Consider the following 121,896-nt stretch of genomic DNA (forward strand, 5'->3'; position numbering starts at 1 on the left):
CCTTCCAGGCACGCATAAATTTTTGAATAACTGCTTTTGCTTGTTTTGGGGTTTTTTTGTTCAGGAAACACAAAAACACAAGCGCATCAGTACAACGTGACTGCACTCTGCAGGCTGCCTGTGAAGCAAATGACACACATAAATGTTCACGTTCCTTCAGAACTGTATCCTTGTAAATCCACTCACACGGGCAATATTCTGCACACCCGAAAACTCGGATTCAGGATATCCGAGTTTATAGCAGAATACAGATTGTTACACTGCTGGTTTTCTTATTAATCAATCACTACTTGAAGCATGTTTGACGCAGTATGTTAATGTACATCCTAATGTTGTTTTCACATTTGTGATAGTACATTACTCTAGGACATGTTGGTAAGCGTGTACATCTTTTTATCACTTCTGCTCACCTGGCAGGCCTGCATAAAAAAAGAATACAAGCACATCAGATCAACATAGGTGCACTCAGAAGGCTGTCCATGCACAAAATGATACAGGCCCCCTTAAGCTGCCCCAAGTGCCTGTATAAGAAAATCATAGGTAAGCTACTAAAATATTACAGCTGTTATTGGAGGAGGTCATCAGGAGGCTGTAATGCCAGAGATGATTCCTAAATTTATGTCCCCAAATAACGAAGCTGCATTGCCAGTGGAAACACATATAAAAACAGACCTATTTTAACCTAAATCATGAAAATGAAATTTAAATTTAAAATATAACATAACAAAGTCATCACACATTAGCTGTATTATACATTTAGCCAGGGTTTCATGAGTGGCCAGGTGTGTGTAGTTTGGGAGGGTTAAGACAAAATAGGTAAAAGGAGACGAGATTTTGACTGCACTGCTGCTACCTGGATCTGATGCCCAAAGCAAAAGTGATACAGTTTACTGGTTTTATATTCTAAGACCAATACGTTATCATAAAGATCATGTAAGGAACATGAAAGTGTGTGAAATGCTACCAACGCTGATCATTTACAGCCACTCAAGGTCGCTACATTGGCCAGAGTCATCTGATAAGCCATTTATAAAAGGCACAGTGTTTCTCTGTAAGTGACAAAAACAACAAGGGTTTTTACAATTGGGTGATCAGTACATAAACTCAAATAATTGAAAAGGAAACAGTGGCTGCAAAAGAGACAGAAAGCCACTGGAATATCTGCAAGTATATCACATCATTTAGATGTAAATGCATGCAAATACATGCAAAACCAGACACTGACCTCAACTCACCAGACACAAGAGCAGTAAATATCCAAATTTCCAAGTTTTAACCATCTTCTGCTTTGCCACCTGCCAGAAACACTCAACATTTTTTCTCATTAATATGCAAATGTGGGGAATCAGATTTGTATGTTGGATTGAATTAATCCCTGCCACCCCTTCTGCTTGTGCTGTAATCACAAATTACAGACAGGCGTCTGACGGTAGGCTAAAGCTTTGAATCCTGTCGGAGGGTCTTCTACCTCTGGGGAGAAATCCCAATCAACACAACTGGTCAGACACACAGATACGGCAGCAGCATAGTAATTTGCCACGTCCGCTGTCAGTTTCAAAGGGATATTAATTTTCCCTTTTCTCTTTTCCTTATCTCTCTGTTCGTGTAGCGTCATTGTGGTAACAGCTACAGTAGGCCCACGCTGTGGCCAGTTTCCTGACGTGTTAATCAGTGGACAATTTGTTCACATTTAGCAAGGGGGATGTTTGAGGAGATAACATACCACAGGATTCTCAGTGCACTTCTTTAAAATTCAACATTAATAAGGACAGTGCATGTGAAAATTTATCAGATTAGAGAGACGTGCGTGCTGTTCATCCTCCTTTAAAGTTATCCAGACAATCCAGATGCTCTTAATTGTGTTTCTCTTATATCACTTGCAAACATATTAATTCCATATTTTGAACATTTTGTGAATCCTAATTCAGCTGAACATGTGGATATTGTCTCTCTTTAGGAGTCTCTCTCAGACCCAGATGGTTGCATGATGAAATAATAAATAGACATGAACATCCGCCTGTAAGAAGAGTGTAAGCTGTGCAGACTGCTGAGGCATTCATAAGCAGAGTCACACTGAAGAGTGAAAGTGTGATGTCCCCCGTGAGCAGCATCAGTAGTTACATCTGTGAGAGAGGAGACGCAACAAGAGGGAAAATGTAACATGCCTCATTCAGATGACAAAGAGGGACAGACAATGGGCGAACAGGCATTATTTCAACTCCCCTCTGACAGTACTCTAATTTAATGAGGCGCACTGTGAGAGTGTGCAGGTGAATCTCTGTCTCACTTTGTCTGGAGCAAGGTCAATCTGCAAAAGCAAGGGCACGCAGAGGAAATAACAACAAAACAAAGCCAGGCCTTGTAAAGGGGAAAAAAAAGGAAAAGTCAGATTACAAACCACCAACAGTGCAAACAAGAAAGCCCGCACTGGCAGCCCAGAATATCCCAGTAATTAAACTGTAATAGCAGACATGCTGTAAACAGCGTTTGCTGTGCAGAGAGTGGTAATAGCATTTTACAGAGGAGCGGACTGGGCCAGATTATTAAACAGCGCTGTTCACCTCCCCTGATGTGCTAAAGTGCAACACTGCAAACACAGCTACCACAGCCGAAGCGACAACAATCTTCCAAACAAACACACGCACAGACTTGGAGAGACTGTAACTCCAGCCTCTTGGCTTCACCACGTCCTTCCTCTCTCCATCTGTCTGTCACCACAGACACGCACGCCATTCTAGGCAGCAGTCGCCTGGCAACATGGCTCAGCCTCTGAACATATTTCCCAGTTCGGGTAAGATATACACTTTCAGCTACAGTGTTATTTCATTAGAACAGAGCATGTGGGTTTGTGTTTCTGCATCTCTGTCTCCAGCCACCTGCTTTTATTGGAACCTGCCCCCGGAGTGTTTGCTGGGGGAATATTAAAAAGACGACTGCCGTTGAACGGGATATTATAACATAATTAGCAGGGGTTCCGGGCTGGCACACCACACAAAAACAGATGGCCTGCTAATTCTATTAGCAGGGCAAAAATGACCGCATAGCTTTTAGCAGTACTAGAACGCTGTGACCTTCAAGACCCTGGAAGAGGACCAGTGTGCAGAGCCCCAAACCATTACAAGACACTTTCAGTGACCCCAGACACTTCCTATTACACTTTTTAGAAATTGGCAGTACTTGCGTGGGAAAACCTTTACAGTGAAGAGAATTTGAGGTCACATGATGTAGTTTTCAAGTTGTGTTATTCATAAAGGTTTATGCAACGATAACTAATACTTTCTCTAACAGACTAATTCTGCTCCACTGCCACAAAGACAGATAAAGGAAATGTTTCACATGCAATATAATCTCAATGATTTCTCCCTACAATGCCCTTAGTATAGCATTTTTATTGTTATGTAAACTGCTGTAACAAACACATTTTCCAAATAATGGATAAATAAAGTATTTTCCTATTCTCACCCTTTAGCAACCTCTTCTTGTTCCTATTGCATCAAATACTGCCATACATACTCTTAAAGCCAGTGGCATCTCACAGATACACACAAGGTGTCACTTGGAAGCTGTGTGTTGTGACAATACCAGACTATGAGAGCAGACAAAACAAAGTTTGCATAAGGATGCAGGGGATTTGGCAATATCTTAAATCAATTTTCTCCATAGGGTGCCTGGGCTCAGCCTTAAAGATACGGTAAGGATGTCGGACATCTGGAGAAAGCTTGGAGGAGATGAACTGCTCCTCTGTGTCAGAAAGAGCCAGTTGAGGTGGTTTGGGCATCTGGTTTGGATTTCTCTGGGCACCTCCCACTAGAGGCTTTCTCAGCATCCCCTAATGGGAGGACACCCGATGGTAGACCCAGAACTTGGCGGACGGATTACATACCTCATATGGCTGGGAATGCTCTGAGATCCCCCAGGACGAACTAGGAAGTGTTACGGAGTAAAAGGACATCTTTCTACTTAGCCTGCTGCCACTGCAACCCGACTTCAGGTAAGAGAATGGATGGATGGATGTGGTTCTGTGTTCTGTATGGAACCTTTGTTTTTACATTTACTTTCTGTATATTTTCTTGTGTTATTAAATGTACAAAACTACTTGGTTAGATTTAGGAAGAGATCATAATTTATGTTAGGTGACACCTAGGGACAACTCTGTACCCAGTTTATTCAAATGTGAAGCCTGCCCAGGACTTGTGACCAAGGGTTTGTATGTGCCAAACTGAGATGAGACCGAGCTTGGTAAACACCTAAATCTATATCCCCAAATGTGTGATTAAACTTAATGTGCACTATATTTATTAAATATAAGTACTGGCTGGTTGCCTGTCATAATATTGATTGGCATCAATGTCACCACTGTAATCCACACAATAGTCCTTATTTTCACCTGTCATTAAAGACAAAGCACAGGTGTAACTGAAAGCATTAATGGTGGCTTTGTTCATCTAGTACATGAGATGCAAAATAGAAGTTTGCAGCCAATCACAGGGCTAATGGTAATATTTAGTGCTGCGCGATACTGCACATTTAGGTATTGATCTTTAAAACATTTTGCTTCCAAAGACCCAGATTTTCATGTAATTTTTTTAAGTCGTGTTGAGCAACAGATCTCCAGACTTTCTGGAAGTCTTTCAGAGTTTTTCTTTGGACACTGGCTGCTTTTCCACTCATTGTCAGTCCAGTCCTTGTACCTGACCATTTTCAAAGGATTGTTTTTCTTGTTTGTTGATAAATTTACCCAACATTGACCTTTGCGTCCTTCAAGACTTAAAAAAGGCACCGAACCCCAGGGATGAACCAGAATCCCAACTTTAAAGATCCAACTTTAAATTGTATCTTTAGGCCATTTTTTTACTAGTAACCTGTTGCAAAAATAAAATTTTCCCCATTTCTTTAGTAGAATCTATGAAAAACACCATAAATAAATAATAAACCGTATAAACTCTATTTATATTCATGGTCAGTTCATGAATACTCAATACTTTTGCACAGTACTGTATATGCTGTTTGTTCTTTGTTTTAAAGTAAAATAATATAAAATGTGAAACAACTGGTTATAGCAATTTGAGTGCTTGGATTATATTACAGTAGTTTCTCCTGTCCATTCTCTGAAAGCTCAGCACCATCTCCTGACAGTCAGCAGCACAAGATTGTCAAATCAACTTTTCCTCCATGAAAGGAGGATGCAGTGATCACAGCAGCTCCAGTTCAGTTAGGATGTGTCATCAAACTGATGTGACACGCCTTCTGGTAATGCTGATAATTTGCTATTTTTATAACGCAGCTTTAAAAAAAAAAAGTATAATAGGAAAGAGAAAGCACATGGGTTCATCTATTTAGCATAAAAATGAACAGTGGAATTACATATTGTATATTACCACTGACATTCCTGCTTCTCAATATATTTAATCATCTTTCTTCACTTTAATATCCCCATTTTGGGTCACAAAAGTACTAAAAGCAGAGCTTTAGAATACTATCAGACCATGAACTATTACATTAAAAATATCATCTTTTATGTTTTTATTTAAAAAAAAAAAAAAAAGCGCTGCAGACGACATTCATGTGCATGACCAGGCTCAGCACTGTCTGAGCCTGGTCAAAGCATTTCTGTTTCTATATTCAAAGTATTGAATCACTACAGTGGATCCATGGTTCTAAAGCAGCGGAGCGCCATTTGACTGCCCAGATCCAAACCTCTGCTCTGCCCCGAATACTGAGGAGCTTCAGCCTTTGACTGTCATTCTCACACCCACTCACTTTTCATCTCTACCTCAGACTTAACGTTCTCCCTCCCAGGTTTCAATATGCCGTCCTTCATCCTTCATTTCTCAGAAGATTCCATTTACCTTCTCTATATATTTCACTGACACATTTTCAAGCCCTTTTCGCTTTTTCTTTCAGCCCCCTTCGCCACCCCTTCGCTGTCCCTCTCCCTCTAAAGCAATCATCCTTCTTCCTTTCTCTCTTTATTTACATGACACCAAGGTTCTCTCTGAGGCAGGTGTGGATGGCAAAAGGCAGGCTTTTACAAAACGGTTCAGGTTTAATATCTTCCCCTTGCTTTTCATCACAACCCAAGAGCTTCATAGCAGAACTAACAGTCCTCTCGTAATCGCATTGTCCTTCTGTAAATATCATGGGCCCAGTCTCATCTTTATTTTATTACCACCTCTATCACTAAAGACCCCCAGTGAGGACCAATATTGTCTAGGCTTGAGGGCTAGTCGACGTCAATCTTATATCACCCACCCCTGCCCTGTATGAAATATTGCATGTGAAACACAGACGACTTCTTCAGTATGGCACGATCTAAAGGAACCGTTATCATTAGAATATCACCCAGATATGAAAATAAATAAATAAATGTGGTTTGGAGAAAATATTTCCTGTCAACTTTTAGTTTAAAAACGTTTGTATTATCTGACAGCTTGTTTGTGACTCAGTGTTTGAATGGTTTAAACAATGCCATTCATTCTTTTTTTTGAAATGCACAGTTGAATAATCCCTCAAAACAATTACAGAGTAGAAACATTCTCCTCAGACTACTGCTCAATTTACAAAGAAAAACACAAACACTGTGGGAAGGTATCTTTTTTATCTTTTATGGCACATTTTGTGAATAGATGGATTGGATGGACTGGGCACTTTGGCTCCACAGGTAGACTGTGCTGTCTACTAATTGCACAGTTTTCAGTTTGATTTCCAGCTTCAGATTTAGTATTTTTTTACCAACTTTAGACACAGAACGCCAACAGCTCTCGATGCTTACATCGGTGCCTTGCATGGCAGAGTATCATTGCATGAATTTTTGAGCACTTTAAATGAAACAAAAGCATAAATACAGCCCATCAACAACCTTTTAAATTGTATTAGATGTTGATCAAATACTTAGATACATAGGCTGCCCTGCATTTGATAAATGCAAATTTGCCTCTGTATCTTTGTCACATTAAAGAAACAAAAGATAAATGTAGAGTTATATATTGAAGTGAAGATGCTTCTTAGAAAAGATTAAAAATGTTTTCTATTAAATAAGCTTACAGATTGTGTGGTAAAGAAAAAGAAATCAAATCAGCATCTGGTGTTCGTGACCTTTAACTAAAGCGGCACTCATTCTCATACACTTATGCAGATTTTCGAGAAAGTTTGTTCCAACCATCTTGAAGAACTTTACCCTGTTCGTCTGGATTACAGCTCTTTCTATATCGTTTCATGTAATCACCAAGTGGTTTGATTAGAGTTGCAGAACTCCTTCTTGTTCTTTATTGCAGATAGTTAGTTCATTAGTTCTCTGGCTTCACTGTCATGTTTTATATTTACATTGTGACATATCAGACGCATCTATTATGGCGAAAATCCAAACTTCTGAGGCACTTACAACTTCTGTATAGTGCTGTAAATGCCTCAAATATCAGACTTTAACAAATAGTTCAGTCAGGAAGGACACAATGACTGATCTATGGCGTATTCAAGTAGAACCCAGTTTGACATTAACTTTTGTAGAGTAGTCACAATATAGTCATTTTCAGTCCCGTCTTTAATTTTTCTGTGAGAACTGAAATGACCATTTCTGTTGGATCAGACACTGTGAGAGTAGCAAGTGGTTCACTCATGCAGAAACTTGGCCTAAACTTTACCTACTGGAGCAGACCATGAAGGTCCCAGTGCACACTTTTTATTCTAAAGGAGGTTTGGGAGTCTGCAGCCATTAAGTCTGCAGAGCGCTGGTGACTTTTGCGTACTACATGCCTCAGCACTCAGCCACCTCTCTGTGACGTTATGTGGTTTGCCACTTCTTGGATCAGTTGGTGTCATTCCAGCTTCCACTTCAGAATAATCATGGAAAACTAGCAGGGAAGAAATTTTACTGATACTGAAATTTTGTTATCCTATTACAGTACAGTGCTTGAATTCAGTGAGCTCTTAAGAATAACCCATTCTTTTAAAAATGTAAAGACAAAATGCATGGCTGCATATTTGATCTTATACTTCTGTGTTAATGGGGCTGGAAACACCTGAGTGGGGTCCAATATTTTTGTCCATATGGTACTGCTGGGGATGAAAGACTGAAAATAACCCATTAAATTATGATCACAAAGGTCATCTGGATCATGAGTCTTTATAAAGCAAACCTCATTCTGCTGATTGGCTTCAACTCTTTCCCCCATAATGATGACATACCTTCCCCAGTACCCTTATTGACAGGTTTTGACAGGTTCTTTGTTTTTTAAAGGTAGTCCTAGTACACCATATAGGCAAAGATCACCCTCATTAACTTCTAATGCACACCCAGCCATTTTGTTCTGGAATGACGCCTTAAATTTGACTGAAACTGCTAATTTCTGAAAAAGGAAACCAGGGTTAACCCTACCTGGCATCCAAGGGGGCAAGAGTCAAATAAATAATTATCTGGAGCATTAATAAGGCCACATATGCAAATCCCTGTGCATGTGCCATTCGAAACTAACTTGTAAATAAAAAGCTGCACATGCAACACTCATAAGTTTTATTTCACACTCCTCTTGAACTTCCACAGAGGCTGAACAGATGTTTAGTCCAACAGAGATCTGAGCTACATCTTTTCCTCGACACAGAGGAGAGGAGGAGGAGAAAAAAGTTGGAAGAAAGCAGAGAATCCCCATCAGACTCCATGTAAGCTGTTCTAAATACTCTGTAAACAGAAACTACTCACACCCACTACTGGCCATCTAAAACACAGCATGCCATTATAGGTAACTTTTTTCCTTCTGAGAGGATATATATAAAATATCTTTGCCAGTGTGCAGTCATGAGATATGTTTCTGAAGTAGCTTTTGTGAAATCCTTCATTATAATCAACCAGCACAATCTCTCCCCACCGTTTCTGGTTTATAGCGTGCGTCATGTTGTCAGCTGTGTATTAATGGATTCCCACAGGAGCAGCACTGATTGCCGCAGCACAAGAGCGATCCAACCTACTTACCGTACGACCACTTTATGAAAGCCTTCACATTGACATTTACCTTTCTGTTTTTTTTCTTTTAGTTAAGCACATTGTGTTGGATTTGGGAGAAATGATGGAGAGATTGTTTTTATTTTAACAAAAAAAAAAACTGCAAAGAAAGAAACTTAGCAATAATGTCAACATTAGAAGTATGAGATGTAATACTCTAAAGCTTTAATCTGTGGCAAAATATTTGTTTAAACTCCAGACACACTGCAATTACACACGCTATATTAACAGCAATAGAGCGCTGCAGCACATTGTACAAGGCATCATGTTCATAGTCATTAGCCGAAGCGACAGCACAATGATTATTATTATTATCCCCATCATTGCACACATACCTTTGTGGATCTACTGTAATTCATTTATTTTTCTTATTCACTCTGGATTTCATAATGATGTGGTTCATTAGCACAACGCAAATCACCATGCATCACGTTTTAAGATAGAAAACATATCCCACAGAATGACAGGCCATGGAGACGTCGTAAACTAAAACGAAAGTTTGCATGAGCACACACCTGCATGGTGTGCAAATGAAAAAGAAATTGGAGTGTCTGAGGGAGAGAAGAGTTTGTTTCACCGTCATAATCTGCTGCTTCCATTGGAATGATTTTTATCATGAAGCACTTTGAAAATTGTTTTCCATGTGAAGCTTATTATCCGTGTCTTGCCCTAATGAACCTCGACCAAAAAAGACAAAAACATGCATCTGTCTTTCTGTTTCATATGTAATCAGAAGGAAACAGAAGCACCATAGTATTTTTAAAAGATAATGGAGGTTATAAAGTTCTATCCAGTAAATAATGTCACACAGTTAAGCATTAGTAAGGTATTAGTAAGTGCTTAATTGATCATTTATAAAGCATTATTTGGCCTTAGTATATAATTTATAAATAGATGTATATATATAAATGTTTATTCTTGATTAATGAGCTCATATATAACATACAAGTCTAAGTAAGTGATTAACAAAGTATTTAGAAGCACATTTATATATATATAATGATTATGATATAAGCTCACTGTGGGAGTGTTAATATTGTAATTTATGGTTAATTCAGGAAGTTACAAGTTGTTAGTTAAGTACGGATATGTTTGCATCTGCAAGAAATATTTGTATATTCTGTATCTGTATCTTACCCAATTTCTTTCGGGGTCAACCTTCAGGATCAATAAAGTTTTATTGAATTGAATTGAATGGAATTGAATCTGGATTCTGTATTTGCACTTATTCGTGATCATGAGATGGAAAATTATTAGCTATGTGATCTGCAGTAGAAGGTAAATGAGCGACGGCCCTAGTGCCAAAATGTAAAACATAAAGTTCACAGAAACAGTCAGATTGTGTAATTGGGCCAGTGCAGATATGATATTTGGATTTTTCCCACTGAGAAATAACCGCACCCCCGGAGCACTCGTGAGAGAGGGAATGAGTGAGAAACAGAGAAAGACAAACTTGCAAAGCCTTACAAGTCAAGATAATTCTCAAGTGCAGTAGGGGGGAAATTGGCAGATTGAGGAGGTATAAGTGAGAAAGGCAAAAATCCTTTGCATTTTAATGAAAACTTTGAACTGAACGTAAATAAAGGAAGGAATACAGCGGTATATAAACAAAAGAGGAGAAAAAACGCAGGCAAAAACCGCATCAGCTTTGGAGGTTTTGATGGAATTTTTAACCGAGCAGGAGTGTGTGTGTGTGTGGGGTGGGGGAGTGTTACGCTGTCATGATGAGGAGGACTGACACACAAACTCACCTCACCCAAGTGTGAGGAGAATGTGTGATGACTTCAGCTTGGACCCATCAGCTCACCTGAATGATCGGGGACTTCTGCAGAAGAGGGCAATCGGGTGTTTGAAGAATTCATGAGGTCTCGACAGCAGCTTCTCATAAGCAGCAACTATTTCACAGAGTCAGCTGGACAGAGATATTTTACAACTAATGAAGGGTAATAGCCAAAATGATGGACCAACATTCCTCACAGTGACCTTTCAGGTACACAGAGGCTTGTTTGTGAGGTTGTGTGTATGTGCGCGCGCATGCATGCGGGTTTGTGTGTGTTGAGGGAACAGCAAGCCTGATAAAAGCGGTTAGAGCAAAGCTTCTTGAAGGACGAGTGACCTCATACATCATGCTGGCATTCCTCTGCACAGTGGTGAAATGAGGGATTTTCTGTCCCACTCCCTTCTCTCTTCACATGTGAGCACACTCTCTCTCACACACACTCACACACACACCAAACTGATTCCTCTATACTTGTGGGGATATTCATTAATACATTCTCCTGCCTGTCACTAGTCTCCCACATGGCTAACCCCAAAACTTTGCTTCAACCTAAACTGAACCTAACACCGACTGTGAAATCAATTTTACCTTCTTCTTTACTGAATGTCATCCCAGGGCTTTAAATGCTACCACTCAGTCAGATGCTGCCGGCTTCACAGAGATACAGACAAAGTGCACTTTGCCACCAGCACCTTGACACACTGGTCAGGGCAATATTAGACACCAAGAGATTCCTCCTTAAAGTGCTGCAGTCAGTGGTTGGAGGCTGGAGGGGTGGAGTAAGTCACAAGCTTCCCACCTAATAGAATAAGGTTCATACTCTCTTAAGAATCTCCATTGCTTTGCTTTAATTTACTTATATGTTTTAACTTGCTTTCTGCTTTCACTTTTACACACCAGTTTGGTTTATATAGAAAAATCTAATTGGTTAGCAAAAGGTTATTGGGTTTTTTTTCCACTTTTCAATGTTACAAACTGGGCCGCCCATCCATGCCAAAAAAGATGCACACAGATGCCAATTATTAAAGACAGTTTCAGTTCATCCCTTTCACTTAAAATAAACAAACCATGGTGTGTGTCGTCAGTACAATTAGTGGTATAAATGAGTGCATGGGTGGTATAAGCAATGCTGTTTAGTGCAGAAAACAAAGCCAAAAGGGTTTCTCAGAGAGGAGAGTCATGCAGAAACTGATCTCTCGGGGCTTTTAGAGAGCACTGGGACACTGGGCCTGGGTGTGGCCAGTATTAATGATGAGAAATGAGCCACACCACCCCTCCAGCGTCTGCAGTTGGGACCTGCCACATAAACAGGCTGAAAGGAAGGCCGGGTGGATTGGGTCATCACACCCAAAATTAAACCTGCGTGGTGTAAAATTATGCTTACCCACCAAGTTTAACTGTGACATCAAGGGGTCCTTTATAAGCATCTATAGGGGACTAAAAGACCAGAGGGGTATACTTGAAACAAAGTTCAACACAGCCAAGATTTTTATAATAATTGGCTCGATAAAACCTAAAACCCCAGACAGAGATAACAGGTATCGTGACGATGGTTATCAACTTTCCCCGTTATGCTGGGTTTTTGTGCTACAGGCTCTGTGAGTGCTCGCATAAAAAGGGGGCGTTTCAGGGGTCACATGACACTTTCTTGGCACAAAGTGATCCCTATGAGTGCCACCGACTTCAGAGATGTTATCGGATGATGATCATTATAAAATGGTGATTAAGAATCTACAGTATAAGGAACATAAAAATGATAACAGTAAAATGCAACACTGTTGCAAATAACAAGAGATTAATGCTTCAGAAAATCGTTAATGCTGAGATTTATTGCACAGAGCTGTAAAAAAAATAAAATTAAAGTTTATTTATTGCTGAGCGCACTCTCAGTGCTGCTGTTTATTTCTAAAGTGACAGCTGCATGTTAGAGCTCTGAAACTCTGAAAATGGACACCTTTAAACATTAAATGTTACTGTCCTATGGCCTAATAAAGGAGATATGGAAATCCCTTTAGTGGTTGGCAAGTCAAAGTGAAACTGCTTAATAGGTATTCTGTATTCTACTTGCAGCAATTCCAGCAGGATAAAAAACATAAAATATAAAACATAATTTTAAAATAAAAATAAATGAATATTAAATTAATACACAAACATTGCCATGACTATGTGACACACAGTTTGCACTTAAGTGGTTTTAGAAAGGTACCACTTAACATCTTGCACATTAGAATTTATAATGCACTTAAAACATTCTGTAAATAAAAGAATCAGTGAAAATGTGCAGCTTCCAGCAGATTGTAAACTGAACTCAGAACATAACCTGCTGCCAACCCGGTTAAGTGTTACCACAGTGATTTAGCCCAGTAAGAAGAAAGCCACTTTCATATCACTGAAAACTCTGACTTTAAGCTCGACGTAGTTCGCCAAGCCATTAATCTTGCTTCATAGTACACAGTCTGTTGCACTGTTACCTTAACCCAGTGCATTAGATACCAATGACAAATGACACAGCCTAATAAAGGAAACTTAGTACCAGTAATATCATTGTAGAATAAACAAGTCACATCATGAACAATGCTGGGTTTCACTTTAACCTCATTTTTTTGTTACTGCAGGGATATAGAACATTACAGCTACAATTATGTTGTTATTGGCATTACAAAGGATCCTCAATTATCTTCCTGATGGTCAGACAGAGAGAAGAAAGAGAAATTACAGTTTTCTTCCAACACTTGAGCTCCAATCAGCTGATTTCAGTTCATGTGCAGAGTGAAGGAAAATGGAGTGGACACTTTTGAGCGGTGGAGAGAGAAAGAACTGCATTATGCTGCCAACACAACTTCAGCTTTTTGCAGATATCTTCACAGACAGATGTTTGCACTAACACAAAGCTAGCAAAGAACCCAGAGTGATGTTAAAGCTTAGTGTCTGCCCACCACAGCCTAGCAGCCAGAGCCTCATCTTCAACAGGTAGTAAAGACAGTGATGAGCAGTCAGACTTGCTGTATTGTAGCCTCTACAGTGGAGTACAGTTTCTTTAGGGCTGGTTTTCAACGTTGCTTTGTGTTGTCAGCTGTGAGTTCAAACCTAAACGCTAAAAGAAAGATTGTATGTGTGTCCTCTTTAGGATAGGGATTTGTGTCAGTGTGTGGGAATGTAGCTTAAGGTTTACACTGCAGGACGCATTTCAGGGCATATTATAGAGAAACCAAAAGCAATGTAAAGAATAGTGTAAGGAATTACTTTCTTTGGGGAACAATTAAGTAACATAATGCATGAAAAGGAAAGAGGAATGTTTAATATCTCATCGCTCTCCTTTTTTTGTTACGACCCCACATCGGATAAAGGTAATCCTCGCTCTGGCATAACAGAGCCACCAGATCCCCCACTAAAGAGGCCATGGATTTTTCCTTTAATCTGTCACCCGTGCGGTATGCTGAAACCTCAGACAATTAAGAGGCCGTTGGTCTCTGCCTGTTTCCATGACACTGCCAACCTGCGGTCTGCCCTCAAACCGACTATATTTCATCAAACCATAAACACGTTCAAAAGACTGTATAAGTAAGTGGACGCACACACACCTACACACAGAGATTAATCTGTTTTGTCTCGTCAATGAAGCTGTGTGACATTAGTGTGCAGTGTTGCTATCTGTCAGTAATCTGGAGATGTAGCAGGAAGCTCAGCAGTACTTCTTCTGAGAAAAAACTGCTGATTAGCACCGGAATTATCCCATTAACAGAAATGATTTCACAAGCTTCAGCATACAAATGAGTCACTTACAAAACTTTCATCTGATACAACTGCAAAACTTATTAGATCATTTAATTGTGAGATTAAAGTGGGCTAATTTGACAAACCAGCACTAATCACAAATGACAATAGGACGGCCTCGAGGACTGAGCGGGGAGCGTGCAGCCTTGCGCTTATTTATATATTTCTAATGAGAGCGACTAAAGGGATACAGGGATGTCGGAGAGAAAATGAGGTAAAGCAAACAGCTGAAACTGCAACGAGGAAGCGAATGAACAATTAATAAATGCTTAAAGGGAAGAGAAAAAAAAGGAAGAGTGTGGCTTTGAGTGTGTTTGGTTGGCCAGGTCAGAGCTAAGCTCCGAGACGATCACAATAAAGGCTCAGTTGCTGCACGGTGAAGCAGACACACATGCTCAAAACAACGTGAGAGCCAGAGATGGTAACGCTGGAAGTAGCGGACTGTGATTAATCAGTGACAGCTAACCACTAATTACAACCCCCAATCAATTACCTCAACGCTCATTATCTAGTCAACACACCACCTGGAGAGCGCTAATGCGCTTTACTTGCTGTGGGCAGAATCAGACTATATACTTGTTTTTTGAAAGCACTGACACTGAAAGTGAGAGCTAGCTTTGCTGAAGAACAACATTTGACAAGTGTGCAGTTGGTGTGTGTAATCCAGTGTGTTCTGGTAGACTCATGCTTGAGCAAGGGAGCAAATGCATAATCGCCTATATGTTTTTAATGCGCTGTCTCTTTATAAAAGAAGGTGAATATGCAAACGTGTGTGGTAAAGGGAAAAATCTCTGCTGTGTCCCAAAGCCTCCGGCATTTGCTTTACATTTTAAGCGAGACTAAAGATTAAAGCTCTTCTCCCGGCAGTTCGCTTACGGAGCACAACCCAATTACACCTCACCAGACCTGCACCTACAACCAAAAGGGGAAGAAAGGCAGAGATGCACAAGAAAGAGAAAAGAGACAATGAAGACGCTGGAGACTACAGGGAGTGATAAGTGAGTTGCAGGGGAAAAAAAGAAAAAAGGTAGATGACTGTGGAGGGGGAAAGGACACAGGAAAAGATGTAGTTGATGTGAGAGAAGGGCAGTGTTGAAGGAATGAGTGCAATGCAAAGGAAGGTGTTAGAACAGAAAGTGGAAAGGGGGATTGGATGGAGAATATCAGAGGCGAGAGGAAAGCAATGTCAGACGTCTCCTTGGGGGATAAATACTGTGTCCAGTTAAAAGCTGGGACTCCGAATGGCAGAAAGAGTTAACTACTTGAAACTTCAAGACCTCAAAAAGCATGAATCATGCAACATGACGTCAAAAAGTAGACAGTTTGCTCATGTTTCACAAGCCAACTGGTCTGTGATGCTTCAGGTCACGGCTTGCAAACGAGAATGGACGCACAAAATGTGCAATGTTCATTTCTTTCAATTTTTTGTAAAGCTGTTTTATGGGTATAACTCTAAAGATGGCAATCTCTGGGTTTTTATTGGATAGATTGTCATGAGGTTTTGTGCAGATATCTAAAATGCACTGCTAGCATACTAAACAAAAGTTAAAGGTGAGGGAACGGATCGCTATTCAGAGCATGTAAGCATGGTGATATTGGTATATTATTCAGTCAGCTGCTGTAGAGCCCTCACACAGCAGGATTGCTCTTCACCGTTTTTTTTCTCTGCTCTTCTTTCGAGCTAAACTGTTAAATTGTAAAAATGAACTCCACTATTTTAGACAGAGACAGAGGCCGGACTTTAAACAGGGTACAGCCGATCTGTCCTTTTTTCTTTGAAAGTATACATTTCAAGAAGCGCCTTTGGTTTCACCATTATTCCAAATTCATCAGTAAGCAATTTATTCTGTGTGCAATTACTTTCTAGACATACACAGCATCTATCAAAACAGCCACGCATAATTTATTTAGCTGCAGTTTATCCAAATCTGATAAACTGTAGCAAGGCTCATTTACATCTTTAGTCTTAATAAATACCCCACTTAAATGAAAAATTGCATTAACACAATATTTTGCACTCTTGACAGAAATTCCAGGCTTAGTAAATATTCCCCTTGGTCTTGTTTAGTGGTGCCCCCTGGAAGTATATGCTTCGAAGCATCAAGTGAAGATCCCACATGGCAAGCGCGCTGTGCTGGGGGGGGGGGTTGATTCATGAAAGTAGATAAAATCTAAGGCAGAGTAATACTTACCAACCGAGCCCTTCCCTTTAAGGGACCCATATCAGACATGAATCCAGTGTTGTAAGAAGTGAGTAGTAATGTTACCAGCAGCAGGCCACAGCCTTTGTTAAAGTCAGTGCTGACAGGGATGATTGAGGTTTGATTTTTTTATTTTATATTTTTTCCAACCATTACCAAAAACGTACTTTTTGCATGAATGGGACCTTTTCTTTCCTGTGTTTGTGTGTGCATGCTTACGTGTGTTTGTGTTTTAATACAAAAGCTCAAATGAGGTAAAAAGAAGAACACAAGATATTTCTAAAAATGCAATCAGAGGACAAAAAAAGGAAATTCAGTTGCTCAAATGAAGAAAAAACTATTTCCTAGTATGTCAACATTAGTCATCATTTTCAGCTGAATAAAGCAAGATAACTCTCTTCTCTTTGGTTGGCAAAACATGAAAAAAAAAATATCACTCAGTGAATCGGATGTCAACAAGGTAGGTCAAAGAAAGGTACCTGAAGTTAAAAGAATTCAATTAAAACATGCAATCATCAAATAGTTTGGATTTCTGATACTGAGAACATTTTTCCAACTGAATATGAGAGAAACGACACTCACTAAAATTTCGTGTAGGCAGCATGCTGCAGACTGAATAGACAAGTGTGATTTTATGAAGAAACCCATTTTTGAGAGTGCTTTTTTTACAACACAAATCTCTAAATTCTAATCCAGAAATGACAGAAACCTCCTCTTCACTTTCCCCCCTCTTAACATCCCCCCAAAATGTTCAGAGTAATTATGCAGGTGATGTTTGTAGCTGTCAAAGAGTTTTACACAACAAACCCAAACAGACAGAGAAGAAGATGAAGAATAGAGATGAAACAAGGGGAGAGATTAAAAGTGTGCGTCTGCTGTCTCCAAGCTTTACTTGCTTCTGGTAACAGCTATTCTTTACTCAGAGCCAGCAGAGTTTATCTGGTCTTCTGTAGCTGACTGATGATGTGAGTTTTAAGAAGCCAGCACCAATTTATCCCTAAAGTTGCAAGCTAGCCTCTGTGTGTTCCCGTGAGCTGGATGAACATTTGGACCCCGGAACACAAATGGCATGAAATCAGGTGCTTTAGAGTTTTTGGGTAATACATGAAAAATTTGTTTAATTTGGTAATAAACACACACACATGCATAAACATTTCATTGTTGTCAATTTGATTCGTATATGATGCAAAAAGAAAAAAAAAGAAAAAAAAAAGAAAAAGTTGGTATTTAATAGAAATCATCTTCAGTTAAAGACTCAGACACATAAATATACTGCTCGGCATTCAACCTACTGGCTGCAAGCAACCTCTTGCAGCCACTTGCCAGTCGGGTTGGGGAATACATAATTTTTCCTAGCAACCGGCTGTTACCGAGGGCCACTGAGCTGAGCCATTGACTGGGGCCTTAGCAAATCTCTAACAACCACTCACAACTGGTCAGAGAATGCAGATTTTTCCCTAGCAACTGGTGGTTGCTAACGGTACAGTCTGCTGCAACTGGAAGCAGTCACAACCAAAAATAAGGAGCCAAAAGACAACCTTCAGAAACACTGAAGATGACTGCATAATTCTTAACGGTTTTCACTGGTTTTCTCACAATCTATAATTCCTTTCACAGCTTTGATTCATTTGATTTATTCTGCAAACAGATATCATACTACTGTGTCTGTCTCATTTCATTTTTAATCATAAATCAGACTTGAATAAAAGAAAACTAAAGTAGTAAGGATTCATCCTTTTTTAAACCAAGACAAAAAAAAAAATAATCTCATAGATAATTTGAGACACCAGCGTGGATCAAAGTGAAGGATCTCACTTTGAGACATGTGGCCAGCAAATATTGATTAGTACAACTTTAAATATTTGTTCAGCTACCAGCATATGAGGCAATTGACTTTCAAATTTAGGTGTGGATAAATCTGACCCTGTGGAGCCCGTCTAGACTTAAAGACACCTTAAACCACCATTTTACTGTAAACTGGAGTGTTTTCCTGCATTTGAGTTTGGTCGCTGATTTCTGACTTAATAAATGTAGTGGTCTCAGATCTAGGGGTGAAAGAAATCAGAGTACAAAATTAATCTGCGGAAGCAATTTGAATATAGCTTATCAAATAACTTAAAAAAAAAAAAAAAAAAAAAAAGAGAGACAGCCATTGCAGAATCAAAGATGGAGGAGGATGCTTGTATTATACATTCAGTGTATGAGAGAATGAATCAAGATTTTCTCTCCTCCCTCTATCTCAGCAGAATCCAAGCTAAAAAGCTAAATAAATAAGGAATGGCAGTGGGGGTCGCCGAGCCGTGACCTTTCGGCCCATTTGCTTTAAGAGTGCAGGAGTGCAGCCTCAGCTAGACGCTCCTCCAAACTCTAGAGGGTAAATTTTAATCAGCGCCGTGCCAACGGCCGAGGCACTGCATCATGCTTAACGAGGCTAGAAGAAGGCTCTCATTTACCCATGCACAGGTAACAAATGGACCAGTGCTCATAAGACAACCCCGTTTCCCCTTTTTCTGTGATGTCCTTCAGCATCTCTCTCCTCTCCCTCTAGTTATGTGCTCACTTTTCCTCCAATTCGAAAGGTTTATACTCTGTAACCACACCGTTTGATTTTTCTTCCCCATATTTTTACCTGAAAACAACTGCTTTAACTCAGATACAATTTTCATTTTATTTTGAGCAAAGCAATTCCAGAGTCTGCCATTGTAAGGATTTATCTGAGCAAAGGCTGCATCCATTTCCTACACATTTGTTTTATGTGCGTTTTCCACGTTGTGAGTTACACCCAAAGCAATCTAAAACAACTGCCCTCCAAAAGAAATCCTACCACTACAAACTTTATACATAAACTTTGTGTATTTTGTATATTTAACAGTATTTTTAACAGTATTTTTAACAGTAAAATGTCACATTAAAGAACATAAAAACCTGCTTAGTTACTAAAGTGGGAGTGAGAAATGAATATAAATTGACCAGCTCACTGCCTTAAAAACTTCTCGATCTTATATCTCAGTATTTGATGGACTGCTCTAACATTTGATAATGGTATTCATGTTGGATAAGCTTGGTTTTTTTATTTGTTTTGTTTTTTGGCGGGTTTTCTTTAGCTAGTATTCCATGTATACCATATCTCCAGAACACTGGCTTATGATCACATCACTGTGATACTGTAGCTCTGTGATTTCTCCACTCTATTCTTTGTATTCACTGAGTAAAAACCAAATGGTGTCTGTGAAACATTAAAGCACTACTCTTCTCACACCCTCTTTTATTTTCACTCATCTCTTCTTCCATTATGCTGTTTATCCTCAGCCTATTTTTACTGGATTAAAAGTCCAGAGGAAGATGGGTAGCAAAACACTGTCCATGCTACTTACGTATTGAGCTGATAATTCTGGGTGAAATTTCAGTTATCGCTAAAGTAGACGATGTAGCTGCAGAGTAGAAGAATTTTAGCCCACTTACCAGCAAGATTTTAGCTCACTTGAAAACATGGTGGGTTTAAACTGGTTTGAAACCCCTAGAAAGAGATCTGAGTAAATTTAAGGCTTCTGACAGCAAAGATCAGGTTTACAAAAAGTGTAAAAAAAATACATTGCTTATTAACCTAAGAGTTTTGCACCTTTTTTCTTTCATACCATTCAGCTTAAATGTCTCCCTCTCAAAGTCTCCATCACTTTTTGGCTCCACAGGTCTCATTAGAGCCAGGCCAGTAGGGGAGATTCTAATGAACAGATGAAGGGGACACACACACACACACACGCACGCAACCTTGAAAAAGATTACACCAGGGACAAGCACAAAATAAAAACCTTGCACTTGATTATTTCACGTAAAATAAATCACAGCCCTCAGACACACACTCTAACCTCAAAGCAAGAAAAATGGCGATACGATAACATTTGCCATGAGAGCACGAGCAAACATGCAGCTATAGATGACAGCGCTCCTTGTTAAGGAAAAAAATGAATGCATACACACACACACACGCACGCATTCAAACGCACCCTTGGATAATGAAACATATACACCCATGCACCTTCCTCTGTTGCACTGTGCACAATAAGTCTTGCTTCATTAAAGCCAAATCTCATCCACTATCAGTTTACAACCACAGAAGTCGTTTGAACCGCCAGGGAAATACAATTCCATTCCGTTTCAGGGTTATCTTAATATATGAGCTTGTCTCCGCCACATTGGTCTGCGGTTATGAGCCGGGCAAACACCCACAGCAATGCAATATTGCACCGGCACATTCACACGACAGATTGGAGCACACAAAGCAATTAGCAGCTCATATATATGTGTGTAATTGTGTCCGCGTGTGACTAAACTCCCTTGTCTACTTCTTATTTTACTCTAATTTCTACATCCGGTGTTATGAGCAAACAGTTCATTATGGATTGCAGTTTATTTGTTTGTGTCCTTCCCGTAATCCTGAAGACAACTTGCAGAGCAGAGGATTCACCGAAAATGGCAACTAGTTACATTACGCAAAACTACACTGCTGCATTGCATCATCAGAGCTTTATGAAATTTAACTCGCCAAGACATGGTTGAAAAGAAGAACCAAGACAAATGGCGTGCAAAGAAGACAAATCTCTCAACGCTGTCAATGTCTGAGGTGCTTTGGCCATCCATCCTCCATCTCTCCTTCATTCGCTATCTGTCTGGCCCTATCCCACCTGTATGACACCCGATCACTCTTCATCCCTCTGTACATCCATTACCCCTGTCACTTCATCCTTCCATTTCTCTGCCCCAAGGCCTGAGCTTCCCTCGCCTGTCACAGATGATACTATCAGTGTGGATTACTTGGGATATCATGAGGAATATATGGTCAAATATCCCCTTGCAGAGGTCATAATATGTTAAATAATGACATTGCTATTTATAGGTAGTGTTGTTTTCTCTATATTTTATAAAGGGACTTAAAAATTCTGAGTACTGACTTACTATAAAAGAAATAGTGAGTGACTGAGTGAATGATATTTACACTTTTAATAACCTATTTACAATAAATATTAATTATTACCGAATCATTCAGAGCTGCTCAGATACTCAACAGGTCTTTTTTACAGCAGATAAATAGTCATATTTTCCATTATATAAATATTACTCATACTTTAATAGCTGCATATACAACCTGAAATTTAAAATCAGCAAGATGCAATAGTACAGCTGTCATTGTTTTTTTTAATTTTGTGACTCTGCGTTTGTAATCGCAGTAAAATGTGTTTGGGTAATCATGCACTATCATGCAGCTTTAAGCTCTTGGTCAAGTGTTTGTGTGTCTGGCTGTGTTTGTGGACAGACTTTTTCCAAACACTAGCATCAGGGAAGGATCTGCCTGTTGTGTGTGCTTATGCACCATGCAGCAGCTCAGAGCAGTCAGACTTCCCGCAGTCTCGGGTGGCCTCCTGAAAGGAATTCCATCTGGGGCACCAGATTTCAGCTGTAGCAATAGGACGAGGAGCTTCGACATCCAAAACAAGTAGGTAGTAGAGCTGCTGGTACTCTGAGTCAAACACAGCCAGCTGAGCCATGCTCAGGTGGTTCGGGAATCTGATTAGGATGCTTCTTGGGTCTTTTCTTTCTAAGGCTTTCCTGGCATGTCCAGCTGGGAGAACACCCCAGGGTAGGCTCAGAACTTACTTGAGGGATTGCACAGCTCCTCTGACCCAGGAATGCCTCAGGATCCCCCAGGAGGAACCTGGAAACATTGCTGTAATACCCTGCTTTGAATTAAGGAAAATAGATAGATGGATGGATGTGTAGCATAAATTCTTCCCCAGGGTGAGACTGTCAATGAAGACTTTAAAATTCAGTGCAAATAACCTGAACCATGAAGCGTGCCATAGTGCACAGCACACAGTTAATTGAAAATGCATATATTTAGCTCTAGTCATAGACTTGGTTCTCAGCGACTTTGTCCTCTTCCCCAAAATGAAATTGAAGTTGAATGTGTGTGATTTCAATACAGTGGAGGAAACCTACTGATGCAAGTGAAAGTGGTCATGAGAGAATTTAGGAGCAGTCAAACAAAGCCAACCACACTGGAAACTATAGCGCTACTCAAGGAGATAATGCAGAAGAAGGAAGACTGACCAAATTTAAATACGGCATTGTTTTAATAAAAGTCAGCTGAACATCCTATTTTAAACCGCTGCCATGTGTGTATAAAGTCAAAGGCACTGATATACAAATAGCTGAGGTTTGAATTCTAGGCCCTTAAACTGAAAAGCCCAACAAGGTCTGACCCTCTACTCGACACTTTGCTTTCCTATCTCCTCACTGCTATCCATCCTCCTTCCCCTCCTTCAGGCCAGTGCAGACCAGCAGGCATCAATCTCAGCCTTGATCTTCCTTCTCTTTATTGATGGCAGGGTGACACAGATGCAGCGCTTGTTACAGGCTTTCACAGCACTGACCTGCCACGCCTTGCTCTCCTTTCTCCTATAAAAGGAGTGAATGATGGGGAAGCGAAGGAAGGGGGGGGCAGACTTATACAGCATGCATAACAACTGAGTACACCTCTCCACATGCATCATGCCATCCATCGCCCCCTGACTGTCTCATCTGAGGCCAATGGAGGTGCACACACACACACACACACACACACACACACACAAAGACACCGAAGGTTGGCTGCAAGCTGCTACCCAAGCTGACTATCAAAGCTAAAAAGAAATCACACCCCGACGCCTCAAACTCCAGCTCACATGAAGAAGGTCACACTGACAGGCTCGACTCCAGTTAACAAAGGCTTTTCCTATCTCAGGGACATTCCCCAAAAAAGCAAAGTGCTGACATGCACGCCCACTCAGAGAGAACCATATGTCTGCCATGTTCGCACACTCTCAGTCCGACACACATGCGCACACACACCGTGACCTTTGCAGCAAAATTCTCAAACTCTGAAATATTGGCTGGACAGCTTATTCTGAGGGTTATCAGGCAATATAAAGTGTAAACCATCAAGTCTCGTTCTCCCCTTTTGGCACGCAGTTTAATTCTATAGTGCTATACACATACACTGCACCTCAGTGGGATAAACACATACTGCCAAGGTCTGAGGTTTAAGGTGGCATTCAGACAAAAGGCATGTTCTCCAAGGAATATAAATGGGCTGGTTAAAAAGCATAGATTGATATTACTCATATCAGAAATTTTATAGGAATATTTATTTTATTTCTCAGACTTCAGAACCTTGAATCTGAGAGTTTTGCAGACTCTTGTTATCAGCATTTCCTTAAAAACAGAGATTTCCGATATTATTCCTGGAATTTGTTGGTGCCATTCATTCAGTTTTTCGGTCACTAATCCCATTGCCCCCGGGAACACTGGACGTTACCTTACACATCTGTTCGAGCTCTTCGTTCAGCATCTGGTGCTTCTTCATCTCCTTCCTTCCTTTTGGATATTACCATCACCTGGGATTGCCACATCTATCACAACTGCCCTCTTCTGCTCTGAGTTACCACCACTATATTCGGTTGGTTAGCCAGCAGCTGTTTGTCAGTCTGGATGCTGCAGTCCCAGAGGATCTTAGCGCAGTTTCTCTCAGCACCTTTAGAAGGTGTGCCTCATGACGACTTCAGATCCATGGGCAGTACAGATGTTTGAACACTAGCCAATTATTTTAGTCCCAAAAATATATCCGCATTTGCAAATGTTGTAAATATATTAATATAAAGAATATATCCTTTTTGCCTTAACAAAAACTTTTAAAAATGTCTTTGTCTCTGCCAACTTGAGAAATCACACAAAGCACAAAGTGACTGGTTAAATGCAATATACAAATTCAGAAAAATAAAAAAATAAACACCAATGAATTGAGTCTATGTGAACTGAAAAAGGCACCTGAATGACCCAGTTGTATAAATTACTTTGTGGAAGTGCTTTTACACACAGATGACTTTGTTCACTAGTTATTAAAAAGATCATAATTTTATGCATGTATTTGTCCAGCTCTTCTTCTCAATGCTGGTTTGCACAGATGATGTGTAATAAAAAGCCTGTTAATATAAAACTGTCCAGTTTGAAATTATTGCTAAATTATTATTTTCTTTAGAGAATGACTCACAACCACCGAAGGTTCATGCATGGATGGCCTCCTTACAACTCTCTTCTCTCATTTTTCTACTCGCACAAACACTACACTCAAAGGCGTAAAATTTGTTCACCATGACTCACAAAACTGTTACATAAACTTGCATCATAACTTGATATCTGATGTATGTAGTTGAATCAGTTCTACTCCCATGTGCCCAAACATTAAGCCCCTGTATACTGTCTGTATCACAAATAATGGCCATTTGTGTGTTTGATGAGCGCCAGCACAATGCCAGATTATCCCCAAAGACCGGTGGCCACGGCTGACTGTTTGATGAGGAGTGATTTAAAGGGCTCAGGGAAGAGCTTCCCTAAAGCTCGGAGGGCCTCTACTTTGGTCAACACAAAGAAATCCCTGTTAAAATACAGTCCGAGACAAAGGTCTGAGTCTCTGAAGTGATTACAACCTATCTGTTCTCTAAGCAAGAGACCCAGTCAAAGAAGCCTGAGAGCTAAGTCTGCATGCTACACAACTGTGTATGAGACCCATGTGATCTGCTAAGGTCGACAACATCTGCACAGGAGATTGAACGCTGATCACAGCAGGATTACACTTGAAACTAAAATGTGACACTGAAACACAGTGACCTAGCACCAAGCTGAAAGAAGCTGTGCATTAATTAGCTAGTGACCTGTAAATGTGGTCAAACTGCATAATCAGAAAGAAAGAAAATATGAAGTATTAGAAAAAAAGACACCAACATGCTGGGAAAAAATTCAAAAATATATGTATTTTACAGTTTTAAAGGGCAAAACGGTGAACAAGTCAAGGGAACACATTAAGGCATGAGATATACTTGGTTTTAACTATGCGCATGATGGTGAGTGTTTGGAGCTTCAGTTGTGAATGTCATCAAAAAATAAAGATATGTGCTTCCAGAAGATTCAAGAAGCACACCAACGGTAAGTACAAGAGTCTGTATAGACATGCTGGCATCTCTATGATGTGCTGTTGCCTCTGCACAGAGACAACTACGCTTCAGTATGAGTGTGATCTTAGGTATATGTAAATTAGACATAGTAACAAACAACTCTGATCGTTTTGAGCTCTGGATGGAGGTGGCTCCATAGTTTAGTGGTTTGCTTGCCAAGCAAAAGGTCGCTGGTTCAATTCTAGCCAGAAAGACAAATTCCCCATTGTGGTTGCATGAGGAAAAACATCAAGCACGATCAAACCATCAAAGCCACCCACTGTGGCTACCCCTGTGACAAGGGAGCAGGGGTAAAACAAAATGGAGACGTTGAGCTTTATCAATTGAAGTCCCAGTGAGAATAAACTTCTTCAAAGAAATTTACTGTTTTAGGTCATGCAAATATGGAAGCCCTCTGGTGGAATCCTCCACTAACATGAGTAGTAGGGAGTCAAGCACATAAAATGTTATATTATCACTGCAAGTGGATGTTTACATTACTGCATGGTTAAAAAGCAAGTGTCTCTCTTGCCTGAGGTCAACAGGTTAATGTAAAACATGTCATGTTTTGAAACTGACAGATACCTTCTCTGTTGTGTTAGCTGGCAGCGCTCTCTTTAATTGGCCTTTCCTACATTTCATTTATGCTTATGGATCGTATGGATCAACTGACCACCAGCAGGAGTGTAACAATAAAAAGCCAATTTTCTCAAGTGAAGTTCCAATACAGTCGAAATGAATAAGAAAACTAAATAATAGGACTGCAAAACTGTGTTAAAAAAAAAATGGCAAAAAAGCATTATTTTGTGCAATTCTACAATGAATGACAAATAAGAAGAAAACATAAAAAGAGCAAATACTCTATGGCTGTGTGGTCTGTCAGCTTTGAAGCACAGTTAATGTCACAAGACAACAAATACTATGCCAGTATTATTAAAACATTGCCCACTAGATATTAAAATATTGCCCACTAAAACATGCCCACTATAGATTACAGTGAATACTTTGGTCGGACTCTTGTGAAATTACTGTCATGTCCTCAGTCATCCAAGAGCCGTACTGTTATCGATGTTATTATTCAAACAGAGCTACTTGCTAAATGACAACAATCTGGCAGAACTCTGTCACCAGTCTGAAATTAGTCAAAATCTGAGCTAAACAACTCAACGTGCCTGCCTGATTTTAACAGTTAAACAGTTTACATTTATATTCTTTCATGGAAAAAAAAAATATCAAGACAATTGTTCAAGCCTTAGAAAAACAACACACTGAACACCATTAAGGTCTCCAATAATGGGAACAACAGTCTTTCACTTTCCTGTTGGTTGATCCTCTTCACTTGTCTCTTCACAAGCACAGTTTGGGTTACAAGACAAGACGTCACAGACAAATATTTTCAGGGACTCAGCATTGACTTTTCACTTTCAGACAGGAGATCAGTTCTTTACGTGCCTGACACGCAGAATAGAGTTGTAGCCTTCCAATATCATTGAATAAGCAAGGCTTTGGGCTTGCAATCCTTAAATATCCAGGTCCGGGTCTTATGGTATTCACTCAGTTCATCTTACAGTGATGTGTAGTACCTCCTCTATAGCATTAGTCCAATAATTCTCTGTGCTGCCCAGCTGTATAGCTGCCCTTGCTATATCTGTACCCAAGCCCTAGGTGTCAGTTGTGGGCATCTTGGGATGCTATAGGTACAAAAGTAGGATTGGGAGAGAGGAGCAGTGAGGCTGCTGGTATGGGAGGACGCAGCAGGGTTAGGTCGGGAGAATCGCTCCAGACCACTAGGACTGTTTCAGGCGCTTTCTTGGGGGACCCAGGAAGGGACACTGGGCCGAGGCCAGAGAATGATAGGCCTCTGCAACCAGGTGTGGGTGAGAGATCACCATGGATTTCCATCCTGATGTCTCCATCACATCAGCAGCGTGACTGAGAGAAAAAAGGGAAATGAAATACAAAGGAAACGGAAAGCAGGAAAAGATGTTAAATTAAGAAACTAAACAGATATCCAAACAAAGTACACAAATTAATCTTTTTTTCAGAGAGAAAGAGTTTGGGATTATAAGACTCCATCTGTGTGGAGAGCAGCTTTGAGACATTACAGATTTGTCATACCAGCTGGTGAGGCTGTTATTTATTTTATATTTTTAAATATTTAACCTTTGGGGTCATCTTTGTGATAAATAACATCACGCAAATAAAAAGGCATCATTAAAGTTGCACAAATATACAGGCATGCGATAAAAAGGTTAAGTCATAATGTTTTTTTTATATCATATCATGAAATAATTACTTGATTCATCAGCTAATGAACAGGAAATTATTCAGGAACAATAATGATAATCTGTTTATTTCTGAGAGTCGAATTTTAAACAAAAATGTTAAACGTTACATTTGATAAGTTATAATTGTGAGGATTTCCTGCTTTTCTGGGTCTAATGATGGTAAACTGAATCTTTTGGTTTTTTGGACTCTTTTATACAATACTATTATACAGTACTCTTAACATGTACTATAATTCATATATTATAGTATATATAGTACATAGAGAGTTCATTTTAGAGACCACATGAGAATCTCACAGATAAAAGCAAAAAAAGGCACATAAATGATAACCAGTTCCCATTTTCAAAGCATTCCACGTTTAGGTTTCATTGTTCACACCTGGTATTGTAATGAGGAGAAATAAAGATGGCTAGCATGTGTCTATTTCAGCTGAAATAATTCCATTAACTGTTCATTTGTTTGCTCTCGAAAGATCCTCAGACATTTAAACTAAATGGTTTTTCCTTAGTTGGGAAAAGGAAGGAAAAAGTTGGGAAGGTTTTCTAATTAAGTGCTGATCAGTTTACTTGTGGTTGAGCTTACACCAGCAGACCCTGTGGCAGTCCTCAACCTCCTGACACCCTCAGGGTGCTGGGATGCACTATCACGCACACCGCTGTGTGGCCTTTAATGACATTTTTCATGTTTTATTGTGTGTAAATAAACAACCGCATGCGTGTGCGTGTACACGCGTGTTTATGTTTTGGCGCGTCTACTCTTGGCGCTCTGGCTGTTTGTGTGTGTGTCGGCGTGAATGTGTGGTCATATGCTTCCCACACAGCAGCTCCAGACCTCCAGCCAACCTCTGACCCTATTCTCTGTGGAGGAAGTGAAGCCCTGCTCACAGTAATGGCCAGTACGCTCAAGCTGAGGGCAGCGAAAGGGCACGACGAGAGCAGCCACAGCAGGAGAGGGAGGGGAAGGGATGGACCGATGGAGGGGAGAATAAGACGGCAGCAGTGACAAATAAAGAAAAAGGGAGGTGACAAAGAGTAATCAAACGTCATGGAGAGAGATAGGAAGAGAGTGACGGGGAGTAGAGCAGTGATGTGAAGGTAAATCAAACTATAGTCTCCAGTCAGTGGTAATTATAAGTTACCAATAGCAAAAAAATCTACTAAAAAGGCATTTTTTCTGTGCTTCACATAACTCGTGTTGTGTTTACATGCTGGTCTAAAAAAAACTCTGTGAGCTCTTTTCTGTAAACAAAGTGGATTAGGGGAGTTTAGGTGTCTTTCCTCTCTGCTGCATCCCTGGTGAGGATGAATAAATGAGACAGAGGAAGGATAAAGAGGACTCTTATTGTCTCAACTACATGACTGTAAACTGCTTGTAAGGACTGGTGTGGAAAGAGGTTAAGGTGCTTCTGGGGGTAGGATTATTGGTTTCTCTGTGTCGTCCGTTTTCGATATTTGTCCTCTAAATTGATTTTTGTTTTGCTGCTCTTGTTGCTGTCGATTGTGTCTGCAGGAGCTGGGTTGATAACGCTTTGCTGGCCAGGAGTCCCCTGTGGCCAATTTTCCCACCACCACAACAACGCTGTCGCAAATTAAACTGTCATAACGCCCATAACCACAATTAATGACTGGGATTAGGGGGAGAAATCTGCATTACTGAACACCTTTAGGCACACATGAGCTCTTAAGCACAAAACAGAGGTGGGAGACGGGGAGAAAAGGGGGGAAAGGAAAGGATAATGGGAGTGAATGGAAAAGGGAGGGAGACTAAGCCCAGGCAGGAACAAGGAAAGGACATGAAGCTGTAAAGAGAGGACAGAGGAATGAACAAAGGGATGGAAAATGTGTCTGGCTCTAAGACACACAGTTTGAACAAACACGGGTAAGGTGATAAGCAATTCAGGTAGCGACTGAGAGAAAGCTTTTTGTTTCAAGTGGGCATTGAAACACTGGATCAATCACCTGTCTGTGAACATAAATAGTAGTCATTGATGCTAATAGGCCCCATCGTACCTAAACAGGCTGCACGCAGCATGATTAACATCAGCAGCTGAGGTTTATTGCTAAATGGACCAATATGATACGGCAGCAAAATCATCTGATCTGGAGATTAAATTAAATTTCCTCGGGAGACAAAAATTGCTCCCACTGAAAATTAATGACATCCCCTGACAAAAAGCCGAACGCAGAAGCGTGCGTGTGTCGGTGAAAAAAATATTTGCATTAGTGTGGAGGTAGTTCTCAAGATGGATGATCTCAGCGTGAGCGTGTAACTCACAAGTTGATGAAGTCCACAGCCTGCGTCTTGAGCTGATCTGCACTGTGCAGGTCAGCCAGGATAAGGATCTCTGCGGCATTCTCCACAGACAGATTCGTGCAAAGAGCGTCCTCACACATCACCTTCAACCTCTCCAGAGCATACTACAAATGACAGAGAGGGAGGATAAACAGCAGGTAAACTAAATTACTTAAACAGCGCTGCCACCAACAACTGTAGCAGCGGTGTGTAATGATACGGTAACACAGAATTACTCCACCGCAGTGGCAACAAGCATTAAATTGAATAAGAAAAAAATATGGCAAAGAGAAGGGTAAGTGACAGATATGCATACTGAGTAGGAACTGATGATGGAATAGCATTACACGAGAAGCAAAAAATTATTTCCACCGAGTCTGATTACAAAATTGCCAGCTACAATAACCTTCTCTCATATTCACACACACTTCAAGATGACTCGTAGAGGTTTAGCGGAGACTACAGTTTAATGTCGCAGTACTTTCTTTTAATTTAACAAGTTACATTCTCTGCCTATCTACATTCAGATATAATTTAAATGATTTGTCGTTAAATAAGACTTTTTAAAAACGACAAGTAAGCACGTGGAAAGATTTAAATAGGGCTACTGGTTCATGAAAATCCCAAAACTACCAGTTTCTATTTATTGTTGAATGCAAAAAAGACAGGAATTATCTGTCTTGCTCCAAAGACATAAGTTAGGAACTAGTGACAAGTTAAATGTTTTTTGGTTGCAAGTGTTTTAAACCCTTTGGCAAAATTTCTGCAAAGTCTAAGATCATGGTAGCAGTGAAGCTATGCTGAGTCACATGGTTCTTTGAGCTAAATTTGCACATTAAGCTACGACTATTAGGAATGTTCGTGATTTCATAATCACTTAAATAGAAAAAATGTAATGTAAAAATTCTTCCTAGTAACTAGCTCTAATTAGTCCCTGCTAAAATGATACACATTTACAGACCGCTATTTAACAAGCACAGAAAAATGATGCATTCGTGATCTACAATAACCAAGATGAGTAAAACAAGTTCAACACAGGTGAGATTAGATGACTTGGTATAAATACTAAAAAAATACAAAGGTAAACACTACTAAAGCCTTTACACTGCTTGGAACTCCTCTGTGAATAAATTAGTTCATACTAGGGATGCACCGATACCGATACTGGTATCGGGTATCGGGGCCGATACTGTAAAATGTGTGCGTACTCGTACTCGTAAAAGTTAACCGATACCATGAACCGATACTAATGTAGCCCGAATTTGGGCGTAGATACTCATAATTCCCATGGACTTGAACGCCACGGTAACATAAGGTGTTCACAGTTATGTGATGTAACTGTACCCTGAATTTAATTTGCCCTGTAATATGTCACAAGGTAAATACAGGTAATTAGAGCAATCAAACTGTTATGTTAATCATAAAGTATTATTTTATGGTATGTAACTCTGAAGGGAGTTAAAATATTGTTCAGAGTTCTAATTTTCTGGAGGCCCGTGAAGGTAGCATAAAACGGGACCTGTGTATCTGTTGCAATGGAGGAGGAGAAGAGAACGGCATGGAGAGATGCACGAGGTTAGCTGAACCAAAGTGAGAGACTCGGCTAGTTTTACTGAGGTTAACTAGTACAAAAGAGTGTGTGACTAGAAAGCTAACCGTGTGGGAGCTTCGCAACAGAGTGTGGGTGAAGTGACTTTTTGTTTCAATGGTCGCACCACCGTGGAAAACTGTGTTTCCAGCTACGATCGCCGAGGCTAAAGGCTAGCCCGGACTGCTTGGCTGCGCCACGGAGGCAGCCGCTATGGACTGTCGGAGAGCTGGACAGTGACTCGCTAACGTGCTGTAGCAGAGACAGCATCGGGTCCGCAGGGAGTGGATTTAGTGTGGGACTGGTGAACGGCGATCTACCGAGCAACGGAACTGTAAGTCAGACTTTTGTGCTCTTACTGGGGAGAAGAGGATTTTTCTCCATCGTCCAGCGTGAGCAGCAAACAGGCCTGCAACAAGTGTGTATGTGAGTGTGTGGAGCCCATGTGTGAATATTGTATGTTTAGTGGATTTATATAACGTGTTTTGGAGTGTATATTAGTGAGTCACTTACCAAAAGGTGATAATATAAGTTGGGTTGTTTAATATAATTTGAAAGGGAATTATTTCATTTATACAGTGTATTTCATTTGGTTAAGGAATTGGAATATCATTTGAGTTTAAAAAAGGGATGTGTTGTACAGTATTTGTCTCTGCCCTTACGTTCAGTGAACGTTTCGTTTGGGTTAAAGAGTTGTCTGGGGTCGTTTCTTTACTACTGGTTAAGTTTAACTTGTGTGTGGTAGAAGTATCGGATTTTGTACTCGGTATCGGCAAGTACTCAGATCCAAGTATCGGTATCGGATCGGTTTGAAAAAATTGGTATCGTTGCATCCCTAGTTCATACAAAAATAATCAAACAAACATGGTATCACATGCAAACTATGCCAGCTAAAGCTCATATATCATAAGTTTACCACAAGATCTTTCCAGTGCAGATGACTCACTTGAAAAGAAAAGTGAATATTAAGTACCTGGAAATGCAGTGTTTAGGGCATTCCAGTTCAGCAATAACCACATTTATTATGATTAATCCTTTGGGGTATGTGACCATTAAAACTAAATATCAAAGAAGAATTTTGCAAAAGAGATGTGTGACAAAAAAAAATGTTGACATTCTGAGCACAGAGATGAAAAGTCAAAGAGATTATTTTGCAATATTAAGTCGTATTTTGGTTAAGTTACTCAATTTTTAGGCATTAGATCCTTATTTTTAGAAAATGAATCAATATTACAGAATGTTTATGATTGTTTTGAAATTCTAATTAATTATTTTAAGAAAGTTTATTACCATATTTCTAATGTTTCTAATGACTTACACGAGCTGTTTTATTTAACTGGTGGAAATGCGCTTCAATAGCAATCCATTCAACAGTTAATGAGACAAGTTTGTCTTTTGTGTTAGCAGTAGCAAGGTTTCAAGGTAAATCAAGGTAAATCAAAGGTATAAATGTCAAAACAGTTATGGTGACTATGATGCATTTTGACATATAAACACACCACGACATAACAATCTCTCCTTTAATCGTGTGTGATTGGGTGGTTTAGCCATATGAAGCAGAGTTGGCCTAAACTTGGAAAAACTGAAAAAAGCGCTTTTGCAAAACTTGACTGGAGAGTAAAATGTGATTTTACAGAAACAGGCAGGAAACACTGAATATCCGGCATGAGTACAAGAATAAACAATGAGGAAAATGATTCATTGGAAGTGTGTGCATGTCTTTACCTTGCACAGTTGGGTCGGCTTTATCCTTTGCTATAAAAGTATGTTTGGATGTGTAAGTATGTGTGTTTAGAGGTTGAGGAGCATTTGGTGCTTCCCAGGTGTATTTTTGGGAACATTATCATGCATACCAGCATGTGTGTAAATGTACATAGTAGCAGGTGCAAGTGCACACACACACTCTCTGTACCTTGTCAGCTGCAGCCAGCAGGTCATCAGCCATCTTGTCCAGGTTGGGGGCCTTGCCTGTGTAGATGAAGCACATCATCTCTTTGAAGACATCTGGCTCCACGTCATTTATCTCCACACGGTTCTGAACAGGTAGAGAGGACAGGAGAGGAGAATACACGCAGGGTTTAACAGAATAAAAGAAAAGAGAAGAAAAACACAAACGCTTTGACAATCCTTCAAAACTATGCATGGCAGCAGTGTCTTTTTTATTTCATGTAAATTTCCCAAAACCCACCTGACTTAAACTCTCTCACCTTGTTTAGTACACACACACACAGGGACAGTCAGCCATGCAGTGATACAACAAAACATGTTCCAAGTGCAAAATCACAATAAGAAAGAAAGAAAGAAAGAAAAAAGCACATTGAAGAAGCTTCTGAGCAGTCAAAACACGTTTCACCAAAACTACATTCTAGTAAATTTATTTAACTCTTTTCAGCAGATTCAGGAGAATTAATCCTGAGCATTCACTCCTTGACGGTGCCTGCAGCAATCAAAGTAGGCTTTATCGCTCTATGGCACAGTGACGGTAACCTGAACCTTTCCCCTCCACGCTGACAAGAAGAACAAAGCAATAAACCAATTATAACAGTGCTTTATCGTCACCACAGTGACCAGCGGCGTTTTAGCAGGGTCAGACTGGGTGTACCAACAGTTTAGTGCATTTGTGTCAACTCTGACCACTCAACACCAACATAATCATACTGAGAAATAATCGAAGCAGAGTCTAAAAGCTTCTGGTCTGAGCCTGCAGTCTGCCATGGTAGCCTTTTGCAGGAATGCACAAATCACACAAACACGTGAAGACGTGAAAAAATTAGTAATTCTAACAGGCAAAATAACACCAATCCTCTAATGTCTAGGTTAAGTGTATAATATCAAAAACACACCTATTGTTTCCAAATTAACCTCAAACTCATCAGAATCAATTTTTTTCTATCTTTTCTACACTTGACCACTTTCATTCTGCTAATTTCTAACGTGTGTTGGAGCGTTAATGAAATAAAAAAGACATACTACCACCAAACTACCTTGGAAATCACATGAGAAAAAAAATAACAGGACTTTCTCGCGTAATGAGAAGGCAGTGCCCAACCAGGTCTCATAAATAGACACAACTCCTGTAGTTACAGTGTCTGAAGCTCCCCTCTATTCACAGAGCAGTCCTCTATCAGAGTGTTTCTTTATGAGCTCATTTGTCTCTTTTCTATAGAGTGCTGCAGAGGAGTGTTAACCCACCTATCTGTTTTCTCTGAGTCGTATGGGGACGTGGCCCACAATCTCTCCCTCTTTCTGATGAAGACGCCTACTTAAACAGCAATTAAGATGCATTTCCTGGCTCTGCGCTTTATAATTTCCCCATTTGAGCTGTGCAGGCATCAATATTCCGCTGACATGACGGCTAAATCACCACACTTGAATCTCACCACCTCCTATCAGATCAACACAACCAACTGTGGCAGAGAGACCCAGTGCATCACACATGTACAAGCACACACAGACACAAACACTGTTTTGTTTCCATCACGTCAGACCCAAACTTAACCCTATTTACACTAATTTCGTGACCGAGCCTCACTAAACCATGAACTAATTTAATTATTTGTATTATGAGGACTGGAGGGGAAATGGCATCAGAGACATTATATCGATGGGATTTATGGGAGAATTCTGAAACGCTCCCAAAGAGCAAATCAACAACAGAACCAGGAAACAAATGAGCCAATCATGCTGTTACACTGACACATGAGAGGTTCACGACCCTTTCAGTTTACTGGTGGCAGATGCATCTTTCTGCTCATTATTGTAGTAAGGGTGTAGCTACTTTTTAGCTCCTGTATCCCTAATGTGCATTAGAATGGAAAAAAGCAGAGACACTGATGGTGCCACCACCCTGTTATAAAACTGAGGGGGGGCAAAAACCTTTATAGCTTATTCTGGGACAGGAAATAACTGCAATTCATTCCAGGATGGCTGTTGAGTTGCGACACTTGCCTCAAGAGGAACTTGGATTGCATTTACCTAACTTTACATAAATTTGCACATAAATCTTCAACGTTTTTTGCATCTCTTAAAAGTATTTTCAAGCTATTCGCATGCAGAACTGTAGCAACAGGAAGCTTGAATCCACACCGTCAACCTGCTAATAACACTAATCAGTCACAATAGTTCTCAGAACTCCATTCATACCTCCACAGTACTTACACTTTAGTTTTACATAATTAAATAAGAAGTTATAGGAGAGGCAGAAAGTTATCACAACTAGCATCATCTTTCCATCATCTCTATTGTAAATAGGACAACGTCAGACAGGTTATTTAAAATACACACTTATGACACCGACTCCTGCCTTCTAACTGTCTGCAAACCACTTCCCTCTTTGGAGCAGTTAATATTCCCACTAGACTCTCTCTACTTTCCTTTAAAGGTCAGTACTGTCAAGACATCTTGCTACTGATCAATGGCACCTATGCATGTGTTAAAGTTCACTAAAGTCAGAACCTATGAAAAAAACAACAAATTGAGCAGATTTACTGTGCCCATTTCATTAAAGTAATGAATTTTGATGTGAGGTATGAACATTTTGAGCAGCAGCAACACCAGGCACAAACTGCAGCACAAAAAATGCCAAAAAGGTATGTATATTAAAAAGATTAAAAAGAGATATCAAAAGGAAAACCAATTCCCTCATGACATTGCAATTCAGTTCCAGGAACAGCGTGATCATACTGAAAGCAACAGAGACTTCAGTCATTTTGTCTCATACCGTCTTGTTAAGTCTACAAATAACACGCTTTATGGCATCAAAGAAATATCAAAGATTATACAAGTGATAATGATATAATCACATAAGGAATTTTTCCATATAGTAGCTGTGATGACACCATATAATAGTCAGCAAGACATGAAGGAACATGTGCAGCCACACTTGTTTAAAGAGGCAAGTGCTTCCTGATGCAACAGAAAGAAAGATTGAAATTTAAACATTTGACTCACCATGCACTGAGGGAGCAGGAGCGACAGAGTCAACTCACCTTCTTACTCTCTTCCATCTCATGCTCAAACATGGCACTGAACACCGGCGAGCGAGCTGGGACAGAGGGAAACAAAAGGCCGAGACAGAGAAAAGAGGGTTTGTTATTGAGTGTAATGTTGATACACGGTGAGGTCTCTGATATCCGTTAACAGCTTGCCACAGGGCCGGAGGAGAGCAAGGACATGACTGACAGCAGTGACAGCAGTAGAGGCATCATGTGGAAAAAGTCAGCTCCTTTCTGCTGACAGACTCTTGACAGCCTTTCTCGTTTGTTTAGCCAGTATTCAATGTTGATGGGCCGACTTGAGTGTTGCTTATCTCATATATTATGCCTTAATAAAGATCTGTTTTCCTCTTTTAGTTGCACTTTCACTTGCTACCACTCCACTGCCATTTCTTTTTTTTTCCTTTCCTAGATATGGTTTTTCACACGGCTTTTACATCACAGCACAGTTTATAAATCCTCTCAAGGCAAGGAAAGTTCAGACTATTCTTCCATTTATAGAAAGTGATAAGCCATGAGAGAGAAACAATGTAAAAGAGCTGCTGGTTATTTGCCAAGTCACAACAAGAAACAAAGAGGGTTTGCAATGAAAACTGTATTCTTATAATCCAAGTTCACACAGATTTCAAATTGTATATTTTGCAAAAGACATTTTTGCACATTTTGATAATATCCAAAATAAACAAAGATAAAGATAGGAAAAAAAGAAGCAAAAGCAATGACCCAATGGCCCTAAAATGGACATATTAATGTATTTAATGTTTTACGTATTGAGTGAAAGCTTAAGCACAGTGTTTTTCACTGTTATTATCCCAGACGTGACCCCAGCTGGAGAGGTCATGCTTAATCTCCAGTACAGGCAGAACATGACGGCCCAAACGCAGCTCTTTAAAATTTCAAATTACTGCTGTCTAATAATTCTGCAGGCTTAAAATAATCACCGCATCTTGTCCCTGTAGTTCTGCTTAAGGCAACAACACTGTACTTTCTCTCTTGTCGTCCCAGTGGTGACAGTGGTTAGTTTTGGCACAGAATAAAGCACAGCCTCACAGATGGAGCTTAGCCTGTACTTGATTACCAGCTACTATTATTACTAGTAGAGTAAGAATGTGTTCCTACAAAGGTAGATCTTGGCCTTTTACTCACAGTCGCAATATATATATATATACACACACACACTATGGTCGCGCTTTTCTGACATGGTTCGCTTAGTTTGATTATGCACTGAAAGGGTAACACTTCACATTATTATTCAGAAGTGAATGCCTTATTAGCTAGTCATTAAAATCTAACAAATGTTGTAACACATTATTAAGTATGTGTCAAAGTCAGTCATATAATAATTAATTCAGACACTTAATAATGAGTTATTAACGCAGAGCTATCTAACCATTTAATTACTCATTGGGTTACATGGTGTCATCCATTAAAACTGCCAAAGCCGCAAATAGCTATAATACTGTATAACTGAATAAGCATTAACAATGGACACCAAGGCTATAAGGTCAGAAACTCACGACACGTTTAGAGTTTTAGCAAAGGTGGGACATTGGAAATAAATGGTGTTCATTTTAGTTACTTCAGTTGTCACAGTAGTATGGAAAGAATAATTCATTTTACTATAGTAGAGAAGATGATTTGATGAGACTAACATGAAAATACACTGTACAGACAAAAGCACCTCTTAATCTTTGAAGTCCCATTGCCGCAGGTTTATAAAAATCAAGCACCATTGCAATCCGCCTTCACTAACATTTGTAAGTGGATCATGGGACATTCTGTAAAAGGATGCCAGCCTTGCAACAAGTCAGTTTGTGAAATTTCTTCCCATGCACATGTCCCATGATTAACTGTAAGTCGTATCATTGCAAAGTAGATCAACAGCATCAACAGCAACACAGCCAGGAAGCAGCAGACCAGATAAAATTCAGAACACTGTAACTGAGTGCCGACACTTAAAAGTCGCCAATGCTCTGCAGAATTCAAAGCTTCCTTTAACATCAGCACAAAAACTGCAACAGGAGCTTCATGGCATGTGTTTCCGGTGCTGAGCAGCCAGTATGTGTAATGAGTAGGCGGTCCAGAACTTCTATTGATACAGTGTAAATGTTTGTTCAATATCAAAGGAATTGCTCGTGTTCTCACACCAGTGGAAATGTTGAAACATTAAATAAATGATGGATAGCATCTTAACTATCAAGCTTGTTTAGTTGATAATGGAAATTCACATAACCTTCAGATATTCCTATTCTCCCGTCTCTTAGGATACTTCTTTTGTGTATATATGAGGTAAGACAAGCTAGCCACACAATGTTTTTTGAGCAAATTAAGTTTTAAGAGAGTCTTGCTGTCCACAGGATATTAAGAAGTGCTACGTCAAAGACTTCAGTAAAGTTTATCCATTATGCATATGGATCTATAACTGAAGACTCATTACTAATATCATATCCATAATGGATATGATATTAGTAATGAGTCTTTTGACTCTTAGATGAAGTTCGAAAGTTTGGTCCTGTTACGCTTCAGTGACTTGATTGGGAGTCCGCCTGGCTTAAAGATTCTCTCTGTCTTAATATCTGCATGGAAACTAAGCTTTGCACTGAATGGCCTGGTAGGACTCTGGGAACAAACCTACACCAAGTCTGTCTGGTGCAGCTGGTGAGCTCATACTGCAGTAGCAAAGCGAAAGGGTGGGTGAGAGAGAGAAAGAGAGAAAGAATAAGGAAGAGGTCACAGTAAAGAAAGCATGGAGAGGAGAAAGGAAGCAAGGAAGAAGAGGGATGGACATGGGGAGAAAGGGGAACTGAGCACAATTTAAGGGGAGAGAAAAGCATGAAGACCACTGGGAAGACATTTAACAATCAGAAAGGCGCAGATAAAAGACAGGGAAAAGGAGATAAGAAAAGAATACAGTGAAAAGAAGATAATAAAGAAGAAGAGAGAATAAAAAGGGAGCAAAAAATAAAAAACCTGGGCGAAAGAGAAAGAAGAAAAGGAAGAAATGTAGAAGAGGGTATAAAATTAAGGTAAGCGACGGGAAGAGTGTGAGTTGTACAAAGATCACATGGCCAATGCACAGCCAATTTGAGTTACTCTCCCTACGCCGTTTGATCCCACTCTGTCCGTCTCCACGGCGATTAACGGACAGCAGAGTTGTCACGGGAACAGCCTAGAGGGGGAGTAACGCGGAGGAGGTACGTCATCTGGACTGAGCGGAGAGAGAAAGCACGGTAGCAAGAGAGAAAGGGGAAGACCCCAAACCACAGCAGCACATAATTAAAATGGCTCCTCACACACACATTTCAACAAATCCAATAATGAACAGCCTCCCCTCGTCTCCACAGAGACACACAGTTCACCAGTTTCTTCAAACTTTTCACTAGCTGATGCTGGCTGTCATCAAAGTGCCAATATCTGAAACAAGTTTATGCTTGTCTGCATGAGAGTGTGAGAAACTTTATTTTCATCAATATGGATTCCTGAAGGCCAATGAAGACACACAGGTGCTGAAGGTGTCAATAGCGAATACGGATATTCAATGTATTCAAATTTAATCATCCCCGTGGCAAGCAAAATTATTCATCAAAATTAAAAATTTGATGAAGTATTTCCCCCAGAATTTAGTTCTCGTCACAGTGGAAAAGCCTCTGTAACAGCATTCATACCGAAACGAAAACTCTCCAGTGAAGCCTAGAATAGTGACAGACTCCTCTATGAATAATAACAAACTCCACCACCCTCATAAAACTTTGCAGTCTAATCCACCGTTTATATTAAAATACTTTGAATTCAATGTCAATGAACTACTTTTTCATCAAATGTTAATATTTAAATTCAATCTAAATACAGACCAATTTTAACAATGCCATTAGGTGTTATATTCTTTACCATCAGATATGAGTAAACAAGGTGCGACTACAAACTTATGACACATTACCCATTTAAAAAAACAAAACAAAAACAATAGACCTTACTTAAATAAGGCCCATCTCCCCATTCGAGGCCACTTCTTTGTGTACCAATGGACCACTTTACATTTGGTTCTGACTATTTGCACTTGTGCATCTGCAATCTCACCACTGAATTCAAACCTGCTTAGACAGCAAACCCGAACTTCTGTGTCAAACTGACCTAGCATATATTGAGGGGCAGCAGTATGGCTTCATGCCGAGAAAGAGCACTACAAACGCAATGTTTGCTTTGAGAGTGTTGATGAAGAAGTATAGAGAAGGTCAGAAAGAGCTCCACAGGGTCTCTGTAGACCTTGAAGCATATGATAAGGTGCCAAGAGAGGAACTATGGTACTGCAGCAGAAGTATGTGAGGGTGGTGCAGGGCATGTACGAGTCAAGCAAGCCACTGGTGAGGTGTGCAGTAGAAGTGAAGAAGTACATCTGAGGGACAGCTCAGGGTGACAGGTTTGGAGACTAAGTTAAAGACTGAGATGATTTTGACATATGCAGAGGAGAGTTAGATGATATATTGGACCAAGCATGTTAAATATGGAGCTGTCAGACAGAAGTAAAAGAGGAAGACCACAGAGAGGAGTCATGAAGTAGGACATGCGAGGTTGGTATAACACATATGACATGCTAGAGCCACGGTGAGATGGAGGCAGATGAGCTACTGTGGCTCCAAATAAAGGGAGAAACTAAAGAAACAGAAGCAGCAGCAGACTGGTGATCATGGCAGGTTTGTGGCTGAGACCAAACAGCAGTAAGTCTGAAGAGAGAACTCAAGTCACGAGTCATCAGTTGACCTGAAACATGGTTCTTGTTGTCCATAATAATCTAAGGCAAGGGAAAAATTAACTAAATCGGAGTGTGTGCCATAGTGCACCTACGTCAGGCTTACCAAAAAAGGCTGATTTTGTTTGGCAACAACAACAACAGGGTATCAGACTCCCATTTATATCACTGCAACTTCATCCTCTTTTCTAAAATTAAATTCAACTCGGGGGTAACCATTTTCATACACCGAGGAGAAGAAAGCAAGCATCACAAACGTGATAAATGGTCAGAACTTCCAGGAAAGAATTTAAAAGGACATGTTGAAAGTGGTACAGAGCTGCCCAAGTAAATAATCTTGAAGGAAGCATCATTAATTTAACTCGGATGTGTTTTTTGGACTGCATGCACGACCATCAAACAAAAAAATGAGAATCTGAAAATGAATGAAATGCATCAGTGTTTAATGTGAAGTACTGTGCACAAACACACTGTCAAAAAGAAAAGGGAAGTATACTCCTGGGAACAATCAACCAAATGTTGCCACTAGTCTAACAACACTAGCTGTTAGGATGAAAACAAAACATTACAAAGAAAGTTTGCCCATAGTTTGCCTATGGCATATCACTGTGTACTTTAGACAATCGTGTGATTGTTTTCTCAGCCCCGCTGATTCCAAAGTCATATTGATGCAAAGTTTGATTAAAACAAGTCACTTGAATGTTCAAAAAATTAACATGGCAGCTCCAGGCAACAATCAGTCATGTTTTATCTAACGGAAACCTCAGCGCTGACAAATGAAGCCAACATGTTGCAGTTTCTTAAAGGGGCACTTGTGGCTGGTTTAAAAAACAAAAATAAACAGTTTGTAATACAATTATCTGACAGACGATCCAAGATAATTCCTCATGAAATAACACACAGAAGGATACATCTTAGCTGAAAACTCAGACTCCTCTTGTCCAATTATTGTCACTTCTGGTTTCCAAAAAATAAAGATGACAAGCTGATGTTGAAGCTTCAAAACATTAGTTCACAAATTAATCCGTGTCAAACAATGACTATATCAATAATTTATCTATAGCTGGGTTGGTGTTACACACAATATATTAGTGTTTAAACTTGTTTCTTGTTGTTGGTCACCAGGTATGGATACATTTCAGGGGGGATTTTTCTCCACTCCCAAATCTGTAAATCCTTCAGGTTTTTTGGCTATTGCTTGACAACTCAGTTTCAGCAAGTTTCAGCTCTATAAATGAATTTTCTATAGGACTACGGTCCGGACACCTTAATGTGCTTCGTCTTTAGGCTCTACTCTCCCTCTTTTTCTGAATTATTGTCTGACAATCTTAACTGATAATTTGTCTCTCTCCAATAAAATAAAACTTACTATAAAAACTATATACATGAAATAATTATTTCCCCTAATGTATGTATTATTGCAAAGAAGACATTAAAGTTGGATCACAAAAATTCTAAATGTCTTAACTTATTTATCAATCGTAAACTTAATTAAAGGCATTTTATCTTCACAGACAACAGAAAGCAGTAAGTGTATTGCTTTAAACAACGTTTCCAGCTGGGTTTTAGCACCTGAAGGCTAAATATAAAGCTGTAGCAATAACCTCTTACACATGTGACAAAGGATATTCTCACCTGCCAATATGGCTTTGTGTGCCTGGAATTTCTGGCCAGCAACACACAGGGAGCAGTCAGTGAATCTGGAGCTTGCCCACAGATCTCCAAGTTCTTCCGCCAGCCTGCAGTCAGGAACCCTCACCATATTCATAGTGTTCTGGCCTGAGATGTTCACAGAGTCTTGCACTACGCTCACCTGAAAAGACACACACATGTTTACAGATTACCCCCATGTCATAAATTTTGTCCCCTTTTTATTGTGTAAATCGGAAAAACTTGTTTTAGAGCGAATAGTTCCTTTAACACACTGACTGGTTCACACAGAGGCAAATAAACAGCATGCAATGTTCATAAAAGGAAAATAAATCGGTAAATCAAACATGCTGTGAATGCTTAATGTGGGTTCACTGTCTCTGTAATCAATACATCAGCCACTCAGTATGGAAGTAATTTGAAGAAAACCTATTGTTCCTTCTTTATCAAATCAGACTGGCTACACTCTCAAACAAGCCAAAAAACCCGCATTGAAGTCAAATTGGGAGTGCCAGTATGTGCGTGTGTGCATGAGAGTTGTCTGTATGTCTTCCCTGCTGACTTCACCACCTGTTCCAGACAATGTCAACCAGACTCATTTATCTCTCAACAGGACTCACTGCAAACACACACAAACAAGCAGGCTCGTGAGCACAAACACACCCACATATTCACACACACACTAATTACTAAGTAATTTCCAACAGACTGGATTGACTGACTTGCAGTTTTTCACCTGCCTGGAGTGCAATCTAATCAAAGAGAAAAATTAGCTAGCTATAGCCTGGTTTGGAACATTCTGTAGTTAGTTAATTAATTAGTTAGTTGGTTGTCTGGCTTTCAATTCATGACAGATTAGTCTAGTAATGACGAAGTCCAGAGTCATTCTAGCTAGCATTCGCGGAGTGAGAGTTAAACGGTGAAGGATTATTAACTGAGTTCCAATAATAAACTAATGGTCTAGTTAATTTTGTTAACATTATTGGAAGATGTCCTGTTCTGATTGGATTAATATAATCTTGGAACAACTGAGTTTTTAAGTACAAGACAAAGACTGCATTGACAAAGTTACCAACTTTGGTGTCCAAGAATTAATTTCAAAGAATAAAGAATATGGCTGAAATTACCAATTGTGATAAATTGTCAGTGTCAGTGCTCAACAAAGTCTCCTTTAGTTCACAACTTGTAAATTAATGTGTTTTAATTGTCCAGCTGAGGGCTCAGTAAACCGTCAAATTGAGATTTGGCTAGTTTTCTGTTATTATAAGACATTTACGCCATACTGCCCAACAGGGTTGCTTCCTTTTTCCTTTAGATTAAGCCTTTTAGGGTCAGGTAAGTTTACGGACACTGTAATGACACTATATTATGATTTTTTGAAAAGAAGTGATCCCACTCGTAGTTTTTTTATACTTGTAACCATTTGATTAAAGAAAAGCTTAATCACATTATTATTACTATTAGTGTATTATTTTCTAAAATGGCACAATGGAACAGTGGTCAACACCGTCGCCTCATAGCAAGAAGATCATGGGTTTGAATCCAGCCTGAGGCCTTTCTCTGCAGAGCCTGCATGGGTTCTCTCCAGTTACTCTGACGTTCTTCCACAGTGCAAAGACATGTATGGGGTTGGGTTAACTGGTCATTCTGAACTGGCTAAAGATGTAAAGTAAGCGAAAAAGATTGTCTGTGTCTTTGTGTTGGCCCCTCGATAGATTGGCGACCTGTCCAGGGTCAGGACAGGTGCCCTATGACATCGGGCACAGCCGAAACTCTGGGATGGATGGACAGATGGATTCTAAACATGATTTCATTAGAGTATTGTTGATTTTCAGGCTAAACACTCTTGCATTCAACAAAACACTCTTCAGAAACTTCTGACATGTATTTTTCTATCAACTTAAATAAATGTATTTTGTAATAGCTGGCGGTATTGGTGGTGGATGGAAAATGAAATTTGCAAGACTTTTCATTCCACTTTGAAATAGTTTTATGTGGTTTTCAGTTACATTTAACACCACAATTAAGAGCTGCTGGGCACCTGACACCTGATAAATAAAAGGATGCTCGTTCTCCTGTTTTTCTCGCTGACACCTTCAAATAGCTTTCAGTAAACTATTGTCAAGAACAAGGCCAAAAATCCCAAAACATCCCACAAAGTGACCTTGCTGTTAAAGCATCAGCAACTGAGGCTGACACCCAAAAATCCATAAAAAAAAAACAAACAAAAAAAAAAAACTAAATTACAGCCTGGTTCCCTCCTCATCCATCCCCATTCAACCATCAGCCCACCTATCCGTCCAATGCCACATCCATCCACCTATTCAAAGAACACAAAAAGAGTCCTAGAAAAGGAGGAAAAGTGCATACAATAGAGAAGTACGTGGCAAGCAGGAAATTGAATGTCAAGGAGTCTTGTTTGCTCCTGATGGAGGTTTGAGGGTTAGCCTGAAGGGGACAGAAAGACAGACTGATAATAAAACAGAAGAGTAAGAAAAGCAGGAGATTGGGGGGAAGGGGGGGGATATAGGGATAATAAAAGTGGAGAGAATACAGATGCAGAGATACCAAGCGACAGACAGACAGAATAGAGAGAAGCCATCACACACAAAAGAGCTAGGAGTGTGAGTGAGCCATTGGTGGGATCTACAGTTGAAGATGACCTCTCATAGTAGCAGCTCATTTCTGGTACTGAAATGACAGGGACAGTGTGAAGAAAATGTGACTATTCTGAAGAAAGGAGAATTCAAAGTATTCCTGTGTGTGAGACAGTCTGGTTTCCACAGCTGGGTCTATTATTCACACTCCTAGGAGATGCAGGTTTGACTGACATATGTACATCTCAACACACTGACAGAGGAGCACTAAAAATAAAGCCACATTCACACAAGAAAGAGACATTCCTGTGCACAGACTTTGGCATTCATAAAACACTGATTAGTAATACAGAAGGCCTGGTAGATAGGGATTTGCTGTGTATAAGGGAGGAACAGGAGGAAAAACAGAAGAGAGAGACAGACGCATGAGCAAAGACAAAGAGGGCGGAGGACAGAAGTTCACTGAGCTCAAGCTGGAATGAAAAATGGCTTTAGGAGGAGAAGAGGAGGAGAGAGGGGAGAGTCCAGAGCTGTGTCCTGAGTACCCACTGAAAAAAATAAACAAGTGCTGAAAAGCGAATTGGAAGGGAAGCCTGTGAGCTTGGTCAGTGCGTTTCGGTATAAATAGCCCAATTAGTATGGCGGAGCCGTCGATGGGCTTTTAGATGCAGTGTGGCAGAGCCGGTCTAATTACTGGCTAACTTGACCAATTATTTCACTGTTTAACCAGGCAGAAACTAAATCGCAGCACCTGGTTATTTAGATACACTGGCTGCCCAGACAGTCTTCACACCATTAGCTGTCATCTTCAGTCATTGTCAACTTCCTCCTGCTTGCATTTTCCCACTCGAAAACAATTCTCATAGTGATTGAGCAGACAACATTCCCAACCATGTATACACTTGATCTTAATTCATTCAGTCTTACAATAAGTATATTTTGTCATCTTAAGTCTTCACTTATTTTAGTAGAGATGGGCGAATGCTTTGTGATGAGTTATTTGTCACCTGACAACAAAAATGTAAGTCCTCCAAAGAAAAAGGCATTAGTGTTCAACATCTCAATAAATGTCAAAAACACATATACAGACATATATTTACATTCAACTGTGTGACTCTTTCCCATCAAGAGTTCCTCGGTGAAATTATAAACTCCACTAACAGACGGTATATAAAGATGAACATAGCCTCCAGGTCTGTGAAGCCAATGCATTAGTGAATTAAATCCTCATTGTTTCCAAGCAGGGGGTGAGTCCCTTTATAGAAGTCTGAGGACACAATCGTGCTGCTTGCTTGATTTATGGGTTTTATTGTTAGTTTCTAGTTTTTTCTTAGTACAGCACCACATTAATTTTCTAAGTTGTGCTCCCCACCTCGCAGCTGACAAGTACCAACTGTATGAAAGCTCTGAGTCACATCACATCTGGCTTCAGCAAAGCAAAAGCTCAGGTACAGGCTTCAAAACAGCTGGATGATGTCACACTGGTTGTTTTATACGTTTTTATATGAAGTCCAACTTGCTATAAGAGTGTCACAGTCATGACATCCTCCCATCCTCATATCGTTTTTCCTTAATATTAGATTGTTCAGGATGAGGTGTGGAGGCACCCCGGGTAAATGTACGCTAACGGAAATGTAAACTTTGCTCGCCAGAAGGAAGTTTTTCTTTAAAGATACCTCAGTAATGGAGTGTTAACTGAATGTTGGTCAATTTCAAAATTTTAACTCGACTTTGCTTCTAGAGTTTGAGTTTTGGTGTCAACGAGGTCAGTAAGAATGATCCCACAGAGGAAAACTCCATAGTAACTGCAATGAAAGAACTGAATTAACCAACCAACCAACTAAATGATTGACTGATTTGTATTTATTACCCAGTAGTTATACTGATGATTATCATGATGATGACGACGACAAAAACCACTTATGTATACAACCTTAGGTAAGAAAATAACAGTAATGAAGAATCATTGCAGCTATATCACCACAATCATCATTTGTTTTGGTAATTAAGTTCCCGAGATAAGTACTTACTAAAGCGCTTGCCTCCCAGTTAGTTCCTCAGACATCAAGATGAATCTCATTCTAAACCCTCCAGGCAACGCAGAGTTAATATTGAGTTTCAGCACCCAGATGATTTATTCATAATGCATCAATCTTTTTCTGCCTGTTTATGTGTTTGTTTATGGATTTACAGTGTTTTGCCATGCGTGAAATAGTTTGAAAAAGGAAAAAAAGAGATTCAAATCAAATGAAATTCATTAAGTTATGGAACACTTGTTCCTTTACCTGCCAAGACTCATTTTCTCGGTGCATTCACAAACACGTAAACACGGGGCGAGATGACGGACGAAGCAGACAGACATATGGACAGATGCATGCAAACTCCACAGATTCTCACACATATGACAGGACACTACTTGCTGCTGATGTATTATTTTAAAAAGGGTAACTTCCTTCTTTCTTCTGTTATTTTTTTACCATAGATAATTTGTATAAATACTATTTGACTTTCCACACAACATAGTTTTAATGACCTGCTTTGAGTGAAGGCACACTTCTAACCTGAAGAGGTGCTATCTAGACAGACAGCACTCAGGATGAGAATAAATATCCACTAGTTCTATGCAAAATAGAATTCCTTTATGCTGCTTTCTCCCAGAGGTCCTCACCACACATTTTCATGACTGTCCTTCCGATTCGGCACATGATAATCAAATATAAATCTTTCCAACTCTTTACTTCTGAGATCATTAAGGATCCCATTCGATGAACAAAACAAGTCTTAAAATTAAGAGTATTTGTTATGTGGTATATTAAAACAATAACCTGTTAAAGTAGGATGTTTTGCACAGTTATTCAGCAGCTTAAATTTGTTAACTTTTTGGGTCATTCTTCTAAGAAAAACAACCCAATGAACATAATGGGAAAAACAAATTCTGTCCATCTCTGCAGGCAGAAGCAAAGTCTGACAGTAAATGGTTCAGAAATGGTTGCCAGGTTGGCAACGAGCCGCTGCCAAAATGGTAGCCTTATTTTAATTGTTTGGAATTGGAACAATTATGCCCATATTTCGAAAATAAAACCTGATACCAAGATCGTCTGAAAACAATTTACATAACACAGATGTTATTTTTAATCCTCTGTATGTGTGCAACACACACATACAGAGGAAATGTTACCATTGTGCCTTATTAATTATGCAAATTAAAAATATCAGTGTGAGGCTGTTGCTGAATGCATTTGAAATCACACATTTGCAAGTTTTGGGTCATTTGCCGCCACTGAGGGGGAAAAAAGGCAGATAACAGTTCCACATTTGGAAAACTGCATTAAATGAAACCAGAACCTGATTCACTGCATGTTTTCCATCCTACTCTATTAGATCAGTGTTGCTCCCAATCAGTCTGTCTTTTAGTATCAGTAGTCTCACAATGATACACTATTTTTTTCTTTAAGTATAAAGTCAGTTCTGTTGTGTGATATATATTGTTTTCTTCAATCATTTCACCGTTTTATTGCACACCTCACTTTTGCCTTTAGATGTGACAGTGCGATGTAATGCAGCTCTAGCACACTCATTTGCCTTGACAAAGATTATTCACTGAAAGCACTGAATAGACATGAAAAGTGCTTCCTACAGTGGCAACCACACCATACTAAATGGCTGACAGTGATCCAAATCTGGCTGCCTGGGGCCACTAAAAACCTACTATTGATCTCTCTGGAGGTAACTACAGAAGCATTAACAAATTAAATCAGACAAACATCTTTTACAGCATTACCCACATTATATCACTGCTGTGTTTCAAATCAAACACACTGCTAGTCTGAGGATTCGCTACTAGTTGTGTTTCTACTGCTTCAGTGGAACAAATGTGTTTAAATAAATCATTACAAATGTATCACGAGTTAGTTTAAGGAAAAGCACAGGTATGGCTTCATTAAGCCGTACTTCAGAATTTCATTATCTGTTATTTACATTTTTAATGGAAATTTGATTGCAATTGAACCTGAATCAAATGTCAGAGGAAAATATTGCACATTACGCATTTTATAATAGATTTTTAAGACGCAACAACGAGGTGAGTGCATGCTATCTGAGGAATAAATCTAATAACAAAGTGCATGCAATTCCAGTATTTTTCGATAAACAACATAAATACACACTCATCATGTACACCTACTCATTTCATCGACAAACTCTCTAAAGATCTTTGAAATTGTCATTTGAACCCCTAAGCACAAAAATTCATCACCATCTTTTTATAATGTACGACTTGCTCTCCGCTCTCTAACCAGCTAGAGTAAACAGGCTTGATGTCACAGACCCGCTCTGCAGCTCTCTTACTCATTCCCTGCATCTACTTTTAGATTTTATTGCTCACAAAACTCAAAAAAAACAAAGCGCAATGACAGGACGTTGGAGTTTGGAGACAGTCTAATACACGAGTCTGAGTTAGTGGCCCTCTGGCAGCTGCAACAGGTGACAGAACTGATTAAACCACAGAATAATAGATGAATCTGATTTGGTCCTGACACCATTAAACAAACATAGCCCTAAATCCCAGAGCTATTAAACAAAAGTCAGAAATAAACACTGTTCACAGGAAGGCGACAGCTAAAACCGCCACCTTCTTTAATTAAAGGCTATTCACTTCCTCCCAGCTGATCATTGTTTTTTAACCTCCTTATTCCACCCATAAGGATTTAATGGAAGCTCTTATATTTCCAGTGTTTGCTCGGTCTTCCCTTTGGTGAACAAAGAGTAATTAATTTTATTTCTGTTTTGTTTGCAGAAAACTTAGTGGTTGGTTCTTTTTTTCCTAACTACTGGATGACTAGTCTGAGCAGCTACAGACACGAGCCCCAAACAGACAAAGAACACTGCTGCATAACAACAAAAACACCACTACAGCAGTTTTTGATACAGCTTGTGGTTACTCCTACTATGCAAGACCATAGTGCCATAAGATTGTTAGCAGCAGAAACCACAGTTTAAAATATACCTTATCTATCTTATACCAACCCCTGGTGCAGTCAGTCAGTTCATCCTCTGTCTGAAATAAGCCATTTCATTTCCTTCCGCACCCTCCCTTTATGATACCTTTCTGAATCAGCTGCCCCTCACAAACAAAACATTTGAACAGCATATGAGTGGGGCTCATGTTAGAGATATCTCCTCTCACTGACACCATACATAGCTAAGAAAAGACTCTCAGACACTCTGTGTTTGAAGCTTTTGGCTAACAGGGATCACATGCACATAAAGTAGATTAACCTCAATATTTGAATCTTTGTTTCATGTGTATGTTAACACGTATATTAATATCTTTAATATTAGTTTACACACTCACCGACCACTTAATTAAATACACCTGTTCAACTGCTAATTAACACAAATATCTAATCAGTCATTCGCATTGTAGTAACTCAATGCATTTACGGCTGCACACTTGGTCAAGACAACAAGCTACAGTTCAAACCAAGCGAGAAAATGGGGAAGAAAGGGGATTTCAGTGGCTCTGAATGTGGCAAGTTTCTTGGTGCCACACACGCTGCCTGATCTGAGTATTTCAGAAATTGCTGATCTACTGAGATTTTCTGTCCAACCAGCTCTAGAGTTTACAAAGACTGATCCGAAGAGGAGAAAATACCCAGTTCTCAGGGTGAAAATGCTGGAGTATAGGCAGACTGTTTGGAGCTGAAACGAAGGCAACAGTAACTCAAATACCCACCAAAGCTGAGGATCTCTGAATCCACAACATGTCAACCCTTAAAGCAGATTGTCTACAGCAGCAGAAGACCACATCAAGTGCCACTTTTGTCAACTTAGAGCAGACAACTGAAGCTGAAATTGGCACAGGCTCAGCAAAACTGGACAATCAAAGAGAGGAACAACACTGCCTGGTCTGACGAGGCTTGATTTCTGCTTTTATATAGTTAGAATTTGGCAAACAAAACAAAACAAAACATGCAAGCATGAATCCATTCTGCCGTGTATCAATAGTTCATGCTGGGGGTAGTGTTGTATGGGTGTGGGGGATATTTTGTTTGGGCCCCTTAGTGCCAACTGAGGATCATGATAGTGCTGACTGTGTGCATCCCCTTTAATTAAAGTGCACGTGTCTTCTGGTGGTTACTTTCAAATGACCTCTACAGTTAATAAATATCAATCTAAGACTGCACTTTCAGGATGTGGTAGAACAGCACATTGCATCATGCTATCATGTCAATATTTCCAGAACGTTTCCAGCAACTTGTTGTCTCTATGCCAAGAAGAACTAAACCAATTATGAAGGCAAAAGAATCCAAACAAGTACAAGTTTAATACAGTGGCTACTGAGGGTGCATTTAAAAAACAACACAAAACAAACCAAAAAAAAAAAAAAAACAGATTATCAAACAGTCCACTGAAAGCTCAGGGCATTTTTCCATCAACGACATGATAACAAAATAACAATAAATTTGGGCATTTCTGAGTTTATTTCTAAACATTACAAAAATGTGCTGAACACTCATTATCACATTTGCTAAAGGAAATGTGGGAAAATGAGGAAAACTACTTTGCCAGGTGTAGTACAAAATGAGAATGCTGTTGCTCATTGCATAATGGGAAAAACTGGATTATTGATAGCGGTTTTAATCCAAGGTAAGAATAATTAGTTTTTGGCCAAACACAACAGTAGCTCTTCTTTTCCAATTCCGACCAACAGCCCACTACAATGTTAAGCCAAGAAAGTTAAAGTTTTCACAAAATGTTAACTATAGGTAAGCATCCTGGTCTTACAGTGGTCACTTTACTGGCTGCGTGCAGGGACCCAGCTGTGTGAATTTCTGTGACTCTGCTCATAGACAGACATACTGCCCTGCCACTGACATGGAGGTATTTTGGTGAATCTACACAGACACAGGCATATTTCATGCATGATTTGAAGTCAAGCTGCTGAACGAGTATCATGGCTCACGTCCTGATTCGCAGCCAAGTGTGCTGATCCAAGCCAACTTTGTTCTTACACATACAGGCACACACACACACAGACTGAGACGCAGTTCCTCTACACACATGCAGACACAGACAGACACACACAACCAACACGCTCAGTATCACCACTAGCTGTGAGCATGAGCCTCTGCTTTCAGTCTATGAGAACCAGCCATTTGGGTCTCCTTTTAAGTAGCTTTGTTTTCTCTGCTGGAAGATCACAGACACCAAAGTGATAAGCTTTGAGACTCTGATGCCCGATCTAAGAAGCTTGAAGGAAATGTTTGGACAAAGAAAATAAATAAACAGGCAAAAGTTGCCTGTTTGTTCAATTTTCTGCAGCCTTTACTCTGGGAGAAGCAAAGTGCTTTTGATGGGAAATGAAAGAATATTTATGTGCTGTTGGTGCAAAAGCATTGCAAAGGCAGTATCTATTAAAGGATCCACTGTGGCTCAAGTCACATTGTGAGACAGAGGGGGGTCAAGCTTGCACTCTGTTTGCTTTGTTGTTTCACCTTCAATCAGCAGTTTTACATATCCGTCTTTGATTAAATCCAAATTTACACCATTTAGCTACTAAAAAAAACAGAACTATACAAATATATTTCACCTCATTTCCCTTTTGCCTAACAAAAAACAATTCTCTCTGTGCATCCTTTCTCCCACGCCCCTTCTTCCTTGTGTCTCTCACCGCTGCCTCTTTATCCTGAACCAAGTGCTGCTCATGTGTGTGAGTGTGTGCATGCCCGTCTTGTTCAGTGTGCAGGGAGAGAGCAGCTGGAGCATCTGCAGTCGTCTCCTCTGACAGCAGCACAGCATATGGCAGGGCCCTGTGAAGGATGGGTGCTGTCACCCGGCAAAGTGCTTACCCACCGATGGGAGAGGCGAACCGCGCTAACACCATGAGGAAGAGGAGGAAACAGCTGAACATCAGCACCCCACTCATTTATTCTCCCACCCTAGGAGAGGTGTACTGGAGGAGCCTTGAAGAAAGGGCTTTTAAAACTCTAGCTATGGCCAAAGTCACAAAATATTATTATACTGTAAATCACATCAAAGATAGTTATTCAGCAGGAGTTAAAGTTATCAAGAGCAGAAAAAGAAAAAGAAAAGACAACACACTGAACCATCTTCCAGGTAACACATGCAAGTGCTGAGGTTCACATATGAACTCATTACCCTTATATGAATCACACAAAGGTGCATAAAATTTTGTGCAAAGTTGCATGTATAGTTTTGTAAATGATAATAATAATAATAATAATAATAATAATAATAATAATAACAACAACAATAATAACAATAAAAACAACAACAACAACAATAATAATAACAGTATTATTATACTACTATTACTACTACTAGACACTTAACCTTTAGATTTGAAAAATTATTTCAGCCTAGGTCTTTCCTGCTTCTTAGCTTCTGCCCTTTTGCTTGAGTATCTTTCCCATTAATGTTGCTTTTGTGGCTTTAAGTCTCATGCATAAAAAAAAAAAAAAGATTCTCAAAAGTTTGAGGATAAATCTGAAGAAACTTGTGCATTGGACATGTAGTAACAAACTAGATCAAATGGTTCATTTCTGCATGGGAAGAAAATCTTCTTTTCTGAGCTTTTCATGGCTACCACTGGCTATGAGAAATCATACGCAGGTCACTATATTTCTATTTGTAAGTCATTAGTTGCTCTCTGGACTTCTTTTTCCTTTTCATTTTGGCTTTGTAATAAAATATAAACCTTCTCCATCAGGTTGCACCAATATTTTCAGCGACCACAAGGAGAGCTGAGTGCTCAGTCAATCCAGTCAGAACATTTATCAAAGGTGATGATTCATTTTTAGTGTCTCAATCATTCAGGAACACCAAGATTCTCCAATTCTGGCCTCATCGGAGCCCAGTCTGACTGTGACTGCCACGGTGCAATGTTTTCTTCCTAACGTGGGAGTACTGAGCACAGAAACAAGGTTTTTATGATGCTTTGTTTTCCAGGCTTCCTGTTGTTTTTCTGCCTCTGCCTCCATCTTCCAGTTCTCTGGATCCAACAATGCGACCAACTGTCAAGCTTAATCAAACTTTAATCCTGTTAATGATCCATGAATTTTTCTGCCCATTGCATTTAGCTGCTAAGTTTCCTCAGCATAGAGTAAAGACTGATACACTGACCACAGCAACAGTCAAACTCTAGCATGTAAGTCGGCTGCTGTGTGCACACAAACCTGTCATTACATGAATCTTCACAATAGAGGTTAAATATACAAAGTCACATGACCACATCAATTGGAAGTACACGAGGTTGAAATAAACTGAAACATCTTAGGTGCCCATGAATAAACGTATCCAATTATGGAATGCTCTACCCAACATGCTCCATCTTCACCGCTAGCTTGAAGACCACGGCAGCCAGCACTGTACTATCATATTATGAAGGGTGTTTTGGGTTTTCATTTGGAAAAACTGTTCCAATTTTCAAAAACTGTGGTCATAGCCTGTTTTACTAATTTAATTTTCCTCTTCTGGATCAAACAGTGTGGTTTGGCTATGCGCTTCCTCAACTCCTTTTCACTTCTTATCTCTCTGCAGCTTTCTTCTATGCTATATTTACTAAGCAGCCCACATTTATGATTTTGAATCTTCTTGTAATTAAACCCACCCCCATACATATTCTGTTTCAGTCTGAAATACGTCACTCCACTGCTGATAAAGACGTTCTAACTTATTAAACAAACTTGCTTTTTCTCTTTTCTCTATGGCACTTTCCAGTGATGTTTACAGAACCTGAAAAAATGTCCCCATCTGAAAACTTCATCTCCAGCTTAGCGGTTAATTTATGTCTAAATCAGACAGCCGCCAAATATGAAGTAGTTCTCAAGTTTACGAGTGGTTGGTGCTTGAATGGAAAGTAAAATCAATGCCAATCCAGGTTTTATCAACAGTCATTTTCCCTCTGCATACTCTCCAGTGAATCGAAGTGATTGTTGCAGGGGCAAAATACAAACCCTGATTGTGGATGGAAAAAAAAGGAATCAATAGGTTCCAGTTTGGTTCTCACATTTGAATCCTGTTTTTCAATGACAGGTTTTCCTTTCTAAAATTAGATTTGCCTTTTTAAGATTTGACATTTTGACCAAAATGTTAGCAATAAAGAAATTTGTGTGTGTAAAACAAAACAAAACAAAACAAGGTCAGAAATATTACATACAGGCTCATCTCTATCCAAAGTTAAGACAGAGAAAACAGTTTCTGCATGGTGGAAACAGATGCTGTTGTGGTTCATCCTGTATTTGCTCCTGGCACTATTTGAGGAAGCTGGTTTAAGCTAACAAATCTGAATTTGTTAATCTTGAGATGACAAAAACTCCAGTTTTCTGCTTCAGAAATAGAGTTAACCTAAACTCTGAGCTGGTTACTGAGTTAACAGACTCAGTGAACTTAACCTGCTTGCTGGCAGGTTTTCTTCAAAAGAACTGAGTTTGACTCCTCTCCTCCTGCTGTACCTGAACCAACTGACTGACACTTGGTTTTGATTTCTAATTCATAAAGTTGCTGTCAAAGTTCAGTGCAGAGCAAATCAACTGCAGAAGTTTTTATTTTTGCAAACATGAAAATCCCAGTACTTAACATAAGTGCTAATCAGTAAGATTCTAATTTAAGGATGAAGACAATGATTGTGTCAGATTTTACACTTTTACACTTATAAAAACCTATTAAACATTTACTTAATATTTAAAAAAAAGGTTGTTCATATAATTTTAAAAATCTGCTTTGAGGGTGGATCCACCCCAGAGTTTATTTCCATCTGGATAACCAATGTCACAGGTCAATTAGTAAACCGTCTTATCTGTTTCTCTGTAATTTTTTTCACCTGCATTTTGTCCCTGGCAGCTTGAAATTTGAAATAGGATTCCAGCTTCTAATGAAAATTCAAGTTGACCACAGACAGTATTAAAAAATTATTATTTTTATATCAAACTTTTATTCTGTCTATGTTTATGACAGAGCTATACAAGCTAAACCTCATGGTGCACACTCCACTGGTCCGATGGATTAAAATGGAGGTCCGATGATGGCTTTCTTTCTCTAGCCGTGCACATGCTTAACTCAGGAAGAAAATACTCAGAGCTGTCGAAACTTACTCTGACCCACCTTACTGGAGCAGGACACTCAGAGTTGCCGAACTCTGAGTTTATTTTTAAACTTTGTTGAATACACTTCCTGGAATAAGGCCCTGAAGCCACAGCAGACAGGACAGGAGGAGAAATAAACCATATCTGTGCAGCAACCTTAGTTCTGTGACTCTAGTTCTAATGGAGTAAAAGGGGACCACTGTGCCTCTGCTTTTCAGTGGCCAATTTACAATGACTGACAGGTACGTTTCACTACAAACTTTCCAAAACAACCTCTTCTTTCCCCTTTAGTCAATCAAAACAGACTTTCTGACTAACTCTTACATTGTCAGTCAACACGACTCTGCCTGCAGGCAAATAACGGCAGCCCAAAGTTGTTGGGTTTTTTTTTTGTTTGAGGAGCCACTGGTCCTCCCGAGTGAGTCTGGCATTACTCTAAAATTTCTCTTAAGCATCTGCATTACCTGTAGCATGGACAATAGGATGAGCAGTGGTTTGACCTTAGAGTTAGAGGTTACCTGTGGTGCTGACAGGGGAGGAGAAGGTGAGTTACAGAGAGACAGGGTTTAACCTCCCTTACCTCAGCATCCCAATAGAGGAGGAGGAAGAAAAATGAAGGTTAAAAAAAAAAAATCCCAAAACCAATCTTGGCCTTTTGTTTTTGTCCTTTATTTTTCATCTTCATCTGTTCTTTACCCCTGCGGCTTGATGCCACCCATTGTGCCCACATTCGCAAGAAGGCTTTTCCTTCAGTCTTCTCTCTCTGTGCCTTCTTCCCCTCCTTTTTATCTCCCCCTGTCCCTCATGCTCTCTTTTGACAGCCAACGCAGCACCTTTAATGGGAGCTATCTCCTCATTAAATACCTGCAGGTGTCTGCAGTGGTTTGGCAGGGATAGAAAGACAAAAAGAGATGGAGACAAAGGAAGAGACAGAGAGAAAACACATCAGCTATTGTTTAGGCACTTTCTGACATGACACATAGACAGACACAGACAGATTTCACTGTGTTAAATTTGAATTACTAATGTCTCTGGAGGCAACTGAACTGAGCAGAAAGACCAGGGGGTCAGGAGGAGCGGCTGAGTCAGTTCCCCCCTCCAACCTTAATCTGGCTTCTTTTCATAGCCTTTTTGCCTCTCTGACACTCTACTAGAAATACTAAAAGAGGAAGAAATAAGGGAGGGAAAAGAGGAAGGAAGTAAAAGTAGAGAAGCTCAGCAGACGGGAGAGGCAAGGGATACGAAGCAGAGGTGAAGGTAGAATGAGGAGAAAAAAGTAAGAAACTGTGATGCTCCAAGTGGGAGGCAGCAAGACATGAAAGGAAAAGGGAAAGGAGGAGGAGGAGATTGGGTCTGAATGAGAGATAAGATGGAGGGGAAAAAGAGGAAGGCGAAGAGATGAGAGAAGAGAGAAGAGGGAGCGGGCTGGGCTCTGGGGCGATGGGGCTCTCTCAGATGCAGGATGGGACCATCTGGACGAAAGTGGAGCCAGGTCTCTGACAGTAAACACTGGGCATCACTTTCACATGGAAAAAGACCAGGAAAAGAGATTCAAACACCCGTCCACACTTTCTTACCACCATCCACCCACTATGCTCCACCCAGTAGCTAACTCTGCCAACCATTCTTCACACATGTTGGTGAAAAATACTACCACTCCCCTCAATACTGGCAATTTCATCACTACCGCACAAAACACCCCACTTCCAGACTGCCCTTTTTCGAATAACACACTCCCGTGCAGTATTTTTTCTTTCAGAATTGATTCTAAAAACACTGCTGCCTGTCTATATATCACATCTCTCACTTTCTCTGAGAAAATAAACTCTGTGTGCCTCTCAGGTCACCTAGGGCCATTCTTCCAAATGTTTCTAGAGTTTTTAAAAAAATGGTTGCTATTATGCTGATGATGGTGAAAACTTCCAATCTCTCCGTCTTCCATTTATCTAATTTTCATATATGGCACTTTTTCTCTTATGTATAAAATGCGCTATATAAATTTGCGCCGTCCTGCTTGTTCATCAGCGGATCTGGCTAATTACTGCAGTGCAACAGATATTTACGGGGGAGGAAGAGGCCACCGAGGACTTGAACCAGCAACCCCATCGCTTTCCTTTCAGGAGAGTGGATGAATTGAGCAAAAGAGGGCCCTTCAAGGAAACTAATCCCTCTCTCTCCCTCCTCATCCTCTCCAGCAAACAGTCTCATCCTCAAAATTACATCCCAATGAGGCAAACCAAACACACACACACACACACACACACAAAATATGTATACGATACCACGCGCACACACACTCAATTCTACCCCCTCCCTCATGGCTCTGGAGAAGCAGAACTGCCCCTCCTACCCCTCTGTCGATAAGCCCGGTTTGGAAACACTTTAAACAGACTTGCACACTGCACCGCTACAAAAAGGGAAAACTTCAAGACATGCTCCCCTCCATACCCGCAGGGTTAATTAGAATTGTTTTAAACAGCCACTGCCATGCTTTTTAAACATTTATGGGTGCATGCATTACAAGTAAGGCATTAACATATCCGGAAAGTTTAACCTCTTCTCTGCTCCCTGGCTCCATTACGAGTAGCAGAGGGGAACGAGAGAGAGGACAGTTGACCTCTGCTGCCCCCTGTGTTACAGCTGAAAAACAACAAGGGAATTTTCAATGAGGAGCAGCAGCCAGATTTGGATCAGAGGAATCGGAGCCAAGCCACCATGCAGGCTGAATGACAATCAGCTTGTATGTTAGTGATGAAAGAGAGAAACCCAGAGGCTATGTAGTACCAATAAAAACATACATTATTAACTAAGAGGGACATAGAATAAGTAGTAGTGACGAAAAACAACTCCGTGAAATAGGAGTTGTGATCACTTGTGGGCAAAACCACCAAAACACAGGAAATGTAGGTATTTCAGCAAAATTGAATAATTATAGGTTTGACTTAATTAAAATGATATATTCTGGGTTAATCCAAATAGCTCAACTAATAAAAACACAACTCAGAATATGATGTGAATGTTGAAATATCCCATTTCATGAACAATCATTTTGATGATAAGGATTTTCATTTTTGGAGGTGCAGCCTGTACTGTGAATTTCTACTGGGAAGGCTTAAAAATGAAGACACAGTGGAATTAGTTCAACAAACAACATGAGTTTTAATGAACAGTTCCACCTCTTACCTCACAGAAAAGAGTTAGTTTGTCATCAGGCAGCAGACCGTTGGCCTCATCCAACAGGAAGTCCCTCCTTATGAACTTCTTGAAACCCCAGTCCTTCCCCTGGACAAAGCGATACGCCCTCTGGCTCTCTGGAAAAGAAGACACACGGACAAACAAGGAGAAACAAGATTATTTGAAGACTTTCACAACATGATTAAGCTCTGCGTGTGCGAATGTGTGTGCGAAAGAGAAAGTTTGTTATGAGTCATGGCCATAAGCAGCGGAGAAACAATGGCAAAAGAGGCTGGATGCAGGAAGTAATGCCTGCAGGGAGCTTTTAACACTTCAGAAGAAAACAGAATCTCTCTCTCTCTCTCCCCCGTTTCACTCTCTCTATCCTCTCGCTGCCACATAAAGACTAGTGGTAAACATGAGACAGAACTGCTGTGCCTCTTTGGCCAAGAAGTGAGAAATTGCAGGGATCAAAGCAGTCCAATTATCATGTGTTTATGGAGTGCCAATTATCTCTAACAGTGGCAGGAAGGATTCTGTAACACTCAGTTGCACTACAAAGACACAGGAAAGGTGGTGGAGTTCTTGTGTGTACAACAGTCACACTGTGGAGGCGGTCACATCTATCTACAGTCACCTAACAGTCACAAATACTCACATACAAGGTCAAAACATTAATGGCTTTGAACTGCGGCAGCTACAGAGATCACAGCAAATTAAAGCTAATTGCAGATAGAATAAGGCCAGCCGCTAACACATAAATTTTGCAAGTAACTGAAGCTCTGTTGGAAGAATAAGACACCATTCTTTGGAGAAATTACATCATTCACCATTTTGCTAATGAGAAGAAAATGCTTCCTTGAGCACTGTTCTGGGATTACTGAGCTTAAGCGACAGACCCTTTTTGTGCATGGAGCCATCACTGTCCATTCCTGTAAGCACAGACATAACCATACGACATGATACGATAATAAATTAAGGTTTTATGTCTGGTTTTTTGCGCGCCTGTAAAGGATTAGATGACGCTACAGGAAAAAGCTCCACAAGCTACAATGAGAGTCAATAGAAATCAGTTTATTTGCCAAGTCCTTGTCATTTCTTCCCCATTAAGATCTTTCCAAGGATGCTCTGTAAGACACAATAAAAATGTAATCATCCATGCTTGAATTGTGCTGGCACTAAGCAGAAACAAGAAGAAAATTTAGTAAGGACATACGGATAAACAAATTGGCAAATTACCAGATGAAATTGTGCAATGCTTGGTCATACTGACAGGAGTGTAAAAGCAATGTGTCCCCAGTCTCATTACAGTATATTAGAGCCACACAGTTTTTAGGCAGTAGCAGTGAGAATTATTTCTTTTAATAAATCATAAACTTTTTTTTTTTTTACGTCTTCTATTAATATTTGTTATGACAACCCATTTTGCCTTCAAATTGCCAGCAATTCTCCTGGGTACACTTGTGCATAATTTTTCAAGATAATTGGCATATAGTTTGTTCAAAGTATCTTCTGTGCATTCAGATTGTTTCAGTGACTTCTTCCTCTTCATGTAACCCAGACTCACTCCACAATGCTGAGATGAAGGCTCGGTGGAGTCTCTGTGGAGACTATTACAGGAATCCTTTTCTTTTTTCGTGTCACTGAAGATAGTTCTTTATGACTCTGGCTATAGAGATATACTTGTTATCATGCAACAGAATGAACACAGGACAGCCAGAACCCTCCCTGATGGTACTGGATGAAATACCATCAGGTATTGCAAAGTGCAAGGGTGTTTTACATGAGCCTAAATAGACACACAGATTGTATAATCCCCCAAATTGCTTTGATAGATGCGGTTAGTTTTGCACCGTTATCCAAACGCAGGCAGAGTATGTTCAGTTCATTATGACCCAATCTGCCAAGAGCTGCGCATTGTCACAAACTAAGAAGATATTTAGCTGGGGGTAGTTTCCTAACAGGACAGGTGCAGCTTGTTAATTGTAATCAGAAAAGCATAGAAATGTAGGTCATACACATCCATGTTAAATGTAGGCCTACATTTGCAGTCTGGTAGAGAGTTGTTATAATGCAAACAGGATTCAGGAACTGACAGCCAATCCTGTAAACCAGCCAACAATAGTTTAACATTGAATTCTTTCGCATTTATTAAAATAAATTACATCACTTCAAACTGGAAATGCCTGATTGACAAACGTTTATTTCTATACAAGTGCACAATTTTTTTCCACTGGATTTGTTTAGTATGGTCGACCACTCAAACAGTCATGTGCTAGAACATAGCTTATGTGAACATGGTGAAAAATGTGTGCACTGTTAATGGTCCTGAAATTGGTTCATTTAATACAGTGGTCCCTCGCTATAACGCAGTTCACCTTTCGCAGCCTCGCTGTTTCGTAGATATTTTTTGTGTGCAATTTTGCATTGTGTTCTGCCTCCTGATTGGCTGTAGGCCATCGTCAATCAATCTCCTCCGTGACGTGTCTCCTGTACAGTACAGAATGCGTTCTGCTTGTCAAATTTACATAAATCCTTGATCGCTAACAGTGTGACAGTGTGAAAAGTGCTGTACTGTATGTTGGCAAGTTTTCTCCCCAACAAACGCAACAATGTCAACAAAACGTTTTGCACCGTCGAAGGCACCTGCAGTAGCATCCAAAAGGCAGAGGAAGATGCTAACCATCGCACAAAAAGTTGGATTTCTGGACATGCTAAAGGAAGGTAGAAGTGACCTTATTTTTCAGACCATAAGGCACACCGCATTATAAAGGCGCAATAAGCAAAACAAAACAGTCAGATAAGTCAAATTTTTCTTAACTCATTCTTCTCGCTTCCTCTTCCTTCCTCTACTTCTGTACCATTGATTCATTAATGTTGAATTCTCTCGCAACTGCTCTATTCCCATGTTCTGGACCTGAAAACAGGGTCCGATTTTTGGTTTCATTCTATAATACTGGACTTATTTTTCCTATGCCGGTTTAAACTTTGAGAGTCTTTAAACAAGAGAGAAAAGTGTGAAAAGGGTTTATACACTTTCTCAAACAGGCATGAAGTGTGTAGTGAGGGGTTTTACAGCCTTAAAATATCTATAATAATTGTAAAAAAATAAATAAAAATAAAGCTGGCTACTTCGCAGATTTCACCTATCGTGGGTTATTTTTAGAATGCAACTCCCACGCTAAATGAGGAACCACTGTATTTTGCTTCAAACTATTGGACCAGTTCAAAACATCAATATGAAAAATGGGTCGCTATTAAAACTTCCCATGCTTGACATCCATCCAAGGCCTGATTATTTTCAGGATCGGGTCCAAAGTCAACATTGTCATACCTCTGTTCTCCTCATTCTTCAGCCACTTTGAACCCCACAGCACAGCCTGTGGAATTCCTGCCACAGAAGCCCCAGCATGTTTAAAAGAACCCAACATAAAATCTGGCCCAGTGTTGGCAAACCTAACAAATAACTTTAAGTTGTATGAGTTGAGAGGTGGACCTGTGGCACTTCCAACACCTCTTTATCAGACTCTGTTGGTAGGAAACCACCACTACTAACCAGGATCTACCCTCAAGCTTTTGCTCTTCCAGGCATGCTCTGACACAGCTGGCTGGCAATAAAAACCTGACCCTGGCGAAAGCCGTAAAGCTTTTTATACCGACAATGAGAACCATCAGCATCTATTGTCCAGACCTGGCCATCCATTTTCATCAACTTATCTGCGAACAGGTCACAGGGCAGCAGACTAAGCAAGAACACCCAGACCAGCCACCTCCTCCAGCTTATCTGAGGGGACACTGAGGCGTACCAAGGCAAGCCAAGAGACACAATCTCTCCAGTGTCCCGTGGGTCTGCCCCGGGGCCTCCTTCCAGTGACCTGGATATATTGCATACAATGTTGATTTTTAAGAAAAACAGAGTCAGAAAATAGTGAACAGAATTCACCTATGCTTGAGTTCTTACAAAACAACTTCACAAATGTTTTTAATCTCAATCCAACTAATTTATTCAGTACTTTACAAGGGTTCAGGTCATCACTGACATTTCAGACTTCTGTTGAACTTCCAGGTATATTACATCCACTTGAAGTCAACATTAAATTGAACTTTTAATGTCAGATGACGAAATATGCTAAAAGTAACCACTGTATCACTGAGACCTGGTAAAACAACACCGTGAAAGTCTCATGGTGATTCCAGCTGACTATAAGATACACAATTGTTTTTTAGGCGTGGGCTGCAGCCCAAAACAATTCCAAATATTAGTCGAACTGCATGTAAAGTCAAATGTCCAAATCTGTCTTTTCCCTCACAACTGCCCACTGCAAAGTAAGTGAGATGTCCGGTTGAGCCATGAGTAGGCATCATCATCCTGTATTCTTTATCCACAGCCAGAATCTCTTTTGCTGATGTTAAAAAGCCTAATTCCAGCTCCATGTCCAGGCCAGGCTCTCCCAACAATGTCCAGAGGTTAAATGTGAAAAAGGCTACAGCCACCCCATAAAAGATCATGTCTAAGGCTCATACATCTGCAGGGTGTGTAAACTTAATGTGTATACTCTTGCCACTTCAAACAGACTCCTCTCTAGCCTACTCTTGCATAGAAACCCCAATAGGAGATCTGCTGACAGTTCACAGTAGGAAGCACTAGGATGAAGTGTCAATGCTACTGTAAGATCCTGTGTCTAATCCCCTGTTTGGATCTGAGAGAGCAGGCAGCCAAAGAGGGGATTGGCGGGGGAGTGCAGTGCATATGCAGTTATTCCCACCACTGCTCATGCAGGGGGTCCTTCACTGTAATCCTCTGCCTCTAGAGGCTGTGTACGCAAAAGAAGCTGACAGGAATCCACATGCAAACCGATACGCAAATAAGCTTGAATGAAAGTCAATTCACAAAATGTATTTATGCACTTTACAAAGCTACTTTATTCATTGTTCTCCCAGCTGAATAGTTATTCTAAAATCGTCTAGCAGGTTTGAAAATGGTGTCAAACTTTTGCTACACTGTACCGTTTGTGGCTGGGCTGAGACAAAGCATTAAACTTAATGCAGGTATCTTTCACAGGCTCTTAGTAAAATCTTCTTTCTTTAGTGACTTTCACCCACTCTTATGTCCTTTAAACATGTCTGATCGCTCTAGCATGTGTGACCCAGATGAAGCCCCAAAGCACAGAAGCTACTTGTGAAGTTGTGTTATTTGGGTAAGTAACAAGACCAGTGATGAGTGAATAGTTCCCCAGTGGCAGTATCTAAAGCTAATCCAGGGGGGTGAGGAGAAAGGCTGGCAGCAGGAAGAGATGAGGGGGGGGCAAGAGGAAGAAGTGAAGAGGTGAGAGGGAATGCTGAAAGAAGCCCCAGCAGACTCAGTGAAAAAAGAAAGAGAAGTGTGATTTCTTCAGTGTTCAGCTGTGACAGTGAGATGACTGTGGGTGCATGTGTGGATGTGTGCATGCATACAGGCACCAATGATGAGGGCTTTGTGTGTGCTGAGCTCAGCTAATGCCATGCTATCATCTCCACTGGGGCATCAGAACACTGCACTGGCAGAGAATCAACTGCAGGTCAGATCGCTGGCGCTCACTCTTTCAGTGAGCTGGCCAAGGTGGTGGGAGTGCAGCCACTCTGCCAGAATACCAAAAAGAGCTGGGCAGCGGTGGAGGGAGGGGGGTAGGTAGGTGCAGCTGAGAGATCCACTGGCAAAAGTGTGAGTGATTAAAAAAAAAAGCGAGCTTAACAAACACAAACAGCAAAACGTATAATAATACACATTTAGTGGAGCTACACATAACACTTAATGTTCAGGGAAATTATAATGAACTTGTATGGAGGAAAAAAGAAAAAAAAAAAAAAAAAAAAAAAAAATCACACTTATAACAAGTATGAATCAGCGACAAGTGGAGATAATTGTCAAGTTTTCAACAACGCTGCAGTTGCACTTCGATATTTCACTACCACTGAAATTTCTCACCCTGCCAAAAGAGAATCTAAGGTGATGCTGAAGGTGAGAAAAATGATGTCTAAACTGGCGACAGCGAGAGAAAGACTAAAGGGGAAGCCAAGCCAGAGTATTTAGGTGTGCAGGACATCCATATTCAGGCAGAAAACTCAAGGGTACGATTGGCACACAGAAAGAGAAGGTCGCCAGAAGACAAGCTGGCATGTAGAAAAATAGCAGCTGACAGAGCAGCCAGAGTCAACATCTCTCTTGGCGTCTGTCACTTTTCTGGACTTACTTTTTACCACTCAATTTTAGCAAAACCCCACTAACCACAACTTATAATTAACAACAGACTATACTGATCCATTTTTCATGCATTGACTGTTCAAGGACAATTAGTCTAGCCTTCAGTTAGTAGTAATGGGCATTCTACTAGTGTTTATAGGAGCTGAAAAATCTAATGTAAAATGTTGCTCCCATTTACACACTGATTCAAACTGGCTGGCATTAAGAGATATAAATGTGACAGCCGTTCACACAAGAAAATCTAACCTCTACTAAAGATCGAGCTCTATAAGCCAGTGTCAGCACAAACGTATCTATTGACATTCTTTCCAGCAATGTCAATACAACCTGATTATATAAAGACTGACCAATAACTTCTACTCTATTACACGGTGCTCCACTCCCCCCACACAGAATGCCTGATCGCCTCTATCAGTCACTGAGGGCAACCGGCTCTGACAAGTTCACATCCACAGCTTCAGTTAAATGAAACCAACATTTCTCATTCTTAAATTACAATATATAGCAGACCACAGCCAACACACATGAGCTCACTTAGCCTTTGGCTACAGCACAACAAAACCATTGTCTGTAGGGGAGATTTAACATGGAGACCATTTGAATACAAAACAGCTTGCGGCAATGGTTGAGAACTTTCCATCTCTCCTCTCTGAGCTGTCAGAACAGGAGTCTGCAGGGGGGCAGCTGTTTTCTCTGGCAAAAGGAGGAGGGGGAGGAAGGAGTGGGTGGGTGGGGGCGTGGGGGGTTCAAAAGACAACTTACAATCCACCCAGTAGCCTCAGAGGGGAGAACCAGCACATTAAGCAAGGGAGAGAAATGATGTGGCCAAGTCTGGTGTAGGAAGAGGGGGGGTGTCTGCCGCTGATGTTTGAATCCATCTCCATTATTAAGTACAGACCATCAGAGGATCCACAGACAAACACTCTCTCTAGTGAGAAGCTCAAGGGCTGACTGATGCAGATCGGGTGTTTCATTAGATAATGTCAAGCTTACCAGTCAAAATCCGTCATAGTATATCCTACACCTCCTCTTATGTACTGCAGGAACATTCATATTTTCCATATAAACAAAACCAAAACATGGAAATGAATATATCTGTAAAAATGGAAACTCTAAATATGTCTTTATTTCTCCAGTAAGCTACAAAAAAATATAAATGCAAACAACATTCTCCAAAATCAACATTGTGCAAAGTTAAGAGTTACTCTACTTTAAGTTCTCACTAGTTTTTCTAACCATTTCTTCCTTCTATTCAACTATCCACATTAAAAGAACTATAACCCAATAACTATTGTATTAAATATGGTCCCTACAGGAACACAGCATAGAGGCAGACAAATCACTGTCCTGCCACATAAACAGTCCACAGCCACTCAGCTTTCTTAATTAAGCCACTTTGTTTTTATTTGACTCTTTTTTTTTTCCTAGAGGCCTGGATTAAATTGGATTCTAAATGATCCAGAACCAATAGAGCAATCTTTACTGCCATATTCTTAGACACAGTGCTTGCTAAAGTGTCACAAATATGCTGGCAGTTGGGTAATTTTCTCCATTGACAATGCAAGTGCAGTGGAGAGCCCAGGTTTCCCCAGGGGGAATGTGGGAAGATTGTAGGAGGGCATATGGCAAGAATTGGATGGGGTGTGCACCATGGAGCATACCATTTATTGCAAAAAGCCCCTTGAGACAAAAAGGGAGCAAGAGAGACAGAAAAAGAAGATTCTTTTTTACTTCACTTGGCATTCCCAAAATTCAGGTTTTCTCCGGCGATTTAAGGGAGCAATATTACCAAAATGGTAAGGCCTTGAAATTATACATCTCCAAGGTCTAATTATTACTTGTACCAAAGAAAAATCCTCCATGCAAAACTAAACTATAGATCACAAAATACCTAATATCCAGTATAAGCACCATGAGAGAAACTCTTCTTCAGTCGGCCACTCAGAATTAAGATTTAGTTTTTAATTCCATCACTATTTGAAAAGGATAAAAGAGAAAGAAAATGAATTTGTGAGTGAGAAAAATGACAGAGGTCTAAATGAGCAAATGAGGTACCTAAGTTCACATGGGGGAATGTTTCTCAGCAGGAAAAATGATTTCCCTTTCTACACAACCTGCACCGCAGGGTGTTGTACACAACTTCACTGCATATGCCTCTCATTCAAACACATTTCCGCCTCCCACCTCTTCTCGTCTCTCCCTACCTCCCTACCCACCCGCCCAGTCTTCCCTCCTCCATGCTTCCTGTACAGTGAGCTGCAGGGTACTGGGAGAGAGGGAGGCAGCCAAAAAGCCTGATAACCAGGAAGCGGTCACATCTGGCCCTCACTAATTCAATTCCACACAAGTTTGCTTTTCCTCCCCATAACATAACCTAATTAAAAAAAAAAAGAAAAAAAAAAGGAATTGGAGGTGCATTCATTTCCAATTTATCAACAGGGAGTGAGGCTGTCGAAGACTTCTAAAAAGGTTGGGTCTTTTTTAATTAAAATCAAAATTGCCCCACGCTACTTTGAATTATATATTTACCAGAAATGAATCCAACCGGCAGTGATTACACAAGCCCATATGGCTATCAATACCTTACGTTATTAGACACACTTGGGGTATTAGACACACTCTCCACCTTCTACATTACAAATTTCAGTGCCCCAAAGACACAGGTGTGACAAGAGTTTTTCATTTTGAAACTCTTAAACTTTGAGATATCCCTGGCTTTGTGCTGAATATAAAGTCTATGAGGACAGCTTAGGTTTTCAGTAATGAATTTGAATATATTTTTCAGTGTCAATTAGACCAAGTTATGATTTCAGAAAATAAAACTCCCATGTATTTTTAAATGCTTGTTAGTCTTAACTTCTTGTGCCAGTGAGGGGTCATGTGTTTATCATCACGTCAAAGCTCCTTATATAAGACAAAATGTTACCATCTTGATCACCTGTATTATAAATATGTTTTCTTTCATCAATGTGCGCAATGAACTTGCAATCTTGTTGCTTTTCAAATAGTTGCTTCGAGGACGGGGTCTAAGATCCACATGCAGACAGTTGGTGTCTTTAAAATAATTTGACTGTGTCAGCTATCAGTCTCAGTTTGCGATTGAATGGGGTCAAGCAGCAATGGCATTTAACGTTGATCAATTAGAATAGTGAAAATTGCAAATATGTTGCCGTCTACATACACAGAAATTTCCACTAATAACTTATATTGAGAGTATAGCCAGAACCTCATTCAGAAGTCCCTCCACAAATACTGACATAGTTGCTAGAGATTGGTCATATAACTGCAAACTATGCTTTTATATAGGAATATAACCAAAATGCAACCAGTTGGCAAATCTGGTGTCTTATTGCAAAGAGATGCATCACAGATGAGTTGTGCCCAGGTAGTCTAGCTCAGATTGATTGCAATATGTTGCAATCTGTCTGTGTTTATGAATTTAAAAGGAATTCCATGCTCTTCATCAATCTGTCTGAATGTGGCTGCAGTCAGCCTGAGTCAGACTGTGACTGTTTGGAGACAGGTTTTCTCCTACAAAGTGATCTGTGCAATCACCTTGTGACCAAAAGGAGTCACCTAGAAATTGAGGATGTTGCGCACTCAATCTCTGGAAAACCAATAGGTCATCACGCCTACTTGAAATCAGTCACCAAATTTGAAAACATTCACAAATCAACGATTTTTTTTTTCCAGTCCAAGGAGGTTCTCCTATTTTGACTGAGCCATAAGGCTATATAAATAAAACTGACTGCCATTGTTTAGGGCCTGGTGATTCTGACTTACCCATGGCTTTGGTCTCCTCTCCCTTGGCATTGAGGATAGAAAACTTAAACTTGGCACGCACTTCACTTTTTGGGCAGCTAACCAAGAGGAGGTAAAGTGATAAATAGTCTTTGCTCTCCTCATCCAGACCTTTAGGATTCACACGCAAACACCTAGGGGAAAGAAAGGGAAGAAACACACTAGTGAGACCAAAAAAAAGAAGAAGAAAAAAGACAAAGGGGAAGTATCAGTTCCTGGAAGTATCTGCAATATTTATATGTGACAATCGGATTATTCTTAGATGAAAAGTATTGGAAATTATTGACAATTATTTTTACTTTTCATCTGATATGTACTTTAAACTGTCACTTCTATGCTCCACTTCAGCTTTTAAATTATGTGTTTTATAACGGCATAAAAACTTCTTCCTCATCAAACACAATCAATTACTTAATCGATTTATGTTCTAGCCAGTATGAAGCAATTTCCCTTGATTTCACAAATTCTCAAACAAGTTGTTAAAAATGTCCTTGTTCACAAAGCAACATTTAATTGAAGCGTTGGACTACATCAAAGCACAGAAACCACAGCAGTTAAGGCTGCTAAAGATCTGCTTAGCAGCAGTCTCAGATACCTCTTCATGTCCAGAGCTATTGTCACCAAAACCCTCTAGTATCAAAGGAAATGATGCTCAAAAGTAAACCTATAATCTGTCTGGTGCACTATTATGTTACTCTGACAATAAGCCAGCCAGACTTACTCTTGTAACATGGTTTCAGGAACAGTGAGACAATACCATTGTGATGTAACCCACTGCTGTGCCATGGTTGGTTAATGATTCTATACACTTAAACAAAACCACAACAGCAATAACGCAGTATTATAACAAATAAGGATCAGGATCCATCACAATTTCCAGGTTATTGCAGGTAAAATGCCACGCACAGTTTGGATGAAGACCCGTTAGGTGATCATTGTGTCTAGGTTTGATTAGATTCTGACCAGGAGGAGTAGCGATTCTTGTGACATGTGGCTGTATGGGAAACATGACAAATCTCCAGAGGCGCTGTCATGGCATAAATTCATCAGAAAAGCTAAAAAACATATTTTGACATTATGACACTTGTGAATAAATAAAATACATAGGATTTAATATATTTCCTAGTCACTAGTTAACCACGGTATGCATTAAAGTGGAAGATATAGCCATTAAAAGAGTATTTTTTTTAACAAAGTAGGAAGCAAAACCAATATAAAGTTTCACTGTACTCACAAAAACCCAATAAACAACACCTGATTCTAATACTCCCAATCACCCCTCAAAGTCTTCTCCCTGTTCTTTGCTTCCGGCACAGCTACTTTTATTACAATGCACCTGAAAAGTCATGTTCCAACACCTCACACGTGTGCATCAACAGTTCCACCTTTGATCTCAAACTTGTGCAGACTTCTGTGTCAAGCTGACCCAACCTTTATGTCAAGGATTGTCACTACTAATATGAGCCATTTTCGGTAGAAGAGTACACAGTGTCCATGGTGAGATCCATGATCAGCAGTAAGCTCTTTGGGTTTTTTCTTTTTTTGTTAGTTTTTTTTTTTCCTGGTTCTTTTAGGGGGGGGGGGTGTTTTTTTGTTTGTTTGTTTGTTTTTAGGGGACATTTAACCCAAGATCAGACCAACTGTTGAGGGCTTCAGCAGTAATTGATTAAGGAGCCTGAGGGAGAACATTCAGTGCAAACGCATGACCTGTGGTGCGTGTCAATTGTAAACCAATGCACACAAACTAAACTTTGGTCACACAAGCACAGTCATCACTCACCACCTGCCATACTTGCCAGATCTAGATCCTTTCGGTTCTCCTCTTCCACAAAAACAAATGCAAGTTGAACATCTAGAATCCTTCATAGACGTGAAATTGGTCTGAACAGCAGGAGTTTCCTTAAAAAACTAGTGTTACAGACGCTGCAGAATTTCACAAGCAAACTGGAATCAACCAAAGTGAAATGAGGGTAAATCCAGCAGAGTTTTATAGTCAGTAGTGGCACAACAGTGGAGCAAAGAGCCTGAGTTTTCTTAATATTTCAATCTGAAACAGCAACAACTATAAATAAACATCAGAAATCTAAAATAAACCACAGGGGGGAAAAAAGGGTCCTCAGCAACGCAACAGAAACCAGTTTCACAAAAGAATCATAGCTTTGTGTTTGCAACATATGGATTGTTTGTTGCACAGCCTGTTATATTTTAAGTAGCATCAAACACTTTACCATGGCCATATGGACTGTTAAGCATCTGGAAACTGTAATTCTGGAAATTATTTTAGACAATAATATTTTACGACATTATATGAATTACTGTAATAATCCTGGCATCACATCATAGTCAGCTACCAAGTACGTATTACATTTTTCAAATTAAATAACCTCTACTTAAAAAGTATTGTAAGGTAAAAGAAAAATAAACTGAAAAAAAGTACTGAACTTCATCAGATTTTTAGTTATGGTAATATACTACAGAATAGCCATTTCATAAGTGTTCATTGTTTTGTTCTATAATGTAGAACAAAGTTCTTAAGTTCTTATTAATTCATTTATGTTTGTCTTTAGTTTTTATTGTACAACTTGTGCCTTCTTGCCAGTTGGCCGTTGTGGGGGTGACCTGCAGTGCAGTGCACTGGAGAAAGATGCAACTGAAAAAGAGTTATGCTACAGATGGTTAAAATAAAAAATAAATAACAGAATCGTTCACCCAGAAACAAAAGACTAATTAAGTCATCATTCTTTAACATGACACAGTTTGCATCCAATTTAAACAGGCAACTTACATAACCCAATGTGACTACTGCATTGTTTTATCCCAGGATATAATCATTACCTTCATCCCCCTAAAATATCTTTGGCCACTACATAAATGCATGAGATTTTAAATGAGTGACCCTGACTTATGTGGAAATGAAATCACTGGCATGTTATACTATATACTATAACACAAATCTTTGATGATGTGGATCCAAAAAGTACTCATTAGTTCAGCCATCTACGGAAGTCTAAGCATGACAGCCCAGTAGCTGTTCACTTAGCCAGTTTGCACAGCTGCACTCTCGGCAATTAGGTACATTTCCAACACCGGATGGAATAAGTCTGTCAAGTCATTTCAGGGCAAACTAGTACAAAATCAAATCATATTACTGCCTTCAAAAATTTAGTTTTGACAAGGAAGAATAAGCACTGTAGCACCTTAAACATAACAGTTTTTGTTGTTTTTTTTAAAACATTTTTTTGCCATACTTTGCAGGAATCAAACAAAGTCCAAAGCTACGATCTGGAAAATTCAGCATACATTTATCCATTTTCCCCTGGTCAGGCTGTGAATAATAGCGGACGAAGAATTATAGAGCAATTTTCTGTGTACCTAGCCACATCCTCCACATCCCAGAGTTCTTCCTGGGGAGTTGCCAAGATGTTTCAAGGAAAGATGGGAGGTGTGAGCTACTCATACTCCTCAGCCTAATATTTTAAACACGACAAGCAGGAGGGTGCTCATCTCAGAGCAAAGTCCCCTCATCTCAGAGTAAAGTAATCCAATTTAAATGTGGGTTTAACCTCAGATCAATTCCTGCATACTAAGGTGTCATGCAAGAAGGTTAATTTTAATTTCAAAACATATGCTAATAAACACTGCAAACACAGACACGTTAAAGGCACAGAGCAATGATTGATACTCCACGTGTAGTAGCACGTAGATCATGTAGATCTACCTTTCAAAGGTGCGAAAGTTGAAAATCCTTAAGACAACTTCTTGAAAAGACATTCTCCAAAAGCACTCTTAGAGCAGGAATGCTGAACTTTATATGTGATAGCTAGAATGATGAAACTTTACTAACCATTTGAGTTTGTCATTGGCTCCTGAGGAAAAAGTGGAGCTTTTGATGACCTCTCCCATCTCCTCACGACAGAAGCTGAAGTTGTTGATGGTCCACATGTAGGAGAACTTCACCACTTTGATCTGCATAGAAAAAGCACAAGATCGGCTCAAACCAGATCTCTTTTTTTATATATTTATCTATTCTATATGGGTAAGTGGTGTTTGGTCAGCCTGGACTTCAAAACCGCACATCAAAACTGCCTTTCATCTTAATAAACACTGACAACAAACGAAGGGAAAGAAGAAAGGATAATGGAAAAGTAGCAACGGAAAAAAAACAAAACAATTTTGCAAGGACATAGCAGAGATGAAAAAACAGACATCATCAATGACATACTTTATCTACCTTTGCTCTTAACAGGAAAGTGTTATCTGAGCTAGTAAAGCCTACACTGCAATAACTATAACAAATACAATTTCATAGAACAGATAACCATTAAACAAAGAAAACATGTAAAATGACATCAATTTTTATTTAAAAAAAAAAAAAAAAAAGTTTGGCTGGTAATGTTGAAGCCATCAGGGAAAAACCAAATCAGCAAGCTAGATTTAATATTGCACAAATACCAAAAAAGTTAAAAAAAAGATTCACCATTAAAGATTAGCAAAAGCTGCACCAGGCTGATTAAAGCAAAAGATACATATTGTGTAACACTGTTCAAGAACACCTTCATGGCTGAATTCCTCCTCCAATTTAACATTGCACCTTGTAAGTTTAGAGAACTTTTTTTTTTTTTACATTCAAAATTGATGCAGCAGAACCAGCGATATCTTCCACCTTGTTAAAACACAGAACGTAGTTCACCCACAATATAGCTCAACGTCTGACAGTTTATCTAGTAATCTGGGTGTAAATTATAATAGTAACTGCTAATATAGCCTTGAGCCTCTAGCCTCAAGCAGAAATAAGAAGCAGGCAACAAAAATCTCTTACCAACAAATCGACAATGTTTGAAGAAGCTTGAAGCAATTTGTCAGACTGTGCATAGCCAATTCTAAAGCAAAAATTGTACTTTATAAATGATGAAGATAATTTTGCTTGCATGAATCAAACTGACATTTGATAATCTACAGGCAGAAAACAACAAAAGGAGGAACCGAACAAAAGAGCATCTCAACCTCCTGACTGCATGAAAGCATCCCACAGAAGGGACTGATTACCAAGTAATTACCAAATTACTAAATTCAGAGTTCTTCTGGGGTAGAATCAGATTATTTTGCTAAATCCAGCCAGGTACTGCATATGGTACTGTGCAAAAGTCTTGAGTCAGGCCTCATTTCGTTATATTTTGCCTCCAAGGAACTAAAAGGTTCTTGTAATTTTTAAAGTGGTCTTGAGCAGTAGTTCTCCTGGCTGGTTAATCATAGATTTTATTTAAAAAAAATAGCTGCTTTTTCACTTATTTTCAGACCAGTTCTTGTACCTGAACATTTTCACCAGCATTTTTTGGGGGGTTTGTTTGTTTAGTAAGTCACTTAACTTGACTCATTCAAGCATAAAAAAAGAACTTAAAAGGAATAAAGCAGTGTTGTATCTACACATAACAGGAAAAAAATGGCAACAAGATGGGTTTTAAAGGTGCTCTGTAGCAAATGGTCACAAAAGTTTAACCTATAAAAAAAAAATGCAAAAAGATAACATTGTTTTCCCAAAGAGCTATTGGCCATAAAAGTGGCCAGTCTGAAAACCACTTGCAGCCACCAGTGCTAACCCTCAGCCTCCTAGTGGATACACCTATGGTATCAATTTGCCCTGTGGCCTTTATCTTAAGGTCACAGAGATTCAGACCTGTCTGAGAATTTTAGCAGATACACCTATTGGTACCAAAACCCCTACGCTACCTCGTTATGTTATCACAATAAAAAAAGCTGCTTGTCCACGTTGCCTGCCCGTCTAGTGGGGTTATAATAACAATAACTGAAAGTCATGTTATTCAGCAAAGACCAGATACAGGACCTGAGAAATGTATTTGGTCCATCAGTTGATTGATCTGTTTGCTGAACCCTTTTCAGAAACAGTCTCAGTGGAAATGTGGTTGTCAGAAAGCCATTTTTAAGGAAGCGAAATGAGAAGAAAAAGCTGAGGTTTGCCAAATTACACAAGAACTGGACTGAAAATCAGTAGCAAAAGGTCTTAATGAGTGCCAAATCCAAATTTCTAATTTTTAGATCAAATCGTTTTCAATATGTATTAAAGAAGTCAGAGGAGAGGTACAACAATCAGTGTTTTCAGTCATCTGTACACCACAGAGGTTCTGTCATCCTTTGGTGCTGCATTTCAGCCAGTGATCTCGTCAAAAACGATGGAATAATGAAAAAAGAAAATACTGTCAGATTTTGATTCATCATGCAATACCATCTGGAAACTGTCTGACTGGCAACAGCTTCATTTTTCAGCATAACAATGATTCCAAAAACACTGCCAATGCCAAAAAAAAAAAAAAAGCACCTGGATGGAAGAACACACAATGGAACACACAACTATCAGGCATGGATTCACATCCCCAGAGACTGGACGTCAAAATTATCTAAACAGTTTGGGATCATCTGGACAGAGTAGTGAACAAAAGGCAGATGACATCCAAAGAAGAGGTTTGGAAATTCCTGAAGAACTATTCCTTAAAACTACTTAAAGACATTACAAGGAAGCTTGCCGAAGTGAGTTCGGGCTGGTTAAAGACAAAATCTTATAAATCCTCTAACATCTTTAAAGACCACAAATTAAATAACCTCAGCATTTACAAAGGGTGAAATTAAAATTATGGTTACAAAAGTAGTCCAGTAAAATATACCCTATTCCTTATTTCTCAGTTTGTACATCTTCATTTCCTTTTCTCGCATTTTACCAGAGTATCAAATGAAGGAGGTGATAAAGAGATATGAGGAGAGAGGAGCTGAGGCAACAGGCATTGAACAAAATTAAAAATCACTGCTTCAGAGCCTCATTTAAAATTGATTTCTAGCGAAAACAACTATTGCCACAGGTATGTCATAAATTGCTTTGTTATATATCCCAACTACAGCTGTATTTGTTTCATCTCAGATGGACAACAGTTTTGCAAATCAGCAAAACATTGCTTATTAAGTCTCCTTTTTTTATTAAATTAAAAACGTGGTGCAATGTGACCAGATATACTTTTTTTTGTTAAATCACACACATTCTTCAGATCATTTTCACCTCAGATGCATTTTAGGTATTGAGACATCCTTCAGCATGGTGTGCTGAGATTAATTCGCAGGCAAAAGGACAGGAGACACAGGAGACTGTCCGTACTACTAATATTTACCTGCATGGAGTTGTTAATGACACTGGTTACCATCTTAAGTAATGCCTGCCAATCTAACTATAATATTTTAAGATGCATTCTGGCCTAAATACAGTTCACAGTTTAGTAAAACACAAGGAAGTGAAAAAGTGAAACACAAAATATAAAAAGTCATGCATTACTCACCTGAGTATAACACCAGCTCTCAGCCACAGGACTACTGGACATTTCTGCCGGTGGTGGGGGACTTGGTACTCTGGACATTGCCAGCATTGATGCTGAGAGCACCGAGTTGGGCAGTGGCAGCAGCCAGATGTGGGATGAGGTGGTATGAGGTGTATGAGGGAGGAAAGGTCCAATAATCAGTCAAGCTGGCTGCCTCTTAAACCCCTGCCATACAGAGAACAGCAGAAAGTTGAATCCAGTACAACAGAATGCCCAGACTCTAAAATAGCTACAGGCTCCCTGTAGTGTCACAGAAATGCAGCCATTAAAACAGTTTGACTTTTAAAGTAACAAAACCGATAAGAAATCTGTGACCTTGTGCATCCCGTGCGTGTACGTGCCTCTCTTTGTACATGTCATGGCAATTCTTAATTAAATGTTTGGTCTAATTGAGCGGTATTTCCCAGTAAGTAGGAAGTAAGGGCTCTGGATTTATTTGTTTTAAAAGAGTCTTTGGCAGTCAAAGCACAGCATCAGCGTGTACTCGGCTTCACTAAGGGAAGCCTTCCTTTATCTGCGCGTGGTTTCGTCTTTGTTTTGCTTTGAGATGAACAGAGTGCTGTGCCAGCCATGTGATTCCAGCCAGGCTGCACCCATCCGCTGTGGCTGTAAGTGAAGGGCAGGACTTAAGACTTTCATCTCAAGCAGCCAGTCTGTACTCACAACACACACAAGGTCACACTTTACTTTCAAAAGACTAAGAAAGGTCAAAGTTTTGTTTGATAAGCACCTGTTCCAAGGCTGTTTTTATTCCAAAATACTGCGGTACAGATTTAGACTGTAATGGCTACATCACCTCTCCGCTTCCATTTGAAGCAAAGTGGAATTTCCTCATTATTTTCCTATTCTAATTTTTGGTCCGTTCGATACTAGCAGTCTCAAATGCCTGAATATCTTACTGAAAATTAAAAAGGAATATGCACGGTTTGGTTTCAAAGTGTAATTTCTCTCTGCTGTCTAAATCTCTCATTTCCTCTCGTCTCATTCCCTTACGCTCCTTTCAAGTTCCTCTCCACAAATTTCATACCTAAGTCATCAAGGTCTCAAGATCTGGCTTTTCTCACTCAACCTGTAAGTCCCCCTGATCTCCTGCCAGAGAAACCCTTCCAGTCCATTGCTTAATTAGTGTCTGATTGAAAGAGAAGTTTAGGACCTAAGAAAACTTGGCAGAAACAGTACTGGACCAAGAATCCAGAGAGACAAAAAAAGGGAAGGAAAGGGGTAAAAAGTAAGAGGAACCTCTGTCTCCTGGTGAGTGGATTGGAAACAGAAGAGGCGACACGCGGACCTCACCGGCTCTAGAACCAGACAACTTAATTAATGTTTAGAGCTAACGCCTGAATCTGATCATCTCAATTCAGTGCCCCCTTTTCTTCTTTTGTGCCACTTGTATCTGATGAAAACACTGGTGGCATTTTCACTCAGTAAAACAATAAAATATTAATCAAAAAAAAAGTCGGGAGAAAAAAGCTGTACTGATTTGCAATTTAAATTACCTGAGACTTCCTGGCAATTAATTACAGTCTATACGAGTGAGTGAGGGTGAATTTACATGCGTGTGTGTTTCCTCATGTCATTATTCTGGTATTGTATCACAGTGTATTCAAGGCACAATTTACCAAGTGGCTTTCTTGTATCATGTCCCTTAAAGAGCACCATGAACACCAAGTAATCACAGGAAATCAATTTAAGAAAACATGACAACACTGGCAGCACTGCTAACAGCCTCACAGCTTTCTAAATAGACCCAGATGACACTTAACCAGAAAAAAGCTTGGGATGGTTTTTTTCCTTGTTTTTCATGACAAACATCAAGAGCAAAGCAGTAGGAGAAAAGCAGCAATAACAACTGAGAGACAGAGGAGATGCGTGCTAATCATAGGACTCCCTCAGGAGAAATGTCTTCAGACAGTTCATTTGTCACGGGAATCTGAAGATGACGGTGTGAACGGAAGGAATGACTAATAGGTGATAATGCATATGATGTAGGGAAAATAAATATTGTCACATTACAGTGTATGGCAGGCACAAAGACTGTGCTCTCCCAAAGGCAATTAAAAGACAAAGGAAAGAGGTAATCGAGGTGCTGTGTTTCAGATAAGGACTGAAGAATTTTTTTTGCAGCTACCTGGTAGCCATCAGCACTTCCAAGGTTGGATAAAAAGCAGTGAAAATTAGGAAGAGGATAAGAAGTGCTTAGAGAGAGAGGGAGAGCAATGCAGAAGGACAGCAAACAAGTTCAGATTCTGCAGAGTATACATCAAAATTTCTCTGCCTGCAAATACAGCAAACTAAAAAACTAGACAACAGTTTATTATTCTGCAACAAAAGCATACAAACGCTGTGCTAGGGATACTGCATTGTGAAGACTAAATGACCTGCTCTTCTTTACCACTACAATTTTTGAGGGCCGTTGTTGTATTGAACACCACTAAAGTAAGGGGTTCTATTTTTAAATCTGAAAAACTAATGTCACAAGCTCTCCAAAGTATTTTCTGCATGGTTTTCACATCCAATTTACAGGCCATATAAAAATGAATCGAGTCATAAAGACGTCACCACCTGGTTTGTAAACTGCCATTTCGAAGACTCAATTTTAGCATTGTGGCATTGGCTCTCCTTTTTATATTTGGTTTTTTTTTTTGTAACTGTTAAGTTACAAGATAAAACTACTGAGCCTGGTTAACAGTGCAGCGATGGACTGATGGACATCGCACAGTCACAGAAACCTGCTAACGCTAGGCGACTGTTAGTCATGACAAAATAATGCTAAAGGTTAAATGTTCACAAAAATTTATACATGGGAGTTGTTTAAAAATTTGCCCCAGAACAGCTGTTGCAAAAATGTTCATTTCTGCTGGGCATTTTAGCATAGAAGTCCATGGGGACTCATCTTCAGAGCAATTTGTCATCATTTGAGTAACTGGAAATGAGGAACCGTTTCTGGCACTTCTGCATGAGCCTTATTATAGTCTTGGATGTTGCCACTCTGGTTTTAACCCATTCTGCACTTACAGTAATTACAACAGTTCCATCAAAATTAGAAAGTGCATGGTAGAAAAGAGAAAATGTTCTTCACTCCTGTCCTTCAACACCAGTTTTTGCACAACTTTATTGAAAATGTCATTATCACAACATCTTGACTGCCAAGACACATCATTCCTGATTTTCTGGAGGTTGAAGATGCACAACAACCTCAGCACTAAAATCTCTCGCAACCATTCATTTTTTAACCTATGGTTCATTTCAAGAAGTCATGTTTTAATAAATGTTCTTACTTTACATTCACATAAGTGTCAAAATGGTTTATGTCTCTCCACACACTTACACTTAATCTTAAATGATATACAACAATTTATCAGCTCTTTGACATTAGAATTTCCTCTGGTTTTTACATTTCAGGACTACAGACAGTAAATAATTAGAAAAAGAAATAGTCTACAAACTACATAAGCAGAATAAATGTAGCCTACAGATCAGAATTCAGTGCTATGTTGGGTTATAAGTGTAACTTGCGTGTTTCCTTAGGGCATGCGGTCATTTTTTTACCATCCTTCACCCTACAGCATTTACCTTGCAAAAGATTATGTTCAAGATGCCCCTTTCAAATGATACCTTAAAACCAAAGTGCAACCGGCAAAAAAAAAAAAAAAAAAAAGCATGGCACAAAACAAGTTTGATCTTCTGTTTTCTGTATTTATAATGCAGAAGGTGTGACTGCGTAGCAAAAAGAGCAAAGGAGGATGGGCCAACTTCAACCCACATTCTCATCCCATGTCTGCTTTCAGAAAGGTAGGCCAGATGAGGAGAGTGAGACCTGGAGCCCATTTATATTCATTACAGAAAGACAGTCTGCTCTCACTCTACCAGTCCAGCCACCATCTCTCTCCATCTCTCTGTCACATACTTCAACACGCCAGAGAAGAGACTCTGACAAACCAAAAGACAGATAGATTCAACTTCCTCTGCATAAACAAGAGGTAAGCGAGGTGATGCTGCGTCTGCCTCTGCCATCAGGATGAGAGCTAGAGGCCACCAGTTGTCCAGACTGTTACAGCCCCACAGTATACCGGCACCACATCACTAACATGTTACACACTAAGTCAATACATGACACTCGGCTCATGGTGTAATAATTCCTGTGCTGCGATATTCACTCCATCTGTAAATTTTACGTGGTGATAGCATATTCTGCGCATATGTTACCTCCATCTGCAAATCTAATATTGTGAAGAGCTTACAATGCATATTTACACTCGAGGACACATTTCTGTTCATTTGTTTTTCCATCTGTGCTCGTGACAATCTGAATAGCTGGTGATGCACATCGCTTGCACAGCCTTCCCAACCCAACCTCAGTGTCAGTGAGAACAATGCATATTTAGCTTGTTTATTTTCAATATGTCTAGCTGTTGGAGTATTATCTTTACTTCATTGCAGGTTAAAAATATTTATTGGCCCTTCTAAAAAAAAAAAAAATTCTTAACAGTATGAAAGAAATGCCAAGTTTGCCTAACATTTGATATTTAAAACATTTCCGATCATTTAACTGGACTTGCTTGGGTTTGCCAGATAAAGCGTGTAGATCACCAATAAGATTTCCATGCAGGATCTGTTGGTGCATGGGTTAACAACCATGGTGTGGATAGGAAGAGAAATGGAGAAAGGATAATGTGAATAATGTTGTAGAGGTGAGGAGAATATCAGCCAGGATCATGAGTTTGAAGGTGGAAACTGAAGCAATGAAGCTGAATGTTCTTCAATGAAGAAATGCAAGTAAAATGGAACAGGTGTGATGAGGTGGTGTTAGACAGATATAGTGTTAAAAAGAGAAATGCAAAGTACAGGTGGCAGAGAAAAGGATGGATGAGGTGAACACGTATTTCAGGAAGAGGCAGGAACATAGGGTGACATAAGATTGGAGAAAGGTGTACACAGGTAGACTGTGCCTTATGAAGAAGGTGCAATCTGAAAGAGATACAAAACTGCATAGTAATGTCAGGGGAGAGTGTAGCTACGCAGCACAAGAGTCTAGGCTGTAAGATGACTTCGGAAATCAAAAGGAGGAAGCAAAAGAAAGTATATCTATGGATTAAGTAGTGGAAGATTAGAAAGAAAAGGTTGCGCAGAATACAGGGAGGAGTTGAGACACGCTATGGGTGGTAGGGAGGACTGGGAAAGTACAGCTAAAGTGGTAAGGTAAATTGCTAAGAAGGTGTACCCTGTGGGTTTGAATGAGGAGGTACAGGAAAGTATTCAAAGGGTTGCTGAAATATGTTGAATATGGAGCTGCCAGGTAGGAGGAAAAGAGGAAGGCTACAGAGACGATTCATGGATGTGGTCAAGGAGGTTATTCAGAAGGTTGATGTGACAGAGGAGGATGCTTGGGATAGGGTGAGATGGAGGCAGATGAACCACCGCAGTGACCCCTAAAGGGAACAGCCGAAAGAAGCAACTCATGCATAGAAATGCTGGAGAGTGCACATTGTTAAGCTGCTCTGCTGAGAGAGCATACATCAGTTGTAATTTTCTCAGAATTGTTAGCCTGACTTCTTTTAGACCAACTATAAAACTCAAACAAAAAACATCTTTGACAAAGAACATTTGCTCATATTGTTTCCTCAATTAGACTGAACAGCCATAATGCTAAAACCACTGAAAGTGTAATGTTCTGGGAAACTTCAGATTCTGATATTTACTTGGATGTTATTTTTCATGAGGCACCCCCTAAACATTCTCACAAATGATCACACTCCCATAGCAATGTCACTGGCAACGGCCTGCAGTAGTACAATGCACCGTACCACAATGGAGGGAGGAGAAAAAAAAAGAAAAAAAAATTTGCTGGAATGAGTCAAGAAACATGACACAGTGTTGACTTGGTCTCCAAAATCCTGAGATTCTAATCCGATCCAGTACCTGCAGGCTTTGTCAAAACAAACCCGGTCAATGGAGGTTTTGCCTTATAACCCACAAGACCCAAAAATCTGATTCCAACATCCTGGTTGCAAAAACCACATGGCACCTAAGAGGTAACATATTCATACCATGGTGGGAGCTGCAGGAGGTGAACCTGTATAATATTCAGCAGGTTGGATCATCAGCCTATAATATCTTCACAGATCAATAATTTGCAATTACGCCGGTGACTGTGGCTACAGAGCCAGTCGTCCTAACATAACAACATTCTTGGCAGTCCAGTAGGGTACCTGTTTCAGTGTAATACTTCACCTAATTAACTGATAGTTACAGCCAGGGACCACTGCTGCACTGCACATTTTCTCTTTATGCTGCTTCTGCTGTCATGGCTAAATAGTAGCAAAAACACATGCAGAAAAAAATTATTTAGTTTTACTATCCCTACATATAAAACGTTCCTGTTGAAAAATTACAATCTACATTTACCATCACCACGAGTTTTTGGATTATGAACACAAGTGTAGGTGGTGTTCATATTCTAAAATTAGATTATGTTGGAACAACCATTAATGTCACCTACTCTAACTTTACAATATATTGCCATTCTAAAGATAAACGGATCCTATTGTGGTTACATAAGGTATCGTAGAGTTGTAGCAATGTTTTTGTATGAAAAGGTTAAGTTTATCCAATAAATCCTTCAGTATGACCATATGGCAGGGACTTCAAGCAACCTGGTCTACTGTGAAATAGGAGTGACAGAACAAAACAACAAAAAGCCTTCTGGAATTCATTACAGCTATCGCAGAGTCTCAAAAACAGAAAATATATTCATTATACAAAAGAAAAAGAAAAGAAAAACACATTCTACATGCAAGCACACAAACACACATCAATACACAATTAGCCTGTCTCTATCTTAATTCCCTTTACACGGAAAATAAAATGAAAATGTCAAATATATTAAGTTACCTACTATCCTCTCCCTCAGAGAAACAGGTGGCAAGGTGCTGAGACATCGCCACCAGGTGGACAGGGGGTGGAGGTGCGTAATTTGGCTGCTACAAAGAAAAGTCAGAATCACAGCAGGGATCCTGGAGTGTTTAGAGGGTCACCTTGTGCAACAACAGGCACAGAGCAAAACTGTGAGGTACACAGACGGGCTGCAGAGTTGAGAGGGACAGACTACAAACACTGAAAACCTGCCAGAAAACTGAGGTTAAGTGACAAAGTGCTGCAGACTTCAACGTATGTGTGACGCATTTCTGAACGTAAATCAAATGCCCACATGCTAGCTCATCTTTCCACAGCTTAGAGCCAGGCCATGTTCTTCTATCACCACCACCACAATTCTCTTTCCTCCAGCTCTGGCGAGCAATCTGACAGAGGGTTAATCAAGCCTGTTCATTATAACGTCAGATTTCATAAAAAGCTTAGGCAGTATGTGCAGATCCATCTGGGGGGTTAGCAAGATTGATCAAGTAAAGTAGCCGACCCTCATTTCTAAAACTCACAGACAGATGGCTGGAGGTGCACATCCTGTCAAATAAGTACATGCACATGATCATAAAAAAGGAAGACATCCCAAATCTTCATTATGAGAGATTCTGGATTTGTAGCAGAAATTAAGGGCAAGAACACTGAAAATATGTGAGCTTGCTGCAGGAGAGACTGGCAGGCAAAACAGGAAAAGGGAAGGAGAAAAGCCTCTCAGTGTTGAGAGAAAGAGCAAGTCTAGATGTGGAGCATGTATAAAAACACTGTAAAACAGTGTCTGTCCATCTTGCCCGAGGCAGTGCTGATAGCCCTGACATTCACTCAGAGAAAGAAAAAGAGTGAAAACAGGGATAAGAGAAGGCCAGGAACAGTGGGCACACATGCATGACAGAGCTGAGCATGAATTCGTCAGCGGGTTGGGAAGACGCTGGAGTGTGTCGGATCCAGGACCGCAGGAGGTGTGATGGATTAAGAGGCACTGGCAGAGACAGAGGTCCTCCCTGAACCGTGGAGCAAAGTCCAGCGAAACACCATCACTATCCCTCTCCATATCACCAGTCGTCTTCTCTCACTCTCCATTTCTCACAGCTTCCTTCTCTCTCCCCCCTTTTTATCATCTAAACTCTCCATTTTCTCTTCTCTTAATCCTTCTCAAGACTGCTAAAAAACTGAGCAACCATGCCTTAACACACACCTTGCTTTAGATCTACTAATTCTCATGGCATTTCCTACTTCAGATGATTTCAAATGAGAAATCTTAGCTGCAAGTAATACCTAACTACTATGATGCTAGCAAATAAAATGAGATAGCTTAACTCAAAATAATGAAGATGATATCCCCAGCTGTACTGCAACACATAACATACTGATGCATGTACTGTATGTAGTGTATGTACTGTAAGTACGTCACAGTTTTTGCTATAGTCATACCAAGAAATAATTACATTTTCAATGCAGTAAGTGAAGTCAGATCTTCTAAACTGGAGTTCCAAACCTCCTCTGGCATCAACATCAGCACAAAAACATTTGCTAGGAGCTTCATGTCATGGGTTTCCATGGCTGAGCAGTTCCTGTCAGTGTAATATACAAGTGGCCCAGTACGTTTGCGCATATAATGTAATAGTAAGGCTGAAAGGACAAGAAGAGAATATTTTGGCAGCATTTGCCCTTTTCTATCATCCTCTCTTAAGTCCTCCCACTTCTCCGTCGTATTCTGATCTTTACCAAATCTCTCCATTGCTCTTCTGTTGCAGAGCAGACCAGCTGCTACATGACTCAAGCGTACATAAAGGTTATATATAAAAAAAATAAATCAAGAGCAGCTTGTACACAATTTAAACTACAGTTAAAAAGACTTGAGAAGTTTTAACACATGCAATGCAGTCCAGAATTTACACATGAATTACAGGTCGGGCAAACCTGTAGGTGAGAATGTAAACATCTGATTCAGTTGGAACAGTTATTAGATGGTTTTTAACCCTCTCAGCTCCCTAGTATAAAGTGTACATTGTGTTTCCTGCATCCTATATACTCTAGAAAGGTAGCAAAGCCTGTCTAAATCAAACAGAGTAGTTCAAATCTAAAGCTAACTATCTCATGCTATACAGTGTAGCACAAAAGTGTTAAACCACTCATCTTTTGTGTTTTTTTTTTTGTAGGAAATTTTGAAAAATCTGCAGTAAATGATTGAAACACATCCAAACATACATAGAAATATATTCTATAAAGGAAAAACAGACTAGTATGTCCACCTTTGTTTTTCAGCACAGCCTGATTTCTCTTAGCCAAGCTTTCTTCTAATTTCTTTGAGTGGTCTTCAGGAATAGTTCTCCAGACTTCTTGCAGGACATTCCAAAAGTGCTTCTTTACATGCCGACTGCCTTTTGTTCCATTCTCTGTCAAGCTGATCCCATGCTGCTTCAATGTTGTGATCCAGGCTCTCAGGAGGCCAAACCATGACTGATTGAAAAACACACAGTGGAACAATATCAAGGTATTCTCTTACTGCATTGGCAGTATGCTGGGAGTCAGACACTCCCTGTTATACCTCCTCCACACATATTGTTAATAACTGAATTAAAAGTTGGACATTTGGATTCGTCACTTCATAAGACCTGTTGCCACCGATTTTCAGACAAATTCTTGTGTAATTTGGTATACCTCAGTTTTCTACCTATTTCCCTACCCAAACTAGAAAAGAGAAACTGGAGAACTAATACTCGAGACCACTTTACAAGTGAGTGGTGGCTCAAGATTTTTGCACAGTACTATATGTGAGAATGGGAAACCGCTTGATTTTCCCAACACTATTCAAATTTTGTGTGTCAAAACACCTGCGGTCTGTTCAAAGTTCCCATTTTTTCCCCACACAAAGATGCAAGGAGTGAATAAATATATGAAAGTGAATGGCTTGGTATACTTCCTTACACATGGCAACTGCTTTTCTGCCTTTTAGGATTAGAAAAATGCAAATTAATCTGTTTGCATACTGGCAATATTCCTTTCCCATATTTTGCAAACTCAGAAACCATTCCAATGTAACATTTTTATCAGTCAAATCTGCAAGAAAGATAAAGGACTTTTCTCACATATGGGGTACCTTTTGCAAGTGGTACAGAAATACAACCCTTGTAAATATGTGAGATGTGCCACATCTCAAGCCTCTCAGGCTGCATTCACACAGTTTGTCCTTGTACACTTCTCCAGTGTGATCAATTAGCTCTATATACTTACTGACAACACAAGTGACAAACGAATACTCCTAAGTGTAGACACACACACACACACACACACACACACACACACACACACACACACACACACACACACACACAAAGACACACAGCAGAAACAGTCAAACCCACTGTGAAAATTTCAGCCCTGAAAAAATAAAAATTATATACTCTGAGACAGACATCAAATCATAGTGGGCCCATGTTGCCAAGATAACAACAGAGAAAAGCTTTCTAAATGACAAAATGATATTGGCTGCAGCCAGTCCACAGCTTTTTCACTGTCTTCTTCTCCAGTGCCCAAAGCAAAGTCTGTCTTACTATCGAAATAAAAATCTTCTTTTGGCAATGTATTTCTTCTAAACTACACCGATACAAACATTATTTGTATAACATTTTCATACGCTCACTGAGGCAAGGCTTCATTCAGCTTCACCAACTGTTCTGGATGTGCTCTTACATATAACTCTCCCCGTTTAATTTCTGCCCAGCAGAGGCTCTCCGCACGAAGTTTCAGTCTCGTGAAGTGAGCTGAGCTTGAAGCAAAAGGGAGGAGTGAATGGAGAGAGGCAGAGTTGTTTTGTTACCGCACTCGGTGCAATGATGCAATTTATAATTAAAATGCAAATGGAACGACAGGGAGTCTCTCTTCACCTTGTTTTCACTTTACTCCAACATTCTCAGGGGAGGCTGATCTCTGCCCGGGATCTATGTATCCAAGTCAGTAAATCAATTTTTATATGAAGCACCGAAATCAATTTGAGACTTAGGCTATACAAAAACTGAAGTACAAGACACTGTTTAGCTGAGGAAAAAAACTTGAGATGCATGGATGGACACATCCAGCCTGTGGCTATAAAAACAGTCTTTTGCTTTGCTATGATGATGTGTGAGGGATTTTTAAAAGCTCAAATCCCTAAATTGAAAACTAAAAGCAATTATTCAGCAACAAGAAAACACAGACCTGTCTGACACGTCCACCACTGACCTGTCTCTGTTTTGACTATAGCTTATCACAAAAGGTGGTTCAAGCATCCCCTAAGCTTTAATCTCAACAAACAACAAAGATAAACACTGTGGAATGAATCATTTGAGAAAGTTTTATATCAAAAGTGTGCCTGACAGAGAAAACGATGGAGAGGCCTTTTTTAGTGGTTGTCCTTCAGCATGACTTTGTCATGTAACACATTTCCAGCTCAATTATCTGCATCCAGTGGATTTCAAACACATTTAGCAAGGACCAGAGAGCTTGGTAATTAGCAGGATCCCTGGCTCATAAGGGGACCAAAAACAAAGCCTGTCTTTAGCTCTATCTTTATCCCCTTCGCTTGTCTAATCTCTTCTTATCCTTCTCTTTTCACAGAGGGTGTTGGACATCATGTATGCACTCTGTCAGTTTCTTTGTATGCCAACAGGTTTCAGCTTTTCTGGACCAAAGCATTATGCAAAATGAAAATGCAAGAAACTTGGAGTAGGCCTGAAAATTAGTAAACGGGTACTATTAAATTGTATCCCACATAAAACAAATTAAAAAAAACCTATATATTGAATTACTCTCCACTTTGTTGTTAGGTACACCTTACAAATACTGGACCCCTTTTGCCTTAACAGGTACCCTAATTATTTATGGCACAGATTCAACAAGATGCTGGAAGCATTCCTCAGAGATTTTGGTACATATTGACACGATAGCTTATAAATATTTGTCAGCTACACATCCACGATCCAAATCTCCAATTCCAGTACGATCTATGGACACCGAGGCCATCACGGTCATATTCAAGAAACCAGTTTGAGCCATTTGCACCCATCAGAAGATGGTTACCCTCGGGTCATAAAGGGATGGAGATGGTCAGCAACAATACTCAAGACTGTAGCATTTAAACGATGTTCAATTGGTACTAACGGCCCCAAAGCGTGTCATCAAAAATATCCCACTGAACCACTGATGGAAGGCAGGATTGATCCATGATGATGTTTACAGCATATTCTGACCCTACCACCAAAAATCTGAGACTTTTGCATTCTTCTATTGACCAATTTTGGCGAGTCTATGCAAATTTTAGCCCGTGTTTCCTGTTCTTAGCTGGCAGGAATGGCACCCAGTGTGGTCTCCTGGTGCTATAGTCCATCTGTTTCAAAGGTTGATATCTTGTGCATTCAGAGACCCTCTTCTGCATACCTTGGGGGTGATGAGTGAGTTTGTGAGTGACAGAGTCTGGCCACTCTCTGAACTTGAGACAAACTACCTTTCTCCTCTGAACTCTGATGTCAACAAGGCATTTTGATCCAGAGAACTGCTGCCCACAGTATATTTTCTCAATTTCAGACCCTTCTCTGTAAACCGTAGAGAATGTTGTGTGGAAACTTCCCAGGAGATCAGCAGTTTCTGAAATACTCAGACTAGCCAGTCTGCCACCAATAACCATGACACATTCAAAGTCACTTAAATCACCTTTGTCCTCCATTCTGATGCTCGGTTTAGACTTCCCAAGGTTGTCTAAATCATGTCTACGCATTGTTGGTGACTGGCTGATTAGTTATTTAAGTAAAAGAGCAATTCATAAGGTGCAACTAATAAAGTGGCAGGTGACTATATACTCACAGGACCCTGTAGCATAGCACAGAATATCAAGTATAATGAAACAAAACTTAACCGACCTCCAAATGCAGCATTGTGTAAACTACAAAGAGTATTGAATTTCTGATAAAATATACACAACCTGAACTATTCCTACAAACTTGATAAAGTACTAATAACTACTGTGCAATTCTGATTTACAGATTTCATGACATTGTTAAAACTCAAGGTATTAAAGTTAAGACCATAGCAGACTATGAATGTCCACCCACTTTCCATTTTCGTTTCCCTTTTAATTATGGCTTGAAATCCAAGCAGCTTTGTGCATCTCCAAACACTCATAAGGTTTAATTTCAGCAAGGAATAATTTCATTATCCTTAACAATGTTCACTATGGTGCTCTGTCTAGAATGGCTGCCTATGCTTGCATTTAGTAGCTTTGAGTTTGAATTCAATAACAATTATTCAAGACAATTATACTTTTAAGTACCATAAAGCTACAAATAATCCTCTTGCAGAAAAAAAAAAAAAAATATATGCAGATTTAGGGGTTTGCTAGCAATTTTAAGATATCAGTGGTGGGCTATATATACAATAATGATTCCAAAATCTCACAGTAAACTACCGAGTGCTTAAAATATTTACTATGTAGAAACAGCAGTGTAGGAAGGAAGCAATTTCAGGCACAATGAGATTTTATGCCATTTTTTCATTTAATTCCTCCTTACCATTCCCTCCTTACTCTCCAACAATTATAATGACGAACTGTGCCGGCAGCAGTACAAGTTACTGAATTTGTGGGATGTCATCCTCAACAGAGCCATGTGTGTCTGCATAGTAAAAGAACAATGACAACACATCATGTGAATCCACTGATATTGGATTGGGGGAAAAAAAGAAAATATTGTAGAATTTTGAAAGCATGTCTTCAAATACCAAGTGCCAATGACCATTCACCAATTTATCTTTTCTTCTTGTATTGCTCTCACAGGAAAAATCTGTGAAAACCATCAATGAAGGAAATATTAATGTAAAGTATGAACGTCTTTTTTGTGAAGTACATCTATCCCTACTGCTCTCTTTCCATTAGCATTACAAAGTACATAAATCCCAGATGGATACACACCAACACACCCACACCCACACACACACACACACACACACACACACACACACACACACACGGAGCCAATTAAGTTCAACTGTTCGCTTAATGTGTCATACTGTCACATCACTGTGCAGCAATATTGGGATCAAGGGTGCTCTAATGTCGTCGAGGGTCAAAGCTGGGATTCTCTCACACTACCACTCGTCTTTACCTTGGGGAACAATATTCCTGCTTCTTACCAGATGTCATCTCTAATCTCCTTCTGCCTGAAGAAGTGAACAATAGAGACCATTCAGGACCAACCACTGAAGCAGGCAGTTAAAGTACAGGGTCACCATAAGCAATGGTCCGGGGTAATCTTTTCTTGAGACTGTCCTCACAAAATAACAATGGAAAGCAGTACAACTGGGGCCCAAGAACAATTCAACAAATGTTAAGAAAAAAGGTCCAAGACTGTGTAGCTCAACCAAGGCTGAAAACTACTGCCAAACCATGAATGATTTGAGTCCCAGAAAGATATCTGGATCTGGATGACTTGTGTTTTACGTTTCTTCAAAACAACACACAAAAGTGTACATCTTCTAATCTTTCCAGTATCAATTTGATGGGATCCAATATGACTAATTTTATCTCATCCCTAAAGATTTCTTCCCAAAAATTCCTAGATTCAAATCCAAATATGGATCAACTCCAAAAGTAGATCAATACAACATCTGGTAAAGCAATCCTGCTAAGAGCCAGACAAACCAAACCAAATACTAAACCTGGAAAGTGGAATGGAAAAATGACAACAAACAGCACAGGATTTCTCTTGATTTCTCTTGATTTCTCCAACTGTATTACTACTTACTTTCTCTCGTGGCTCTTAATCACTGTAGTATAACATAACAAAACATATTTTTTCTCCAGTAGTGACTTGTTTGGATCGTCAGTGATACAATTCCCTGCTGATTGGGCATCTCAGAAGTATTATTTTACATCGTCTAAAGTGAGCAAAATGACTCAGAGAAGTAAGAAATGCGACACAGAGACTCAAGTCAGTTGCATCTTACATTATGTTTTGGAATTGCCCAAGTCTGTATCGATGAGCTCGACCAGATAAACTGGCTTCCTGAATGCAAAAACTAACATCAACAAGAAGTGTTAATTCTTAAGAAATAGCCGAAGCACGCCGTGAGGCTGTATTTTAAAGTACCTACAGATGAGAACAAAGAAATACACTTCGTAATAATGTACTTCCTAAATTTATACAATCACAGGTACTTTATATCCAATAAGAGAATACATCTGACTCTATGATTTAATTTAAACTGTCAACAAAGTAATTCTAGGAGATGAATGAACCATTTAAGAAAGTTCATTCCTCTCTTTATTTAATAGAGCTACAGAATTCACAAAAACATACTGAAACCAGGCAGTCTCACAGACCATTGATGAGATTTGGAGACAGATGCAGTGCTCTCTGTCTTATTGCTTTGCTGTTGCTCTTTTCAGTAAAAGAAAGGAAAAGGTAGTTGTGCTAATAAGTTCAGTTCCATCCATCGGTTACACATGGTACGACAAGGGTTGCTCCTTTGTGTGCCCCAACGTCACTCTGCTTCCCAATTACCACACTTATACACATACCCACACTGACACCCACACATGCGTACACTCATTTATATTCAGGAAGAATTTTAAATGCTCTTCATTAAATTCCTAAAAGATGGACCAACTCTTAAATCTAAAAGTGATCTTCTCACCTTTTACACATTGTTATCTATACATTAAAGAGCACAGATATTATACAGCGAGGGCTGAAAATTACCCATCTCACTCGGTAAAGTGTCAAACCGCAGCCCTGATAATAAGAATGGAAATGCAGGTAGCACTAACAGATAAAAACACTGTTGGTCAGACAAACCATTAACAGCAAGGATGCATAAACCTTTAAAAGAGAAATGTTAGCGAAATAAAGGACAGGTAAACAAGCATCAGTCTATTCTTTCAAACTATATTCTCTCTTATTTTTAGATAATTTGCATAATGCAAAAGCTGAATGTTTCATTTGTAACAAGTATGGTTTATTAATGTAGCTTCAAAAAAAAAAAAAAATTCTCTTTCTAAAAAAGATATGACATTCAAAATGCTAAAATTTCAAAAGTTTCAACTTAAATATAATTTTGAGCTGACATTTTCAGTATTTACTTGCAGGAACCCCAGTCGAGATAGTGGTGGGCGCTGGGTGCCTGCAGACGAACATCTCTGTTTGTCTCCTGACACCTAAATGCCAACCTCTATCCTTGCACCACTGAAGTGGAAGAGACTGCAAAGTTGCAGCCAAAAGCTGATACCACCCAACTGGAAATGTGTCATATCATCTATATTAATCAGCCAGCATCCTGATTTGAGATCAGTTCATTACCTGCACAAGGGAGCTCACGGAAAGTCGGCACTGGCAGAATCAAATCCAAATTCCCATGAGACTATTAAGATAACAGCTGCAAAATAACTGCTGGTGTTAGTAAAGGTGACAAAACCTTGTGAGTCACCCTCCAAATCTAAGCCTTTCTAATTTGTGTTAAGGTTACAAGTGTTCCCCTTAGTATTCTCTGCAGCACTGAGCCTTTTGGAGGGTCATCAGATGTTGCTTGGTACCACAGTCAGTTCTGAAAACAGGAAATGCCAGGCAGATAAAGCTGCTAGACTACCACAAACACACATTCACACACAAACACACACACAGTGACATTTCAGATCTTCACAGTAAATCTGGGACCGTAACCAACAGTTATGCTCTGAATTGAAGCTCCCCTAATTCATCTCCTTCTCTTTCACTATCTCTGAGAGCACTCCTGCCACTATCGAACTTTTAGCGCTAAAACTCATCTTCCTCGCCTGTTCTGCCATTTGAAATTACTCACGTTAACTATTTCAAATGTTTTGTCTTTTGTCTAAATGGCCTTTGTTGAAGAATGCCTTTGGTGAAGACCCCCTCTGAGATTATCACTCTCTCTAATGAAGTCATTTGTGTCAGGCAGGCACATTCCAATCTCTAAACAGCCAATCAAAAGCACCAGAGAGACTTTCTCTGCTCTGGCAGATGCCAGGATGGTGGCAACAGTAGACAGCGATGGACTTAGAGATGGAGGCAGATAAAAAAAGAATGACAAGCCTAAAAAAACAACATATAAGACAGCATGCATTTAAAAAAAAAATATATTATTATTATTATATATATATATATATATATATATATATATATATATATATATATATATATATATATATATATATATATATATATATATATATATATATATATATATATATATATATATATATATATATATATATATATATATATATATATATATATATATATACACACACACACACACACACACACACACACACACACACACTAAATATGTAAAAGTTATTTAAGATGATAATGAATGGGGAAAAGGATGGATATAAATGAAAGGATACATGCAGACACAAAATGAGTAAGGGAAAAAAAAAGCAAGGAATGTCTTCACAGACAAAAACTAAGAACGCAAACACGAAATCCAGATGTCAAAACAAATTAGATTTCAGTCTCTGCAACTTTGGATAAGCAAGCTGGACATGTCTGGATGAGCCATTTTCTTCATATTTGCAAAAAGAATTTTCAAATACAAATATTTCATTGCAGTTTTCACAGTGAGATCTCATTAACTAGATAACTAGAACCATGATGATTCCCACAAGAGTTGCTACCAAAGTAAAATAAAAATTAAAAAGTACTCTCTGGTTTCTAGTTTGGTCACTTTGTGTCGATAAAATATCTCGAACAACTTTTGTGCCGTTACCCAGAGAGATCTGTGAAAGGAACAAAATCAGACACAGTGAAGAATGGAAGATGTAACAATAGAAGAAAAAGGAAAGCGGTGCTGGACAATAAACAAGCATGAACCTGTCCAGTCACACAGTATGTGAACAGTATTGTACTGGTTGGTATTAAAGTGAACTGGGCTACCTGTCGGTATGCAGTCAGTCAGATCATTGGCATCTTACCATTTGCCAGTCAGTACACTAATTAGATCGGCTGAAGAGTATTTCGTAGTTACACTCAAGTACATTTTACTAATTGTTAACTTTAACAATTAGTAAGATTTAGCTGAGATCAAAAAAAAAAAAGAACAACACCAGGACAATTTAATCTTCTATATTTGAGTTGAAGTAATGATCATCTTGATACATTTTCATATATCAAGCATTAAAGATATATCAGTGAAGTACACAGGTAAACTGCAAAAAGCATATTTGAAGAAAAAAAAAAAAAAAAAAAAAGAGTACTGGAGACCGCCAATGCTACCCTTCAGTCTCCAATCAGGCAGACCTATCGATTTCAAAATCCTACGTCGCCCTGTTCTTCAGTTATCGCATTCACAAGATTTTCAGAAAACTTGACCTCTGACTTTGAGATCACCGAGATTCAAACTCATGTCAGATTTTAGTTGATACAACAACAGTATCAATCTTAAGCTCCTACGTCTCTTCGTTCTCGCATTCACAAACCCACCCAGCGGGGTGATGACAATACCCCATTGGCCTTGGTTTTGACCATTTTCAAGTCACTGACTGGAAGTCCCATTCTAATCAAGTGCACATGCTCAGAAAGTACACGTCACGTTCTGTATCATACAGACCAAAATTTTATGTCAAGGATCATCACTGGTGATAAGAGCTAGGTCTTCGGGGATGACTCAAAAATCAAACACCAGTATTTTAGTAAAACAGACCACATCACCCAAGCCTGAAGGATGCACATCAGCTCAAGCAGTGCAGCAAGGAGGATGTTGTGCTACAGTTAGACTGTCAATGAGGAGTTCTACTTTAAACATCCTGAGGTGTGTGAGTGAGGACATTTGGTGAAAACAACCTGAACTGCTTGGCTTGATACTGCGCCATCATTACTTTGTCTGCCCTCTCATGGCACTGTGAAAACAGGAGTTTTTTAGCCACCCCAACACAACAGCTGCTTCCCACCTGCCCTACTCAGCATATCTGGCTGCCTTTCCATTCTTTCCCTGCTCTATAAAGAAACTCAAATTAAGAGGTCACTATTTCAACATAGCAGAAAAAACTCAATATGCTCAGCAAATTCCAACATGCATAAGTGTATCAAAAAACTAAATGAAAAATACAGTAGTGTCTCAAATGCGCAAGAAAAATACTGCTATTACTGGATATCTGAAAAATTACGGAGTGAATAATATGCACCCATACCCGCTACAGGTATTGGTTCTCATCTGTTTCGGGATGTTTCTTTGCACTCCAATCATGAACTAAGAGCTCAACAAAACTCTGTTTAAACTTGATCTACATAAACGCAAACAATCACACAGGCACACTGAGCAAATTAGTTTGCATCCGAGTACGGCATTGCATTAGCAGTGAGAGTCCACCTCGTGTCCTTGAGAGACTGTTTTCTTGCACGACTGACAGCTAACTGTTATGAGAAAAAACAAGAAAACACAAGACAGCCAGCTACAAATCAAAAAAGGAAGGAAAATAAAAAGGCAAGAAAGAAAGCAAATAAGTAAGCGAGAAAGAAACAAAATGAAGATACAGGACATACTATAAAGCCAGGCTTATTCAAGAGTCAAGGCATGCGTGCCCTATCAAAAGGAACCCTACCGGAGGAAAAATATAAATAAAACACAATCATTAACCAGCTCTGCCACACTTAACAAGGAGCTCAGAGAGATGAGGGAGGAGGCATAAGTGTAGGGAGCCGCAGGGTTACCGCAGCAACTGAAATTAGAACCTAGGATAACAAGAGAAATGAGAATGTGTGGGATGACCCAGGTGAGGCAGACGAAGAGGGGGAATAGACAGAAGATGAGAGGCAAAGTAAGAAAAAGATTCAGAGACAAAATAACAGATCCGCCTTCATTTTGTTGAGCATCCCTTACACAACAATGTAATAAATTAAACGCTGGTAGTTGTTGTCATTTAAAATCTTAAAGCGATGTCAGCACCTTATTCCTCTGATGCATCAGACAACGATAAATACGCTCTCCTGTAGTGTGACATTATCGTCTTTTTTTTCCTGTATTGTACATGTTTACATATAGCTAAAGAGTTATATAACTGTGTGGAAACTGATGCTATAAATAATGTATGATAAATTATTATAACTTTGACTTCCAGTTATTAATTAAGTCAGTTTTATTTGTATGGCCCATAGTCACAATGATTCTCAAAGGATTTCTCAATACCCACACTATAAAAATACATTAAAAATGCCTTAAAAACTCAGACCATAATTGGAAATGAGGCAAATCTCCAACCAACACTTAATGAAGACTTTTTGTTTTTTTTATGAAAAAAAAAAAAACACGAGAAAACTGGCAGCAAAGGTGACACTAAGAGGATCACAAGGGGCCACAACCACCAGTTTCTCACTGGCTGTGCTCACGGCTAATGTGAAACTGATGCAGGCTGGTGACATTCATTCACTAAAATCTCAAACTTGACAGACCAAGTGCTAGACGCTCTGCCCCATAAACAGCATCACCAGCCTATTCCTAGACCAAAAAAATTAATTTGTGACAGTGCATACCAGATGATGAAGTGAATGGTTACAGAGTAATGTTATCTGGGTAAACAGTAATGTACAATCTTGACACATTATGGCAGTTATCACAATATGTACAGTAAGTTTAAACCAAGTTAGGAGTAACATCTATACCAAATAACGCTCTCCTATTACTGTTCACTGGGAGCACAGAAAGAAGCACTCCGATATTCCTCTTCATTTGACAGCAGCAACACTGCCATTTTAAATATGTACAAGATAAAACACACAAATATATATAAAACGTCTAATTATTAAGCCTTACTTAAACATAGTTGGGTTTTTTTGTAAATTTGCTTGTACTTTTATACTTTAGGTACCTTTTTAATGATAATGCTTGCAAACCTGACTGTGAAAAATGTAGATAAAAGAATCAAAGGCAGTGAATTGTAAAATCACTGTTTTGTTTTTTTTCAAAAGCACGTGTGCTCATTTGGAATTTGATACCAGCAATGTGATGCAAAAAAGTTGGTACAGAGGCATGTTTGCCACTATGTTGCATCATCTTTCCTTTTACCAAGACTGTTAGACTGTTGGGAAGTGAGGAGACCACTTGGGAAAGCAAGATGTTTTCCCATTGTTGTTTGAGTCAGAATTCAGCTGCTCACCAGTCTGGCGCCTTCTTTGTTGTAGTTTCCATTTCATAATGAGCTAAAATGTATTCGATGAGTAACAAGTCTGGACTGCAGGGATGGCTGCAACATGGCTGAGCAGCAACTACAGGGCATTAATGCAGAATGTGGTTTGGCCTTGTCATGCTAAAAAAGCTAATTATTTTGATGTGAAAGCTGGATCACAGCATGTGCTGCTGTAGAACCTGCATAATATTTATATTATATATACACTCAGCATTAATGGTGCCTTCACAAATGTGAAAGTTACCCATTCCATACATTGTATTCATTAGCATACCACTGCAGATGGTAAAGGGATACACTTTACATCCAGCATATATTTTTTCCATTTTTGTTTTACCTGTGATTTGTTCTTTTCACGGTAGTTTTACTTTGCCTGTAGAAGCAACAATAAGTGTGTTCCCAAACAAATTGTTCTTTAAAATTCCTGTCTTGCCCATGCAAAGATTTTCACAACAGAACAGAGTCGGATTTTAATGCCGCATTGTCTGGGGGACCAAGAAACATGCTTATTCAGCATTGGCTTTCATCCCTGTCCCTAGCATACAGTGATTTCTCTTGCTCTTCTGGATCTTTTAAATTTCAATTCTAATTTTATTTACCTAGCACCAACTCAAAACAACAGCTACTCCGAGGTGCTTTAAATTGCAAGACAATATTAGAAAGCAAACCCCTCAACAATCACACAACCCAATTGCTACACCTGACACTTAGCAACAGTGGGAAGGATGAACTCCCTAAGAGGAAAAAGCGAGTTCGGGGAGGAGTATTAATCTCTCAAAACTAATGGGGGTAAGGGGAAAGAGTGGAGAAGAAAAAAAAGAGCATGCAGCGAAAAGTATAAAATGCAAACTATGGGGAAAAAAAAAAAAAAAAAAAGTAGAGAAATTTTGATGGCATTCAATAAATGAAATGTCACGCAGTAGAATAACAAAGAAATGCTCAGTGCATCAATCATTTAATTACATTACATGCAGTAGATGAACTAACTTCCATTTTTTGGTAATTTTACAGAGTCTATAAATGAAGGGTACATCGGTATACAATTCCAGTATTGATGTAGTTTTCAGCAAAGCTATATACATAATCAAGGCATAACAGAATTACTTTAATTCAGTGATGGATTTTGATTTCGGTGTGCCACCATGAGATTTTCAGAGCTCCCTTGTGAAGCATTAAAACATTTCTAGAGTCAACACTGCTTACAGGAAATACTCGCCTCTAAACAAATATGCAACATAATGATCTGTATAATACTGATAGAATTTAAGGAAATCATCTAAACACAACTGACAGTTATGAATTTAGCTGTGAGTCTTTATCTAGCACCTTTGTTAGTCTGCTTGGAAGTTGCCAAGAGACAGATAATGCCAACTGGAGGCTGGCAGTTTATAAGGTCTGAGTGTTAAGACCTTAAATGCCAATATTTGTCCCAAGGGACGGAATAATTAAGGCGTAAAGATTTAAAAGGCTTGTCACATATGGCTGGCCAGCTGTCACATCTGTCTATTCATATTCATACCGGTAACAACTGGGCCTATACTAAAGCAGCAACAGAGGATGTAATGGCTGAGCATTAAATGTCAGCAGACTGAGCTACAGTATAACTAAAGACTTCCACAAGAAAGCACCCTGAATGAGTAGAAGCCTGGCATTTAAAACAATTCACAAGCTCCACTTCTCATTTTAGACATTCACTCCCAAGTGGAGTGTTTCAAAAAGATCTATTCCCTATGGCTATACTGCACACATTCCCAGTTTTCAGTGTTACGGGAAGCAGCACTGCAAAACCAGCAGAGGGGGCACAGTATTGCAGCCTCAAGTAACTCAGAAGCAAGATGTAAGAGATTGGCAAGTTTCACTTTTTACAGCATCAGCCAGACAATCTCTCAACGGAGTGATTTCTAGGTGCAAATACCTGAAAAATATCTGCAATGCCATAAACCACTAAGCTTGCTTGTCCCAGCAGCACACTTTCAGCTATTAAATTAAACCATGTAAATGCACCCTTTTTTTGCATACAACCTCTTGCTTTGACTTCCTACCTTCATCGTGGTTTCACTCAAAGATAACCATAAACTTAAAAAAGTAATCTTACTTGAATTGTATAACCTATCATAGTCTTTCATTTAGCGTTACCATGCAGGACGAATCTGAAACCTTCTTTGCCGTTTAGGTATGATTTCTTGCTGGTCAGACATCAAACTGCATGCTGAGGCAAGAGAAAAAGAGAATTTCTATGTCTGGATGATGAAGGCGTGACTTTATGGCCTTTATGAACTTCAAACAGCTTGTTTTGGTCCAAATCATAGAACAAGTTGTTTCTTTGTTGCATTTATAGAATGGTTACTTTATGATAACCATAGATAATTTTCAATTCAGCCATAATTTATCAACAAAAGCCATGTGGGAGGCAAATTATTCAAAACAAATCCAATTTTAGTCCATGTCACTTTAGCCAAGCTTTGTGGGCTTGAAGTCTTGGATCTCTGTTTATACTGAGTTTTAACACTTTTCTTGTGCTCTTTCAGAGTTTAGAAATACCCATGAATTGGAAAAGGCCTTTTATTGCATCTCCAGTCCACATTTGCCCTTTTTTCATTTTGTTATGCTTGGCTTTTCAAGCATGAGTAAGTACAGGCTATCAGATGACAACATTCTCCTTATAGCTATAAAACTGCAGTTCAGGGTCACTTCTTGTAAATGAAGGTCTAACTCCTGAAAATCTGTGTTGCTGCTCACTTGAAGTCTGTTTTTTTCAGACCTCTTGGTGTGTTTTTAATGCTTTCACTTGAGTTTAAAATGTTTTGAAAAATGAAAAAAGAAGTTTGCAATAAGTTGCATAAATGGTGCAATCATAAAATTCTGAGACTCCATCATACCAGAATAAAATCTTTCCACTCTCCCCTTCAAGATCAGATTTTCTAGTCTGAATTCAGCTCCAATGCTAATTTTAGATTCCTATGTTGAAGTTCCCTTGTACATCTCTGATTTCAATAACCCAAATAAGCCCAAATTTGACTGAGGCTCATCAATGCTGATAAGAGAGCAATTTTACATTGAGGTCTACAGCTTCCAAACCCAAAGGTAGAACTTCCAGTCAGAAGCATAACCAGGACCATGCTTCACTAGGTTTTGAACCATGAACTTTTCTCACTTTGCCTTTACATTATTATCTAGCCCTTCAACACACTCAAGTAAAAATGACGTTTTCCTGGTTGCACAAAGGTCATTTTTACATATAGCTGCAGACTGAATGAAATTATGAGTGCAACTCGTCTGCTCCATCAAAAAGTATAAAACACACAAACCTGAGTTATTAATGTTTGTAGCAGACAGTTTATGCTACATTGTGCTAAATTTAACACCAAAACCCATATCTTACATATCTTACTGCAGAAAAACCTAGAGTGATGTGTGGTTTAACGGACATGGCACACTAATAGTATCTTCACAAAGACATGGATGGCTCGGCATCTCACATGAATAATGTTTTGTGTTCCTTTGTACATTTCAGCTGTTACGCATAGTGCAATAATTACAATATTATATGTAATAAAAACACACTCTGGATAAATCATGCACTCTACCAGAGTCCCAAGCCACAGGACCGCATACAGGTGCTCAGCAATTTCTAGCAGAAGAGTTCACCCTTGTGTCATAAACATATTGATTCTTCTGCAGTTTCGTTTCATTTATCTGAACCGTTTTCAGATAAAAGCAACGTCTAGAACCTGTAGTACTTTTAGTACATTATTCACACTCTCAGTTTTGAGCAATACATTTGCACTGCTCTTGGTAAAATGCAGGTCACTAATGGAATTAACTAGCTCTGTTTGTTTATAAATGTATAAATTGTAAACTTAGACATTTATTTAGTATTCTGAGATTCTGCATGGTCTGCTGGCAGCAAGTTCCCCACTGGCTCCCATACTGCACTACAGGTCTGAAGTAGATGGTAATAGATTTGCAACAGATATTACATTTATCACAGCTAGTCTCTATATTATTGTAAATAGATTGCATCAGTTTTTGATTCCTTCAATTGAAAATTAATAGCAGATTGACTGTCTTATTGCTGTTTTATCAGTTTAAAGAAGGCAAGTGACTGAAAGTGGTCTCAGACCTGCTCCCTGCCTTTGAAGTAACCATTTAAAGACAAGGACATGACAAGTTGCTTTCACATGGTCCAAAAAAAGCTTTGGTCGCACCATGGTCAGCCACCACAGCCCAATACAGCCATTTAGTGTAAATAATACAAACGATGGGACATGATAGCATTTTCACATGCTAGTATGCCATCATACTAGCTCACCATTGTATATAGACATGGAATTGAAAACATAGGAGCCTTTTGGTTAGACTAACATTTATTTAACCCTACTCACCACATAAGCCTTCGTATTAATCCTCTTCACTTAAATAACATTAAAATGTTGTGTGCATCACAAAAACACAAGTAGTGGCCATAAAGAGACTACAGGAAGGAACCTTAAAATAAAAAAAATAAAAAAGCAGCCATGCTGAAGGTATGAAACACATGAGTAGATGAATTCTAAGGGGAGATCAGCTAAATTTAACTTTAGAAAGGTGTTTTATACTCATGGGCAAAGTCCCAGACCTTTATGATGGCACCTGATACAATACAACAGGCCTCAGCTGTTTTCACACAAACTCAAATGCTGGGAGAATTGGGTCATGGCTTTGTTTAAATTTGCCTTTTCCAATATGTACTACATATTGCACTACTCAGTACATTCTCACTACATTTGCTCTAGTCAGAATGCTTCTGATGCATTCTCACTACAGGAAATACTAAATTTTGTGTGACAGAGATGCCACGATATAAATCACTTGATGTAAATTTGAGACAATTATGTGGTTTTTCTAACAAGAGCCATCAAACAGACATTGTACTAAGGAGCTTGAAAGTTAAAAGTCTGTTTACTGTAAGATCCTAGTATGTTGGACATTTGCACCTGTCAGTTTCTAGTGAAGTGGGGGGGTTTTAAGGTAACTGTATATACTAAGTATATTCCTGGGATCTTTGTTATATCCTGAGTTTGTAGATGATCATGTGGTGGGAAAAGCTTGTGGGTGGCAGGAAGCTGCTGACAGAAGTGAGTGACAGGTCAGGTGAGTGCTGTGGTCTGTTCAGGCATGCAGATCCAGCTCCTCTGAGTGATCTGAAGTGGCTTCAATTAACTGAAGCAGTGAAGTGTAAGGAAGGGGACTGGGGAGCATGGGCCCCAGACAAGCCTCCTGACAGATTTGGGAGGGGGGGTGGGGATAAGATGAGTGGAGCCTTCTGACAGGTCCTCTAATACCCCACGAATTCCAACCTTTCTCCATCTCCTCTTAGCTAATTACTACGTATCCATATGGAGACACTTGTCACTGTGATCACAGCAAATTGGCTGTAACTACAGGGTCAGCAAAGACCGTTATTCACTTATATATAAACACAAGAATACACACAGAATCCAACCATCTAATTTTGCAAGAAAACAGAACACACACAGTACTTTTTCTTCATTTCCAATACTAAAACTATTTTTAGTTTCATGGGAGAACTGAAGTTACCACCGAGAAATCTAATATCACCGGCGCTGCTTCATAACCATCTGAAAAACCACATTCATGTTGATTTTTCATGATGCTCTTTCTGTGTGATAATACAGAAAGGAGGTGATTAAAATATCCCAGCATTTCTCAACAAATCCTACACAGAGATTTAATTTTCATGGGTATACACAGCAACACTGATGTCAAGAGACACTGTCAAATGAAATGTTTAAAAAAACAAACAAACAAACAAACCAACAACACACACACACACACACACAGAAATTGACTTCTGAATGTATGAAAGTAAACCACACATCAAACATGTGGGAAGAAAGAGAAAAGGTTTGAACTGTATCTTGGAATTTCTTTTGTCTTAACGTTAACACCAACCTTTGCTTTGAGTTTAAACCCAAAGTAAAAAAGTAATTACATGTCCTATCCTACATGTGATGAAGCAGTGGAGAAGCAGACTGATCTGTACACTAGTAGGGCAAATTAATGTATTTATCATTTACCATTTTGTCATCTCAGCAAATACAAAACAAGTATCTCATAACCTCTAAATGGAAAGAGACTGCTACTTTACACTATTTTCACCAAGCTTTTTTCCCCCCTTCCTTTCTTTCCGTCGTGCTGTTCTTGCTAGTTTTACACTACCTAATTAAGACGGGAAAGTTTGGTGGGGGAAGCATGAAACACACAGGACCACATAATTTACCCTCAAGGATTTATTTTATTGTTCCTTTGTTTTTTTGGTCTCCAATGTTGGCACATCCTCTATGCCTCCACCCTTATTTCCTCTTCTAAAAACCCAAGCTTTTCCTTTTTTCACCTTTTCAGTCTTTTATTAGAACTGGGTCCAAATTCTGCTTATAAATGACAGATGAATACCCGAAATGTCTTATCCAGCTGCCATTTATATGATCAAGTGTCTGCTGCTGTCTCTATTCTCTTGCTACTTGGTATTCCTTCACTGGGAGCCTTTAGATCTTCTTTCACCTTCATGCTTTTTGAAGGTTTGTGTTTTCTATCCAAACCATTCAGCTTATTTCTTATGCTGAACCATCCACTTCCCATAATTCGATTCAAAGTTAGCCTTATGAGAATACTGTAGGTGTTGGTTTCTTAAACAGCTAAACAAGATGTAGTTTACTTTAGAAGAAATGACTAATTTATTTCAAGCAAAAACCAGTTTGGGGAAAAAAAAAAAAACAAACGAAAAAAAAAACCCACTTTAAGACAACTGAAGTTGTTCAGAAGTCAAAAAAAGGCAGCATTTCAAACTTAAATGAATGTGAAATTGCCTGCTTTGAAAAATGAGTGCAGAACACATGAACACAAAGAGTCCAATACTTATACAGTTGTTGAAAGTTAGCTAAAAACACTTGGTTTAATAGTACTGTCATCAGCTTGAGATCAAAAGTGGCCATTTTAATGTTTTATCGTCATAGACTAAAATTGCCTCTAACAATCCCTCTTCTCCACTTCTCCTCTCCCCACCCACGGCAGATTTGCAATTTCCCAATATTGGTACAGACCGATGCCCCCCCTTCCCTCCCCCAGATCCTCACCTCATTTGGTACTCACCTAGATCAAAGTACCTCGCACATCTGTTCCGCTTGCAACCGCCATAACTAGCCAGCTGGACTCTCTCCGTCAGGTCTTGCTGTCTGTAGGTGTGTCAGTACTGCTCGTCTGTCCAAAGCCAGAGCTTCTTGGCAAGCTGCAAACACAAACAGCGAAAAGAATCAACAAGACTGTAGTTGTGAGAGGGAGCGTGGGTGTGAGCCAGTGCCTTATCATAGTCTTGCAAGAGACTCCTTGTCAAGTTGACTGTTTGTGTGTGCATCTGTTATGTAGGAGACTTGAATGCAGAGTATTCCTGAGATAGAGCGAGTGTGTTTGTGTGTGTGTGTCTGTGTGACAAGATATTACAAAAACACATGTTTTACGGAGACTGTAGTAAGGTTTACACAGCGAGGCGGAACAAAGCGGGACAGGGGCCCACCTTCCACAATTACACGCAGCTTTAAAATACTAATCCAAGCACAAACTGTATCTGGACTGTATCCAAACAGCAAACCAAAAAGCCACAGGTGTAAACAGAGCAATAAAGCAATGCAATCTCAATCCCACAAATGAAATAGTGCTGCTTATAGCAATAGCATTCAAAGCAGGATCACACCAAAGCAGGCTTAATGCTTCCCTGATACTTTTTATGCTATATTTACAGTGACCCATAAAAGTGGATAAAAATCTTTGTAGATAAAATTCACCACGTTAATGTGATGCATAAAGGGCCCACACAGAGCCCGATAGCAAAACAATCATCTGACAGAACAGACCCACGGTGGCTTCAACTCTGCAGTGTCATTAAAATCCTCCAAGTCTAATTCTCTTTCAAATACCACCTCTACCTAAATAAACATGACCAAGGACGCTTACTCATACTTCACATGCCTGCCAACCACAGATGAACAGGATTTCACAGAGCAGACTGGGTGTGTTTTGCCAACCATTACTGCAGAAAGGTCTGCAGATTGTGACAAAATGTCTCAAGCTAAACAGCCATGGTGATGCACTTTGTTCCCATAATAAAGCCAATCCATAAAGATGTCTGACATTTAACATGCCCATGCAACTAGAAAAGCTGTGTGATTTAAGTCAATTTACTTTGACACTTGGATCATAAAGAATAAAACTGCATTTTAAAACAGGCGTTGAATGACTTCAAACTACGGCAATCCAGGGAGTGACAAGTTGCCTCAGAAGTGTAATAAACTGCAACTCTAAGGCTAAACACTGACTTATATTTGGCTCAGAAATACTGCACCGAGAGTGTTACTTTTTATATTTTGGTGCTTTGTATTCACGACCGGCATTCAAACTGCCTGTGGGCTTTTACCTCAGAGAGAGAGAAAAGATGATCTGCATGAATGAATGAAATATCTTAAGATCCCTATGTTTACACATATATACCAAGGAAATGTCAATCAGATGCAAAATACAAAGGTTGAGCCCTGAAAGAAATGTCAAAAAGGTAGTCTGGCTCTGTGATGTGTGAATGGGACCAGCACCATTTGATCAATAGCTCACCTGAAATGAATACAAGATTCGTTCTTACCAACTCAAAACAGCAGATGTGGACTCCAACTCCATTTATCACAAACTTGGATGAAACGGTTTCAGCTGATAAAGTGGAGACTGCCTAACATAACACATTTTTAAGTATTGGTTATTGGTTGCTTTCCATTTGTGATGTTTATTTGAGGCTCTACAGAAGTGTTATGCCGAGTTGTTACCACAGGAAATTACATGAAGTATAACCTGAAACAACCCTGTCAGGAGTATGAACAAACATAACGTTGTGTGCCCTTCATGTTCTTCCTGTTTTCTTGGTCTTGTATCATTTGCCCTGCTCAAGTCAAGTGGTCAGCTCAAACAGGAAGCGATAACAATAGGCAATACAACCAGCCATGCCACCAAGACATGGCAAGCTGACCCCAGCAATGCTGGGACGCCATGAGACAGCAAGGTCTGTCTCAAAAAAAGAAAAAGAAAAGATTTTTTTTTTTTAAAGGAGGAGGTAGCTGACAGATGAGGAGGTGGAAAACAAAAAATACAAGAGGGGAGAATAGAAAGCAAAAAAAAAAAAAAAGAGGAGTCGACAAGACAGAGGAGGGAGAGGCAGGATGAAAGATAGGTCGATGTACAACAGGCTGATGAAATAGAGCGAGAAAGGCAAAGAGAGAAAGGAGCGGAACAGCAAGTCAGACAATAGTCAAACAGAGGAACAAAAAAAAAGACACTAAAGGAAAAGGAGACAAATTAAGGAGAGGGCATGGGGGGATGGGCAGAGACAGGGGGAGCCAAAATATAAAGACAATGTCAGATTCAATACTTCTCTTAAATGAGAGAAGAATTAAGGAGGAAGAAGAAAGAGTGGCTGTTCTATATCTCGCTGCTCCTAAAACCTGAAAAGACTTGAAAGACCAATACGTAGAAAGGAACAAAACACCAGGGGGGGTAGATCAAGCGCTTGACTGCATTCAAAAGAGCCACAGAGGGAGTATAAGTGACACAATTAAGAGCATAACTGTCATTACAGCCAATCAACCCAGTGCCACCCACATGGCCACTGAGCAACAGAACCATCATGAAGAGGGATGAAGGACTGCTTATTCCCCCTAGCAATGCAGCAACGACTGTTAATACTGACTAGCACACATATCTAAAAGCCCTAAAGGCCATTACATTGTAATGCAACAGAAACACAAGACACGTGTACAAAATCGTTCCATCAAAACATGTTCCTGTCTCATTTGCATCTTGAGAGAAGAGCTGACATTTAAATATAATCCTGCTGACATGCAAACTAAGTGCAGCCAATTCCATAGCCCACATGTGCATTAGAAAAGGAAAAAAGAAATGACGTGTGAATCTGAAACCAATCACAGTTGGACGTATACTCTCACTCAATAAAATAAAAACCAAATTTAATGAGCTTTCAAGCGCCTCCACAGTGACATTTCCTCTCCCAATTCTCCATCTTTTACAACCATCATTCACCTTACCTCCATTTCTCGTCTTCCCTGCTACCGCTTGCCTTTCCCCACACCTCCCTCACTTAGTTTTTCATTCTAAACCCACTACTTTGCCTCCATCTTCTTCTCTCTCCCCATCCAAAACAACAGCCATTCCAGAAAGAGGGCCATCAATCTTCTTCAATGAGACCAGAGTGCGAGAGAGTGCCAAGGCTACAGCAGATTACTATCTCTGCTTACCTCCACTCAACACTGGATAACATATAGAAGGAGAGAAAGGGCAAATGGAGAGTCGGGGAGGGTCGAGAGCGAGTCAAAGAAACCATCTTAGATAGAAGATGGACATTAGATCTTAAAAGCCTCAAAACAAAAAAAACAAAACACCAACTTCCACTCCTGTCACCAGCAGAGGCTTGTCAAGTAAAGACGCCCAGCAGCTGAATTTAAAATCTCTAATCCTAAGTGGCAACTCCAAACCTGATCCTTGATTTACTTCCACAGAGAGCTCTGCTTATGGAGAGACATGAGATACAGGTCTTCTGTTAGACTGAAAATGAATCATACTCTGCATCTAAAACAGAGTTACAAATTCAGAATCAAAATGTGTACTGTTACTGTAACTAATTTAGTTGTTAACTACGGTACCAACAGGTCATTACAGTTCAGTTTGAACAGGAAAGAAAAAGTGACAGTGCATGTATAGAAAGGAGGTGGGGGAACATGATGCAGCAAGTGCTGCTTAATTACTTCAAAAAACACTACACAGAAATTGTTGTTAGTGCATATGCAAATATTTCTGTGTGTTTCACAAAGTCCTGTAAGCTAATTATCCCATCTGATGATATTTAGAGACTTCTGAAAGCAATGTGCAAATGTTTGTTTGACAAAGAACTGACACAATGGTTGAAAAGCCAGAGCTGTGACCTTGCAGCAGAGAGGGGTTTTTAACAAGCTGCCTCACTGCCCTGTGTGGTGCAGTGGCAATAATCTGCACACACACTGTGCATCACAGGTAAATCCAAGGCTGAGGACGTCCTTCTGAGGAAACCTTGTGTGAGAAAAAGATTGGTTACATGGCAAAGCAGAGTTTTTGCATAGAAAATTCTGGGTATTTTTGTTGTTTTTTGTAATGCAGTGCAGCAAACGCTCAGTGAACTCTAATATTTATAAAACATGGCCTTCTCAAGCAGTCTGCAACCAAGGACACAAGACCACCAGGCCAGCTCTGACAGCTACATCCACAATTGAGCATGATAGGGCTAATCGCTATGCAGCTTTCTCACTGAGGAAAAACCTACGTGGGGGGAGTTTTGTCAGGCATAATAAACTCTCCCTGCATTGTCACACCACTGTTGAGGAGGAAGGTTAAACTTAGAGCTGTCTGTAAAGCTGTCCCTCTGCAGCAGCAGCGCTCTGACTGGGGATCAGCATAGTGTGGCTTCTGTGGGCCTGTGGGCCACACAGCAACGAGTGGGAGGAGGCAGCAATGGGGCTCAGCCAGGCGCTAAAGACTTTGACACTAACATAATCACTGATAATTGATTCTGCTGGTGAGGAAGGTTTAACATTAAAGGATAAAAACAGCAACGGCGGTGGCAGCACGGCGCTCTGGCTTAATATGAGCTGATGGGACTGACGCCACCTGTCACACACCATCTAATCACATGAAGACAAGATTCTCTAGACGTACACATATCATCAAATCACTACCAGCCTTGGACGCGCTCAGCACCCTCAAAGCAGCTTTGATCAGCAGTGGGTCGAGAAAATCGAGGGGGCACAGAGGCTAAGGGCGGCGGAGGAGGAGGAGGAGATGAGGAGGAGGGGGAGGATGAGGACAGACAGACAAATAAGACAAACGTCCTTCACTATTGCAGGACAACAGCCCTGAGATATCACATGACAGGACAGAATAAAAGCACAGTGTTTCAAAGAGATATATAGAAAAACTGCGCACTAAACCGAATGCAGTTATTAGAAGCAGTGTGAAACATTTGTTCCATACTCGCGGTAATGGGAGTTGAGCTGCAGTCAGCTGACATTGCAGTTATAATCCGGCTAATGTTATTCTCATTAGCTTATAATGAAGTGACTACTATTATACTATAATAATCTTCCAACTGCCTTTTATTGTAAAGTGCCAGCCTGTGGGAAACACTAATAAATCTGAGGCAATAAACACATTTTAACCCGATTCACCTGTGATTTGAGCAGACTGTTTTTTTAAGATGGCTAACCACAGAACACTATTTCTAGTCAGCCTCACAGATTTGTTGTTAAAGTATAATGGAGACACATGAGCTAAGTCTAGTAGCAGTGACTGGGGTGTGCCTATTTGCTGAGTGAACTGATGAAGACGGAGGGCTCCCTGTAGCCTTACAGTCAGAACACTGATAAATTGGCCAGCATCCACCCTTTCCCCAACTGCAGGAAGGATACGTGTGCATGACAATAAGTATGAACGCCTGCTAGACTGGAACTGACAACATAAAGTGGCAATGCTACTGATTTCATGTACATTGGGGGGGTGGGGGGGTCAGGAGCACAAAGGAGAAGGAAGACCTCCATTATGTCACTAGCAGATGTGTCACCACAAAGGAGACAGTCGGGCTATCGGTCCTCCAACCCAGCAATGGCAGACTCACCTTCTTAAATTAAAGGGTGCTTAATACAAAGCATGTCCCAGACAGACAAACACAAATTTCCACCTTGGGCTGCAGACATAAACACACATCACTTCATGTCGAAAATGACTGTTTGGAGATCAAAGGTTTAAAATATGCGAGGGTCAGATATCTTGCAGAGAAATAAGGGAGGAAAGATTGAGGCTGAGAGGGAAAAAGGTAGTAACGGCAAATAAGAGATGGAAAGGGGACCAGAGAAAGCCCCAGGCTGATGGCAGCGGGGAGAGAAGAGGCAGACTGGATGATGAGCTAGTGAGAAAATGTAAATGAGAATCTGTCATGCAAAAAAAAGGAAAAAAAGAGGGGAAAGAAAACGTGAGAGATTACTATAGGAACTGTTCGGGGAGAAACTGAAGAGCAGAACAAAGCTCACAAGAGGGAAAAAAGGGGGTGGGCAGTGCACAGGAGGAAACAGCAATCCAAGAGACATGACAAGCATGCACTACGCAGCCTTTTGCTGTTAAAATGGGCCACATACTTCCTAATATGTCCTTCAACATGTGGTGAAGTCAGTTTTAGTCATCACAGAAAGAAAATGTAAAAAAAAAAAAAAAAAAACACAACAACACATAGGAACAGAAAGGTAGCAACAAATAGTGAGAGGTAAAATAAAAAGACAGAGATGGTCCCTGGAGAGGCGACTCATGGCATCCCTTTGTCACAAGTCAAGACCACAGGGAGGAAGAGTAGGAGGAGTGTAGGCAGTAAAAAGGCAGCTCTTTTTCCTCAGTCTTTCACTCCCTGGCTATCCTCCACCAGCAGCTGGAGGCTAAACTTAAGCTCCAGCAGCCACGAGGGAGAGAGGAACGGCCTTGGGAATAGGTCATCCACAACCACAGACCAAAACAAAACTCAAGCATCTGCATCATTAGAAAAGGAGCCCAGAGTCCCCTGATGTCTACCCACTGCACAACAGATCCCTCAGAAATGTGGCCACAACAGTCCCCATGCACACAATCATCCGCAGCACAATCGCCATACAGCGATGTCAGCCTCCTCTTCATGAATATTCATCTGCCTCATTAACACTCAAGTGGGGAAACACAGCATATTGCAAGAGACTCCCGTTACTTGGAGAGCATGAAAGTTAAAGGCGGAGAGGAAAGGGGAAGAAGAGATGGGACACATGGTGACTGCAAAGGAAGGAAAGGGGAAGAAAGAGTAAGAGGCAAAGGCTTTGTTTCTTTGCCTTCAAACTTTTTTGAATCTCAGGAGAAGAGGGGAGGAAAAATGTCCTATATTGTTCCGGGAGCTGACACCCCCCAGTCGCTTTTCCTTATGAAGCCAGATAGGGCAGTATGAAAGCAGCGTCAGCAGCAGGGACATCGCAGCGGGAGCACAGGCTAAGAATTACAGACCGTTTTACCCTGTAAATCCTACTGCAATAAAGGCTTTAAAACAGCTGCAATTTCACCACTAATGTCTGGCTGCTCGCAGTAACTGCTAAACTGTGGGGGATATGTGTGAATACACCTCAACGCAAGCTGCAGCTGAACAGACACTCATGTGACTCCCCCTCCCTCTGTTCAGTAACAAAACACACTTACAGACGTAAGAAGCCAGGCTATATCGTACACAAAGTCTGTCAGTCCACTCGGCCACACGCTTTCTCTCAGAGCCACTTGCCAATAGAAAGACACACAAGCGCGCGCGCGCACACACACGCGTGCACAGACACACAAAGAGAAAGGATTATTTTCTCTTCATGTTGTAATGCTAGTGAATCTCTTAACAGGAACTGCCAACAGGGGAAATCTTCCATCCTGCAGCTGTGTCCTCAGAGAGACTCTGGAAACTGTAGAAATTTCCTTGACTCTTTTCTCGTCGTGGCTTTGGTGGCAAAAACAGCTTGGCCATTCAGGTAGGAGGAGATGAGGCAGAGTCAGGTGCTTTTCTATAACGCTGCCCCACCAGAGTCGCTCTAGTCCTTTAAAAAGGGCAGCGAGAAAAAAAAAAAAAAAACTTGTGGTACCAAAATTGGACCAGGTCTGTGGAAATCAATACTGCTGCTTACATGAGGGGCCTCCACTAAGGCTATTTCATATTTCACCATATATACACAGTTTCTGAGGAGAAAGAAAAAAACAAAAAAAAAAAAACACAACCCCTCAATTTCAGAACAGTATGAACTATCGATTTCACAGTCACGATTCTTACTCTTTCTCTGCCTATTTCTGTCCTCTCTCTTTTCCATTCCCCACCTTTGACGTGGAACTCCTCCCCCCCCCCAACTTCTGTTAAAGGGAAACTGTTTATTATTAGGCTTCTCGCGACGAAGAGGTCATTAGCGTCACATTTTTACATCTTTCACATTTCTCCTAAAAGAAATGTTTTTTCCATTGACAACACGAATCGATCGATCTGTAAGGTGAAACAGAAAAGCTATTTCTTGACAAAAGTGAATACTACTGCCCTTACCTTGTACACTTTTGAGATATTAAAAGGTGGGCCTCACAGAGTAACTTCCAGTGGCACACCGTAACAATGCACTGCCTATTATAATGACTATATCATGACTCTGTGAATTGTAGATAATTTTTGAGATGCGTCACGATATCTATTTATTCACTGCTGAGGCCTGTACTGTGTACTATGGGCTTAGTCAGGTAACTTGAGATTTGACCCTGGGTTTATTTAGTGCTACAGAGGTGGTTCACTTTTACCCTGGAACACCAACATGATAACTTAGATACATTTTTTAAAACTTCCCTGAACTTTTTTTTATTTGAACCAGTCCTCTTAATTTTTGAGTTTATCACGACACTCCTATTTCTTTTAACATTTCACCTACAAGTGATATGAATTTTAAATGCCAAACACTGTTGGAGCTTTAAAAAACGTTGGATCTGATGTTCAGAGTATTTGGATGGGTCGCTGTTTTCCACAATCTAATGCCAGTGTATCAGCAAAACTGAATCTGACTTTTGGGCAGTGGCGCTTTTAACCAACTGTGTTGTCATTCATTTATATTCATACAGCTTTCCTGGGTCATGTGTTTTGCTGAGCAGTCTGGCAGAGACCGGGGACCTGGCCAGTTCAAATCACAGGTCCAAAGTCAGCATGCATGCATGATTTAAATACATCTAAATGGCAGATGGTGAGAGACCTGGCTGGGATCTGGCTTCAAGACAGAAGCAGTAATGCAGGAGAAGCACAGGGATTAGAGTGAGGAATGGCTTGGCTTGTCTTTAAGATTACTTTTCCTCTTAAAACATTCACTTCATCTGTGTCACTTCTGCGCTCTACTTGTTATTGGAAAATAGCTTCATGCAAGAGAGGTGGAAAACCATTCGATGCCGGCTCTGTCTGCATCAGTCACACACTGACACGCACATACACAAAGAAATACATTTCATCCTCCATATCCGAAACAGCCAATAGCACTGGCAGGCATTTGCGACCCCAATCCATATTTCAATTTCCCTCCTCTCATGCAAACTAATTCAATACTTGTTGCCTTCCCTCACAAGCGATCAGCAATATGAGAAATGAGCTTCTTCGCATGTTGCATCTAAAAAAGGTCCAATCAGAGACATTTTTGAATGCCTATATCAATTATGTCTTAGTAGTGCGGTGCATATGCAAATTTTCCTTAGGAGTAGCATTGCAGGATAGAAAATCTAAACTACAACAAAAAGGAGATTTTTTTTTTAATCAAATGGTGTGCCATTTAAAACTCATACATTACACCACTGCCTGTGTTTATATCAACAACTTCATGTTTTCAAAACATTTAAATAAACATTAAGCTAACAGCATCGAATGAGTCAACCGAGTGAGTAATTTGAATATGATGTTCATATATTGATTTCATTCCCTTAGTTTTTCCTTTAACATAAATCACTTCAGCTTTTCACAAAGCCAGAAACAGAAGTATCAAAGCCGTATGCTGTGATGTGATCAGCCAATACTTTTTGAAATCGATCCAGTGACACAGCTCAGAAAGCTGGACAGAGTATGGGCCTGGTTTTTTAATTTGTGCATGTTCTTTTAATCTGGCTCATTAGTGGGATGAAATCTTCAATTCTGACATATTAAACATTTTCAGTAACACCCAATTTCCTTACCGACTAGTATTGATGTACTGACTGATGTAGCATTTTACACTGTTGCACAAATTCACACATCTTGACATCTCCCACTGCTGCAACACCAAGAAAGGAATTCTCAGAAGAGCAAGTAAAAATACAAATCTGAATACATAGGATACAGTCTGAGCCTGATGGAGAAATGGTGCAGTGCTGAAACATTTGTTTGTTAAGGTCCACCACACTCTGCAGTAATTCACTTTTTGCTTGACATTATATGGTGGATAGTATATCATTGATCCGTTTTTCAATGCGCTCTGCATTTGACCCTGAAAATACACAAGCATGTGCGCACACACACCAACGTACTCATTTGGTGTTGAAATGAGCAAAGATGAGTAACAACATCGTCTCAAACTCAGGAACCCGGGTGCACTCTTTGCTCATGTAAAGAGAGAGGCAAGCAGGTAATAGCGACAAATTTAGGGGCTTAAACAGCGACAGCTTTACGATGCCTGAGCGGCCTCTATGACTCCAATCCTGTCAGATTCTATTAGCCTGGCCTCCACCGTGTGCTTCGATTGGCTCTTGGCCTATTCCCAGCAGTTACAGAAGCACCACCCGTAAATAAACCAAATGGCTGCATCTTGTAGTATATGAAGGGGCGGGGGGCTCTTTGCAGCTGGGCGCTTGTGTGTAAAGAACATCTAACAGAGTGGTTGAATAGTTTAATATACAGCAGCGAGCTGAATGGACACAGTCAACTAGGGGGAGAGCGCGACACACATCACTGTAAGAGTTTAAATTTGAGGAATACGAGCAGCCAGAAAGCCACTTTTAAATCAAGACAAGTGGTCTCACTCCACACACACACAGAGCTAGATACAAAAGGAAAAAGTGTGCCTATCTGCCAGCTGCCAGGTGGAAGTCTATGGAAAGGCCACCTGTCTAATAACCGCTTTTGATGCATACAGCTCAGCAATATGAAACACAGCATCTGGCCTGTCCCCTCAAACTGATCTTGTTAACAGCCTGATCCGTGTTCCTCTTACACAGAATTTATTTGGACAGTTCACTCGGATACAAACCCCCCCCCCAAAAAAACAAAAACAAACAAGAAACACAAAAACATAATTTTGTGTTTATAAATTCAACCATTACAGGTTTTTGATTGAAAGAGTTTTGCCACCAACTCACAGCTACCAGATGTCTGCAGGATATTTTGGTACACAAAGCACACAGTCTTTCAGTGTGACAATTTATTGGTAGTTATTGACCAAAAGAATGACAATCAGTTGTACAATTTCATAACCAAGTCACTTGTCACTTCTATACAAAACACCCTAAGAGTAAAATAAAATGGAATAATAGGTTCTAGTAATAATTATTAAAATGCAATGCTTGAAATGCTGCAGCTAAATTAGTTTTTTTATGGCTTTGAAATGGCTTTTGAAGAACTGTGGAAAATAATAAATTAAAATTAAAAAAAAAAAAAAAAAAAAAAAAAACCCACACACCTGCTTGCCTAAAGTGAAGAAAGACTGACGCTGGCACAACAAAGTCACAATTACCTATATGTTTAAATTAACAATCATTATATCATGCATACTAGTGGAAAAATATAAAAAGAAAATTTCCAATAGTAATAACATAATGATCTCAACCAAATGCTAGCTTCATTGCATGCATACATTCACTGAGCATTCACAGCTAACTATAAGCACAGGTATAATTAACGTAATTTATATAACCTAAAACCATGTGACTAGGGAACCTGTTTGGTTTTCTTTTGTTGTTTGGGGTTTTTTTTGTTTAGACTCAAAAAGATTACTAATTATTTGTAATTTTAAAAAAAAGTCTTTATGCTACTGATTCATACAGTAAAGCTCTAGCATCACATTTGAGTGAACTGTATGATTACTGTAATAAAGTGCTTTAATCAGGCAATGTAACTGGAAAACAGAGTGCTTGTCTTCAAAGAAACAAATCATAGGATTATTGTGTTTATTGCAACTTGGGAAATATCTGTTATACCTTCAAAACTCAGCTTCACTCGTTTCCTCTGAAAAGCTGCTCCTCTGTGCCTGTCTGTGGCAAAGTGGCCTTCAGCATTAACAGGCTATTACTTGTGAAATGTAACCAATCAAATTGGAAAGGACATTGCTCAAGACCACAGAGCGGTGGCTAAAGACAGACTGAGGCAGCTGCACCACAGCGAAAGCAAAACTTATTTTTTCCCTTTTTTCTTTTTCTTTTTTTTTTTTTTAAATGGGACTCATGAAATAAAACATGTTTTACTTTATTTATTTTAATCAAAATGGTTCTATTTTAATTGAAATTGGTTTAAAAGGTTACAACAATAAAATGTAAAAAATTATGAAATATTTATGACTAAAGGACCATTAAACTAGCAAAGCAAATGGACTGGACACCTGGTTGATTTCATTTATATATCTACTGCTTTCCGTATATGTCATATTGAAATATCTACCAAAACTACACTCAGTTTCATTTTTCCTGTTCTTAAACAGTAGATTCGATTCATATTCTGAATGCAGGTGAACTAAAGTTTACCAGTTTGTATCTACTTCCCTTCCTGACAGACACAACAATGTGCAGATAGTGAACAAAACACTTCCATACCAACACAATAAAAACAATGATGTGACATCACATCTTTTACAGTCACAGCTAAACAACTGTGACTTAAGTGCCAACAGCTGTTACACAAAACTGACTGGATGTTGAAATTCAGATCCTGAATCTGCATAGTTCGACTGTATTGTAAGCTTGAGGGATGAAGTCAGTATTTTATTTTGTGCAATGAGCTGCAGTTTAATAAAAATTTCAATTTCCCTCCACACCAAAACAAGTCACGAACTTGTACATCAAGAATCTGTCTTTACCAACAGATATGTGAAGAATGTGTGGATGTGTCACGGTTTAAGAAGATAAAATGAGAAAAATGCTAAGCCAGTCAAAGAGTTATCTTTTGGGATTCAAATTTGTTCACCATAGACTCTTCTGAATCAATCCAAACTCCCATTCAGAGCATTTCTGAACTCCCACATGCCCTTTGCTCATGCATACAATCGCAGCACAGCTGAGCAGAAAACTCTGTGGGACAAACCAGCTGAATTTTTAGCATGCACTTAGCAGATCTTTTACTTCGAAATTCAGCTTTGCAAGAAAGTGTTACACCAACTTTTGTCACATCACTAATAGAAAATACGAAATGAGACATGTTTACCTGCCCTTTCAGATGGCAACCTAATTATTTTAAGGATGCACTGTTAAATCTGGTCATTTATTCCAGCATGATGTGTAAAAAGCGGCTTTTGGTGTCCTCATAGCCACAATAGTGAGTTTTGGGTTTTAAAACATGAATCCAGCAAGGAGAAGGGCCTTTACAAGGCAACAGGATGAGAAACCCTTAAGCCTCTTAATAGAAACAGCTGGGGGTAAATTTTATGCCATTAAATGATCAGGGTCCACAACCACACATTTTGGTCTAGATCTCAAGGGTGAATTGACATTTCTATTCAGCACCAATCAAGTCCAGTGTCACTTAGCACAGTAACTGTCTTGTTTTGTTCAATTTGGAACATGGTGCAACAAGAATTTTACTTCTTCTTTTGGCTGCTCCCTTTATGAGTTGCCATAGTAGATCATCTGCCTCCATCTCACCCAATCCCTAGTATTCTACTCTGTCACCAACCCCCTGCATGTCCTCCTTCACTTCATCCATAAATTATCTCTGTGGTCTTCCTGGCAGCTCCATCTTGAACATCCTTTTTTAAATATATCCCCCCATTTCTCTTCTGCACATGTTCAAACCATCTTAGCATTGCCTCTATGACTTTGTCTCCAGAGAGCTCAACCTGAGCTGTTCCTCTGAAGTAATTATTTTCAGTCCTGTCCATCCTCGGTACTCCCAGTGAAAATCTGAGTTTCATCAACTCTGCCACCTTTTCTTTCCCTTTTTCTGTCACAAATCACCTCAGGTACCCATTTAAACTCTTTCACCTTCACCGTTATACTGGTCTCCTTCTCATTCATACACATTCTGTCGTGCTTCTACCGACTTTCATTCCTCTTCTCTTCAGAGCATACCTCCACCTCTCCAGGTTCGCTACCACATGCACACTACTCTCACAACAGACTTCTTACTCCCAGATTCTACAGGAGAATCTTAATATAAAACATACATTATCAGAACCCAAGGAACTAAAATTGGCACACTAGTAAATCTTGAGCTCTGTCCACACTGGAAGCAATTTGCATCACTGTGAAGCCGACTGCTCATCCCTGACAAATTCCAGGCTCTAGTTGCCTAGGTAACCCACTAATGTATTTACCACCAGGTCATATGCCAGTCAAAGGTATTCTCTGCTCTTTTTGATAATGCTGTCCGTCACTCGCCTAGAAGTTGAAAAAAGTTCAAACCAGGTTATTTTGCCTGTAGTCACTTAAGTTGCAAAATTTCCTTCTCTTTCTATGGTCTCTAGTCGTCACAACGCTTCCAGTATGGACACGGCTTTGGACCCCTGAAGGCTCTTATCTTTATCAGATATCACAAGGTCATCACATTGCCTAGCAACCACCAAGCAACGGACTTAAGTGCCCTTTTTTTTAGCATTTATCCACCTATGAAACGCTATAAAAGCATCTGATCATGTTTATTTCACGACGATAACATCTATTAACTCATATTTCAATTATGTACGAGATATTATGACGCCAACCACTGAGCAATGGGCTAAAATTACCTGTTTCTTGCAATATTTTATGAACGCATCCTGTGGTTTTACTTTCACAGCCAACAGCCCAAACAATACCGTAGCACCGGCATGAACTAGTGTCTACAACACAGCACAAATCCATCTGGTAGTTCCTATTAGTACTTGATTTCAGTGGAGCTGTACAAGTTAATAATTATGAAATAAGCAGGCTACTACATTAGGTAAATTAAATAACAAAATTCACACAAAAAAAAAAAGAAAAGAAAAGAACCCCTGCCTTCCTCCAATGGCAATGGACTTGGCCAATTAGCAGTAGATATTTGTTCAGTCATCCAACTCTAATGACTGCAACAGTTATTGCTATTACTGATTAATCTGATCATTATTTTTTAATTAAACTTGGTCTATATGTATCAGCTAAACTAAAAAAAAAACCAAAAAAAAAAAACATTAAATTTAACAAAGCAAAAGATAAAGTATTCTCTCATTTTAATAAAAGCCAAATCCCCCCTGGGGGTTTCTATAAAGTCTACTGAAATCTTAAAGACGTTTTCTGACTTTTTTTTTTTTTTTTTTTTCCATAAACCAACAAGCTACTAGTTTTTGTAGCTCCAGTACTAAATGTTTGGCAATCCATACTTCATTTAAATAGTTGTGGGTTACATCCTTGAATTTGGATATCACAAAAAAAAATTATTCATAGAACTTTGAGTTCATTACTTTATCTAAAAGTCACCAGTTTTTTCCCCAGCCACCTTGCAGAGGTACTACAGCCTGCATTGCAGTAGCCTTTCTGCTTGACTCTCTCTTTTCAGATGCTTTCTGGCAGACTGAAACCTGCAGCTGTCCTGCACTGCGCATTGGGAAGCAACAGAGGGGAGAAGCCGTGGTCACTATTTGGCAGGATACGGAGACTGAGCAAGAGGATGAAGCATAACATGTTTTTTTTCTAACATGGGTCTCATTATTTTGCACATCCATGTGGAAACGTTCAGACTGATAACTCTTGCCGTGACAACCCAGACATGACAGTCATGGCACAAAATTGCACAAAAAAATCAGCGGAAAAGTGAATCAGAAACGGGAACAGTATAATTAAGTCCCGAGCCGCTACCTACCTGCTAACAATAGCCAGCTAGCGGCTAATATTGAAGCTCTGTAAAAGTGCTTCTAGCGTTAAATTACTGCCAAACTTTAAATGCACTTTACCATAGAGGAATCAATAAAATTCGTAAATAACAGGCATATGAAGAGCTCATTTTACATCTTTAAAACTCACCTTTGTTACGCACTTGAACGAAACAGATGAAGGATTTTTGACAAGAGCTGTCACTGCACTTCCGGGTTAGACTGTGACGTGTACGAACACCCAATAAGCGACTGGCCATGCTGGGATTGTTTTGGTTTTGACTCTGGGTGTTAGGGGAATATACAAATTTCCTATTTAATTACGAGCAGCTGTCTCTCATCAAAATCAGTAGATTCGAGCTTGCACATTTACTATCACACAAACTGCATTTTCTTTATTTTGTTTGGTTTAGCTGTAGGAATTTCCTTTCTTTTTTTTAAAGATAAGAATTAAAATAAGCAAAGGGCACATAGTAAGAACAAGCCTAAGATAAGA

General features: G+C 39.6%; 1 protein-coding gene and 1 long non-coding RNA gene across 3 annotated transcripts; one reads left to right on the forward strand and one right to left on the reverse strand.

Annotated features, from left to right (window-relative positions):
* Window positions 1-2,717: 2,717 nt before the first annotated feature.
* On the forward strand, window positions 2,718-8,891 carry LOC112846663 (uncharacterized). The gene is made up of 3 exons (XR_003219782.1): window positions 2,718-2,791; window positions 3,664-3,991; window positions 8,540-8,891. It is a non-coding gene; the product is annotated as an uncharacterized LOC112846663 (long non-coding RNA).
* A 16,682-nt stretch (window positions 8,892-25,573) lies between these two features.
* spop (speckle type BTB/POZ protein) lies at window positions 25,574-121,671 on the reverse strand. 2 transcript variants are annotated; one of them, XM_019357680.2, is made up of 12 exons: window positions 121,552-121,671; window positions 105,862-105,997; window positions 86,795-87,002; window positions 77,589-77,792; window positions 74,096-74,217; window positions 70,234-70,385; window positions 60,219-60,346; window positions 43,319-43,496; window positions 36,931-36,986; window positions 33,855-33,977; window positions 30,337-30,479; window positions 25,574-27,705 (listed from the first exon to the last, which is right to left on the reverse strand). In XM_019357680.2, the coding sequence occupies exons 4-12, from the start codon at window positions 77,673-77,675 to the stop codon at window positions 27,561-27,563; spliced, it is 1,134 nt and encodes a 377-aa protein (XP_019213225.1). In that variant the 5' UTR covers window positions 77,676-77,792; window positions 86,795-87,002; window positions 105,862-105,997; window positions 121,552-121,671; the 3' UTR covers window positions 25,574-27,560. The 2 variants fall into 2 exon arrangements, with proteins under 2 accessions (XP_019213225.1, XP_003442044.2); XM_003441996.5 differs by lacking the exon at window positions 86,795-87,002.
* Between the last annotated feature and the right edge of the window lie 225 nt (window positions 121,672-121,896).

This window comes from Oreochromis niloticus, linkage group LG4, assembly GCF_001858045.2.
Source record: "Oreochromis niloticus isolate F11D_XX linkage group LG4, O_niloticus_UMD_NMBU, whole genome shotgun sequence".
Lineage (NCBI taxonomy): Eukaryota > Metazoa > Chordata > Actinopteri > Cichliformes > Cichlidae > Oreochromis > Oreochromis niloticus.

What these genes read in the sequence shown, in the direction of transcription:
- spop (XM_003441996.5), bottom strand. Translation starts at nt 77,675, where the DNA reads ATGCTGGCAATGTCCAGAGTACCAAGTCCCCCACCACCGGCAGAAATG. An exon ending in AGAGGAGACCAAAGCCATGG is followed by an intron (nt 60,347 to 70,233) that starts GTAAGTCAGAAT and finishes CTTCTTTTCCAG; the next exon opens with AGAGCCAGAGGGCGTATCGC. An exon ending in GCTGTGGACTTCATCAACTT is followed by an intron (nt 27,706 to 30,336) that starts GTGAGTTACACG and finishes TTTTTCTCTCAG; the next exon opens with TCACGCTGCTGATGTGATGG.